Raw genomic sequence first — 144,179 nt, 5'->3', positions numbered from 1 at the left:
TGTAGATCTAGCTATGCCAACAGAAGAGTGCTTCCATCCACACAGCTAACGTAGTTTGGGGAGGTGGTGTTACTATTCTGACAGAATACCTCTTTCTGTTGGTATATGCTATGTCTACACTAGGTGGCTCTGCCAGCATGGCTACCAGCAAAGCATTTGTAGTATAGACAAGGCCTTAATAAAAGCATGAGATAAAGAAAGATGTTATCTATCTGTTAAAACCAATACAAAAGAGAACCCGTTCTGTACTTGAATCGCCAATTATTTTGGGAAAGCCAAAGACTAGAGTGCTGTGTTCATGTCAGAACAACAAGGCCTCTGTGAATCATGCCATCATCACAGGCTAACTTGCTGCGCTTATGACATGGTACAGAAGCCTTGGCAAAGTCACCATCTCTCTACAGGCTACCTTCATGTGCTGACATCAAGGCTTTGTGTAGAATCACGGCTTCACCAATCACTTGTTTGCTGGATGGGTGGGTCTGTGAAGAGCTTTGTTCAGCACATCAGTAAAGGCTAGTTGATGAGACTGGATTCAAGCCCACAAGCCTCTGAAGTCATGTACTCATCACATCCCAGCTTGCAGGGCAGACGTCGAGGCACACAGAACCATGTACCTTTATTGCCTCCTCACGTGCTTTTCTGATGGGCTGTTGTCATGCACACAGGCCTCTGTGAAGTTAGGGCAGGTGGAATTTGTAGAAGTGCCAAAGTAGGATTTGCACTCCTAAGTCACTTATGGGCTCTTGAAAATCCCTCTGCCATCAACACAGGCTTGTTTCCTTCATTCCTGAAGACGTCAGTACAGATTAGCCTCATGAGCCGAAGTCAAGACGCAAAAGTGATTTTAGTGAAGCCATGGCTTCACCACAGGGCAGCCTGCTAAGCTCACGCCAGAGCACACATGGTTCTGTGAAACCCGCTGTTCATCACAAGATTGCTTGTTCTGTCATGGCACACCAGACCTCTGAAGTCAATGATTCACTACTGACTGCTTACTGAGTAGATGACCGCTCTGAAGCCATTGCCTCTTAACACAACTTTAATTTTTACTTCAGGGATCACTAATTACAAAAGTAAAACAAATTCGTTTATTTTTTTAAATATCCTTTAATCCATTCAGTGGTTCCACCAATGATTTTCTCTCACCTTCACATCCTCACCCCCTATGCCTCGTTCAACAAAGCTAAAACTATAAAAGCCTTGCAGTTATCATCTGTAGCAGACAAATTCTCTAAAAAAGCTTATTTGGGGTTTTGTTTCATTTGACACTAACATTAGGCTAGCCTGTGTCTCAGAGAGCTCTTTGTATTGTGCTGTCAGCTTGGATTTCTCAGTGTTACAGGATTGCAGAGATGAAAATTAAATGGCATGTCAAGACTCAATCACAGCAGTGACAGCATCACACCATTAGAGCACTTTTTTTTTTCCTTTTCTTTTTTTGGTTTAAGGCTGCTGAATGGCACTCTCTCCCTATATTTGCAAAGTTTTATATTTTCTACAGCTGTAATAGAACCTACTCTTGGGACCCACAAGCCAGGTATGTGCCTGGAACAAACCCCCAAGGCTTGTGAACGTACAGGGCAGCTATCCACTTACATTCTACTCATACGGAGCGCACCATAGCAACTGCCAGTGCCTCGGACTGTCAGCTCCTCGTATGGTATTGACATGACAAGGCTGCTAGTCATGACGGCTGCTGTTTCAGTCCCCAAAATCTGCCTAAAGCTGATGAGAGATTATATTTTTCAGGTTTTCAGCGTCAAAACCACTTTAACAAAATGTACATTATGTTCTCCATTTCTATCTATGCCTACAGAAGGGGTGGTAACTTTGAGGCATGAGGTCGTCACAACGGCTGGCGCACCTCAAGTTACCTTTCAGAGACTGATTGCTTCCTAATTTGTACATATGTCAATTACACCAATGCAAAATACTTCCCAATCAGAAAGGTGCCATTTTACAGCTACTTTGCACAGATGTAAGGGCCAGGCATAGGACAATCAGTTCCTCTGTCTTATTTTCTTCTAATTTTAAGGGGGTTATTTCTTCTGACTTTCAAGGGTTTTTGCTCTCCTCCCCAGTGCATGTGCGCACACATACTTTTCAACTGCCATTCATTGTTTTATCTGTGCATTACCGAAAAACTCTGATGGACTCCCTGTACTATAAGGCTAATGTACTCAACTTAAAATCACTACTATCTGCTGTAGAAATTGCACTATTCTGGAGTGGTAGCTCAGGGAAACTTTTAAGTCTCAGGTTAATTTCACTTCTGATGCAACAGTTTCCTTCTTTTGTATGGCAGCTTGAAAAGCAGCGTTAAAGGTTGACATCTAAGTTTGCAATCTACTCCGTGGCTTCTAGAGACATGGAATGAATCAATGCTGTCCCTCTGAAAAAAGATCTCAGAGGGCAGCTGTTCATTAGATGTTCCATGGTTTCGATATTTCTCCCACATCTAATGGGTCAATGTGAATGAGGCAGCAATGAACCTGATGAGTCTGAGACCTGGTCTACACTAAAAAGTTAGGTCGACCAAGCTACGTCATTCAGTGGTGTGAAAAATCCATACCGCTGAGCAACACAGAATTCTTCCATCAACCTAGCATCCACCTCTCGGGGAGGTGGATTTCTTCTGCTGTTGTACGTAGTGCCTACACTGAAGTGCTACAGCAACATAGCTGTGCTGCTGCAGTGTTTCAAGTGTAAACAAGCCTCCAATAAATCAATTGCTGCTGTTCATATATGGATTTTCATATGCAAACAAGGGTATTTTTTTAATCTACTATCGATCTCTTCCCCCCCTCATTTTTAAAAAGATCTAATCAGGGAGCAGAAACAGTACCGGGTCTTTCAGGTAACTATTTGCACAGCATGAATAACAAGCAGTGAAAAACAAATAGCTCAAGTGGGTTGTATACAGTCTCCTAGGCTGAAAAATAGTTGTCCAGACTTCTCAAGTCAGACAGAAAAATCTGCTAAATTTTTCCAATCTTTTATTCACAAAATCAAAAACCTAATTCAACTATTTCTCCTGTGAATTATCCTATGATTGCTTGCAAACAGCCTAAGTGATTAAAAGGGGTAAAGTTGCCTCCTGTGGGGCTAAAGCAGAAGTCTGGGCATCAAGAAAAAAGCATGGGTCTTCTTGCTGCCTCTGCCACCAATTTATTGTGTAATCTTAAATCAGTTACTCTCTCTGCGCCTTACTTGCTTCAGCTGTAAAGTAGGGTTAACAAACACTCATCTTTTTGTGGGGTGCTGAATATTAATTCCAGAAGGTTTGTAAAAACTAACACATAAAAGCTTGGACTGAAGGTGTTATACAAAGATTTACTCAGTTAAAAGGAAAATATGCTTAAACTTAGTCCAAGAGTTTGGTTTGTCACAAATTAAATGTTGCCAGTCAGTGTTCAGATTGGGTTAGAAACATTTTGCATAGGAAATAGTTATTGTAAAGTACATACTGCTTGTATTGTATTTCCTAAAGACTTTTCTCTGTGGTATTTTCAGTATTGTATCGCTAGTGTTTACAATAAGCGGTGCAGCAAACCCCACACAAATATATACACACAACTCAGAAGAAAACTGAGAAAAAAAGTTCAAAGCTGGATATTTGTTTAATATGATCTGTGTTTGATAAGAATAAGTGGAAATTTATCAAGTTTTGTCTGGCGCCATGTAGGAAAATTTAAAAATATAGTTGTTACTAATGATCTCATCAAGATGGAAAATATTTATTTGAAGAAGCCTGAACACTTATCCAAGTATGATTTCCTGAACCATATATAATTCTGAGTTCAGAATACATTCCAGTCTCTTCATATCTTATTTTACAGTGGATGTGAATGATTACTTGTCAGCACAACTCAAGTCCTTATCCTATAATAACCTGAGATATGTTTACCACATATAGAGGTAAATTATATACAGTGGTTTTAAAATCATATTTAAATGAAAACAGAACTGTTGGGATTAATGCTACAGTAAACTGCATTGTGTTCACATCAGGAAACAAGACACGCTTTATGATTCCAGTCAATCAGTTAATACTTAGCTTACTTGAACAGATGCAAATGTAGATAACTGATTAAAATGTTTAGTTTTATCTAGATTTCACTTAACCTGGATTATGCATTCTATGCCAGTGATACTCAGATTGAGGTTCCCAAGCCACAAGCAGCCCTTTAATGTGTCTCCTACAGCTCTTTGCAGCACATGATATTAAAACACTGATTTAATTCTTAACCATTCTAAGTTATTTACCAGTCAGGATGCTTTTACTATGTTATTAACCAATTGTAGTTGGTAAAATAACACTCAATAATTTTGCTGAGAGCGTTTGTGTATGTATAAAATATTTCCTCTGTCATACCATTTTTACTCTATTAAATAAAACGATGAATTCACACTACTGTGGCTCTTTTGGATAATGTTGATCACTATTTTGGCTCTTGAACTATTGCAGTCTGTGTATCACCATTCTCTACCAAGGTTTCTCAAGTGTTTCCACAGTATGAAAACCTAACTATACATAATAAATCATCTCGTGGCCCCACCTCCCCACACCTTCCTAATCAAGCAGACAGCTTGCCCTCCCACCCATGATCACATAGCATCTCTGTAGCAAAAGCTGCTCAAGAAAATGGTCCTGTGGTTGGAGTGCTCCAATGGAACTTGGGGGAGCTAGAATTGATTCCCTACTTCGCTATGCAATTCCTCTGTGGCTCTGGGCAAGTCACTTAGGTTCCCCCTCACCCCTTCAATTCCTCATCTGTAAAATGGGAACAGCAGTTCTTCTCTAGCTCACAGATGTATTCTGACAATAAAATGCCTCAAAGAGCATGAGGCACTCAGATATCACAGTGACGGGAGCATTATAAAAGCCTTAGACAAAATTGCTGGGATTTTCAAAGGACACTAAGGGAGTTAGGCACCCAAATTTCATTTAATTCAATAGGAGTGGAACACCAATCTCTGCTAGGTTCCTTTGAAAACCACAGCCCACGGCAACTGTTTACACGGAAAATTAATATTAGCAAAGAATGTTATTAATTAATTAGCAAAGAACTAAAAGCTACCTTTCACTGCTGTTTAGCAGCTGGAAACAAGGAGAAGGAGCCAGTGCCATTTGACCAGTTTGCTCTCCATTGACCACCAGTAAATGCTCCACAGACCATAATTTGAGGACTACTGTTATCTCCTGATGACTACATAACATTAGTAGTATTTTCATTCCTTTAGCGCCTAAGGATGAATTGAACAGAAATAGGATGCATGAGGCTTTTCACAAGCACATAAACACAGGTGGGCCACTCCTAGCTGTTCAGCAGAAAGCTGGCAGTCCTCTGCGATTGTTGTTTAGCTAGTTTGGATTAGCATTTGAAAGGAAAAAAGGTATAAGGGCAAGAGTGCCATCAAAAACAGTGTGGAACATTGTATCTCAAATCAGTCCCAATTCCAGCATGACCTATAAACTAGAGAGATTATCTGCTTCCTTGCAGCATATTTTTCAGCTACCAGATGTCTCTGGATGTTGTGGTGAATTTCAGACAGGATGCGGTCCTTGGTAAATAAGTAAGATAACAATTGAACTCAAATTGTGTGAATGCCTCTTTGTTTGTGTGTAAAGTTTTCTTTAATAAATGCCTCCAGCTGAAGGTTTGTAATATTATGACAAGTATTTAAAATGTTGAGGCAGAAGTCCATGAGTCTATTGATTTGTGTTTGCTGGAGATCACAGAGGGGCAGTTCCTGGGTCACCCCTTCTAACCAACCCGTTGAGTCCACGCAGGGTGCACAAACCTGGATATCGGGTTTGAAACATGTTTTGAAAATGAGGCTTGTCCTAACCTGAACCCTTTCAAACGTCTAGGCCTGTGAACAGGCTCTGATGCACTATAAAATTCGGACAGGTCTGGCAGCTATAGTAGACAAGTTACAATATTTTTCTCTCCACTCACCATCCTTATTCATGCATTCTAAAATTTCATTCTATTTACTTTACTGCAATACATCAAGCAAAGAACTAGAACAGCAATAGAATATTCCCTCAACTTCAGATGGGGGGCTTCAGCACAGAGCAATTTTGCCTTTCATAGCAGAGATTTATTACTCCTGAAACACTGTTGATGGTCATGCATTATTTTATGACTGCAGGCACTCAAGCCTATCTGACTGGCGGGCTGGCACCATAGGGTGCGTGCTAGTTTCAACAGTGGTGAGGTGCCAGCCTGTTTGATGTTCAAGCACTACATTCTCTTAGGTAAGTCCCTCTGGAACAGCAAGATTGCATCAGTGATGCGTATGGTTTAGAAGCATCTCACATTAAGGGGTGGATTTCCTCTTTTGTTATCTTCTCTCCACACCACTGCTTGGCATGTGGAGGTGAAAAGATACATATTTTAAGGGGGCTAAGAAGAAAGCATTGATCTATGGCATTGGCTGCTGAGGGACACCTTTGTCATCATTTGAGAGGAGTGCTGCCTCATGACAAAGTTTCATCCATTTTTGTGGTTAAAGGATCTCTACCACCTTGAGAGTCCATTAGGGGCCACACACACAGAGGTGACCTAGTTTGGGGAGTAACTGGAACAGGAAAAGCAACTAACGGGGAAGAAAAAAATAAACTAAACCCACTCTTTGTGCCACCCTTCACCTGATTGTCTCATGAGGAAACATATAGAGTCCTGGGAGGGTGAGAAGGAAGAGGACATGCCATGTCTTCCCTTTGGATGGAGGCAGATAACAGCATAGGGACTAGAGTGTGGGCAGCAGGAGAGGAAGCTTCAGTGTGTTAGGAGAGCAGGTACGTCTCAGGGAATGTGAGATACAGTGCAAGAGAAACATTTCAGTTTGGGGGTGGGGAAGTTGCACTGCTATCCACACATTACTCAGATCTGCTATTCTAAGGCTTCCATATACCCAGCATTGAGGCCTGCTCCACGCAGGTGATCAACCAGCAACTAAGCTCAGCTGAGTTTTCCCTCAGTGAGAAAGTTAAACCCTATGAGGAGTTCAACAGTGGGTAGACCCCTAGGGAGATTTTAACTGCACTAGGGCCTAAGGATCTGGGTCATTTTTGTGGCTCAACTTCCAAAATATATGCACGTAGGAGAGAGGCATAGTTTCAGCTCCCCTCTTAGTCTGAATGAATATGATTAATGACAAGAGCCCAAGTAATTTAGGCAGAGGGAAGAAGTCATTATGGTTTCTCCTATACTATTTATGCACAGGTAGCTCCCAGTGAAATCAATAGGCCTTCTATGGCCTCTTAGCTCCTTAGAAACCAAACAGCAGCGCTTCCAATAGCCAGAGGCCTTGCTGACTGCAATGTAAGAGATGTCCTATTTCTCCTATTGATCTAGTTTGTGCTCTAAATAAATTCAAGTTCCTAGTCTCTCGTTTCAAGTCTGGCCAAAATGTCAGTACAGTAGTTAAACAGCCTGTAAATTTTCACTGTTGTATCCTTGCTTTACTTTTAAGACCCTTTATATAAAATCTCATTATCCTATAATTTTTTGTAGCACTTGTGTAAGTGTAGAAAGTGCTTTACACATGCAAAGGACAGCTTAGTGTTCTTTATTTTTCCCCTTCAGATAATGGGAGCCACTTTCAGCCCTGGTAGAAGAGGGCACAGCTCAGTTGTACTCAATGGAGCCGCATTAGGCCTGAATTTGGCCCTTGATGTTGAAAGCTAGACAGATGAAACTGGTTAGATGAAAGCAAATGTAACTGTTTGATATTTAACCCTTCCCTTCAGCTTCATTCCCTCACCATAAAATTAATATCCATAGAAAATCTGAACAATTTCCAGTACTACTATCCAGTATTCTATTCCTGGGCCTTACTGTAAATCTAACCTATCAAAGAGACTACAATATTAATTTACATTTGCTATAAATTAATACATTAGAGTATCTCCTTATGTTCAATAGAATCCCTAGTAGAAGGGGAAAATTAACCCTTTTGGTCATAAATGCTCTCTGCATTAACCATCTGTAAGAGTAATTTAAATGACATCAAAGATAAACCCTTTGAAGAACTATTTTTCTCTTACTCCTTAATATGTGAAGACTTAGAGTGGAGCCAGCAATCCATTCCATGATTGTTTGAGCTGGGCCAGGATTTAGACAAATCCTGTGTGGTGACATTGCCCTCCAAACAGTAAAGACAGCTGATGTCTGTATGAGTCCAGTAGCCTCATTAAAAAAAAAAAAAATCCCTAGAGCCCTGTCTCTTTTTACTCATAGGTGGCATCACAAGGTCAAATGCTCTCCCTTCCCGCCCCCATTCGACAATATAGGAGGAAGAATACACACAACTCATATGAAATAACAGAGGATGATCTTGTGGTTCAGACACTCGACTGGGTTTCAGGAGACAGTCATTTTCGAGGTCTGTCACAGATGTCCTCAGTGATCTGGAGTCAGCTGCTTAAGCCCAGATCCTGAAAAGTTATTTGGGCACATAAAAGAATGAGGTGCCTAAATAGCTCTGAGGGTCTGGATCTCTATCTGTCTGTGGTTCCGTTTATCATAAGTAAACTGGGGAAGATAATCCTTCACTTTCCCCACCCTTTCCCTTGTCTATTTAGTCTCTATGGAATAGGGACTGTCCCTTACTATGTGTATATACAGCACTTAGCACAAAGGGGCCCTGATCTCAGTTGGAGCACAACAGTTTAAGAGGAAATCACAGTCACTTTAACATGTGAAATTCCAGCAGCCTCCATTTTGGAAAGGGACCACTCAGTGCAACAAAACAGTCTACCTCACAGGAACGCAGGCTAGGAACTTGCTACTTTATTTAACTGCATCACAATAAGGTGAAAGAAAGTTCTCACTGACCGAACAAGAAGTAAGGGAGGGCTGGAACATGGTTGCGACCTGTAATATCCTGAATAACCCAGTCAATTCTATCATGCCCACTTTGCTGCACTGTACTGAATATTGCCTGTGGGGGCCTGATCCACTAGACCTGCTCAGAGGTCACCCAATTCCTTGCTACCACTTATAACCATTAGCCCAGCAATTCAAGTACTCACTGAAGATGTGGGCAACCCCTGGGTCAGGCCCCATCTCTACTTGATTAAAAGAGAGTCGAACAGGGATCTGCCCACCTCTCAGGAGAGTCCCCCAACCACTAGGGGGTAGCATCACTCTCACTCTTTCTGGCTCAGGTAATATTTAAAGGGGACCAACTTCAGTGGAAGAGACTGAGGGAACCCCTTGCCCCAAGTAGACTATCCCATAGCAGCTCAATAGTTAACATCCTCCCTCTCCCTGTTTAAATCCTCTCTTCATAAGAGCAACGAGAGTTCTGTGGCACTTTAAAGACTAACAAATTTAATATTTGTAGACATGTCTTTAAAGTGCCACAGAACTCTCATTTTTTGCTGTATACAGACTAACATGGCTACCCCCCTGGATCTCTTCATAAGGCAGAGGAGGGACATGAAGCCAGGGGTCTCCCACATCCCATCTGAGCGCCTTAATCCAGTGCAGTGCCAGTGTGCCCCCCCCCCAATGTGCTGCCTGAGGTCCTAAGCAATTGTTTAGGCTGCTTATGTCTAGTGCTGGCTCTGGCCAGTGGTTAGGGTAATCAGGGAACTCTTCTTCCTGCTGGATCAGGCCCCACACACTACAGTTGAAGAAGCACCTGCCTTCCCCTGGTTTGTGAATTGCTCTGGCTCTTAGGCAGGCGATAGGCCTCTGTGCACCTATAGTGGGGCAGCAGGGCACATGCTTTGAGGCAGAAACTTAAGTGCCTAGGGAACTTTTACTGCAAAAGTTAGGTGTCAACTCCAGGACTAGGCAGCAGCTACACAGGGACTGGGGGAATCAGAGGAGGGTTTTTTTTTGTTTTTTTTTTTTTTTTAAAAAGAGATCTAGCCACCTAAGCCCTAGATTTAGGTGCCTAAATCCATTTGAGATTCTAGCCCCCAGGATTGATTTTCCCCTCAAGAGATTTTTATGCTATACTATTTGGAATTTTTAATATTGATTTTGGTATTGCATGTTTTATTACTTTAGTGTTTATTATTGGGATTGTATGTTCATGGATTGTGAAGCCATCTGAGTGCCTCATGCCCATGTGTGTGCCAGGCACCTGAAAACAAACTGGTTCTACTGGGCTTTGATGGACAAGGCCTGGGAGGAATAAAAATTCTATGCAAAGTGAGCTAGTGTGTTCTCCCTGCAAGGAAGGGATCCTGGATCAGCTGCCCACCCTCACAATTACAAGAGCAAGGAATGGAAACAGTGTGATGGCTTTATGCTAGTTGAGTAATTCCACAGGGGAGCATGCCTGATAAGTCAGAATTACTGATCCCAACTGAAAATAATCAAAACCAAACCCATTTCCCTCCAGGGACATTGAAAAAGATGTTTTGTTTCCTGTAGGTTTTATCATGGTCCAGAAAAAGAACATTCACAGATGGGGGTAACACAGGCATCAGGAAACACCAATAAGATGAAGCTGCAGCAGCAGAAGAGTGGGAAGCTTTTAGCAGAGCTGAGTGCAAGATGATGCAGCATCTTCTCAGCTGTGAAGCTCCCATCTGGGCAGAATTTTTATTCTGTCAATTTGCTTTTCTGCCCTCCATTTCTGTGATTTCCCACACCCAAACAGGCCCCTCTTATACCCCATGCTGGAAACTTCACTTTTCTGTGGCTGGTGGGGCTTCCTTGACCCAGGTCATATCTCCAGTAGGGTGGTTATGGACAACAGCAGTCCCTATGTGCTGCCTGAGAAGCACAAAGAGGCCCATTAGTGCAGGTTTGCCTTTTCATGCTGGATTTCTTTTTTGTTGCTTAAAGAAAACTAAAAATAGACAAAAATTCTGCCCAGCTGGGAGCTTCACAAATGAGAAGGCAAGGCAGACAGAGGCTGATGCACTCCAGCAATCCCAGCTGGCAAATGGTTGCTGAAGAAAGATAAGGGAGGGAGTGAAAAATAATCAGTGTACAGACTGGCATCTCCTTGTTAGAGGGCTTCCATGTAAATAGCTCTAACAGAGCAAGTCAGCATTAGGGTATGTTGGAAAGAATAGAAGCTTCTTTTGGTGTTAATTCTTCAGGCATAAGATGGAATGACGAACATCTAACATCCTGTCATTTCTACTCCTCCTGTGGACACACTGATGCTGTCTGCATTGGGGTAACCATTTGTTATATTATTGATATCAATATTGCAAATTACAATAATTCATACAAGATGCCATGTCATGTACCATTGGAAAGGTTATAAATACAAAATTGATACATAATTTGCAAAATATATTATAAGCTCTAAATATGGTATATTTATATTTCAGTGTGCTTGGATGACACCACAGACAGCATGGCAGCAACACTAAGCCTGCTTAATAGGCCATCAAGAGAACTCAAAAAGGTACAAAGAATCCAGTGAAAACACAGGGGTTACACCTTGAGTCACCAGGGCATGTAAGAATATGCCTGGGGACAGAAGCCTCTGAGGCTTTTCCATGCCATAGGCTGTGTGGCTGTGTTTGGGGCAAGCCACAGGGACATAAAGGCAGCTGCACCAACCATCACCAATGCCCATGTGGGCTTCATTCCTGTTTTCTACCTCTGGATCATTGCATCTACACAAGCTGTGAAACAAAGGACTGAGACCCATCCAGGTATTGGATGTACTCCAGAGGAGCTGTACAGGCCTGCAAACGCCACAATTCTGCGGAGAAATTGAGATTCAGACAAGTGACTTTAAAGTCCATGTATCTGATTGCTTTGACCATTTAACATTTTTCTCATTTGTTTCTCTTATAACGTAGCTCCCCTCTCCCACTTGTTACCTTCCTTAATGCAATCTGCTTATAGGTTTTGATGATCAGGACAAGGTTCTTATGGATCCCCACCACACATTCAGCAGGGTGTGTGTCTGCTTTTATTTCCCCCCCCACCCCCGTGAATTTAATTGGCAGGGCCTTCACCCCCTCGCTCTTCCTGGCATGGTCACCAAGGCAGTTTGGGAAGAAAATGCTAATCACAAGATAACTCCTACTTACTTGCCAGATAGCTGGAGACTCCCAAGAAATAATGCATACACATGTAGAATATATTCTACACAGCCATTATATTAAACAGGAGATAAACATAACAGGGTAAAACACTATTCTTTGGATCACCAGTCATATGACCAAATGTAGCAATTGTAAAACTAGTGTCCTGTTGGTACACATACTTTGATGGGGCCCTTGATGACCTGTGGCCACAATATCTTCTGGGCAGTGGCTTAGCAGCATGGCTGACTGGGTTCAGCACAGTGCAAAAGGTTCACAATTAGGACAAGGTGGTCAGTCCCTCTGCAGGTTTAATAGGCAGCAGATCATCAAAATCCTCACTCCCCGGCTTGAGGATGCTGTTCAGGGAGCAGGGGGGTTCCCCAAACAATTTCCCTGACTGACGGTGCACTCACACGCTCCAGGATTAATCCTCAGGGTCAGAGCTGACTCTGGACTCCTCAGTCACTGCAGAGGGGCTGGTCTCTGCTGGCAGGGATCCTCTTCATGCAGGCATCAGGATGCTTCTGGTCCTAGGATTTCCCCTTAACACCAAGGGTGCAGTGCTCCTGGTGCAGATTACAAACGTTACACCACAAATCCAAACTTTAGTCTCCCATTCTAGCGCCACGGCACACTCACAGCAGGCCATGGCCCTAGACTAGCAGCCAGAGCAGAGCTTGCTATGCCGTGACTTTCCCACCTAGGGAGCTGGAAGGCTAACTCAGCCTGCCGGGGGAACTTCTCCCCAAAACGCTCTACAAACTGTGAGACACCTTGGAGCAGAAAGGGCTCAAGCTAAGGGATCCTGCTTTCCAATCCCCAGGGGCCAGTTCTCAGGGGTAACCCTGTCTGCAGGCCTGGGCTCACAAACTCCCACATAGCCAGTCCTGCTTCCTTTCTCCCCTGGCTCCAGACTGCCCCAGAATGGCCTCTCCCCTTTCCAGAGCTCCCTGGGAGGGGCATCTCCATCCCTATTGGTTGCTGGGCTGACTCCTTCTCACTACCAGGAATCTAGGCAATCTCCTGGGGGGTTACAACAAACAAACCTTTAATTACTAAAGGATTGGCTGGCAGCATGATCTTTTGGGTAAGATCCAAACTCATATTGACCTGGTAATGCAGTTGAGCCTTTTGGAGTCAGGAAAATATTTTTTGGTAAAGGAAACAGTGTTAACTTCTCTTTACTGGACCTAGTGCTGATTGGGGGCCAGAGACTGAATTACAACAAACAGGCTATGTAACTTGCTTATCAATGTGAGGAATCACAGGTACTATTTGTAACTGGTTGGTGACTAATCACAGTGTTGGCCACCAGGTGGAGAGAATCTGCTCATTTAGCAGCCTGCCCTTGGTGTTTTCAGGTGGGCTACCTTAGGTACAGATGGGCCAGGCCTTAACCTTTGGCAGGGAAAGGGTTTCAAGGCTGCTTTGTAATTTACCAGAAGCCTTGTCAGAGTAATGCAGTGTGCTGCCTTCTCCTCAGGGCCTAATACCCTGGGTGAAATTCTGTCTGCCCTGAAGTCAATGGTACAACTGATACTCACCCTGAGTCCTGTGCTTAATTTATAAAGGTGCCAGGGCTCAAGCAATTTTTTACATTCATAAGTAATGCAGCAAGCCCAGAGGCGCTGGGGCTATGAACTGCAAAGCCCTGCCACAAATTAAACACTGCCTGTATCCCAAGCACAGCAATAGTGAACACAATTACTAGTAGTCCCTAGAGAAGCTTGGGCAGGGCAGCTTATTCCCCAAATCCTTTGACATCTGGGTGCTCAGCACCTTTGAAAAATCAGGTCATTTGAGGTGCCCAGCTACAGATTTCAGAGCTTAAACAGTAGGCACCTTTATTTGGGAAGCTTGGCCCCATAGTTTTCATTGCTCCTGCTCAGCTCCCTCATTGCTGTGTTAGGTAGTTTTTACTGTAATCCAAGAAAAGTATCTTTCTGTGATATTAAGGCACCCAGAATGGACTGCAGCATCCTTGCTGTAGTGTCACAAGAGCCACAATGAGGAATAATATCTCCGTTGTCTGTTTTAATGGCTCCTTGTATTCAGCCCTAAATCATATTAGGCTTATTGCTCTGCATGGATAGCATGCAAATGAGAGTAGCCAGATTGGACAAGTGATCCTTACTCATCAGAAGGAGCCCATTGAAGTGACTAAGAAAAGGGATCAGTGTCTTGTCTACTCACTCCTAGAAAGGAAGGATTGTTAAGGCCAGAGAGTGGGACTGGGGCAGTCTTTGTCTGTTCCTGGGCTGAGGAGAGCCTTCAGTATCTACCGTGAGTGCCCCAAATAGCAAGATGTTAGAACCCCTCAGGAAGTTTAGACCAGTCAATTACTCCTCTTAAGAATGCTCAGCTCTTTGTAAGGTTCAGTCCTAAAAATCTGTGCCTCAGTTTCCCCATATGTAAAATGGGCATAATTCCCATAGACTTACTCTATGTTAAAAGGATAAATTCACTAATACCCGAGATGCAGATACTAATGCAAAAAGTAATAGACAAGCCTATGAATAAGGTAACTAAGCCTGTTTTTGCATTATTCCTTAAATTTGTCCCTGCCACTGAATTATCTATATTTTGCATTTACTTTTCCACAACTGTATCCATTTGTCCACATCAAAGCTCTCACTGTACTATTTTGACCCTCTCTAGTTTACTGTTTAATTCTCTCCTCACTTATAAAACCCACCCTGAGGAGTATTTTAAGGGGGTGCAGAATATTACAAATACAAACCAGAAATATGCATCAAATGAAAGGAGGAAGTCAATAAAGCAGTTGTTTCAAAGTTTATGGAGTATATTTGCAGTATGTCAGATCACTTTTTAGGTTGTTGTATAGAGACATTATGTGCCAAAATCATTCCTGGTAAAATTCCACTAAAACCAGAATGACCCCAGGGATCAGTTTAGCCTAGTACAAAGCTTTTGTGAACACTCACATTTTTGGGTCATATATTAACCATCTGTTGAAGTGATTTCACAGTAAGGATATTCAACTGAATATGCTGCTGTGTAGAAGCTTTGATCAGCACTTGAGTTTAGGGCCAACATTTTGTAAATATGCTTTCAATATTTACTTTGTGAATCCAGTCTCATTTACTGTACTTATGGCCTCTTTCATGGTTAATAATGTTCAGACACCAAAATACACTGCAAAGATCACATTCACTTTGAGAAATGCTTTAGAAGCCTTCTGGTTTGCATTGCATGTCATGAGGCCAAAAGTGAGAACAAACAGAATCATTGCCTTTAGGAAACCTGTTATGTATTTTAATTCATTGATTATCAGACTTTGCTGTTTTGGGTTTGTCCACCCTTGAAATGCTACAGCAGCAGCACAGTAGCGCTTCAATGTGTAGACACTACCTATGTCAATAGAGGGGTTCTTCCATCAGCGTAGGTAATTGACCTCTCAAATACTCGATACTGGTCAAAGGAAGAGTTCTTCCAGCAGCCTAACACTGCTTACACAGGGGATTAGGTCATTTTAACCATAGTTTCCTCAACCTGTGGTATGTGTACCCCTGGCGGTACCTGAGACACAGGGAGGGGGTATGTGGTGAAAAACCCCAGTGAAGGGAGGTGGGCAGCAGCCGCCAACGTCTGGGGAAGCCAGGCAGCAGCCACCTGTGTCCTGCCCAGTCCCAGCTCCCAGGTGGGAACCTAGTGGCAGCCTCCTGCACCCTGGTTTGAAGATGGACAGCAGCTGCCTGCCGCCTGCCCACATCCCCCGGTCCCAATATGGGCAGAAGCCTCTTCCGCCTCAGCTCGGAGCAGGTGGCAGTCATCCACCTCCCAGACAGCCAGGCAGCAGCCACCTGTAATTTGCCCAGGTGGCAGCTCCCCTCCCCGGCTCACAGCCCAGTGCCCAGAAAGCCAGGCAGAGAGCCCAGCGGCTTGATCAGTCCTGGAGCTGGGCTCTACCCACAGGTTTGTCAATTTCACTGCTCTAGTCCAGCAGTGAAATTGACAACTATGACAGCCCCAGATTTTACTAGTATAAAAATCTTGAGGGACCCACACAGTTGATTTGCCCCAAGCCTGCACCCCCTAGGGATGGCCATGGGGAGCACTGCTATCCACTCTGGTAGACCACTACTGCCTGCTCATACCTCAAGTTCCTGCCTCAGTGAGAAGAACACCATGTGACCCTGTTGTCAGGCCATAGTGATTGCCTGGCGTTGACCTTTGCTCCTATATGGAGGAAGGAGGAGAGAAACAGCAGGGGGTTTGTGATCTGCCACAGCCACACAGCACTGCAGAACTCAGAACTCTCCTGCTTTACAAGAAATACAGTCATCCAGCAGTAAAGGGGAAAATGATTGTATTTCTCAGAGTGGAAAATTGAGTGTTGGGGTACTTATGAAAGTGTTCAGACATTAGGGGGTACTTGCTACTTAAAAGGTTGAGAAACTTATTGTAACTATGTTGTTCATAGAGTGTGGATTCCCCCCCCCCCCCGTCACACCCTTGAATATAGCTGGGTCAGCCTAACTGTGTGGTGTAAACCAGTCCTCAAATAGTTTGCTTTGCAGTTTGGATTAATTAGTGCACCCTGGAGAGACAAGAAGTGGAAAAAGCTCATCTCCCAGAGCAATTCAGAAACAGTTTATTCATGTTTTATGCAGCAAGATAAGGAATGTGTCAAATACTGGTGTTTCCACACTGTCAGTCAAGTGACTGGGATACAAGAATTTAAGGAGCATTATGCAAGATTGAGGATCAGACATTGCTGATTATAGTATGACTTGTGCACATGAACGCCACGATAATGTGATAACTGCTATGTGTTCTGGATAAGACTAGTTTAGGATACAGGATTTCATTAGAAAATATCCCATTGTGTCTTAGATCCTTGTTGCCCCGCCCCTTTCCTGCATGGCTTTGCCCATTGAGGGGTAAATGGGCTGAACCTGAGAGATCAGCAATTTCACTTAAATTTACTTTTACATCTGTTCCTATTACAGGCTATCAACTGGAGCGGATCTCCATTTCATTGAATAGATGGCTTAAATTCAAAAGATCTTGGGCAGTATCTAGCAGTGGTTTGCTGTACCACTTGCAAACAAAGGGCTAGCTTGCATCTGAGAACATAAGCTACACCAATAGCCATGGGAGGCACTGAGCCTCAGAGACACCTTCTGTGGCAAACGCCCTTCCAGCTTCCCCTGGCTCCCAGAGGAGAGTACTAGCGTGCTAGCCTAAATCAGAAGTAAAATTATGGCACCCCAAACAGCTCAGCTGTACTGGCCAGTGAATTGCCTCCCCCCCAGATGCTCACTGCTGAGTGTATTATAGGTCCCCCTCTGTGCCTGATCAGCAGAAGGATGCAAGGTCTGTTCAGGGACATCTAGATCAGTGGCTCTCAACCTTTCCAGACTACTGTACCCCTTTCAAGTCTGATTTGGCTGGCATATTCCCCAAGTTTTACTTCACTGAATCTCCTTGCTCACAAAATCAGACAAATACATTCAGTAATCAGCTGTGACATTTCTATATGTGCTCATTTTATTATGGTAAAAATGAGAAAGTCAGTCAATTGGAATATAGATATTTTACTCACATTTCAGTGCATTGTATACAGAGCTGTATAAACAAGTCATTGTAAGAAATTGTAGTTTGTACTGACTTTGCCAGTCCTTTCCATGTAGCCTGTTGTAAAACTAGGCCAATATCTAGATGAGTTGATGGACCCCTGCTTGAGAACTACTGATCTAGAGAGTCTGGCTCTTCAGCACCTCATGCTTTTACCTGTGGAGATCCCCAATTCAACCTCACTGTCACCCTAGACATCATGCTGTATTTAAAAAGTGATGCTGTGAAAACTGGTTTCTTCTGTTCAGGTTATGGAAGGATCTCCCATGTTCTAGGTATCAGATAGAACCCCTGCCCCAGCGTGCCCTCTTCAATCTTTTCCTCTATGCTCTAGGGCTGTTTAGAAATGAAATGGCAATTCTCTGGTGAAGTATCATAGCATAATTGTCACTTCTCTCCGCCTGTGATAGAGCAGTATAATCAATGCACCATTAGAAGAGGTACTCTTCCTTGGGAAAGAGAATTCCTAAGTTGCCTGAGGTTGTCCTAGCAACTGGGCAGAGTTGACAGATTCCTTACTTTGAAGGAGTATGTGCATATCAGTGCTGAAATATTGGTGCTGTATGCCATCAAATTATGTAATGACTAGGACAAAATACTGTTTATGCCATCTTAATGAATTTAGTCAGAGATCCTGGGTACAAGACTCCCTGTACCTGATAACACATTATGTTAAGGCCTGATCCGAAGCTCACTGACATCAATGAAAAGACTAACCAACCTCAGTGGACCTCGGATCAAGCCCTCCACAAAGATACAGACCAAAAAACCCAACACAAACAAGTCATCCTCCAGCTCTACTTTATGGCCTGTTGCTCTTAGCCAGGTTCTCTGTAAGCCACATGCAATATTGATAATATGCTTCTCCATTCTTTCCTATATGCATAGGTAATCACTGCATTCTTTCAGATATTGTGAAGTCCCCAATATTTGGACCTACATATTTCAGACACATTCTTGTCTGGGGTTTTTATTCCATTTTATAAATGCTAAGGATGATAGAGGTCTTTCTATGGACCTGATTCCTGTGATTCAGCGCCTCTCCCCAACAGAGGCTTGATTTAGTAGACTATTTGGTATATTTAAAAACCTAGGTAAAATTGAAAAGCAATGCACTAGAATTCTCCTCTTTTCCCAAGAGATACCGGTGTATTAGAAAATAGCAAAAAAGGTAGAGAACCTTTTCAAGATCTTCCACATATGGTTTGATACCAGTCTGGGGATTCTCTCTTGGTATGAAAGACTAGCAGAAGAGAGACTGTAGGCTATAGAGTTCCAGACCCTTTAGAAAAGGTCTCAAGGTAGGCATGATCTTTTCTGGCGCTCCCTTAAATTACAGGGAATCTCTGTGCCGCCTCTTACACAGGGCCAAGTGCAAAGTTTAGTTGATCCCCTTGATTAGGGAGACCATTAGAGTGTGGGCTCACTGCCTGAGAGTCTCCTTGTGACTGGGTATGGCACAGCACCTCTTTCCTATCTAGCACCCCCTGCTAATGATCACTGTAGTCCTGTGGAGGCTCTGCCTTCTCATGACCCATCCATTTTCTCGAGGTAAAAAGGCTGAAAGTAATCCAGCCCACATAAGATCCTGAAGTTCAGTCTCTTCAGGATCCTCATTAAGGATCATGCTGTCTGAGTGGCTCATGACCTTACCTCAGGGCAGACAGTGGTGTGTTCTGTAATTTGATTTCACCATACTAGTGACAAATGGGGACTCCTGGCTCACTATACCAGTCTTAGCATAGAGTCAGACAATCCCCTTAGACTCATCTACCTTGCCACCCAGACAAATTTGGTCTCTGATAATCACTTAACACTACCAAAACAAAAAACAAGCCACCACACCATAGCATGTTGCTCCAGTCCCAAGAGACCAGTCACTTATCTAGAATGCCAATTGATCCAGTGTTTTACACCAAAAAGAATACAGATAGTGAATTCTATAGTAAACTAACTGAAGGTTTATTAGCTAAGAAAAGGAAATGAGTTACTAAGAGGTTGAAGCAAGTAAAAGTTATGTACAGGTGAGTCAGTTTGCAATTCCAAGTTGTGGTAGTGATGGAATAAACTGCCCATTTCCCAAAAGTCTTTTCAGGGTCTCTAGATAGTCTCTGGGGATCTCTGCTTTGCATCTGGTACTCTTCCCTGTAAGAGTCCAAATGGTCCAAAGATCCAGGATCTGTCCTTGAATCCATAATTATAACTTCACAGAAAACAAGCTGATGGTGTCACTGTCCATGTGGGCTTTTCCTTTGGAGAGTGAAGAATGCATTTTGAATCCTTGACCACTAATCACCAGTGACCATTTGCTTTAAAATTAGCACTTTGTTGAATGCAAAGGAACTTTAACAAGTTTATTTGATTAGACACTAGGGTGTACACAAATAAACTATGTAAATGTTTGTTACTACATTCTAACAAGGATACAGATAAGTGAAAACAATGCAAGTAACATTCCAGTAGTTTTCATGAAGTGAATTGGCCTGGAGCTCTGGCATGAGCTGGCATCTGGTCTGCCACTGTCAGTCCTTACCAAGGGTCTTCAACATAAGCCACTCAAAGAAATCTCAACTCGTGAACGTCTAGTTCCATTCAGCACCCAGTACTTTACCTTGTCTCAGGCTCACCACAGTTAGTACCAAGACAGTGGAAGATGAGGGGTTCTCACCTGGTCCCAGCTCCCTATTGAACCTTGTTTCAGGCCTGCTGCAGTGAGAACCACCATCTCCTGTCAACAGCACCTGCAGCCTAATGCACAGTATGTACCACTGGCAGGAATGCCATGTCATCACTCAGGACCCAATTTGTGGCATTATATCTGAACCAAACCAGCTACAGGAACAGGAACCAGCCTACTGGCAGCAGGAAGGGGATGCATTGCTGGCCAGCCCACTGCCCACTCTGATTTGGCCTTGGTCATGCCAAGATGCCAGAGGGGCCAAACTGGAGCAGTGCTGTGATCCCCTGGTGCTAGGTACCATGCCACTCAGGTGGATGGCAGGGCCAAAACTCTTGTCATGAGGGCAGGCCATGAGGCCACACCTGAGTGAGCAGTGGGGTGGCCACCAATGCATCTCCTTGCCACTACCAGAGGGCCAGCTTCTGTACCAGGACTCACCAGGGGCCTGCCCTGCTTCACCCCACTTCCAGCAGTCCATGTCCCTCTACTCTGCCTTGCCTATAGGACTCTCAGCAGCAGCCTCAAGCCCTGCTACAAATACAGAGAGGAGCGCTGTAGTGAATGCCTATACAGAGGAGCCAGCTGGGAGAAGGGCAGCAGGTACGAGGAGGATTTGTGTAGTATGTGAAAGATTTCTAGGAGTCCCTCAACTCCTATAGCCTTCATCTTTTAACTGTATGTACCTAGAGTGTGTGCTGCCTCTAGAGATATTTCAACACCCTCAGCTTCCCAGGTCCCATGCCCTCCTTCCTTAGGGCTTCTTGCTGCCAATACCTGCTTCTTGATACCTGCAAAGTTTTCTTGCTCTTATTTCAGAGCATGCCTCCCAGGCTTCCTCCTGGCTCAGGCCCCTCAAATTCTAGCTTCAAGCTTCCCAGGTTTCTCTCAGCCTTTAGCCCAAAGGAGGACATTCCCTGCTACCTCCGACCTGGGTCTCCTCCCTGGCTTTTCCATCATGCTCTTTACTTTATGAAGGAGCAGCTCCTCCCCAGCTGGGTTTGATCACCAGTTCTACCTAACACCCCTCCAGTGGCCTGTTAACCCATGGTTAACCAGTGTGGGGTTTGTGCCCTCATCATAGCAGCAGAAAGTTGTCCTATGAACACTAGAAAGATGTATTGGGCCAGATCCTCAGCTGGTGAGAATCAGCATTCATTGATTTACAGGGAGACTTTGGAGCAGTCCGTTTCACTGAAAAAAGTTACAACTCCCCAAAAATCAAGATTGGATACAATTTTCATGTCAACCCTAGAAGCATTAACAGATCCCCTTCAAATAGTTTTAAGCCACTGAAAAGTCTTGCCTGCCACTGTTCAGAAAGAGAAGCTCCCCAATAAGCAATTGTGAAAGAAACCAAGAGAGGGTTTTAAAAGCTTGCCTAATTCATTCAATGAAACATTCTAGCCAACTCACTAAACACCAGCTGCATCCTGGGGTCACATCTTACCCCTGAGAGAATCAATGCACAGTCAGTGCTCATTTGCCTACGCTGACAGCAGCAGGGAAGTGTAATTATTCTCCTGCTTGTGCTGGCCAATTATGTTAAGTCTGTTGGCTTTGCTAAGTTTTAGGATTGTTAAGAAGAGCTGGCTCAGGTGAAAAAAAATCTCATCTTCTCTTTCAAAAGATGAGAACTGTTAGGCCTAATCCAGGCGAAGAAGAGTTAGGCTCTCTTCCCCAAGGGTTCCTCAGTACACCATAATTCCAGCAGCATTTGGCTATTAGAAAGGACTCATTGACAGATCCAAAGAACACAAGAAGTTGGAACATTACACTGAATGTGGTTAATATGCTAGTATCTGCACCAGTGGAAATGTACAGACATAAGGTCTCCTCCAAAAGAGGAGTGTTGCTGGTTGGGAAAGAGGCTTATTTAAGTTAGAACTTATTCAGCACACACCCCTGGTGGTAGAGCACCTACCACATACACAACTCAACTGTCATAGCCTTATTGACTTTACTGGGGCCCATGGGTCATCCCAACTGACGATCTGTCCCCCAGTGCTTCTCTACACCCACAATGCACTGCCCCAGGAGAGGGCAGTGATACAAGTACTGTCTACACTCTATATGCCACCATCCCACAATTTTAGACCTGATTTTCCTAATGTAAAAGTTAAGCACTCAAGTATTATGATGGGCATAATAGAAACACTTAGACTTTTAATATAACCATTATAACTGTGTGTATCAAGGAGGTGAGCAGCAGTAACATAATATTTTGCACAGGATTTAAGTTAGGAATAAAGACACTGCCATGCTGGGGTCAGATCAGCAACCCATATAGTCCAGCACCCTCGATTTGACACTGGCCAGTACAAGATGCTTCAAAGGAAGATTAATAGACTTTAAGAACAGTGATAGAACAATCTGCCCATAGGGAAATTTTCCTATATCCAGGCATTTAGTGGTTTATGCCCTGAAGCCAGGGTTCTCAAACTGGGGGTTTGGACTCCCTCAAGGGATCATGAGGTTATAGGGCGTTGCAAGCTGTCAGCACCTCATGTATGCCATGGCTGACAGCAAGAGCCCTTCAGAGCTGTGTGGCTGCTGGCTGGGTGTTCTGAAGGCAGCACCACACCTAGCAGCAACAGAGAAGCAAGGATGACATGTCATGGAGGGGGGGGGGGTGTTGTAATTTTTGGGGGTCATCACAGCCTGAAATATTTTCAAAGGGGGCCCCAGAAAAAAGTTTGAGAACCCCTGCCCTGGAGCATAAGCATTTATATCACTTATACATTTTATTCTGATATAACTGGATGTTCTCATCCATATAAACATCTTACCCTCCATTAAGCTTTTTGGACTTTATTCATATCTTGTGACAATGGGTTTCAGATTAATTATGCTTTGTACAAAAAGAGCATTATCTTTTATCAAGTCTCAAGTTATTCATTAAGTATAAACCAAAAGAACTAATAATTTGGGAGATTTGTGTTTAAATTAGAGTTAAATTATGACAGTCTAATATTTTTGTTCCTGTACCCCTCAGGGGACATGTGTTGACATTGAAATGCAACACTAGTTACCACTGTTAATGTTAGATTTGAAATTGAAAGACTAAATACTTTGAGTAAGAACCTCAGCTGGTGCAAATCCACATAGTTCTTTTCTAAAAAAGAAAGTGGTGCTATAGTGATTTACATCAGCGAAGGATGTTCATGGGCCCAAAGCAAAACCCTACAGCCAAAACATCCCTGAACTTTGGAAAAGCATACATTAGTGTTAAAACTCTGCATCTTTATCCCTGCTCCACTTCAAAGATTTCATTTGTAACAGTACAATATGTTCTTCCATTAATACAAGAGATCTAAAGTTCCCCAACCTACTGAACTTTCAAACAAACTGGAGCAGATTTGTGGGTTTGCACTGAAGTGGTGCAAAAGGTGTGGTTTCTGCATGTCACCAGGTGACTTTCAGTAGTAGTGTGGCTTGCTTTGAGTGTCTGGATTTGCTTGAACCTGAAAAGTAAAGACTCAAGAGATTCAAATAGATATAACCAAAGCACTGGCTAAATTACATTCCCCTATTCACACGAGCCATCCAAAGGACTTAAATGGCTGAGCCATGCAGTAGGTGAGCAATATTCAGCCCCAAGCGTCCCTGCGAAGTAGAACCACTGAGTGGTGTGGCATCAATGTCAGCAAAATATATAGGCTATTTCTGAATAGAGGGACAATCCATCATCCATTAAACTCAATGGGAAACTTTTAACTCACTTCAATGGGAGTTGGATGGGCCCCTTAAACCACCACTCAGACAGTCCTGATTATATTGATTTTTCAGTGTTCCAAAGTATCATGCAATTCTGTGGATCTTAGCCCTGATAAACCCCAATTTGACACAAGATTTCAACTGTAAAGATAAAAATCTTGCTCTTTTTACAGTTTTAGCAGCCCAGGTTCCAGAGCAATTCCTGACCGGGATACATCTGCTCAAAGCAGCACTAGACCCTACCCGAACAGATGCAAAACCTACAGCTGTATCTCCACTGCTACAGTAGTAAACCTCACCAAACACACAAGCCTTTCAAGAGCAATGGGTCCTACACATGCTTCTCTCTCATCCAGTGCACTAAATGCCCCAATAGCAGCCACAGGGGCACAAACAGACAGTCATTACACTCAAGTGAACTCATAGGAAGATAAGAGGAAAAAAACCTTATCATCTGTGGGCAAACACTTTTCACAAAGTGACCATTCTATATCTGACTGTCACAGGGTTTGCTTACTTACTGTTTGGCAGTACCTCCTCATGGCACAGCTGGAAAGGTAACTTACTGTTGTCCAAACCCTACCCTAAGGGCATTCAGCCTATTACCTCAGTTACCCACCCTGCAGCCCCTGTCTGACTGGTCAGGAACAGCAATACCTCTCCCTCATTGCTTTGTTCTCTGGCCAAGTCACAGTGGTTCTTACCTTCCAAGGTCTCAGGCAACATCCATCCATCTCCACTTTTGTGCTGACTGTTACTTACCCAGTGACTGGTACAGGCATCCAGGCCCACCTTCTACACCAGAGTCAAATCCAGGGACCCTCAAACCAGCAGTGTAGGTCTATCCCTCTCTGACCTTATTGCATCTTCTTAGGACTGTTGTGACCCTACCTGTCCCAGACGAGTACATTCCTCCTTACATCAGAGAGTATAACTACCCTCTAGCCGCAACTCCTAGGCTTTATAGAAGTCCCACCTGTTCCTGTTCCTGCCCCAGCTGGGCTTCATCAGTAATTATCCTTAGCCTATCTTGGCTTTCCTCCAGGTGCAGCCTGTAGGTTAATTGGCCTAATTTACACCTTCAGGCCTCCTGTGGGGTGGGCACCGCATCATACTGACCTGTCAGTCCTCATCCTCAAAGGTAACCTGTGCAACACTTTCAAAAGATGAGTCTGGAAGCTTAAATTCATAACTAAAAATCATGGTCTTAATAAAGATTTATGGCTTATTACAACAATCTGTAACTGACTAATAACCCCACCCCACCCGCCCCCCCACCCTCAGTTGCTTCCCTCCACCTTTCCTTTCCCCCTTATGACTAGAGAGGTATTAATGGCCACTTCATCATAAATAGGCCCTTGAAATAAATGTTAAGTACTTACGCTAAACAATCTGTTCCAGCTTGTATTTAGCTGTGATACTTTGAATAAGTTTCCCAGACCTGAAGAGCTCTGTGTAAGCTCAAAAGTGTGTCTGTCTCTCTCATCAACAGAAGCTGGTCCCATAAAAGATATTACCTCACTCACCTTGTCTCTCTAATATCCTAGGACCAACATTGGTACAACAACACTGCACAGAGCAATAATAATCAGTTCAGTGCCTACTTGTGTGTAGGCATGGATTTATGTGTGAAAGGTTTTTACATGGGAGAATCCTGTATTGCATACAACTATATTTATTTATTTAAATAAAATAACCTTAGCTTTACATCTCCACTCAATATTTGCTTCAGGTATTTGAATGAATAGAAAAGAATTATCCAAAACAGCTGCTGGGCTTATGCCCAAAAAAATCTTGCAAAGAAGCAGGCAAGTCTACATGGAGATGTGAGCCAGCACACCTTATCTCTGTCAGGAAAAAAACCGGAGATATGGTTGACATATTCAGTAATGAAGAGTACAGCATTTCATTTTTTCTATGTTCTGCCTGCAATCAGGATTATTCCTATGGATACATTTTACTGCCTAAATTGCGCAATTACTGGTGAATGGTTCTAAAAATGCAACTGTTAACCATCATTATAGATATTAACAAGAGTTAGCATTTTATGGGTCAGGACCATTTTTGAAAATGCCAGGTTATGACTCATAAAACTAAATTTATACCCCTATGAAAAAATAAAAATAAAAATCAATCATTGTGATTTTCCCTTCTTTTCTGTTTTTTTCAGGGGCAGTTTAAAGGAACATTATTCTATTTTTCACGTTACGGCCAGTCTTTAGTAGGGAAAGATTTCCATATTGCTAGCTGCAGGAAGTAATTTCCCTAAGACAAGGTGTAAAATCCTTTGCAAGTGAGTGTAGGTACAGTAATCACACATTGTAGATGTCTGTGCTGCTCCTGCACACAAAGAAGTCTGCAATCACTCCAGATTCTTATCTACGCAAACTTTTATTTGCACAACCATGTTTTTTTACCATGACGGAATTTCAACTTCATTTTCTTTGTGAAATGCTTAGAGTTTTAGGCAAAATTTTCGATGGGGGGAAAAGGTGGGATTTCTAACCATCCCTAGCCAGAATGAAAGCTGGAATAGGATTGTTAGCTCTACTTTTTTTTGTTTTGGTCTCCAGTTATTTCTTTCCAATAAGCCCCAGACAGTGTTAATGGGTAACCACTTCATATCCCTAAAAGCCCTCACTACAGCTCTCTTACTCAGATCCGTCATATCTCCCTTCCTCTTCAATATCTACATGAGACCACTTGGAGAGATAGTGACGTCCCATAGGCTCTGTTGTCAACAATATGCCAATGCCTCCTGACTGTGTGTCATTCTCCACAGATACAACTATTGCCATCACAATGACGTCACAACATCTACAAGGAATCAGCTCCTGGGTGAAGAGCAGTTAGGTATGACCTAGGTTTTGCTGGTCATCAGGGGAAAGTGCTTCAAAGAACTAGTTGTGACACAGTCTTCCCCTTCCATTAAAGGCATCCCTCCCCATTTTCATCCAAATGGTGAGAAGCCAAAGGCCAAGTGAACTTTTTAAATCTAGACAATCGGTGTTAGTGGTGGTGGCGGGATCAGGGCATGTGACACTGACAGACCAGGTGCCAGGTCTTGCCAAGGCTTTAGGTCTCAGCCAAGCACTGACAAATTCATTGCTGGAAACCAGTCTGTTTCACCTGTGTTAGTGTGGTTAAGATAGATATTGGACGTATAACAATGTGTTTAATGTTTGAACTTTATGCGATGCTTGTAAATTGCTGCATGCGTTAATCTCACTTATCATACCTTGATCGCTTGCTATAAGGTAAATTTAAGTTTTCTTTGTAACGGTAAGAAAATGTGTGCTCTGAAACTGTGACTCCAATCAAGGAGGATCATTTCTTGCCCATCAAGAAGGCCTATCACTGTGGGTCATCACTATACAAAAGCTTGGTGAATTGCTCCCTTACGCCCAGGAGAAGGCAATGTGCAAAAGGGCTTGTCCCATCGTTTTGAATTCTAGAAGAGGGAAATAAAAATAGCTGACAAGAAATTTTTTCATCTTTTGCTGTTTGGATTCGCACAGGGCCAGAGCTACAAAACAGAAGCAGAGGTCCCCAGGGTCAATTTAGGTTAGCCCTAAAAAGATATTCAGATCTGACAGATTATTACACCTCTGTCACCTTTTGAAGCCATAGACTGTAACTCATTTGTGTATATATACTTGCCTGCTTTGACTTTTAATAATTCTCTCATTTCTTTTCTTAATTAATAAATCCTTAGCTAGTTTACTATAGGATTGGCTACAAGCATTGTCTTTGCTGTGAGATTTAATGTACAAATTGACCTGGGGTAAGTGACTGATCTCTTGGGACTGGGAGAAATCTGAATATTTTGTGATCTTTGGTGTATACCACAGGGTCGGCAACCTGTGGCACACAGTGCCCTGGCCAGAACCACGCTGCTCCCAGCTCCAAGGAGCGCCGCATGCCCCCCCGGCCCCACTCCTTCTCCACATGGGCCGAGTGATGCCCCTGGCTGAGAGCGGCAGCCCCTGCAGGAATGGACCCGCAGACCCGCCGTGGCCTGGGAACGAGGCCACCCCCCTACCACTGCTGGGAATGGGTCCGCAAACACCCCCCTCTCCCGCTGCTGCCACTGTCACTGGGAACAGGCCTGCAGATCTCCTCCCCCACCCAACCCCCTCCCCCGCCGCCGCACTGGCACTAGGAGAGGGGTAGGAGGGAAGATTTGACACGGCCCTTGCTGAAGGTTGCGAACCCCTGCTGTATACTAACCATCAATTACTAAGTCCAGCTTGCCTGAGTGACAAAATAGACTGGAGTGCCCAAGGGGACTGTCTGTGACTGTGGTAAGATTGGTGTAGTGCTATGGGAGTTCACACTTGTTACTGGGCTGGTGGAAACTAATTATAGAACATACCACCAGTTTGGGATCTCTGCCCTGCTTCTTGACAGTCTGCCCTGCGACTGGCACTCCTGGTGGTGAGCCATGACAGCATGGTAGAAGGGAAAGTGTTTTCCTGCCTACAACCAGGTTTATGAAGGACAAACCTTTCCAAACAAACTTGATTACCCTGCTTTAGTAGATAAATGGCATGATTTTGCAAAGTGCATATGTGGAGTGCTGTGTATATATGAATAGTGAAGGAAAAGAGCTACAGGGAACCCAGTCCTACATCAGGGCTTGATCCTGATCCGCTGAACTTAATGGCAAAGCTCCCATTGACTTCAGTGGTAAATAATTATGTGCTTAATGAGAGGGCTGTTAGGGAGATTTGTATGTATATCCATGGTGCTCCAGTCTAAACTGCTGTCCTGCCAGTCTACCAACAAATATCCTAGGCTCTCTTTTCCTGGGATCAAGCACTACCACCTTGTTAGCCTCTCTGACAGAAGTCAACCTTTTTCATTTCCATGACCACTTTGCTCTCTCTCAACAATATAATAAGGATTTCCAATTTATCACCTTTTGTAAGGCTATAAAACCTTAACACCTACGTAACACGGATCAACTTATACTCGTCAAGCTTTAGATACATAAACAGAGGTTTCTTTCTAATATAAATCCAAAGAATAAATATTTGCTGTTAAAAAAGCTCCACTGTTTAAAAAGAGAAGGATGTTTCAATGACTGAGTCACCATGCAAATCAGCTTTGCAAGTGATATCAGGTACAGATTACAGTTAAACATCCTTTGGGAAAGCACAAGCAAACTGACAAACTCTCTTATTCTTTAGGTTTAGAAATTGGTAATTTCATGTCTTGGACACAACTAAACAGGGTGACCTTGAGTGCATGGTGGCCAAACACGTGTGTCCCATCCGTAGTGAAATTTGCAGATCAACTGTCTCTTTTGGTGCTTTTCCTGAGCGATAAGAAGTGGAATATGAGGCGACTAAGGCCATCTTCCTGCCCAATACTTGCTCTCAAAAATTCTAGATGAAATTGCAGTCTTATCCAGCCCTTTTCTTCTGGCTACCTTCAGTGTGGGGGGAAGATATGAGTGAGGCCCGTTCAGCTCCCACTGCAACCAGAGGAAAGATGCCTATTGACTTAATAGTGGCTGGATGCAAGCCCACCGACAGCAATTCTGGGTCCCAGGGCAAAAAAGTCCCACCTCTTCCACCCCAGGCCGCAACCCCACTCCACCCCTGCCCTGCCCCAGACCTCACTCCTGCTCTGCCCGAGACCCCTCTCCCCCACTCGCTACCACATCCCTTCCCCTCCCCCCCGCCCGTTCCATCCTCCTCCTCTGTTCCACACTCTTCCTTCCCCCAGGCAGCGAGCGATGACTGGAGAGGGTGAGCAAGGAGCAAGGGGAAGGTATGATGTGGCTAGCAAAGGGGTGAGGCATGAAGCAGAGATGGAGTGTGGGTGGGGCCATGGGTGGAAGTGGCCCAGGCCCCTTTGCCCCCCCACTGCTCCCCATCAGTGGGCCAGGCTGAATGGATTATCTAGGGAGATGGTGGAATTTCCATCCTTAGAGGTTTTTAAGGCCCAGATTGACAAAGCTGTGGCTGGGATGATTTAGCTGAGGTTGGTCCTGCTTTGTGCAGGGACTAGATGACCTCCTGAGGTCCCTTCCAACCCTAATCTTCTATGATTCTATGGATCAGGCCTAGAGTGCCTTACAATGGCCTTGGTCAATTTACTTCTCCGCTGACAGAAGGAGAAAGAAGAGGAAAGACTAGACTCTGAAATGATGAGAGCAGAAAGAAAACAGAAGAGGAGACATTGGGTGAGATATACAGAGAAAGAAGAATGAGGTGGAAAGAGAAAGAAACAGATGGAGATAGAAGAGAGAGGACAGCTCTGGTAAAAAAAAAACAAAACAGATTTGACTTGCTTTCTTCATTGAACGATATCCGGGTCACCAAAATGAATAGTGGCTCCCTGGAATATTGTGCTTTACACCAGCGGCATCCCTTTGGTTTTCTTTGTAGTATATAGTATAATTATCCCTGAGGTCTGAGAGGCCTTGGAGGTTGTCAGCCCTGTAAGTGGTCCCTGCAGCTCAGGGATGGGGCATGGCGGAAGGGCGGCATAGGGAAGATACCCAAATTCTTCCTGTTTGGTGGAAAATTAAGGATTTCAGTCCCGGACTTTCTGTGAGCACTAAAATCACACCAAAATTTTTTTTAAAGAAAAACAAACAATTGTCAAAAATCTCTCATTAGAGTTTTGCTCTGGTTTAAGTTTGGTTTTACTTTATCCAAACCAATTTTCCTCAGCTGCACTGGAATGACCATTTTACCCTGGGTTGTTGCCTGCAAGGAAGAAATGGAGTAGATAAGGAGTAGGAGAGAGCGCTTCTATTATTCTACTGAAACATGCTTTCCACTTCACATACAAACTCTCATAGGAGAGACTAATTTAAGTCAATGTGATGTTCACCCTGGGCTGTATAGACCCTCAGAGTTTATCCCATTACAAGTCTGCATAACAATTTCAGAGAAGAAAGTGACACCTTGGGGAAATGGTTTGTGTATCATTTCACTGACCAAGTTAGATACTGCCAGTTTACATTTCACCCAGACCTGATCACCAATGCACAGAAAACACTGAAAGCAACTAATTAACTGGCTCCCAGAATTACTGCTTAGCAGCACCACATTGATGGATTTTTTAAAGTGATGTGGATAGTTTAGGAAGGGGAAGGGGGGTTAGAAATCTACAAGTGCTAGAATAGATTTTTCTAGATACAAAATATTATGCCATCAGGGGTAGCTGAAAGAATGACTAGGGACCACATTGCCTAAAAATCCAACAAACGTTAATGCAGCCAGAACTGTGCCTGCTCCCCCGAAGCAGTCAGCTACCCCAACCCCAGCCCTCTCTCAAACCATATTCACCTACAGCCCAGCTAATGAGGGTGGGGAAGCTCATAACAGTATCTTCTTAGCTTGTGCCACCTGCCGGTCGGACTGGAGAACAGCACAGCATCAACATGAAAACGGCTCTTTGGAGAAAGGGATAAATGTTTCTTCTCTCAAACCGCTGTAATTGTATTGACCTTTGTGGTCAGTTACTCCAGATTTACACCAGTGTGAATGAGATCAGGATCGGTCCCAAGAGATCTCGACAAAAGGACATTGAGAGCAAGAATGCATATATTTGATGTATAAAGTATTTCATAAAACAGAAAAGTGATCTTGCTGAAAACAATGTGACACTTCTTTAATGTAAATACAACACGTTTTGGAATGGAGAGTGGGCCAGACTATTCTGCTGGAGGTTCAGAGTGTAATGAAATTATGCTAAAAACTTGTATGTTCATTTTAAGATTTAGGATGTTCAAAACAAGGTAGTTATTTAACAATCTAAGGTCCTGGCAAGAGACAACATATTAAACTATACTTAAAAATCAAAGCTCAGAATCAAAATGATCCTGCCCAGTGTTGGCAATAAGGGGAATTCTCAGACTGCTGCTATTGGTGTCAGTCTGTGTCTCCTAGTTTTAGTAAGATAAACACACTGTTATGGAGTAGGTCACAAGTTCATAAGATTGGAGGCATATTTTTGTGTGTTAAATAATAAACAACTTTAGAACCCCGTGAACAGTTGACGTTTGGCCCCTGGAAAAAGAGCAAGCAAACTTCCCCACCCAGATCCATGTTTGCTCATTGAATAACAACATTTTGAAGCTTACAGTGTGGATGCAGTCAGGCTGTCACCTCACAACTGTTCTTGGGGTTAGAGTGGTGGCTTTCTGTACATGCTTCAGGAGATACAAGTTAGCAATTAGAAAGGTTTTCAGTTAAGACAGAAATGCACCTATATGAATCCTCAAAATTCTAGTTGTCTACCTTTTTTTGTTTTTTTTTTTAAATAACGAGTATCTAATTAGTTGTTAGGCAGCGATATTCAGTGACAGCTGGATGAGAGTTTGCTTAAAAAGTGTGCCAGTTACAGCAGACCACGAGTCAGCCCTACAGCACACACTGAGATGATTGCAAAGCTGATTGTTGGAGCCATTAAGTAACTACAATGGAGACATCCTGGATCCAGTAATTCCTGAACAATTGGCACCACGCATCCTGTCGCCCCATAAAGGACGTTTTTAAACTACTGCTACACACTTTAAAAAAAAATCTGAAACGGGGCCTCATCTATTTAAAACTGTTGAAACCAATTAGAATAAAACTTGAGGGGATGAGGGCTGCCATTATCTACCATCTTTCATCCTGTAGCTTATTTCTAGAACTCAGTTAGAAATAAAGTGATGGTTATGGGAAGATGGTAACTGAACACTATAGCCATGGTATATTTTGCTCTTAATACAATAATCATCATATTAAGCAATCACACAAGCATAGAAGTGTCCAAATAAGCTAGGAGAGAAGACCTTTAAAGCCAGAGACTGAGCGACCAAGGGATTGCAAACAGAGGAGTTTGAGAGGGGGAGGAGGAAATCCCCCTGCTAAACAAACAAGGCAGGAGTACTAATCTTGGGATAACTGAGTTTGTTTGGCTGTTTATGTTTTTCTTTCAGGTTATTTAAAGTTACAGGGCCAGTTGGGATTGTGTGTTTAGGGACTGTTTGAGCCTTTGTTCCCTGGATCAGCCTGGATCATCTCAATCAGCCTCAATTCAGACTTCCGATCACCTTATCCCTGTCTGATTAATGAGAGGGTAGGGATGACCTAGGAGAGAAGGCCTCAAAAGCCAGAGGCTAAGCGACCAACGGGAGCTAGAAAACAGAGGACCGCAAAACAAGGGAGTTTGAGAGGGAGTCAGAATATAATCGCTATGGTTAGGAAGGGCCACATTGCCAGTGCCAACACTGCGCCTGTCTCCTGCACTCAGGTAGAAAACCAGACCATGCTCCCAGCTCCTGGTGTAAATTTGAGAGACTGTGGTTTGCATTTCCCACTCTCAGAAAGCCAGGCAGGGGGAAATGGTCCAGTATGAAGGATGGGAGAGCTACAAGAGGAGGTGGCAAGGCTGAAGAGCATCCATGCCCATGAGGAATTAATTGAGAGTATTCATATGGAGACGTCCAAGGCTGAGGAAGCTATCCAGCTAGAGAGAACTGCTGTCATGCCTATTGGGGGAGAAGGATGTGGCTCTGTCACAGAGAGAACACGGTCAGCTGGTTACTTCTGGCAGCAGGCAGTGTTCCACCCCTACCCCTAACCCACCCACCATAGTGATGAAAAACCATTGTGCTTCCCTGGCACTGAACAATGAATAATCACCCTCAAAGATGGAAGAGGAGAAGCCAGGTACCCTCAAGGCTGGGAGGATCACAGCCACCACTCCCAGGAGGAAATGTAGGGTAGTGATGGTTGGTGACTCTCTTCTGAGGGGCACCCATCTGTCAGCCTGACATGGCCTCCCAGGTAGTATGGTGCCTGCCAGGTGCCTGTATCCAAGACATTACAGAGGGATTGTTGAGGACCATGCTCATCATCCATGTTTTAGGCACTAATGATACTGTGAAGTATGACCCTGAGCAGATGAAAAATGACTACAGGGCTCTGGGAGTAAGGGTGAAGGAGTTGGGGGGGGCGCATGTGGTGTTCTCTTTGATCCTTCCAGTCAAGAGTAGAGGCCCAGACAGAGCCAGATGCACTCGGGAGGTGAATGCCTGAATACGAGGGGTTGCCAGGAAGGCTTCAGTTTCCTTGACCATGGGATGCTGTTCAAGGAAGAAGGACTGCCAAGTAGAGATGGAGTCCACCTATCAAGGAAGGGGAAGAGCATATTTGGATTCAGACTAGCTAACTTAGTGAGGAGGACTTTAAACTAGGTTCAACGGGGCAGGTGACAAAAGCCCACAGGTAAGTCAAAAACATGGAGACCTGGGAGAAGGGTCAGAATTTGGAGGGAGCATGGATCGTTATATCAGGGATAAGGGAGAGATAAGAGAACATAGGGGGAAATCAAATCAGTATCTGAGGTGTCTTTATACAAATGTGAGAAGTAGGGGGAAGAACTTGAAATGCTAGTTAATAAACACCACTATGACATAGTTGGCATCACAGAGACATGGTAGGATAATACGCATGACTGGAATATTGGTATAGAAGGGTACAGCTTGCTCAGGAAGGACAGGCAGGAAAAGAGGGAGACGTGTTGCCTTATATATCAAAGACGTATAAATTTGGACAGAGGTTGAGAGAGAAATAGGAGACAGACTTGTTGAAAGTCTCTGGGTAAGAATAAAAGGAGTAAAAAAATAGGGTGATGTCATGGGAGGGGTCTACTACAGACCACTTACCCAGGAAGAAGAGGTGGATGAGGCTCTTTTTAAACAACTAACAAAATCATCCAAAGCACAGGAGTTGGTGATGATGGGAGACTTCAACTACCCAGACATCTCTTGGGAAAACAACACGGCAGGACATAGATAATCTAACAAATTCTTGGAATGTATTGGAGTCATTTTTTTATTTCAGAAGGTGGAGAAAGCTACTTGGGGAGAGGCTATTCTAGATTTGATTTTGACATATAGGGAGGAACTGATTAAGAATTTGAAAGTGGAAGGCATCTTGTGTGAAAGTGATTATGAAATGATAGTTTATGATTCTAAGGAATGGTAGAATGAAAACAGCACAATAAAGATAATGAATTTCAAGAAGGCAGATTTTAGCAAACTCAGGGAGTTGCTAGGTAAAATCCCATGGGAAGCAAGTCTAAGGGGAAATGCAGTTCAAGAGAGTTGGCAGTTTTTCAAAGAGACATTAGTAAGAGCACAAAAGCAAACTATCTTACAGCATAGGAAAGATGGGAAGTATGGCAAGAGACCTTGCTTAAAAAGGAGATCTTCATGATCTGACGCTCAAAAAAGAGCTCTACAAAAATGTGGAAACTAGGTCAAATTACAAAGGATAAATATAAACAAACAACACAAGTATGGAAGGACAAAATTAGAAAGGCCAAGGCACAAAACGAGATTAAAACTAGCTAAATAAAGTGAGAAGGAAAGCCATTCCTGGGCACCACGTTTCAGGAAAGATGTGGACAAATTGGAAAAAGCCCAGAGTAAGGCAACAATGATTAAAGGTCTAGAAAACATGATCTATGCGGGAATATTGAAAAAATTGAGTTTGTTTAGTCTGGAGAATAGGAGGAGGGGGAACATGATAACAGTTTTCAAGTACATAGAACGCTATTACAAGGAGGAGGGAGAAAAAATGTTCTCCTTAACTTCTGAGACTGGGACAAGAAGCAATGGGTTTAAATTGCAGGAAGGACAGTTTAGGTTGGACATTATGAAAAAATTCCTAAATGTCAGGGCAGTTAGGCACTGGAATAAATTGCCGAGGTAGGTTGTGGAATCTCCATCACTGGAGATTTTTAAAAGAGCAGGTTAGATAAACAATTAACAGGAATGGTCTAGATAATGCTTGGTCCTGCCATAGGTGCAGGGGACTAGACTAGATGACCTCTTGAGGTCCCTTCCTGTCGTGTGATTTTATCATTCTATAACAGTGTTCACTAAAATTGTTCACAACATACAAAGTCTAATTACGTATACACACTGCTGCTTTGGCTAGTTTCTAAAACACGGACCACAATGAGTACCATTAGAGAGTTCACAAATTATTTTAAAAGTACTACCCAGTTCCCGAACACTAGAATAACATATGTAGGTGATCATGAAATGTGCAGCTTTTGATGGCAACAGAATTATGTTTTTGAGGCATTCACAAACTTTTGTATAAAAGTATCTTAAGTAATGTTTACAGTAAATTACCAACAACAACATATAAGGAACCATTGCCTGGTACAGGAGGCACATGTCCGACTTTGTCTGGATCAGGTTCTTTGGGAAGCTAGGTAGTCATATGTGCCAATAACCCATTACTTACCATAGGGGTGGGACACAATTTGCTATATATGCCTGCTTTGACATAGATTTCTTTTTATCCTGAATTTCTGTTGATTGTGAAATACTTTGTTATAATGTCTTTGTTAGAAATGTTAATCATCCACTGTTAACATTTTAATGATAGATTTATTTAGCCCACACAATCATGGTTCAAAGATCACTTATGATCTGGACTTAAACCTAGTTGTTAGATTTTTGGCTTGGGAGGGAGATGGCGGTGGAGAGGAGGGTGGGGAGGAAAGGAGGTGAGATTAGGTCCAAACTACATTCTGATAGAGTGACGTTTTTCATTATTCAACCTACCTTGAAGCCAGTGGTTGCTACCAAATTAGCTGTAATCATTCCTGGAAGCACAGCCTCTAAATCTCGGCTATCTAATAATGTGCCATATTATACAGTAATGATTGGCTGACAGTGATACCATAAACACAGGTCTTCAAAATGACAACTTTCATTGATTTGAAACATCTCGTTAAGTAGGCTGCTCAGAGGATACCTATAGACAGCCACTTATTGCTTTTCTCCGGTTTATGGGCCTGATCCAAAGCTGGGTTCAACCCAGTGAAGTCAAAATTGAGTCCTAAAAGAGAAAGCTCTGGCACCCAGTTTAACACAATATTTATACCTGGAGTAGCAACTTTATATGCATATTTGTAAAACAAATAGATAAAATAGAAACTATTTATCAGGCATCTTCCAACCATAGCATGTCTGTGAACAGGAGAAGTCATCTAGTACTTTTCTATTGCTACAAATCTGTCAAGACGTTCATCATCATGCACTGGAAGGGGGAGGTGCAACTCTATTTTTAAATTTTTTTCATCTGTAATGATTAAAGTCAAATAAGGTCACGTTATCGAAGCAAGGGATGATACTAGAAAACCAGGAAGTACAAGGGAAAATATCAAATCAGTTAATGGGGCTTTGTGGTTTTGTATCACTTCATTTTTTCAGCTGCCTTTAATCCTTAGAAGTGAGATTACTCCTTGCTGAGCAGCCTCTTAACTTGTTGCTGAAGTTGTGTGTTGTATAAATGCCATTCGGAGAGAGTGGACCGTGGACAAAGTGACAGGCGAGATAAAGTAACTGTCCTCCTGATCTAACCCCACATCTACATCCAGCAATTATTTATGAAGGCTAACATTTTGATGAAAGAGCATGAGAGGGAAGAATGTTTCTCTCAACCCTTTTCAAGTCAATGGGGAAGTTTCTTTAATTGAATGAGATTTGCTGACCGGTTTTGTCACCTCCCCCGGAGACGCCAAGCAGGAAGGGGGAAAGCAATCATGCATTATTGATGACACAGGTCTCTGGATTGGTACGTGGGGGACAGCAGAAAACAGACTTATATAGAGGAATTCATTCTGTATGGCACACTAATTATAAGAAAAATCTACAATAGATGGAGAAAGGGCTCAGCTAAAAATAGCTCAGACTGGTCTAGTCAAGTATATATTTATACCCTCAGCGTGTTGATGGGGCTTCAGCATCCTCTCCCCATTTTGCTGGAGACCAAATAAAAGAGCAGAAAATTGGCATCCTAACCTTCCTCTCTCACCCTAAACAAGGCCCTATGCATGAATTCCATATTTTAGGGATCTGCGTATTTATGCACATGCTTAAAGGTAAGTACAAAGTTAATTCCTTTCCTGAAGCAGAGCCTTTGAGGGGCATGATTGAGTGGGAGGGGTCACATCAGGTATAGCTACTCTTTGCATCATTAAGGTTAAGATTTTGTCACTGTTATTTTTAGTAAAAGTCACGGACAGACAGGTCAAGGGCAATAAAAAAAAATTCACAGAGCCCGTGATCTGTCTGTGACTTTACTAAACATAACAGGAAGGAGGGTGCAGAGATGGGGGGAACAACAGTTGAGGCTGGCCCCCAATCTGCTCTTGGTCGGTGGCCCAAGGCTGGCCTCTGATCAGCTGGTCGGTGATCCGGGGCAGCCGCTGCTCTGGCAACCCCAGGCTGACAGCTGCTCCAGCCGTGCCCCAGAAAATGTCACGGAGGTCATGAAAAGTCCCAGAAAGTCATTGAATCCATGACAGAATCGTATCCTTAATCATTTCCATTCAACCCCCTATGGATTTTCTTGCAATATCAGCACTGTTTTAGAGGACTCCCCTCTCCAACAAACCCTACCCTCAGTGTGAGGTAGAAGTGCTGGTTGGGGAGCTCAAGCACATGACTTGACTATTTCCTTTTTGTTCTGCATGTATGTAGTCCAGGCTAAACATTAGTATAAAAAGGACAAGGTGCACATTGTAGCATAAGTCACAGAGCAGAGAGACTGGGGGAAAGGTCAGTGATACCCACATTCCCTGGAAACAGAAGTTAGCAAATGAAAAGTTACTTGAAGCCAAATCGTCTCTCCCATGGAGGCAGAGGAATCAGTCCTTGCGGCCTTGCTTCTTTGTATAAAACGGACCATGATTATTAAAGCAAAGCTGGGGGTGGTTTCAGAGCACTTTTGCAAAAAAAATTGTCACTTCCTGCGTTCCTCCTCCATTCTCTCTTCCATCCTCACCGTACGTGTCTTTCTCAAACTCTCACGTCCTCTGCACGGCTGCCAGCACTCACTTTTGCTGTGCCTTCCATTCCCCTTTCCACCCGTCACACTTGCTCGCTCTCACTCCAGGATTCTGTCTCTGTTTACGTCACTGCTTTCATCGTCAGCGTGGCTCATCTGGCTACGTACTACTTCTCTTCAGTCTCAAGCCACTGCATCATGCTGCAGCTCCAACGACCAGTGGAGTTACATACAAAATCCTGTCACAGTGAGCATCCTCACAACTGGTTCCACAACGTAAGAGGTCTGTGTCCCAGCACACTCTGGATGGTACAATGCTATCGGGCCAGGACTGAAACGGCTCATTGTCCTGGAGACTGGACAGTGAACTCTAAGATCACTTAACAATAGATTGCACCAATTATTACAGAAGACTCTTGCCCTATAAAGAAAATGAAACCGTCCACCAGGGAGGAGCTTAACCAGTTGGAGGATGACAAGACAAGTCGTTGTATGACAACCGTGAGTCCTGTCACTCTGAGAAAGGTTATAATTATGCAGACTTTGTGCAGAATCCATCAATTTTAATTAATCTTCTCTGGACAATGAAGGCCAGCAACGACTAGTCTTAGAGAGTCTCAAAACAAACACTTTGGAGTCCTCCATATTGATTCCCCAACACAGCACAAAGAGCTCCCATTTTACACTTTAAAACAATAGTTCCTAACCTGGGGTGCGGGACCCCCTGGGGGGGGGGTGTGCCAAAGATTACAGGGGGTCCATGAGGCTTCAGTAATATTAAGGTCATTTAGCCCCCCAGGCTCTGTGCTGGCTGGAGTGAAGGAACAGCCTTTCCAAACCCCAAGCCAGATGGGCAACCAGTCAGACACTGGAGGCCAGCACCCGCTGCCTCTATTACCCTCCATCGGGAAGAGGCAGGGCCACAATGGACATGCAGTGATGGCTGCGCCAGGAAAAGCTTAGCTTCTTACTCAGGTAAGAGTAATTTACTATTTAATTTATTTATTTATGTAATTTAGTGTTATTATTATCATTATATGTGTTTATGGCCAGTGAGGGGGCGGGTAGGTGTAGTGGGGTGCGTGTTTTACCTAGTCTTAATTAGTGGGGCTTTCACTCAAAAGGGTTGGGAATCACTGCTCTAAAAGCAAAACCCGCAGTGGTTATCATAGATTGTAATGGGGTGAACTATTTATGAGCCAAAAGACACTCAGGCATCGTATCAGAAAGACAGCCTCAAGCAAAGACTGTTAAACAAAATGGCTGACTGGGTGAGGCTGCTGATACATCACTGTACAGACAATCAACCAAAGATCTTGAAGACTGTGCTGAGATTTTAAAAGCTGGTTTTACTTTTCTGTTGGAACAAAATATACTGAAAATCAGCAAGCAGTCAGACCCCAACTGTTTTTAAAACATAAAATCCTATACTTTCAGGATGTTAGCTAAAATAAAACAAGATAAAATAAAAAAACAAATCATGGACATTTTCATGTGGATTTCAACATTTTCAAAATTGTCCATAAAATCCCTAAAAAAGAAAAAAATCAGTTAAAATTAGAGAGGGATTTATAAGAAACTGGATAAATACAATGTACATATAAATAAGAGATAGACAATCATATACAGTCTTCATGCATTCTGAAGTCCATTAAATAAATCAGAAATCCATTTATCTGTGCTGTTTAACCAGAGTAACCAGCAGAACTTTATTACTGTGCGTGCTTTTTCTTTTTCATAATCTGAGATTGCCTCAACTCCTCAATCCCATGAGCATATGGGCAGGATTCAGAAGTCAGAGAACAGCCATCAGGATGATGAATGAAAAACCAACAGAGACGTGTTTTAAAAGCTTCAGCAGAAAATCTTCGTTTTACTTCTGGCTTGGTTCGCTTTGATGGTCTCTCTTCTCTCCAGTCACGAATCTGAACTCTTCCATTTAGAACTGAGGTTATTTAAAAAAAAAAAAAAAGGAAGTACACAAACCATTACTAGGGGTCATGGGAACTACATTGGCAGAGTATAAATACTCTGTGAACACAAATGTGTACTACAAATGGTTTATTCATGAAAAACCAATGTGCACTGTGTAGGTATTTGCATAGGAGTAGAAACAAATGCATAAGAAATTGAGAGTGTATATTAAATCTTCTTTGGACCCTCTATATGTTCCCATTTATAAGGGATTTTATTGTTATATAGGACAGTTTTAGGGACCTTATGAAGTCTGTGCTGTGCTGACCTGTTTGTAGATAGGATAGTGGTTAGAATTAAGATCTAAAGTAAGGGGCATAGCAAATAAATAACTATATAAATAGTAAAAAGCCTCTGTGTAGGAATATAGAGGTACCCTCAAAGAGCTGCAGCTACTGGAAAGTAACATTTCTGTCTCTTTAAAGGGCATTAAATGTTGGGAAAGCCCAATACAAACAAAAGATGGAGATAGCCATGTAATGAAAACTCCTGGCTTTGAACACTTGGCACATATCTATAAAAGGAAAATAATTTTGTTTATTTTTAGGGAAAGGGCAATTTTCAAACATATGGGTTAACCTTTTGGGGTCTGATTCAAAATCCACTGTCATCAGTGGAAAGACTCCAGTTGACTTCACTGGGTTTTGGATCAGGGCTTTTATAGAGAAGGAATTTTGTGGTCTGTGGAATAAAGGAGAAAACTAGAAATGAAGAGTTAGTTCTACCCCCACCTCCCTGTGGGACTTCAGGGAAGTCATTTAACATCTTTTGAAATTTAATTTTGATTTTTTTTTTTTTAACATAAATCATACAAAAGCATATGCAGGTGTATGTGTGCACAGACAATGTGAAAGATATTTAAATAAATAAAATTAATATTAATCAACATCAGAACAAAGGAATGCAAACATACTAATCTATTGCTTTACAGGCTTAGCATCATTTACATTTCTGTGCCCCAGTTCAACCTCCTAGCTGCAAAGTAATGTCAGGTATCCACCTCACTCGGGTATCACAAGGTCTAATTAAAGTAGGGTTTCTAAAGTGCTTTGAGATCCCCAAATAAAAAGGGGCAATAAGTGCAGATAGTGATTATAAGTATTATAGAGAAACCTGGTATTCACAAGTAATCCTCTTTATTAATGCTTTACCCTAAACATTTTTCTTTGGCTTAACCGTCTTTTTGCCAGGAGCTAAACACTACGTATTGCAATCCTGCACTTTTTCCTCTTTCTTTTGACACTGCATTATTCCACCTTTTAAAAATTAATTGGTAATAAAAAACAGGATATTCATTCTCCGATCTGTAAATAAGAATCTTCAGCTGTGAGAATGGTGCACCAAAGCAAGTAAGATACACATTTTCTGGCAAGCTACCAGCTACTCCATTGGTGCCTGGTGACACACTGGACAATGGTCATGGGTCAGACAACTGCCATATTTCTGCTAACTAACAGACTAACTATCTAACATAGGACTAACAGACCCATGAACTGAAAATTCTTTATAAAACTCTCCAACTTTATACAAACCTATGCACCAGCTTTAGAAAGGGCTGGTTTTGAGTAATATTATTCAGCTGCTAGGCATCAATGCTGCAAAAATCCTACACTGACAGCAGCAAAAAGAAAACCGAAGAAAATCAAGAGAACATTAAAAAAATATATTTTGCTGTTAGCTTCCTGTTCTGCCAGACTACAGCAGCCTGCATAAATCTGTCAAGCCTCACATAATTAGAGGCTCTTGTCAAGACCAGTTATCTTTTGTGCTGGCATTTTTCTCTGTAGTGCTTGTTAAAGGCAGACTAAGTCTTAATGAAAGGCTCTTGTAGACTTTCTTACCCTGCACTTGACTTCCTTCAACACGGTGACCACTGTAGGGAAAAAAAAAGTTTTCTCCAATCTAGTCGAAGAGTAGCATGGTCTGCACAGGGAAGCATGCCAGATGCACGATTCGTGCACTACCAGCTGGTTGATTAGCAAGGCACCAATCTCGTTCTGCCCATACCCTTCAAAGGAAAGCTCTACAGATGACATCTTAGGAAATACAATAGGGGTAAATATAAGGAAAACTCTGCTCATCATGGAGGTGTATTCAGTATTTAGAGGAGCTACTGCAGTAACCTTTCCATTATTTGTAAGCCAAGTCAGAAAAATATAAACGGAAGAGATGATCAATGAAATTCTCTCTATTCTTTACCTTCAAACACCTGATGATTGTTCTTGAGCAACGTCTGTAGTCCTCCATATTCGTTCTTTAACCTCTTTAAAGTCTCTTTGTCTAAATGTTCTGCTACTTCCCTCAAGGAAAGACTTTCTGCAGCAAACAACAATATACCCATTAAAAAAGGAACGTCAGTTCACCAGACCACCATAATTACAAGCAGAATCTATACACTTCAGTATTGTAGCCCAGCAGTGCAGTTAGAGGAAGCTGCAGGGTATTTTAGGAGATATTTTGTACAGTTTATCTGTAGAATGGCAGAGAATGTTTTGCTGGTGGTTTTCCAGAGTTCATAGTGTGAATTTCCATAAGTGACGTGAATCCCCACACTTTCATATTCCTCAGTTTTGTATTGCAGCAGCTCCTACAGACTCTACTGTACTAGGCACTATATACACAGGTAATAAAAGTCAGCTCCCAAAGAGCTTCCAATCTTAGCATATGACGAAAGACAACAAATAAATGAGGAGAGGAAGATAAAGTAATAGTGAAAATCATCTTTTTTAGTGTAATTACATTTTTAGGGTAATAGCCAGCACCCTTCTATTCCTCTCCCCCATTCAGGAGCTAAACATTCAACTTCATGTAACAAATTGAGAACTGTAGCCACTTCATAGAACCATAGAAGTAGGGCTGGAAGGGACCTCGAGTGGAAATCAAGACTAGAGCGCTGCAATGAGGCAGACCAAGTGAAACTGGTGTTTGTCCAACCTGTTCTTAAAAACTTGCAGTGATGGGAATTCCACAACCTCCCTTGGAAGCCTATTCCAGGACTTAACTATCCTTATAGTCAGGAAACCTTTCTAATATCTAACCTAAATCTCCCTTGCTACAGATTATGCCCATTACTTCTTGTCCAACCTCCAGTGGAAGTGAAGAACAATTGATCACTATCATCTGCATAACAGCCTGTGATGCTGAGCCAGCAAGAGTTAGCTGATCCTTTTAAGAAGTACTACCACCTAGCCAGCCAGGTTTTCCCCATTTTGTAGTTGTGCATTTGATTTTTCCTTCTTAAGTGTAGTACTTTGTACTTGTCTTTACCGAATTGCATCTTGTTAATTTCAGACCAATTCACCAATTTGTCAAGGTCATTTTGAATTCTAATCCTATCCTCCCAAATGCTAGCAACCCCTCCTAGCTTGGTGTCATCCACAAATTTTATAAGCATACTCTCCACTCCATTATCCAAATCATTGATTAAAATATTCAATACTACCAGACCCAGGACAAATCCTATGGGACCCCACCAGATACATCCCCCAGTTTGACAGCGAACCATTGATAACTACTCTTTAAGTACAGTCTTTCAACCAGTTCTGCACCCATCTTATAGTAATTTCATCTCAACCACATTTCCCTAGTGTGACATGAGACTGTCATGTGGGACTCTGTCAAAAGCCTTGCTAAAATCAAGAAATAGATATAAGTATTTGTAGACAGGCTTTCAAAAAGTAGCCTAAAATTGTCGACCATAAAATGTAAACTGAATTAATTTAAAAAAAATAAAAGTACAGGCTCTCAACCAGTATTTAATCTAGCAAATATTTTTTAAAAATAGGATGTGAATAGAGATTAAAAAAATCTAAATGGTATGGCATCGAAGGAGATTAGCAGAGAAATTTTTACAAATGATTTTGCAACTAATTAACATTACTGCAATAATCCCTGTAATTAGTACACTAAAAGGACTCAAGAATATTCTGTATATTTGCTGTATGAATAGTACCTTAATGCTATGTATTGGCAGTGGCAAAACTACATTTTAATAGCAAGCACTGTTGTATGCAATGTATGTTACACGTTAAGAATAATCTTACCTCCTTGGTTCCAGGTGTTCAAATGTACATCAAGTTTATGATCACATGGTTTCTCTTGGGTTGCATTTAATAGTAAGCTTGCCACAGTCAAAACCACAACATCTACAAAATCCCGAGGGAGAGCAGCACAGTTCCTGACTTGTTCGACTTTTTCTCTGGGTTGAAATCCAGATAACCAGATCCTGCCACTACCATCTGTCTTTGTCTCATTTTCAGCACACTCTGACCCTGCTGCTTGGTCAATGATATGGTTTACAACATGGTCATTGTCACGCTGACTAGATCCAACTATTTTGTCTGGTGTGACCCCAGTGCAGGACTGACGGTTGTTGATATATTCTGTCCTCTTTTTATCAATTCGATCCTCTTGCATAGGTGGATATGTTCTGGACTTCCCAATGAGGCATACCTACGTTAGCAAAAAATAAATAAATGACTATTTATACTGCACAAAAGGTTTTCATGATGCGTTACAAACAGAAGGCCCCCATCCTAAAAACTTGTATACATGTGTTTGATTTTAAGCATAGGAGCAGTCCCTTTGAACTTCACATTCAATGACAGTACAGAATGTATTTATTATTTGTATTGTGGCAGCACACAGGAGCCCCAGTCATGTATCAGGATGTATCACCTGTGCCAGGTGCTGAACAGAACAAAAAGACAGTCCCTTTTGGGTAGGGACTATTTACAGGACCAAAAAATGGGCTCCAACTTTAAAGATCTTATACTGTGAATGTTATGGTATACAGAAAGGGACAAACAATCTAAATGATATGGGACAAACAAAGACAATAGGACACTTTATGGGAAAAGCAGATATATAATAAGATTTTCATTCCACAAACATGCATATGATTATGTAATACTATGAAATGATACAGCCCCTTTTGCTTCCTTTAGGTCCCTTTTTGTGATCCTAAGTGAGACATGACAGGCCATGCAGGAGACAGATGAATAATTTTAGCCTTTGTATGGAAAATATTGTCTGCAATTATGTACTAATCTGTTGTGGCCTATCTTTCCAATACCAGCATAATAAACAAAAATACAGGGGTTACAGATAGCTAGCAACATTATAAAGCGTCATCCAAAATTACCCTTTTTGTTGAAGGAATTCTAAGGCAATCTTCTTCCACACTGAAGCCACATACGAATCCTACTTGTGTAACAAAATCAAGATATTCTCTGTACTGCGTCTTCTGGCTTTGCCTCCGGTTATATTTTCCGTGGAAATCAAAGAAGCAACAAGGCAGTACGAAGTAACAACAAGAATAGGAAGACCTGCAAGCAAGAAGGATTATTGGCTACTGAATAATAGTTATAGAAGGCCAATTTTATTAAGTGACTGTATGAAACACAATCAATACTCCTTCAAATACAAGCAATAAACAATCATTTTAATGGAGTGACAGAGCTTCTACATCAAGTAGTATAAATGTGTTCCTCCTTCAGTGCTCCTATGAGTGAAACAGTCATGGGTTACTTTGATTGTTTGCTCTAGAGATTTATCATCCCAATTTAATTTAATACCAAAGGACCAAGTCCTGCAAACTCTTGCTGCCGGATGTCGTGAGTGGGACAGTTCAAGGTAGTAAGTACTATATCTGACAGTAAGGATAAAATCTAGTTAATTTCTTCTGTCACAAAACTGGGGTGATGCCATGGTATTACAGCTTTCTGTGATGGAGAGATACTTCTACACAGGAACCCTACTCTCATGCTCCCTAAAGGGATACCTACAGAGATAAGTGTTTTGTGCAATAGCAATCACCATTAAACACCAACCCCACACAGTCCTGCAATGAGATCACAGACCACCACATTGTTTCATGAACACTGGAAGCAAAAGTATGAAAATATCACAAGGCATGCATATAATAGAGCTTAGAAACTTTTTTCCATACCTAGCTGCAATTACAGGTATCCATGGTGTTAGTTCATCTGAATGGTTTCCTATTAGCCAGTCAACATCTGGAAAGAGATAACTGTCATCTGGTCTGATTGCACGTTCCTAAAAAAAACCCCAAGAACATATCATTGCCAATTTTTTTAGAATTACTGTATACGATACAGTGATGGGCAGCAGTATAAACTCTAAACCCTAAAATAGATCTGAGGGGAACAGCAGCAGTGAACGTGAATGACCAATATTTGTGATCCGAACTGAAAGCAAATACTTTTGCCATGCAAGGATTTCTTATTGATGCAAAGCATAAATAAGGCAGTAGTAGAAATACATAAACAAGTTGGATGTAAAGCTAGACTGACAGTCAGAGGAGGCTATAATTATTATTTTATTAATAAAATAAAATAATAATAATAATAAAAATAAAATCACATGTAAATATAAATATAAAATGACATATATTTGTATCCTTCCCCCACCATTTTTCTTGTGCCTCTTGTTCTTTTAGATTACAATCTTGAAACTGTGTCTGCTTGGGCAGATTCCTGTGTCCACAGACAGCCCCACTGACTTCAATAGCAGGAATCAAGCCTAAGATCCTAAACTCTTTGGGACAGGACAGTGTCTCCATACATTTGTGCAGCATCAATTGAAGGTGATTCATCAGAATTCAGCTTCTCTGGTCTGCTTCTCCACCCCAGGTCCCTCACAAATGAAATCCCATTTTTCCCTTCAATACCCCTTCGTCTCCTCTGTCCCCTCATGACCACTCACCCTCCTATAATCTATGATATCACCCTCACATCATCTCACACCCCTCTATACAGCCACTATTATTTGCCCTTCAATTTAACAAGGAGTTGCTGCCTGGCGCACACCAAGTCAGGGGATTGCTAGGATGTATGTGGGTGCTGGGGAAAAGGATTTTAATGGTGGGCTTTAATTACGGAGGGCTGGGCTGTGGGGGCCCTCAGTCAGTGTGTCTGTGCTGAGGTATCAGCACCTGAAGCCTACCCCTCTGCCCCTACTAATGCCACAGATAATGCACAACTAATCTCTGGGTCACTCCAAAAGCAGGTCTCTTGAACAAGAGGAAGAACTGTTATTGGATTAATCTAAAAGTTCGAGAATGGCCAGTGCCCCAAGATGCTATCAGCATGCGTCTGAGAGAGAAAATTGGAATTTGTGGCTATTTAGCCAGAGGAACCCAAAGAATAGTGAGGAAGAGAGCTAAATTTTAAAAAGGAGGCATTTCAAAATGTTTCCTCATAAAAGTTAATATATTTTTTTCTCAAAATTTCCATTGAAAAATTAACAGTCCTCTGAAAAGTTGGAAACTGAACATAGAAAGATTTTAATCCACTTTAAATTAAAATCTCTATACAACCTTAACTCTGGAGTCACTATCAATGTCTCCATTTTACATACAGCGTGCATGCATGTATGTACACCCATTACACACACACATACGTTTCTGATCTTGAGCCCAAATAAGTGAATGGGCAAAACTTCCAATTACTTCCATGGGGCAGGGCCTACATGAATTAATATATAACAGGAGAGACCAGAAGATGATTAATTAGTTCAGCAGTGACTACTAGACACAGTATCTGGGAGCGAAGTAAGATTGGCTTGGTGCCCTAGACTTTTATTTCCCAAATCCTTGGCTTAAATTTTGGCTCTGGACTGCATGTAACAACAACTGGGATAATCACATTCAGTCTCTATTTGTGCACACTTGAGAGCCACTAAACAGCTTGATACAACTGGCGATCTCTGTACTTGAGGACTGGGACCAGAAGAACAGGGATGGTGTATGCCAGCACTGAGATGAATTAGTAGAGTTGCATGTAATAAATTAGCACCTTGAGCTTCAATGACTTGGGCCTTGTGTACACTAGAAAAATAAGTCGACCTAACATAGGTCGACTTACAGCCTCCGCAGTAATTACTGTGGTGGCTGATGTCCACACAACCCTCCTCGGGTCGGTGAAGTGCGTCCTCACCAGAAGCACTTCCACCGACCTCAGAGGGGCAGTGTGGGGAGCTGAGAAACCTGGCTCTCAGCTCCTTGCCAGGAGCCCCACAGCCTCCTGGGCTCCCAGTGGGCTGCCACCACCCCCTCTCCCTCCAACTCCCCATTCTCTGCTAGGAGCCAGCCCTGGGCTTCTCCCCTTCCCATTCCCCACCAGGAGCTGGGGAAAGCTGCCCAGAGCTTGCCCCCTCCCTGTTCCCAGAGGGAAGCTGCCTGAGGCTTCGCACCCCTGGGGAGTGGGTCCAGCTGGGGTCCCCCACGCCCACTCCCTTCCAGGAGCTGGCAGCCTTGTCAATTTCACGGAGCCATAAAACTGACAAGGCTGCCTTGGCTTCCTGCCAGGAGTGGGTAGAGAAAGGCCTGGGCTTCCCACCCTGCTTGCAGCTCAGAGCAGGATCCAGGCACCCAGGCTTCTTGCCCCACTTGCAGCTGAGAATGGAGACCAGCTGTTCAGCTCTCAGGAGGGCTTTCACTGCTTCAGTGAAATTGACAAGAATGACACCCCACTGCAGATGTAAGGGAGGCAGTGTGTACATTGACACTGTGTTGCCCTAACTAAGCCAACATAGGCCCTACACCTCTCATCGAGGTGGTTTTATTTTGTGAAAAAAACAGGGCAAATTTGTCAGGGGTGGTGCTTGCAGTGTGTACAACAGCACTGTTTTGTTAAAGAAAAAAAGCTGACTTTGGTCAACAAAACAGTTTAGTGTAGACCAGGCCTTGTACAAACTCTGCTGGCCTGATTGAAGCTATCATCATCAACCCTTCACACCTCCATGACACTGAAATTCCTGGGGGTTTTTAAACTATGTGGGGAAAAGTCATATTGAGCTCTACTGACATACATTAATCAATAGACTCAACTAGAACACAATCACACAGGGAATTTCTTTTAAAGTAACTGAATCTTGGAAATCTTAGAATACTTTTGAGAGAGTGGGAACAGGGAAAAGTCAATTTCAGGAGTCTAGAGAAAAGAAAAGGAAGAACCCAAGAAAAAAGGCAACTATCAATCAACGTGAAGATTTGGTACACACAAGACTATGCACAGTTGGATTGAAAGTGAATGTTCCTGTGTTCTAGTTGTTTCTGTTCTCATCAAAATGCTAATGTGGAATTTAAAAGATAATCCCTCTTTCAGATCCATTTTCCTGTCCAGTTTGCTGCAGGCTATTATTGTGATGGCTTATTACAAAATAACCATAGCAGGTGACTGTTCCTTTTAAGACTGAACAACAATGCTGCTCCAAAATGGCACACAGCACTGCAAGAGGATTGTGGGCAGAATAGTTTTCAGAGCGATTCTATTATGAACTTCTCAAGAATAAGCCAAATGTTTTTGAGCACTTACGTGGTGTTGCCGCACCACCACTATATAAGCTTTGATCTCTCAGGATCAAAGACTGTATTATTTTGTGTGTGTGGTGGGGGAGTGGGGAAGGTTAACCATTGCTGGTTTTCTCAACTGAAAACGGGGACGAGAGGGGGGGAAATTGAGCATACACAGATACAATGTGAAACGGCCATCCTAACCTACATACATGACTATGCTGAACCATCACACTGCAGCTGAGAAAAGAGGACTCGTGTGTTAAACCTGTATTAATGCTAAATTAAATAATCTGAAACAATGAATGATGAATAAATAAAAATAAAGTTACTGTATGACTGACATTTTTACAATACCTCTAAATGTGTTTGTGGTCCATACATGTCCCATATTTTCCTTCTTCTGACATCAATTCCCCTCCCCGGGTACTGAAATATTTGGATAAATAATTGGTTAAGAATATCTTACATTTATAAGCATGTCTTTCATCCCAAAACTTCATACAAACTTCCCAAATCAATATACAAACTAAATATAGGGATAACTTAATCCATACTGAAATCAGCTACCTCTGTGAAACACAGCATCACTGTGCAACAGGTGGGGATAGAAACTGAATATCATATCAAATGGAAAGAGCAGGGGAAATGTAGGTAGTCAGAATTTAATTACCCAGTTTGGAATTGGACCTGGACACGATGGTTGACTCCTGTTTGGAAAATGCCACGGTTCTCTGTCTGAGCATAAATAGTCAGAACCTTGGTTATCCATCTCATCTCTAACTCACCCTTTGAATCATTCCCAAACACCACTTCCTACAGCACAAAACTGTTCAATAGAGGATTGCCATCCAAGTACTGACTCTGCCCAAGCTAGCTTAAAATGTATCTTACAGGATCTCACCATAAGGTGCTATGGCTGCACACTTAGTTAAGAAACAAGGAACAAATTACCGACTTGACTTTCAGTCTGAGAGTCCTATGTTACACCGGACAGATGAAATAAACATTTCCATGAAATTTAAAAAGCATTTTTCAAGGAACACCTAAAGCCCTATACATTTTGTTTATGACCATTAACTTCCTTTTCAAATATTTCTTTAAAATGATGAAGAAAATGTTCTGAGATGAAACAGACAGACTCTGAAATTCATGGAACTGTGTTGTATCACATATAATTCCTTTTTTTTATTCTTATTTTTGTCTGCATCAAACATTTCTGATAAAATCAGCCTCAAGGATCTATGTTTTGTTATGTTCCAGGCACACAAGCACCGTATACTGTTGGTCTTTTTCACAATTACATGACTATTTGCCATACTATGGAAAAATATCTTGTAGTTTTGCAGAATGGACTTTGGCTTCAATACAACCTTCCTTCTTCAGAGATATAAATTACTACCCTCCCCATTATTTTTTCTTACCTGTGGATGTATATATATACCTCCTGTCTGATTTCTATTTTATGCATCTGACGAAGTGGGTTGCAGCCCACGAAAGCTTATGCCTGCAGAAATATGTTAGTCTTTAAAGTGCTACAGGACTCTTTTTTGGTTGTTTGTTTGTTTTTTGGGTTTTTTTGTAGCAAAATTAAATCCCAAGCATGGGTTCTCTGGCTCATTTAATCTTTTAGCTACCAGAAAATGTCAGCAAGTTATATATTTTCTGCTAGGTTAAATTGCAGGGTAACAAAGTCAGCTGCCCAGGAAATCAGCTTAATCACTACTGTTAATGGATAAATCCTGCAACAGATCAGGGCTAGTGAATTTTCTTTCCAAGGATCAACTTCGTGTGGAGTGCTCTCAATTTGTAAATGTTCCCCCGAATTCAAAAAGGCAGTACAGGCAGCAACTAAATCCACAGACTGTGCCATATGGTACAGCCTACGATATGTTTAGTCCATACTGTATTAACTGGTTTCATTTTTTGACGCAGGCAAACAAACCCCATTTTAAAGCCCCAGCCCACTGTGTCTTTGATAGATTAGCACATAACAGATTATAAGAAAGATTTCATTTCAGGATCCTTCACTTTTTGTTGATTTTAAGAGTTATTCCCCCTCTGGCAATGCCCATAGCATGATTAGGCTGCATAATGACATTTTGTTTCTTTTCCTCTACATTAGACTTGAGCAGGAAACAAGTTCATTTCATGAAGAACCACTTCTACTAACAAAAAGCTTCTAATCAGTTATTTTTCCCCCGCATAATTACACAAATTCAAAACCTTGCTTTAGTGACATTAATGAAGTGCATTCCAGCTACCAGCGTGCTAGATAAAGGAAAAGAGAAGCAGAATAATGAACACCTGCACTTTTGTTCAAAAAGTGATTATTTTTACCCCTTCGTTGCTCAGAATATGAACCAGCAGACCATTTCCGCATCCTAGGTCTACAAAAGACTGTTTCTTAGACAACCTTTTTACTGCTCTCTCCTCTTCCCAAAGGATCTAAGCAAAGACAAAAATTAAAACAAATGTTAAATCGCTCAGAGCATTTTCTCAAGGATTAAAATATTTGTGGCCCATTCCAGAAACTCTTATTCACACGAGTAGAGATATGGACTGACTTCAGTGGATCCTCTCCTGTGAGTAAGGACTCACATGAACAACGGTTTGCAAGTGGGCGCACCGAATACATTTTCAAGTAAAAAGTTAAAATGACAGGTTGCATAAACTAACAATAAAAGTTAATGTTCACATGGAGTGATGGAAAGGAAGAATGGTTTAAGTGATTAAGGCACTAACCTGGGACTAAGGAGATTGGGATTTAATGCCCTGCTCTGCCACCGACTTCCTTTGTGACCTTGGACAAGTCACTTAGTCTCTTTGTGCCTCAGTTCCCCCATCTGTAAAATGGGGATAACAGCACTAGCTTACCTCACAGTGCTGTTGTGAGCATAAATACATTAAAGAGTGTGAGACACTCAGATACTCTGGTAATGGGGCCCATGTAAATACTTTAGACAGAAATAACACAGTTGTAGGATCACACAACAGGTGGCCAAAAATCTTGGTTTGTGCCACATAAATGAACAAAAATGGCCATCTTTCTACCCCTCAGCTAACGCAGCTATCATTTTGCTTCCCTTTTCCACAAGAGTATATTTTTGTGTGTCTTTCCTGCTGCCCTTTAAAACTCACAACGGGAGGTAGTGAAAGTAGGTCATTTGTGATTCAGAAGCAATCTGCCCCACTAATCAATTTTCCCCATAGGCAGGGGGCAGAAAAGTCTGAATGATAGTATTAGTACTTGGACCTTACTTTACTGCTTTTACCCAGAGATTTCTAAGATGCTACTTTTTATGGGTGTGCAGACTGAGGTACAAGCAGACAAAATAACCTGGTCAGTCACATAGCAGCGCTGGGGGTAGAATCCAGTTATCCTCCTGCTTCCCAAACAGTGCCTTACCACCGGGACCATGTTGCCTTCAATGGAGCAATGTCTTGACAGGGGAACTCTGCGCATCTTAGAAGCTGTGAAGCTGAGGGAAGTGGTTGCCATGAGGCGCTTGCAATGGGGTGAAGCTCCTGCACAGCTTAGGAGACACGATGGGAACCATTTTCTCCTCTCAGCCTCTGCCTACTTCCCGTGACATAAACGGCACTTTTACTCCACCTATCCCTCATACAACCGCACACCGCTAACCAACATGCAGTCTGCTGTGCAGCTCCTGAGCCTCACAGAAGTGGAATCCTTCTGCCACAATGCAAAGAAATCATATGGGCTGGTTGTATATTATTTTCATTCAGCAGGGGCATTTCTAGAATTATTTAATAACATCAGTGAACGATGTTCGAATGAATTCCTAGTTTACTAACACTGCTGCAGGATACTCAGTGCAGCTCGGCCATGTAAGTCAGAACTGGCCTTGTCACATAATGTAGGTCTTTATTTGCCATAAGCACATGGGACTTTACTTAGAGAGCACCTGCCACTGGATGATCTCAGCAATTTATAAACATAAATAACTTATTATTTCCCTAATGCCTTAAGGATGGATGTTTCTTTTGGGGCTAATGTAGTAGTGACAGGCCCTGACGCAATGAGCTTAACTATCTAAATGAGATATAACACGACTAGGGATGATAAACAAAAGTGGTGCAAGGAGGACAAGGGTTACAAGAGTGACAGATCGGGAGAGTGAAGTGAGCGTTGAAGAAAGAAAGCAAGGTGATGTGGCAAACAAGGCGAGGGAGGCTATTCCAGCCACAGGGGGAAGATCAGAAAAAAGGCATGATGATTGTCATGGAAGAAAGACAGAAAGGTCATGATCCTGCAAAGCGCCCAGTACATTCTATGAAGTTCTGAGCACCCTCCATATTCACAGGTAAGCCAATGGAAGTTAAGAGCACTCACCAGAACCCAGGATCAGACCTCGAGGGAGCATTAACATGAGATAAGCTTGCAAAACACAGGCACACATAGGAGCTGAGTGGGTAAAGCAGGAGAGGATCAATAGGTAAGTATTAATACCAGTTTTACAGGCAGTCACACTGTGGTTGAGCTGGAAATTACAGTCTTAAGATTCTGTGTAATGCACTGGCTTTGTGTATCTGCATGTGATGCCACTCCCTCCTTGATGGACAACAGTATGCGACCTACTACTACTAGTGATAACCCTTTTATCTCAAGTGGAAGAGGCCTGAATTGATTGACTCAAAGGATCATGACACTATGCAGCTGCATAGGCAATTCATCTGATAATTGTTTGTTGTATGCAGGACATGGATTTGTTATAGGGCCCTATTCTATGGCTCTAATGACCAGATAGACAGCCTCTCAATCAGATGTTACAAAAGGCACATCAATCAACTGAGTAGGATTATGTTTGCTTAGAACAAACAAAAATAACAGGAACCCTTTGAATATAGCATTGATGTCTGTGCCTTTGATTGCTGCTAATTTGTTAGTTTCATGGATATTCACTTCATTCCCTTTCACAAGTTGTTATTTTGGTGCAATTCCATCGGAACACCAGCTTGTGTTTACATTTTCTGCTTTACAGATCATGATGTTAAGCATGATGGCACTGCAGCAAGTTCCTGTGAGGTGCCAATCATCTCCTACACAGATCCAGCCCCATCCATATGGACCAATCCCTTTCACAACACACACAGAGTGGATACTTGTTTGGGCACGTGCCTAGACAGCATGTCAACTCAATGTGACCCCAGAACAAAAGGGTTTCCCTTTTGGTTGCAGTGGAAAGCCAAAGTCTGTGAGAAGAGAGAAAGGTTGACAATACCCTTTTTTAAACATCTCTTTAAGCTATTTACAAATGGCTCAGTAGTGTACACCATAATGCTGATATTTTAAAATTCTGCAAGCAGGATGGATAGAAATATTGCTTAATAAAGTTAATGAGTAGCTGTGACAGTCTTTACCCTTATGTTCACCCTTTTACAAGACTACAATACATTTTGTACAAAGTAAGCCTTGTGAGGTATCATTTGAAAACTCATAATTCACTGGTAAAATATGTTTGGCCACACTGTATGTGAAGTTATAAGATTCTACTGTATGACATTACTGGGACATGCTCCAAGTTTAGAAAAGCAGGTACAAGCCAGTTCCTCAAATACAAAAGGCAAACTCAGCCAGGTGTCAACAAAATCAAAATAGACTATCACCTGGTTAAGCAGCCTTCTTTTGGCAGGAAAAAGGGCGTGAGTGAGACATTTACATGGTGGCAAAGGAACAGCTGGAGGTTCCATCCCTACACACTTTGTCTCCTCAGCTGGAGATGATTTTCAAAGGGAATAAGAGAACTATAAGAAAGGGGAACAGATGCCCCAAAATTTTTCCTCTCTCTCTCTCTATCCACGTAACCACATCACCTAAAGAAAAGAAACAGAACTTGAACTGGGAGAAGGGTCCTGGCTGAAAGGATTCCAGCCAACAAGACGGCTAACGCATACGGTGAGAGAGACTTTTTGCTTTCTATACATTTAGCTTAAGTTGGTATTGGTTGTGTTTTACCTTTTATTTCTTTGTAACCAACTCTGACTTTTATGCCTCATTACTTGTAAACACTTACAATTTTTATTTCTGTAGTTAATAAACTTCATTTATTGTTTTATCTAAACCAGTGTGTTTGAACTGAAATAATAGAATCATAGAATATTAGAGTTGGAAAGGACCTCAGGAGGTCATCGAGTCCAACCCCCTGCTCAAAGCAGGACTAACCTCAGCTAAATCATCCCAGCCAGGGCTTTGTCAAGTTGCAGCTTAAAAACCTCTAAAGATGGAGATTCCACCATGTTTGGGAGACTCTCTTTGAGATAACAGGATTTGTGCATATCATTTTCTATTAATAAAATAATGGACTTTCTATGAGCTTGTATTGCCCAGAAGGAGAGAGCAGAACAGTACAAGACACCCATTTCTGGGGATAAGTCTGGGACCAGGAATTTGCTGGTATTGCTGTCCAGTATAATTCAGGAGTAACTGATTATAGGATTCATATAGTACAGCTGGGAGTAATTTACATGCTGGAGTCTCTGAAAGCAGACCAGGAGTGCTTGCTTTCAGAGCAAAGCAGTGTAAAAGGCACTCAGATTGGAGAATTGAGGGGACAGAGCTGTTCAACAGTCCAGATTGTACGCTGGGTAATGTCACAGTACCTTTTGTAACCAATAACTGAATCATTTTAACAATTGTTATTAAAACAATTACTGTCACTTCATAGGACATATATTATCTCTAGAAACACAATAGGTTAAACTTACAGCCATTGTCATAAAGTATATTTAAAAACAAAAAAAAATTCTTAAAGAATGTTCCGCAAGATGTGATCATCCTACCCCAGAAGAATGTGACTGTATTCTCCCTACTACTGGTATCCTTCTACAAATGTTATCTTTGACCATAAAATTGTAAGCAATAGGATTGCATTATAAAGCACTATCCATAGGAGAGTATCTTCACCAATATTTTATTTTACAAATGGAGAACCTGAATCAGACAGAGATTATGACTGAGATTTTTCAGAGCAGTCTAGGGCATTTAGACCTCTTCAGAAAACATTAAAAAATGCCTCAGTGACTGAAGGACCCTAATACTCATTTTCAAAAGCACCTAAGTAATTTAAGGCCAGATTTTCAAAGGTATTTAGGTGCCTAAAAATGCAGATAAATCCAACTGTGCACCAATTTGTACCTTTAGATGGCTAAATACCTTTAAAAATCAGGCCCTGAGTTTCTTTTGAAAATGGGATTTAAGGGTGAAATTTTCAAAAACACCTGTATCTTCCCCAGACTGCTTTGAAAATCTCAGCTGAAGTAACTCATGGCAGATTAGATAGAACGTCGTTGGCAGAAATGGGAATACAATCCAGACTTCATGACTCCAAGTCTATTGCTCTAACCACTATTCTATTTTTGCCACCCCAGCTCTCCTAATCTAGTCTTTTCTAAAATCCTGCTAGTCTATTTAATTCAATGACCTCCTGTGTGACAGGGAATCGCAAATGCTGACCTCACGCTTTACAAAGTAATCCTTTTTATTTGCTTGAAATTTACTTGCTATTAATGTTGTCAAATGTCTCCTTTTTCGTATTATGGAACAGCATAATAAAGGGACTAAGCAGTTTTCACTACATCCTTGATCATATTAAGTACTCCCTAAGCCTTTTCCTTTCCATGATACATAGTCATAACTTTCATAATCACCCGTCATATTTAAATCCCTTGGCTCTATTGCCATTTTATAGACCCTTTCAATCACAGTTTGAAAAAAGCAACAGACACATACTCAAGGTTCTTTTAAAGCTACGTTTGAGAGCATTAGAGTGGCAGTTGTATATCCCATCTCTTTTTGTAAACAGATTTTTTTTTTAGACCTGTAAAATCTATGGAGCTCTTGGTCCTTCTATTCACAATGTACAACATTATTGGCCTTACATTTTAAAAATAAATAGTACACTAAAAAATGGTTGTTTTTCAGAGATTTTCTATAATTTAAATTGTATTTAGGTTGAGCAGTCACTTACCAGCAGATAAGTAGCAATGGCAACATCTTCATATACAAATTTTTCAGGATCTGTTACTTCAGGCCATACCTTCAGATAAACAGAGGTAAAACTGCATTGTCATTTTAACGGCCTCTCTTTAAAGAACATGCTCAACTAGACTGCCCTTGCCAATCATCACATCTTTAACCTGTTACTGAACATTATGGAATTCTAGCTTTTCAATAAATTAAAAAACAAACAAACAAACAAAAAAACACGTATCCCATGATAGGAGTATGAATAAAAGACTGTGTAAATTTTTGAGAGTCACACAGTAAACTAATTGGTATACACACAATAGGATAGAGAACATCGGCAGTCATTCAGTCAGAGTAGGTCTCTGGGACCAGTTATGCACAAGTCACACTGAACAAAAGCCCAGCACATGTTCTCCAATACACTGTGGGCACACTGATTGCTTATTATGTGACTCAGGAAAATTCACATCCATTTTTAATCGATATAGCTACCATTGGGAAGTTTATTAAGTGTAATGATTTGTATTATAGCAGTGCCAGTAGATCACAGCAGGGAATAAATCTAGCATAATGAAATCTTGAAGAGCTTACAATCTAAGTAGAAAAAGGCAGACAAAAGGTTGGAGAAAATAAGTATTATACCCCATTTACAGATGGGGAAATGAGGCACAGAAAGACTAAGTGATTTGCCTACTGCAAAGCTGTGAACCGAACCCAGATCTAATGAGTAAAAGGCCTTAAGAGGAAGCCTGGTCTTGTGTGGTTATTTATACAGCTATTTCTCCCATGGGGAAGATAATATTGTGACGGCCTGCACCCCCATGGTCACCCTTATAGTGTAATGGTGCGTTGTCTAATGCAAAGTATGTCATGTCAGATGCCTTTGGAATTCTCATGATGTACTGATCGTTATTGTTATAGGAACATGTTTGTTGTAATGTTCATATGTACAGTTATGAGGCTTCACTACGTAACATTCCCAAAGACGTGTCCTCATGAAACGTCTTGCCTTGAAACATATCCAGGCAAAGCCCTCCAGGAACAGAGGGGCAGTTTGCACCTCACCAAGGCGTGTTTAGGACAAACCCAGCTCAGCATTCTAGGAACAAAGGACTGGCCTGGGCATCAAGGGAGGATCAACTGGACTCGAGTGAGTCACCTCCCTTCCTTTGGACAGCTTGGAACCATGATGAGGTAATGCTCACTGACTCTGGACATGAATCAGTCCATATAAGAACATTGTTTGTCACCTGACCAGGAGGGCGGGGAACAAAGCCCCAGAGGGGAGAAGAAACATTATAAAAAGAGGAGACATTTGCCATGCTCTCTCTCTCTTCCATCTCCATCTACAAACACCAACAAGCAACTGGAGTGCTGACCAAAGGGGAGGGCCTGGCTGAAGGGCAACCAGCCAGGCTGTGATGAGAATCCCCTAAGTTTGTAAGGTTGCTGAAAGTATTAAGTTTAGTTTAGAATGCATTATGCTTGTGTTTATCTTGACCAAATTTGACTTGTTATGCTTTGACTTATAATCACTTAAAATCTTTCTGTAGTTAATAAATTTGTTTTACCTAAAGCAGTATGTTTGGTTTGAAGTGTGTTGGAGACTCCACTTGGAACAACAAGGCTGGTGCATATCAGTTTCTTTGTTAAACTGATGAGCTTATATGAATTTATATTGTTCAGTGGGCATAACTGAACATTTAAGATGGAGGTTCTTATGGTCTCATCTGGGACTGGGGTTGTTGGCTGGGGTCATTCTGTTGCATAATCCAGAGTGGCTGGCTAGAAGCACTCACTCACTCACTTAGTTGGGAGCTGCTTTCATACTGGAGGTTGTGCATGAACAGCCCAGGAGTGGGGGTTCTCACAGCAGAGCAAAGTAAGACGGGCTCCAAGAGTGGTGGATTGGGGTGACACATCAAATCACCAGCCCAGATTGCACCAGGGGAACGTCACAAATATCCCTGTAACAATTTTACATTAATTGTTCATAAAAGGATTAGCTAACTCTTTGGTAGTGCACAATCATGGACACAGTTCATGGGACTCATATGTCCCAGAAGACTGCATCCACTAATTCTGTACTGACTGATCCTAGGGATGGCTGACTCGTAGCCTAATCTTTCAAAGTGTTGGGTGATGTCTTCTAACTTCATGGGAATTGAGGGCACTCTGCACCTCACAGAATCAGGCTCCAGTGCAGAAAACCTGATTAAAAGTCTACTGAAGTCAATGGAAAGACTCCCATTGATTTCAGTTGGCTTTGAATCAGGCCCTAAGTGAGAGAGAAGGTGTCCTGTAGCTCACAAAAAGAGAGCTACTTGGGGAGCCAGGAACTAATGTGAATTAGATCCCTACAGGATGCAGCCACATCGTACCTGTCTTCTGATTTCTAGGGCTGCAGTAACACCTGTGCAAAACCATGGGAAGAAAGAGAAAGGCTCTGGAAGCAAAGGATTTGGGATAGAACAAAAAAAGGAGAGGTTAATTACTCTAACTTATGGTTCTTCGAGATGTGTGGTCCCTATCTGAATTCCATATGTGGATACGCATGCATGCAATGTGCCAGAGCTGGAACTGTTTTGAAGCCGTTTCCATTGAATCGTGTGTGCATTGTGCATCATCCACATGTTGTGTCCAAGGTCTTATGGGACCGCGCGGGTTGACACTCCCTCAGTTCCCTCTTACCAACAGGCACTGAGCATGTAGCAGAGAGGATGGGGGATGGGATTGGAAATCAGATAGGGACCACACATCTTGAAGAACCATCAGTTACAGTAAGTAACCTCTTCATTTCTTCTTCGTGTGCTGGTCCCTATGTGGATTCCATATGTGGATAGCATAGCGACCAGTATTCAGTTTGGAAGTGGGCATGAGGTCTCAACACGTGAGAGTTTGTAAGACTGCGCTGCCCACTGCCCGATCAGTTGCTGCTGAGTAGGCTATGGTGTAATGAGCGGTGAACGTTGCTGCTTTGCAAATGTCCTGACATGGGATGTCTGCGAGGACGGCAGATGAGGTGGCCTGTGCTCTTGTGGAAGGAGCGGTGATGACTGGTGGCAGAGCGACTCATGAAAGGGAGTAACACTCGGTGATGCAGTGGGCAATCAATTTGGAGAGGCGCTGGGAAGACATGGCCTTGGCAGTTTTCTGCTATTGTGAGAAAGTCTAGGTGATGCTCAGAAAGTATGGGTGCACTGGAGATAAAAGGCCAGCGCATGATGGATGTCGAGGGAGTATACTATGGGTTCCCTGTTGGAAGTATGTGGCTTAGATAAAAGGTTGGGAGACGGATGACTTGGTTGACATGTAACGGTAAGGCCACTTTGGGGAGAAACTTGGGGTGGAGTCATAGGGAGACCTTGTCTCTGTGGAATACCATGAAGGGTGGGTCTGCCAGTTCACTGACCAAAGATATGGCCACTAAAAAGATCACCTTCATAAACAGGTAGGTGAGTGAGCCAGCGGCTCAAAGGGCAATTCAGTGAGGGCTGAAAGGACAAGATTAAGGTCCCGGGGAAGGGGGAAGCGGGGTGGATAGGTTTCCTGATTGAAGGGAAGGTTTTAAGGAGGCCACAGAGGAACCAAGTAGTGGTGGGATGGTTGAAGGCAAAGAAGCCATCTACAGGCAGGAGGAAGGCACTGATCGCCGCCAGGTGTACTCGAATAGAGGAGAGGGTGAGGCCTGAGATAGTCCAGAATGGTCGGTATGGACACGGTGTTTATGGAGTGATGCTTGTCGGATGCCCATTGCGTGAAGTGTTTCCATTTGGCTTGGTAGCAAGTCCTGATCATGGGGTGACAACTAAGTGTGAATACACTCTGTACTGGTGCAGAGTATGCATTGTCTATCTGCAAGCCCCATCCAAATACCAGGCCATAAGGTATAGAAGATGTGGGTTAGGGTGAGTCTGTACCTTTAGTTGGAACAAAGTAACGTCTCTCTCCCTGCCTAGGTGTTGGGGTGCAAGATGCCAGGACATGCCAAATTGCTTGTGTGGGTTGGAGGATTGTGTTGTGGATTGGTAGTGCAACACAAAGGACCCACTGGTTGCAAGATGTCCAGGAACTCATCCTGGGGATGTGTGACATTCTCTGCCAGGAATTGAGGGCAGCTGCCATCTATCATAGGAGGTCTTGATATTGACCATGGCCATCCAGTAGGGAAAGTGATGAGGGGGAAGAGGGGAGCACTTCATCCAGAGACTACAATGCCCCAGTTGGAATCAGTGCTTCCAATGGTTCTGGCAGTACCGACAGTGCCAGGGGCATAATGGAGCCATGTGGTTTGTTATAAACTGAGGGAGGGGCAGTATACTCCAATGGAGGTCTGTGCTGAGGATGGGGTGGTCATAATAGGGGTCCCAGCCATACCAATAGGGTTGTTGGTCTCTGTGTTGGAGGGCCACGGGGGTATATAAACCACTGCTCCACTGGCGGTGCATATGTTGATGCGTATATTTGTTGTGGGCTATATGAATGCACCGGGGAGAAGGCCGAGCCCAGTTCTGATGATCAATCTGAATCTGATTGTTGTTCTGGAAAGGGCAGCGCTGTTGGAGAGGGTGGAACCAGTGGTGTGGATACTTTTTGTGGTTTTCCAAGTTGTCTTGTAAATGAGTGATATAGTGGCTGCGGCTCTTCCACCAGAGATGGAGGCATGATGCCAGAAAATCTGTGCTACTGTGGGGAGCCCTCGAGCAGCAGGAGCAATTCTGCTGTGGGTGTCAGGAGCGATAGGCGACCTGGAGTGCACATGGTACCAGGAATACACACGTTATCAGGAGTAATAAGCTAGACAGACCTGGCAGAATGGATGGAGCCAGGGGTTCCAATGGTTCATCAGTGGTCAAGTTAGTAATTGGTGCCGGCTTGGCGTGATGTTTGGTCTTGCATTCTGCTTTGGATCTTTTTGACGCACGTGTTACTGTTTCCACATGCAACTTCTCACCCGGCTCGGCTAGGTAACACTGCACTTAGAGGTGGTTCCTCTCAGGGATCCGCCCTTGTGCCCACGACTGTACTTCTTGTGTGCAAGATGGGACTTGGCCTACACCATCAGTACCACTGGTGTCTCCCTGGCAGAGGACGCACTCACCACCAGTGCATCCATCGGTGCCACCTCTGGGGGCGCATGCAGACACATTGCCTGCTCCATGAGGTGTTTATGTTGCCTGAGTTCTCTCACCTCGTGAGTTTCAACGGGGAAGGAGCAGCAGATGGAGCACTGGGCAACAACATGAGACTCCTCTAGACAGTACAGGCAGCATTGATGGTCATCACTTACCAAAAATGATCATGGGCATGTAACGCAGTTCTTAAACCCAGCTTAATGGGACATAATGCCCTGGAACGGGTAGAATGCCCCCGAGAGAACCATCTGATTCTAGACTAACTACGATTTCCTACAAACTATTGACAACTATTAAAACGAATAACTACTAACTACTAAAACTTTTTTTTTCTGCTATGCAGCTCAGAAGTTGAAGAGGAGGAGTGTTCTGACTCTGGCCATGTGGCAGTAAGAGGGAACTGGGGGACATCGACCCACGCAGTCCCATAAGACCTCGCATGCACATGGAGACAATGCACAACACACATGCGGGTTGACGGAAACTACTTCAAAACAGTTCTGGCCCTGCACCTCTATTTTACTCATCATTTTCTTCTAGATACGAATTACAACTGCATATTTCAATTTGACTCAAATCAAACACCACTACTATGAAATAACATTGAACTCTCTTCACATATACAGGAAATTTTAAAGTCAAGAATAAATATTAATGTATTGAATTTCAAAGAGACTTCTTCTCTTTGAACTAAGACCACAGTATCAGTAGGAAGCAGAAAACACTATGAGAGAATGTGACCCTGGATTTTATTGACATGCTTACCTTTACCATTTCTTTGTATTTTTCTTTTAGTTCTTGATAAACCTGGCTGTATTTAGCCACAGAAATGAGTGAAAGTGTACTTTTAAACTCACTCTGCTTCTCCTCTGTGGACCATTTAGCCAGTTTAGACAACAGTTCATTTCCAAGCCATGTTATTTTGGGGTATACAATTCCATCTGCAACCCAGTTTTCTGGAGAAGAAGTTAAAATAGACACAGACCTTCAAAAATATAAGAAATCCAAATAAATACAGTGTATTTCAATGATTAAATGAAAAGGTTAGCTCAAGAGAAAAAAACAGAAGCCATTTTAAACATAAGCTTTATTACATTTATCTTTTGCATATATCATAGGGCGGGATTTTCAAAAGCACTCAGCATTGGCCTAACTTCTCCCCCATTGTAGTCAGTGGCCTCCACTGACTTCATCTGGAGCGGAGGCAGATCAGTGCTGTGAGCTTTTGAAAAACTCACTGTGTGTGTTGGAGAAAGGAACTGACTTACCAGGAAAGATCAGAAGAATTGATATTTATGGCTTGACAATATGGAGACTAAGACACCAATCCTGCAAACACTTAAGTGCCCACATAACTTTACTCACATGAGTTCCCCCATTGGCTTCAACGGGACTATTCATGTGCATCATGTTAATCACATAGCTGTGGGCAGGGTTGGGGACTAAACAGGGGATTTGATCAAATAATTGCATAATGTTAAGGGTATAAAGATATAAGAGGAAAATGAGATATTCAGGGTGGTTCAAAGGATAGAACAAGAAACAAATAGGTAACACATGAAAATAATAGAAAATAGAGAGAGTAGAAGGAAAAAAGTCTTAACAATGAATTCTGTCAGGCAATAGAAGAGTCTCCCAGGTGATGTGGTAGAATTCCTATTGGCTAAGATATTTAAAGCTAAACCAGACATTGCACGTGGGTGCACTGTACATAACACTGCAGCATTGGCCCAGGGATAGACTAGGGACTGGACGTTGCAAGATGGCCCAGCTCTCTGGTCCTGATCCAGCAAAGCACCTAAACACATGCTTAACTTTAAGCATGTGAATAGTCAGCGGGGCTTTTCACACACTTAAAAGCTAAGTGTCTGCATAAATATTTTGCTGGATCAGGACTAGAGTGCTCAGCACCTTGCAGGATTGTGGGTTGGGCAATCAATCTGGCATTCCCCGGGTCTAATTTTCATGATTTTAATGTACCATGTCCCAACTTGGAGAAATCTCCAACTTTGACCCTGATACTGCAAACACACAAGTCCTTCCATGCAAAACTGGAACAGGTTTAGTTGTACAGCTACAAATTTGGAATTTTTCAATTATTAACTGAGAAATATTTAATATCTAGCTAATTCCACTTCAGTATTGTCACCTAACAATTGTGAAAAGAAAGCAGAATTGAGTAAATGAAAAACGTTACTTTTCTATTACAGTAAGATGAAACTGTGATCCATAGTATGATTCAATCAATAGGATCTGAAGGCTTGATCCTTCCCCCATTAGAGTTAATGTGAAATTCCCATTGCCTTCAAAGGAGCAGGATCAAGCCGTAACTAAGAAGAATGCACTCAGTTCAGGTCTCTGAGAACAGTGAGCAAACAATTTTATACCAAGTGAATGGATTCAGGTGTGCACATCCTGCCATAGGGCGATCACAGCTTAAATAAGGAACAACGGATGCTTTATCACATTAATCAGGCCCTATATAACACAAACAAAATCATCCAGACACAATATAGAAGAGGCCATGCAGAGGTTTGCTTCCCCTCTCTCTTCCACTTTCCCTCCCCAGCACTCACCATTCATCCTCTTTAGTGTGTGCAAGTCGAATTTGGTAAATGTTGCACTTCTTAACCTGATATTTTCCTTCATTACTTTCCTCCAGTGGTAGAAAGGTCACAGTCCCATTAAAGGTATCTGAAAAGATTTGTAAACTGAGGAATGTTACTGGTTCAAACTATTATGTTGTTTAGAAAAGTGTGCAATTCTAAGCCATGCAAAATAAGAAGCAAATATTTTGTTGTTTATACCGTAGCACAACTCAGTGAAGCCAGCTATATTTAGATGCAGAAAAAAGGAACCCACACTCCCTAATGCTCAGGAGAGGTGTAGTGTAAGAAACAGTTGTATCATCTAAAACGGCTGATTCTTTATTCAGTTTGCAATATTCTGCATATGGTTGCAAGATGTTTTGCAGCATTTCTAAGGCCCTGAGCCTTCAAAGACTTACATGTGTGCTTAACTTTAAAACATGTTAGTTGAATTCCAAGGGATCATATAGTGATAAATATTTGGCCAGTATCTATTACTGAAAGTCATTTACCACCACAACACTGCTACTCACTGTCTCTTTAAAACTGGAAGCCTGAAAAGTACATTCCAGACTAAGGGAGATACAACTACCCAGGGTGGTACATAGCTGTTGTAATGCAAAAGAGCAGTAAGGGCAATGAGAGCTCTCCCCTCTCATTTCAATCTACTTTTTAGCCTCTGACCTAATGCCCTGATCTTACAAATACTGTAATTACCTCTGGAGCCTTTTTTAAAAATTGGCGTCACATTAGCGATCCTCCAGTCATTTGGTACAGAAGCTGATTTAAATGATAGGTTACATACCACAGTTAGGAGTTCAGCAATTTCACATTTGAGTTCCTTCAGAACTCTTGTGTGAATACCATCTGGTCCTGGTGACTTATTACTGTTTAATTTATCAATTTGTTCCAAAACCTCCCCTAATGACACCTCAATCTGGGAGAGTTCCTCAAGATTTATCACCTAAAATGAAAGATTCTCAAACATGAACCTTTCTCACATCCTCAGCCGTGAAGACCCATGCAAAGAATTCATGCAAAGAATCCACAATGGCCTTATCTTCATTGAGTGCTCCTTTAGCATCTCAATCATTCAGTGGCCCCACTGGCTGTTTAGCCGGCTTCCTGCTTCTGATGTACTTACATTTTTTGCTGTTCCTTTTTGAGTCTTTGGCTAGTTGTTCCTCAAATTCCTTTTTGGCCTTCCTAATTATATTTTTACACTTCACTTGCCACAGTTTATGCTCCTTTCTATTTTCCTCAATAGGCTTTAACTTCCACTTTTTAAAGGATGCCTTTTTACCTCTGTTTCTTTTACTTAGTTGTTTAGCCACAGTGATATTTTTTGGTCCTCTTACCATGTTTTTTAATTTGGGGTATATATTTAAATTAAGCTTCTGTTATGGTGTCTTCAAAAAGTTTCCAGAGATTTTACTTTTTGCACAGTACCCTTTAATTCTGTTTAACTAATTTCCTCATTTTTGTGTAGTTCCCCTTTCTGAAATTAAATGCTACCATGGTGGGCTGCCTTGGTGTTTCTCTCCCACCTGTTCCCCCATGGATGTTAAATTTTATTATGTTATAGTCACTGTTATCAAGCAGTTCAGGTATATTCATCTCTTGGACCAAATCCTGTGCTCCACTGAGGACTAAGTCAAGAATCGCCTCTCCTCTTCTGGGTTCCAGGACTAGCTGCTCCAAGAAGCAGTCATTTAAGGTGTCAAGAAACTTTATCTTTGCATCCCGTGCTGAGATGACAGGTAGCCAGTCAATATAAAGATAGCTGAAATCCCCCATTATTATTGAGTTTTTTATTTTTATAGCTTCTCTAATATCCCTGAACATTTCACAGTCACAGCCATCCTGGTCAGATGGTCAGTAATATATCCCTATTGCTATATTCTTATTAATCACCCATGGAATTACTATACATAGAGATTCTACGGTACAGTTTGGTTCATTTAATATTTTTACTTCATTTGACTCTATGCTTTCTTTCACATACAGTGCCACTCCCTCACCAGTACGACCTAGTCAGTCCTTCCCATATATTTTGTACCCTGGATTTACTGGGTCCCCTTGTTTATTCTCATTCCACCAAATTTCTGTGATTCCTATTATATCAATATCCTCATTTAATATGAGGCACTCAAGTTCACCCATCTTAGTATTTAGATTTCTAGCATTTGTATATAAGCACTTAAAATGTTTGTCACTTTTTAGCTTTCTGCTATTATGCAATGTAATTGATGGGACTCTGTATCATTTGATCCTACCTATATTTTATCATCTTCCATCCTCTGCTCCTTACTAGGATATAGAGAATCTCCATTAATAGATCATCTCTTAAAGGATGTCTCTGTCCAAATCACGTGCTCCTCCGCACCTTCCCCAGCCCTTATTTTAAAAACTGCTCTATGACCTTTTTAATTTTATGTGCCAGCAATCTGGTTCCATTTTGGTTTAGGAGGAGCCTATCCTTCCTGAATAGGTTCCCCCTTTCCCAAAAGGTTCCCCAGTTCTTAATAAATCTAAACCTCTTCTCCGTACACCATCATATTGGGGTCCCTATGTGTGGATGAGATGAAGGATAAATATCACATATAATTTTATATATAACTTGCTGTTTGTTTTGTGTTATCATAAAATGTAAATAATGTAATGTATAATGTATATATATATATATACACACATTACATATCATGTAAAAGCCAGCTATTGCCATCTGCCCCTCGAATACCATCCACAACAGCACCGGTTATACATTTCAGGTGGGGGGCATTGTTTGTTTGCTTTTTGGTAAGTTAGCATTTCCTCTTCCATCCACAGGATAACTTATTTCTGACAAAGTGCTGTATAATGGACCGCTGTATTCTGCATCTGCAACAATCACGACTGCCTCCTTATGTTTAACTGCAAGCATCATCATCTTTGGGATTCTTGGTAAGGCAAGCAGTCAAAATCTCACCAGTAAAATGAATCGGTGGTTGCAGCTGTACTTAGCTGTCAGCTAAGTGTCCAAAAAGCTCTGAGACAAAACGCAGCACTTGGACACTTAATAGGGTACACAACACTAAGGAAGCATAACCATGCAGCTCCCAAACTGTTTTGTTTTTGTTTTTTGTGGCGGAGGGAGAAGGGAGATGGACGAAACTTTGACAAGGAAAAATGGTGTGTGAATGCAGGGATGGGAGAGGTCAAATAATCTGGCAGTTGTCTGATACCTTGTTAACATATAACTCATGTATTGTACAAGGTTGGCTTTAATTAACTTCCCTTTTTGCTAGTCAAACGGTATGTCCTAATGTTCTTAAACCACACTCCTTGCTCTTAACACAACCTTCTCTGAATACAAGCAGACAGTACACAAATATCCAGACGACACTTTTGGATGACTTTGGATAGCAGAAGGCAAGTTCTTCAGTGTTATTTTCTAAATCAAAAGGAAACTGAATAAAATCCAACCACAACCTTACTGATTGAACGACATTTATAATCTTCAAATGATGTCCATGTCCTAAAATATGGTGCCAAAACAGAGTTAATGGATCTATGCTGACTTACACCAGCTAAGGATCAGGTCCTGAAATGACCACACCATCTTTCAAAGAGTGACTGCAACATCTAGCTATGCAATCTCATTTTCTAACAGGAATGGTTTGCCTACCATGGTTAACTCCTACATAACTTAGAACAGTATTTCATTTAAAATTCCTATCAAGGAAAAACAAAGAGGGCAGCATACCATAAATAGCATAATATAAGCTAAGCCTCACATGCTATTGATTTTACCTCCCACATCTTCAATATATCCATATGGCCTTCCTATAAAATAACTCTGAATTACTTGATATGTTCCATATGGCATTGCTATAAAAAAGTGATCACAGCTGTTATTGGTATATATTGGCATTATTAATTTATAAAGGTAACCACAAAAATATCCTATAGCAAATATTTTGCTGTTGAATTTCTTCAGCACCCTTCAAATGACAGCAATACAAAACAAGTCATCATTTGTTTGTCTTTTTCTATTCATTTTCATCAAAACAAACATTCCAACACAACAACATAGTCACAAGGGCTCCCAATAAGCAGAGAGGGCCTCTGCTTTCATTCCTTATGCAACCAAAATTCCCACTGACTTCAACAGCAGTTCTGAATGAGCAAGGAATGGAGGATCAGGAAAAGGGTGCAACTAGTATGGACATGTTTAGATAGTGTTGCACTTTTGTGTACAGCACTGTGTGGATTTGGTAAGCATGACCTTGATTAACTTAATCCATCTTTATCCCCTGTCTGATGAAAATATATAAACCCATTCCAACATGGGTGTTCCAAAATCATTTTATTTTTTCTGTAACATGTCTATCAAGCTATTCCTTACGGGTGGAATCCCTGGAGGAAGTTTTAAAACCAGACACAGGGCTGTTGATTTACACAGGTATGAGATAAATGACTTTTCTTTCCATCCTCAAAAAATTATTCAAAAGTACAATATACGCTGTAAATGGTTTCAGAAAAGATATTGAGTGAGAATTGCAAGACATCTGAGTATTTCAAAACAGCTATCAGTGTTGGTCCCTTCGTTCAGTTACTTTACTTGCTTTTGGATTTAGGTTCCTTTCCAAGTACCAGTATTAGAATTCAATCCACACCCACATATATTTCTTCAATGGGATTCTGCACAGGTGTAAAGATCCACTTTGCATGGACACCTTGCAGGATCAGGGTCATGAAAAGTAAAATTGTCTGTGCACAGAACACATTACTATATACGTCTGTTCAGGAAAGCTTAAAATTCCATTCCAATTTTGGCTGGCCATATTCCTAGAGGTTTCATCAATGACAATCTTTAAATAAAGATTAATCTTTAATTCCTGGAGACTCCAGGACAATCCTGGAGGATTGGCAACCCTAAATGCCAGGATTATTAAGCAACACAGACACTTTGAAAGAGAGAGAGAGACTTAACTTACTCTGAAATTTCTTACAAGCCATATCAGGTTCTACAGCTGCAGATGTACCCTCGCTGGGATTATTTAGCTGAGGTTAGTCCTGCTCTGAGCAGGGGGTTGGACTAAATGACCTCCTGAGGTCCCTTCCAACTCTATGATTCTATGTCCTTTTTTAATTCTGTACTTTCAAAGGCTATTGTCAAGCTTCCTAAAGCTACAATTAGGCCCACACTGCCAGCTGTGTTTTTGTTTGGGCAGCCTACTCCTCTTGGAGCTTGCCTATTGCACCATACTTCTACTTCCTTCTCAAAAGAGGTAAGCATTATTTCAATACCCTACTTGTTCACAAGAATGGACCAGACAGGCTAAACGTAGCAACAATATAATGCATGAGGCTGTGAAGAAATCTAGTAGAAGCTGGAATTGTCCCAGTGCTTATTTGGGGCGATGAGAGGTTTTCCAATTAGATTAGAAGGGCAGGTGACAAAAGCTGGTGTTTTAAAGGGTGGATTCTAGTCTGGGGCTGTCAGCTTCCTTTAAAGCAGCACTGGGCTCCCCGATCCCGGGAACAGGCACCTCAAAGTGAGTCAGAACTACTTCGGGTGGCACGCTGGAAAGCACAGAAGGGACTTGGCTCTGTGGCCCCGCTCACCCCGGTTTTTCAAGTTACCTTTTATGACCATTTCTTTCCTCGGTGCCGGGGAACGCGCGGGAGGCTGGCCCTTAGGGAAGAGCGTTCTGAGGACCGCAGCGAGGCCGGGAACATCTGTCCCGGGCTGTTGTTCTTTCCCAAGCTCTTTAACAAAGGCCGGCATGTCACAGCCTTCCTGAGCAACCATGCTGGAGAAGTCACGCCAGAGAGCTTCCAGCATTGCGGGGGGAGAGGGGGGCCCATCCCCCGCAGTCACTTGCCTCTCCTCCCCCCAGTCCCCTCTCATCCCCCTCCCCTCGCCCCCATCCCGTCTCCTGCCCTCCTCTACCCCTTGCTCCTCGCCCCCGCCCGGCTTTGCCCCTTGCCCCGCCGCCGCCGGGGGAGGCCCAGGGCCAGGCAGCCTCCTCTCCGCCTCAATCCGGGAGCCGCTCAGTCTCTTGTTCACCACCTGGGGTTTCTCCAGCCAGACACTGACCGCGGCCCAGAAGCCCCGGGGCAGCAGCGAGGCGCTGTCCCGGAGAGCGATCGCCCCGGCCAGCCCCATGTGTCCCGGCGGCCGGCAGGCAGGCAGCCAGCTCCAGTCCGGCCAGAGTCGCGCCGAGTGAGCGTGGCTCGTCTCTGTCTCCGCCCGGCGGAGGGAGGCGGGCGAGGCGCAGGCTTGTACCGTCAGTTCCTGGAGCGGAGCAGGCTGGGCGGCGGCAGCAGCACCGGTAGGTAAGTGAGTGACTCTCCCCCCCCCAGGGGATGAGACGGGACGGGAGTCCCAGCCGAGTTGCCCCTTCCCGCTGGGGTTCAGATCAGAGCCAGCCCGGCCGCGAAGGGGAGAAGTCATAGAAACAGCTGATCCCAGCACAGAGCCATGGCGAGCTATCCCCTCCCCTCCGGTGTGAGCGTCTTCTTCCCTCGGCTCCAAGCGTTCCACTCCTGGGACCCTTCTCCTCACCCCCCGCTGGGCAGAGAGAGACGCCAGACAGCGGCCCTCCGCCCGCGAAGGGCGATAGAAAGGGCCGCTCTCGGGTTCTCCTCCTTCTGGACACAGGGTTCGCTGCTAAACTCTCGACAGGCTGTTCAACGTGTAGTTTATCCCTCCCTCTGGTTGCATTTCTGCCTCGTCCAGTAGCAGACTGGTCTGAGGGTCTCCTTCTGAATGTATTTCGCTCTCTGCTGGTTGTGCATTATATTGCAGTGGCATTTCCCGAGGAGAGTGTAGGTGTTGTTGGTGCCTGACAGTACAGATACAGTGCAGGTTTTTTTACTCTATGCTATTCTGATCGCTCTTGGATGTCTGGGCGGCATCATTTGTGCATTGTTATTTCTCAGCAGTATATTGCCAATTGTTCTGTGCTGACTTATCAACAGCTATTATTACCCCCTTATGAATTTTCATTACTAACAAAAGTTCCCCCCCAAGCCCAGTTTTTTACTTGGCAGCTCTCAGTGAACTGGGTCAGTTGTTTACAGTCACTTCCACACACAGATCCCAAGATGTAAAGTCATGGAATTTCTAAAAACACAAAAGTAATGGAATCATGTCTGCCGGGCTGAAAAACAGAGCCTTCATACTTTGAGGTTATTCTTCAATACAGTACTTTCAACATGTAAATCATTCTACTTTGTTTACTGTAACTACTCTACTGGGGCTCCTTATTGAATTTTCAAGCTGTTTGCCATCATTACAACATTACACTGAGGCAAGAAAAAAAAATCAATTTTCCTAAGTCTTAAACCCAAGTTCTCCAAATACCTATATATGAGCATAACTTTATTCACATGCTTAGTCCCATTGAGCTTCATCGAGCTACCATGTAAATGAAGTTACACACATGCATAATTAATTGCAGGATTTTGATCTTATTTTTTCTCCTTGCTTCAGATCAGCCTAACCTGTAGGCTTTGATTTGCGGCTCTGACTTTCTACCCAGTTCATCAGCTCTCCCACTGACTTGCCATTTTTTATTGTTTGGTTGTCAGAAATGTAGTTAGTTTATTTTTCTGCTTCAGGAGGTCAAGCTCTTTCCTGTTGTCTGTTACTTTCTGTTTTTCTTTTAAAGCAAACTGCTCAGCAGGTTCACTGCACCAACACAGGACTGCTAACTCACCTGTGTTTGAAAGATAGCACCCAGAAATTGCACCCCCCACTTCTCTTCTAAAACATTCTCATCAACCACAACTGCAAAGCTGTGCTGTGGTCTCATTCTAGGAGGATCAGGTTGTGGGGAAAGAGATGCTAAGAGGTAAAAATGGAACAAAGAGAGAAGTGGGAAAAGAAAAAAATGAAACCACTATTGGTAAATTAAAGGGTCACATGCACCTTCATTGCTTATGTAGACCAAGTGTATAACTACACCCAGCCAGGCCCATCACTCCATTCCAACCAATCCTCCCCCACCTGTAGGCCTCCATTTGCCTTTCAAAGTTTACATGATAACACAAGATCCCAGCCCACATGAACAATGAATAGTTGGTGGTAGTAGGAGGTAGCAGAGAGCTTGCTCTATCTACACCACCAAGTGGGCACGTAGATTTTAGTGGAAATCAGGCTTTTCTGATTTTCACTCAAATCAGTAGGGTTCTGCCCATTTCTGCATACAGATTTAATCTCTGGTGGTTGTATGGCTCACTGCAAGCTGCTCTTTATCCCGTTCCCATGCATCTCTTCCCCCTCAATCAGCATGGTTCTAATCCCCCGACTCATATCTGTGATTACATGGGGAGTGTCCTTCTGCCTAGTTCAGTTTTGAAATGCAATATAAACGAGCTGATTGCAAGAACAAGATCTTCACCAGCGTGTAAGGTGGTGGATGAGGAGATGAGGTGAAATTATAAGATGGGAAAACAAAGACCAAAATTGGTGTGTGTGTTGGTAATTTTTGTTTTCAAACAGTTTACCTAACAGCAGTTTGATTAACTCAAACTTTCATTCTAACAATAATTCAAGACTGCTTTGTGTTAACCCACAAGGAATTAATAATGAGTTGGCCATGGTTCTGAGTTTGTTTAGATCAAGATAGAGTTATCTCACAAACCAGAAGGATTCAAATGATCATAAACCTGATTATGTCCTCAGCCGGTAATAGTTACCTTTATTCCCTTCAATGGGACTATGATGATCTACACCAGCTGAGGATCTGTTCCTCTCCCTGTGTGGATGCACAGCTGGATGAAAGAGCATTTGGGCCCAAATCAGCAAAGGGATTTAGTGTTGCATCACCAAACAATGGAGCAGCCCCTGTAGGGGCACTCATCTGAGAGGTGGGGAATCCCTTCTCATCAGACCTGGGCTGGTACTGAACTGGGATCTCTCCCCTCCCAGGGAAGTACCTTAACAACTGAAATAAAGTTTATAAGGAAGGTGGCCTTCCTTTTATGTAGTTTTATTAATATGCATCCATTGTATATTTTTTCATATTTACCTAACTGTAAAATGCTCATTTCACATTTTAATAAGAAGGTGTATAATCCATTTATATCTGATCAAAGACAGTTATTTAACTCGTACTAAATCAGTTATGTTAGAAAAAGAGAAGGCCAGTCTTAACAGTTGGGTCTGTGGTCCCTGTCCCTTTTGAGTGACTTTGTATGGATTTAATGAAGAACCGCTTTGTGATGGGGTGCACTCACCCCTCATGAGTGCCTCCTGTCAACTGGGAGTGGTGCTGGGATCTTTTTCTCCAAGCACCCCCTGTAGGCTGCCAACCTCTCTAGGAAGGTCTTCAGTGGCTCAGCCCTCCAGCCAACTCACACACAGTCAACAGGCATGAATGAACCCCTTCCTTGGTAACAAAGGTCCAATGAGGACTAATGCTGCACCCTGGTTAGTGTCTTCAGCCTGGGTCTCTGGGCTCAGTACTCAGCCCTTTCTGGGCTAATTTTAAGTCCTTCCCTGCCCTGTTAGAGAGCACTACCCCCAGGGCTTTCTCCTTAGAGTCCCTTTGTCTTCACCAGTTCTCTCTGCCCCAGCTCTCCAGCCAGGTCATCTCTCAAGTTCCAGGGGGGAGAGGGTGCGGCAACCACGAGTTCACCAGACAATCAGTCTTTCAGCCGTGTCCCTGGGCCCTTAAATTCCAGGCCTTTGTTTGGGTTTCTAAATGAGCCTATCCATTTTTCAGGGCTTAAGCCACTGCCCCAGCAGTTGGTGGGGGCACTTGGGCCCACCCACTACTCCAGATCCCAATCCAGAGACCCTCTAATTAGCAACCACGTACTGCTTCCTTTACTTGGTTGCTCCTGCACCTGGCCTTTTTACCTCTGTCTGTTACCTTAGGGCTAGAGCTCTCAGCTCCTCTCGCTCCCAGGTTTAGCTAATGCAACCTATCAAACACCCTTTGGCTAAAGCACAATGCCCTTCCTTGCCTATCTGGCCCCAGCTAAGAACTAAGCTGCTAAGCCCCTGCAGCTCTTTTTAACTGAGCCTCTTCTGATTGGCTGCTTCTAATGAAGCCTCTTTAAGAAGGCCTGAGGACTCAACTTTGCTGCTTTTCTCCTGGGGCAGGATGTAGTAGGGCTGCGGGGCTTCCAGCAGGGGGCCTTGAAGGCTGAAATAAACCCTTCAATTCCCTTTTTTATCCACTAATAAAATGGAAAAAATGAGACATCTGCAGTGTTTTAGTTCATTGGAGATATGTTCTTGTTGGATGCAGACGTATTTAACTTCAAGATGGCATCGACTAGTGATCTGAAAGAAGCCAGTTGCAACGAAAGTTCGTGGGACATCTTGCTACCAGATTTCCCTAAAGGACCACTTTGTGAGTACCGCAAGAGGGCTTCCTTCAGTTGGAAGGAGATGGCAGTGTTTACAGATGGAGAAGATCTCATCCAGTTCAAGGTAAGTTTTTCCAAGTATTGCTATGTGGTCCTAGGAAAGCGAGAACGTTTTTGAAGGAGAGGGCATAAGTTGAAGTAATAAACGATGGGCCGATGTTGGGTAAGAAGGGAGCATTTTTATGTAGTCACTTTTTAGAGTAGAACTGACTTCTAAACAATACTTCTTTCACTACTCTGATCAAACATAACTTTTTTTAATTTCACTGCTAATGATGAAACTGGGAAGACCACCAAACACTAAATTACAAGAGTCTAGACTCCATTTCCAATTAACCACGCAGTGACTTATACTTGCAAGGGACCCTATCCAGATCAAAGTTGTAATGCTTCTCCTTCTGTCTAATAAGAGCACTAAAACAATTTTAAGAAATTGCAATGTACAACAGCTTCTGACACATGCAGTGTTAAGTGTCTGGCTCACTCAATTAGAAAGATGCATCTGGCGATCACGTTATCTGTGTAATATCACATTTTGATATACTTTTATCTTGAATATATCAAATTTTTAAATTCAGCCTTTTGGCTTTTTAAATTTTATTTGGATATTTACTTCTTTATTTTGTCTGAACAAACAGCTGCTGTGCTAGGAAGCCTAATTCAGTCCGGGAATTAACTGACTAACTTGATTCTTTGATATGTACTTCTTCCAACTTTCTGGTATTAAATTTCTATTGCCAACTTCTCCCCCCGTCTCAAGAATAGAATCTTCGCTGCTTTCGAAAATGATCCTGTCTTCGCTCGTTACCCCGGAGAAGATGTAACCATTGAGAAGTATCGTGAGCTGACATTCCTACGCTGTAAAAGGCTCTTTGAATATGAGTTTCTTAAGCTGGAAGAGGTCATGGAGAAACCATTAAAAATTATGGTTTTTATAAACTGCCTAGGGATGTATGATTGGTCACTGGGTACCAAATATTTGTTAAATGCTCAGGTTAGTACAATTCAGAGAAAAGTCGTCTTGTTCTGATTGCATTTTCATAGTTTTTTTCCCCCCCTTTTTGAGGAATATTTTCTAAAAGTAGTATTTTGACACAACTATTTTTCTCTTTTTAAATAAGAAAAGTGAGTTAAACTGTTTAAAAGTGCCGGATTGGATAGGCTTAGTGTGAAATTCTGATTCCATTGAAATCAATGGGACCCACCTTTGGCATTGACTGTAGTGGTACCAGGACTTCACTCTTGGACAATAGAACAGGTGTGATGGAGGCATTGGTAGTGCAAGCTTCTCCACGAGTCTGACCTCCATCTTGGAGGGACCACTCCTATTTTGTGTCAGATTGGCCGCCTTGTTCATTCAGGGCACGCTCCCAAAATCACTGCAGTCAGTGGTCCCTCGATCCTTTATCCTTCAATTGAATCTTCCTGTAAGGATGGTCAATAGAGATGGTTGGATCACATTGGCTGAATGCATTATTTAATGACTTTCTATTTCCATTAAATGACTTATTTGATGAATTATTTCTTCTGCTATATGGCCAGCTCTGCTACTTAGTACCAGTTGTGATAGTGATTTTGTGATGTAGGCTGCTGTCCAGCAGGAATTGAATTCAGACCACCACCTGTTTTGTAATTTAGAACAGCATGAAATGGTCAAAGCTTTTAATTACTGCTGATCTGGGATGGATTTGCTGACCAACTACAGGTTCAGTCCTGGAGTCATCTAAAACTGAACTGTATATAGCGAGATAGTATGTTTTCAAACTTTTTCATCCCTCAAGTGGGCTCTTGCATCCTTAACTACAGGCACAAGTGGAAAGTGAACCCACCGAGTGTTCTGTTACAGCTGCCAAAAGCTGAGCTTGTCACTAGGAGCAAGCTCTCCATGACCCATTCAGTCCTTGGCCTCTCTTCTGTATAATGCAGAGTGTTTTCTGTCTTTGGATGACATTCAGTCCAGTGTAGAGGACTAGCACAATGCCAGTTCACCAGTTAAGCCCTCAAAATAAGGTTTAAGTGGGACGTAAGTGTTGGACAGTTCTGTTGGCCCCCTGCTAAGGGTGAATGTCATGCTTAGTGATTGTTGTGCTTGTTCAAGCACTCTTTCCAACATTTTGACAGAGATCTCACCCTCATCTGTCTCATTTTGAATTTTCAGGTGTTCGGTGGTGCAATTGAGAATACTGGGTCTGAAAGGCATAAGGAATTTGTGAAACAAACCAGTAACATGGAGGTAATTTTTGTGTAACTTTTCAGAGTTGGGTATTGTTATGGTTACATGACTAGCTGCACCTCTGGGCTCTTTCTGATCTCAAAGTGCAGGTGTTTTCCACTCTTAGGGTCTATCTAGTCTGCAATAATGGAGTGTGGTTGCAGCTCAAGTCTCTAATCTAGCTAGCTTGCATACTAGAGCAGTGAAGCCATGATAGTGTAACTCAAGCCCACCCAGAACCTTGGATAATACTCATGGGCTAGCCTGCACTGAAGTCCGGTACTTGAGCTAGTGAAGTTAAAGGAAGGTCAGGTATGTTGGCTTGTGCTGCAATCATACCTCATGACTGGAGTCTAAACATACAATTAAGCTGGGGCCCAGATACACCACATATCCTACAGGTCTGATTAGGTCTCAGCAACCTGCATTTCTGCCCTGCCAGAACCTGTGACTCGTGATATTGACCAAGAGCTTTTGTAAATTAAAGTGTTTTTATTTAGACACTGGAACAAAGCATTAGAGAAAAGGTTATTTTAAGACAGCCAACACGTATATTTACTCTCATCTATTCTTACACTTCACTGCAGGTTAAGCTTTCCTCTTAAGTTTCAGGAACAGAAATAAACCAGCTAACATTCTGAGTCCTAGCCAGCCCAGATCCTCCTTAGTGTCTGGTTCTGTTATTGCCTTGACCCATCCTGCTCATGCAGTGTTGTACAGGCTTGGGTGTGCCTCATGGAGGGGCTGGAGCCGTTAATGCTACTCGCTCTGGCCTTAAGCATAAGCTGTTAGGTGAATATTAGAAAGGACCTCCTCTCTCTTTCCCTACATGGGCAGGCTCTGCCACCCAATCAGAGCCCTAGGGTGAATTATCCATTCCATAGTCCAGAAACATCAGACTGGTGACAGATCTAGATACAGTATTAATAGTTGTGAAAGAGCACTCCCACATTTGTCAAAGGCATTTTATTGGGTTTTTTCCCTTAGGATAAGTAGTATAATGAAAGAGATACTAGTAAAATCAGACTGCCTCTAACTTGAACTACTGTGTGGTTTTTTTCTTTCATTCCTTTCTTAAAAAATGATTATTTATTGATCAGCTCATGTTATGTAGCAAGTAGTTGATTATGTAGATGGACTCACGGTAAAATCAACATGAATCCAATTTAAAGACCCTGAGCATCAAGAAAATCTTAGCGCTCTGTATCTGCTGTAATAATTTTGCCTTAGGGTTCAGTTTAATTTAATCTTTATATTCACCCTTTTCAGAGGGCTCCCAAACCGAGTGGCATTGTGGCCTGGCTTGCAGGGTCACAGTGCCACTCGCTGAAATTTGGCCCAGTGGCCTCTCCATCATGAAAGAGGGGCAGCTGGGCCAAATCTGAGTGGTGCTGTGACCCTTCTCCCCCCCCCCCCCCCCCCCCACACACACACACACACACACACACACACACACATCCTACCCCAATGCCTGGTGCAGGAAGCTGGGCCCAGCCTCAGGGGACAGTAGCCAAGCCAAGGCTGTGGAGTGTGTGATGAGGGGTTGATTTCCAACTCCACCCCATCCCTCCGCCTTCTCTCAGTGGAAATTTTTTTAAGGGTGGGGGGGGGCTTCATTTTCAGATTTTGCCTCAGGCCCCCCCAAATCTCTGTGCAACTCTGCCTTTTTAGTAAGTTCAAGAGTGAAGATGACACACCGAATTTAGCCCTAGTGTAAGGGAAGGCAATTCATTGCAAGCACACTCTGCTAAGAAAAGAATTTAGATACTCTGGATTTAGTCTGAGTTTACCCCTTCCAAGGGTTTGGATTATTGATAATTTTAAAATAAAACATAAACAGCCTAATCTTTTCCCAAAGTAGGCTGTTCCTGTGGCTTCCCTACAGATAGACCTACCCACCTTTCCTCTCTCTCATAGGCAACAGTTCCTTCTACTCAAAGAGCCAGTCCCACTTTTCTTATACGCGGGTGTACTCATAGCCAGCACCATTATGGTCAGCAGCTCCCTGCAGGGTCCCAACACCTGCCAGGAGGATGGCTCAGTGGAAAAACCCTGTGGCAGGGGTTATGCCGGTTTTCAACAAGGGGTGGATTAGGCCCAATGCAGCCTCCTATTAAGCAGTTGGATTTTTATTAAACTCTCACTTTTACAGCAATAACATATTAAGTAACACAATTGACTTGGAAATTGTATTGTCTGAGTTACCTTGTTAAAGTCGAGTTGATTTGCACCTGCTGTTTCATGGTTTAGATTTTTGGATGTTTTGCTCTGACTGAAGTCAGCCATGGCAGCAATACCAAGGGCATACGGACAACTGCCAGATACGACCCCAGCACACAGGTCAGTCTGCAATCTCCAGAAGCAACATTTGGTACTTTATTGTTTTAAGTGCTGTTAGAAAGATATTGGACTAAAATTATTCTATGATTAACAATAATTAATACTTAGCTCTTAGCTTTACTACTACTAAAAATGCTAGATGTGTGGAAAATGGAATTTCCAGCCCACAAAAAAATGTTGCTTTTACAAAAAATTCATTGTGAATTGGAACAAAAAGCCAGATACGTGAAATTTTCCCTGGGATGGAACGTTTTCAAAAAATTCTGTGTTGGAAGAACTGAAACAGAATTTTTTTTAAATTTCTGCTCCCAGCTCCCTGAGCAGCAGGCTCTATAGTAGCCCTCCAGGCAGGGTGCTCAGGATCTGTCCAGCAAGTTGTGCAATATCAGATAAAACCCATCTTATTTCTGTGGGTATGTCTATAGGAGCTGCAGTCACACTCAGTGATTGAAGTGTAGCCATATCTTGTATGTCATAAAGTGGCTCTAAAATAATAAGCAATGGGAATTGTGGATGTAAAACATAAGTATTGTATATATGCACTTTACTAGGTAAAAATTCCAGCCTGCCCTTCTCTGGGCTTCCATATTTGTGGAAGCAAATGATTGCAGATATATTTTTCTATTTAAATCAGGCAATCTAACACCTCATGTCCCTGTCCTGCAATGAGCTCAGTAAGGATAAGCCTGTCCTCCCATATAAAGTCCCACTGAAATAAATCTGGTATGTGTGTGTGCGAAGTACGTTGCAGAATAGGGCCTGATGTCCAGATGCCTGATGATGCCCAAAAGTCAGGAGCATTGTGCATTCACAAAAAAACCCCAAAGACCATTGTATAAAAATCTGGCCCTTAGAATCTCCATGGCACTCACTGCCCTCATCATGTTATATGAAAGTTGAGAGGTGAACTTTAGGTCTAAACTTGAAAGTCTCACACTTGTTCTGTTCTGACTTTTCCCTGGACACGTCTTCTAGAATAAGCTTAGCCCTATAGATTCCTGTCAAATCTACTTTCATTGTTGGATTGAAGTAAAGTATGAAATGCTGGCAATTTTCAAAACAGCAAACAAACAAAAAAAAAGATGAATATCCATTGATTTCTATGATTGAAGACTTCCCTCTTTTTGACTGTCGTAGAAATTTATCATCAACACTCCTGATTTTGAAGCTGCCAAGTTTTGGGTTGGCAACATGGGGAAAAATGCCACTCATGCTGTTGTCTATGCCCAGCTGTACACTCCTGATGGGCACTGCCATGGATTACATTCCTTTGTTGTGCAGGTGAGAATGGAGTACTACTTCAAAAAAAAATCTGTATAAGTCAATATATATTATGTCCATTAAGCAATTTCTGTAGTTAAAGTTGTTTTTAACATTTTCCACCAAACTTCTGTATTTAATTGATCACTGTGCCTTTGAGGCAAGAATACAGTCAAATTTATAGTAGCAATTTGCTATACTAGAAAGTATACATGCACTTCCATATTATTGTATCACATATGAGTTTTAAATACTCTACAAAGTGTGAAATACTTTATATCAGGAGCTCCTCAGAGCAGAGAATGTACCTAAATGTTTGGAAAGCACCTAACACAAACTGGACAAATAAATATATATAAAATACAATGAGAATAAGTGAGGGGATTTGTAGGATGTAATGTATGTCCAAAGCCAGTGGATGTCAGTGAAAACACTCCCATTGTTTTCAGTGGACATTAGATCAGGTCCTGTTTTTCTAATGAAAATCCTCATCAGTTGCACACCACATCTGCACTGACTTCTGTGGATCTCAGAAAAGGGCCAAAAACACGGCAATTAAACCTAGCATCATTTTTTTGAAATGCCAGATTTCTGGGACAAATGAGGTTGGGTATAGATTTCCTTTGATTATTTTTTGAGCATTACATACATGAAGCAAGAAAGTGGAATTTATGGAGAGAGAGTTGTGATGTTTCAAGTGGCAGCATGTATATCAAGTGAAAACAAAGGCAAACACTAGCTTTCCAACTGTGACGTACTACTAGACTGTGCCAGGCCATTGCTAGTTTATGGCAAGGTAGAACCTGATCATGTAATCTCAACTGAAATGTGCATGCAGTATGCCACCACATGCTGAAACTCCAGCTGCTTATGTGATGGCTATCATCTTGGACCACGGTGGGGATTGAATCAGGGACCTACAGAGCTCAGAGAGTGAGTTTTCTACAGCTTGAGCTAAAGAATTAGGCTCTGTAGCTGGGGCTGTCACAGAATTTCATTCTCTGAGGTTTGGGCATAGAGAGGGTTGCCTAGCACACACTGAGCAGTGGGTTACCCTTGCATCTGGAATCTAAGCACTAGGTGACAGTAAACATGGTCTGATGGAAAACAGAAATGTCACATGTCCTTTGACCTATTTATGACATGATATTTTTAGAAAACATGGTCTTGCAACATCCATCATGGAATGACCTTCCCTCCTGGCTGGCCATGAATGTAATCTTGTAGCCTGCTATAGCGGATAGTGCCTTTTGGTCCTTGTGTGACCAAAGCAGAGGGAAGAGACAAGGGCAAACCTAAACCAGAGAGAGGTGGTACTTGGGGAGTGATGGGTCATCAACTCTCAGCTCTTGCTGTGCTACAACTCCTTGTAGAACAGGTACTATTTTCCTTTGTGTTATTTGCCATTGGTCACTAGAGGCCAGATACAAAGCCCACTGAAGTCATTAGAGAGACATCCTGCTCCCCAATCACTTCAGCTGCCTTTGGATCAGGCCCCAGGCTCCCCATCCAAGTCAGTGGGAGTTCTGCCATTTACTTCAGTGGGAGCAAAAATCAGGACCTTGGCTGGACTTCCCACTGAGCACACCATCCCAGACCACAGTCAATTTAGGGGACCTTCTGGGGTTAGTCATAGAAAAGTCAATGTAAAGCAACTTCTGGGCATTAAACGTGAAGAAATTAGGATTTTTATATATTTATAGATTTCTTTTAATATCTAAAGAGGGTTGTTTGCAAAAACAAAATAAATACCAATGAACGGCCTATCCTATGGGCACTGCATTAGTTCTCATGCTGGGCACATTTGGAGAGTTATCCATATAATCTTAAGGGTTACCAAATTTTATTTTTAAATGAAAGCATGAATTCTGCAACAGCTGATCATGCTCCCCTGGGAAAGCTTCCTGCTTGAAATCAGTGAGCCAATTTTTCAAGCCCTGCTTTTGGGCACTAATATTTGTCCTGATATTTGTCCACAAGCCAATCAGCATGGAAGCAGGATTCCAACCAGAGAGGTCAGTTTGCATGAATGGAGCCATTTTCACTAGAAAACTTGCATATGCAATGGCAGAGCTACATGTATTTAAATGAACAGGGTTGCTGACCAGATGGACCATGTCATATATCCCTGGGAATAAAATGAATCAGTTTTGTTGATCCCTGTTCCTATCTACATAGACCAAAAGAAGGCTTTCATGCTAGTTGTGATTAGAAGATTCCTCTATATAGATGCACATTTGGAACATGATAGATAACATGCCACTAATTACACTAAATGAAAGATTTCCAAATTGCTTTCATTTCTGAATATATAGGATCATGGATGAGAGGGTGCATAAGCAGAAAGTATATCCAAGATTGGATTCTATTTACCTGTATTTGGAAAAATAGTGGGATTTTTTTTTAAATAATAATAACAAAGTAGATTGGGAGTACTTTTCACTGTTTGAAAGGAGTCCACCAAGAGCTTTAGTTTTCTCATGACTAAAATATTGTTTCATTTAATTTCCACATAGATTCGAGATACAAAAACATTGCTTCCTATGCCAGGAGTGATGGTAGGTGACATAGGAAAGAAGCTTGGGCAGAATGGTTTGGATAATGGGTAAGTCAATAACATTTGAATAAAGAAATGCACTATACTTATATTGCTACTTATAAATAAATGACGCAAAAGTGCCAAGCCTGTTCCATATTTCTGCTGAGGCAAGTACTTATATAAAAATATTTTTTGTTATTTACAAAATATAAACTGAAGAACCTTGAATATTAGTATTCTGTATTTTAATACCCATTGCTTTTTCCATTCTCTAACTTGTACAGAAGTAGATTCTTTTTGTACATACCATTCATACTCCGTGACTATCCAAGTGGTCTAATAATAATAAACTCTGTATATACACAGCAGTTATATATACGCAGCAATTATAATGAAAGAAACAAATAGTTACTAGTAATAGCAAATTATCTTTCCCAGCTCTCTGGGCAAGAATCTTTACTTGTTAACTGTGTGGCTGGTTTCTGAGCCCCCAGGCTACACCTAAGCAATGTGAGCAGGTCTATAGTTAACCAGTATATACACTTAACCAAGCCCCCCAGTCAAATCAACCAACCAACTTGTTTAGCCTCTGTGATTCCTGGGTAAACTCCCCTTGATTGGAAGGAAGGGTGGTGAAATTTTCTTCTAAACATCCGCTTGGTGCAGGAGGCTGTAGACCAAATAGATTTCTTCCCTGAAGTCCAGAGGGTCAAAACACCCTATCACACAATGTAATCCAAAAGGAACATATTGCAGAAACTGAGATGGGGCTGATGTAATCTGCATTAAGTACAGATCATGACCAGAAAACTTGTGGGCTCATTGTATTTCGTAATGGACTTAATCATTATTTATAACAGCTAGAAAGGGGTGTGCCGTAATGAAAGATCATTATGGCCCTTATATCTGAAAACATATACTTAGGGAAGGCAAATCTGAAGGAATTAATGTTTCTGGATCTTTAAGAACAAATGTTGAGGAAAAATCAGTTCTACATGCTGAAGCTTCCATTGAGCAGATGGATGGATGCCAGAGTCACCAGGCTACAACAAAACACCATTCACATTGTTTTAGTGTTTTTACTTCATCTAGTGGCCTAGTGATTTAAAAAAAACAATTGGCCCATTATGGCAAACTGCTACATTACTTTACGTGAATATTGAATGAATAGGAAAAGGTGTGATTAACCCCTAAAGTTATATTTAAATGCCAACACATCTACAACTAGTGTTGCACATACAATTTAACACAGCTTCGAACCATCAGTTCACCTTTTTGGATACCTTGCTTTGCTCTTCTGTTACTTGTCTCATTCATTGTCTACTTGCCCTACAGAAGTAGAATGTGGGTTTTTCACAGCAAGCTTAATCAAAACAAGCCCAAGCATATGTATTCAGCAAGGCACATGCAAGGGCTTCAAGCAGATACAAGTTAATGACCCAGTGGTAAATGATTTCCAGCCTATCAGGCTTTTGCGGGGAAGAACTATAGGAACACACATATTGACACAGTCACACTGACTGAGCACTCAAAGTAACAGCAGGCAGCTTTGGTGGAGGAGGACTAGACTAATGCTGAAATCTAGATTTCAGACCCTATAGAGACTATCGATAATAACATTTAGATATGAGAATGTTTACTTCAGTTTGAAATAAGTGACTACATAGTCTCTGACCAATGGTGGCAGTGGCATTTTAACTCAAATCAAAGCAAAGACAAAACTAACCATATAAACGAAATGAAAATCAGACCTATTAAAAACAAGATCATAAAGCAGAGAAACACCAGCACCGTAGTCCAAACTAAAGCAGGCAAAAATCCCACTACCAATAATATTTCATTTTAATTTACTTGAGAGAATGAGACTGCAGCTCCAACATTGAGACAAGCAATCGAACTTACCAGACAAGAAAATCTGAAATTTTAAGCAGCTATGGATAAGTGATTCTGTTTGCTCCCAGCCTATTTGCCAGAACACAGAGCTTCATTCATAACCTTTGTCCAGGCTTCATTGCCCTCAAGGAAGAACCCATATGGCAGACCATTTGAGTGGGTATGGGGAGAAGAAATATAATGGGAAATTCAGGTAGATTTCCCCATAATGACAACACCAGCAGTAAATCAGTTCTTTTGAACCCTGTATTGTTTTCCTTCTTTCTTTGCACAAAACTCTTTTCTAATGATTCCACTTGATTTTAGAAATGTATAATGTATTATTGCATACTCACGACAAGCTACCAGCCAGCAGGTGGCATTGTTGCATGGGTCTAAGTAGCCTAAATGGAGTAATTCGGCTTCACGTTTAAGCAAAGATGGAGTAATGACACTGAAATTTATTTTTGAGTTTTTAAGTCCAGATCCACAAACACAGAGAGCATTTAATCTGGCAGTTGTATTTGTATGTGTGTGCATCATTATCACTGATGAAACGATAGATACTATAGATGTTTGTCTACAGAGACAAAGGATTTTAGAAGACTTTTTTCTTAATGCATTGTTTCATTAAACAATTTATTTTCAAGTGTATGGGCACTAACCAGTACTTTGGAGATAACACATACAATACATTTAGATTGGCAGTCCATACAGTACTTTATAAGAAAGAAATAGCCTCAGGGGCACAGGGAAAGTAAACTGGAAAGAGAGGTTATAATACCGTCAATTATTTTAAATGAGCTAATGTTCTAACCAAGGTAGGAGACTTTCTCATGACATCTACACAGCATGTGGTATGCTATTGGCTATATAAATTATTTATCATTTGTATTGTTAGTTTCTAGGCACCCCAGTCATGGACCAGGACTCCATTGTGCTAGGTGCAAACACAGAACAAAGACAGTCCCTGTTTCAAAGAGCTTAAGTATAAAATGAGAGACAACAGGTGGCTACAGACAGACAGATGGGAGAGTATAATGAGGCTGGCTGTCTCCCAAGTGCCCTGTTGTGGCCAGTGGTGGCTCTGAGGTACCCTGCCTCAGTTTCCCCACCTTTCAGGGCTCCTCAAAAACTCTAAATAGCCCAGAGGTATAAAACACAATACCCCTCCCTGAGGGTCTGATTTATAAAGTTTTTACACCATTTCTGGTGATCCATACCTTTCTTTCTGGTCAGGGAATCCCCCAGCCCTCTCTCCAAGGGCTATGCTTAGATTCAGATTGCCTTCTTCTAGCTGGCTCCTTTATATTCCCCTAATCCAGTTCTTTCTGGATAGGCAGCAGCATCCTTCCAACACAAAATAACTCAAAGTTTAAGACCTAAACTAGTCTGCAGCTGAGCATAGCTTCTTCTCTGGGAGGGTCAGTCTTCCTTCTCTCAAAGCAGCAGCTTCCCGTGTCTCAGGGTTCCCTGCGGAAGCCTTCTCACCTCTGCAGTCTTTTTCTAAGCCTCTGCCTTCTCTATCCCAGGGGTAGGTCACCCAACCTTCCTCATTCTCCCCACCTAGGGAGAAGAGTTGGCTATGTCACAGGTGATGCTGGGCCCATCTCCCGGTAAAAGGGCTAGCCACCCTGTGACAAGGAGCACAAGGAAGCAATGGGATGATATAATCAGCCCTGCATTAATTCATCTTCTGACAGCATAACCCACAGCTGTGAAGCCACAGTGGCAGACAAGCTGCTAGGATGGAGGTCATAGCAGTGTAAGGCACCAGCACATCAAACTCTGCTAGATGGCCTGGAAGCAGCTGGCTCTACGCAGAATCCAGCTGACGGAATAGGTGTGGCCAAGGTAGCAGATTCAGTGCATCTGCTGAATAGCCTGCAGTATATGGATTCCTTTGGAGCTTCAACCATAAATTAAAACTGCTTTCCACTAGTGGAAACCACAAAGGAGGGTGAACGCTGACCATCCCCAGGGGATTAAGCTGCCCCATTGCTGGAGGTTATAGTGTGCATCCCCTGTACCAACAAGGGTAAATTTATTCCTAACTCTCATACCCTTCTGTCTCTCAAATCTTTTAAATTCTATAAATCATGTCAGATCAGGGAATGGCTTTGTGGAAGATGATGCTCAGATGACATGAAGATGGTATACAAATCGGAACAGAATTGAATAATTTTTTCTAATGAATTTTATTAAAGGCACAAAGATAAACGTTTGGCACCTTCAACATAGGGGTGCTACAGAAATGGATGCCTTCAGGTCATGGGTGTTACAAGAACTAGATAGGAGAAAGATATTCACACCCTCTCTTGACTTTTCCACTAGAGATTGGGCTTAAATCACAAAGTGTAAATTCATATCCAAACTGCCCCAGACGTGGGGAGAAGTAGTTCTGGACCCTTTAACAAGAAGGAAGTTTAGTCAAGAACAGAGGTAAGTTAAAGCTAATAACCCCATAAAGAGTAAAGAAATTAAACTGATTAATCAACCCCCAAATCTTCAGGGAAATAAACAATACTTTCAGTAGCTTCCTATTTAGGTAAACATTTTGGAATTGTTGACCCAAGGTATAACAGATAAGCTACTTCAAGTTTTCATTTTAGTATTTTTAAATTGCTTGATTTCCTCCCTCCCCCCCCCAGTGTTTTGCATCAGCACAGTGGATATTTCCAAGAGGAAAGATCTGGGGTGTAGTAATACACCAGCATGGACAATATGTTAACCCATCAACATACCAGGCCAGATTGTTCCTTACAAAGAAAAATAAAGCCTGCTTTCACGGTGCACTCAGATGTACCTGCTCCAAAAACAGTAGGAATCCATTCTACAGATTCTCAACTGCTTACCTGAGAGAAGGCTCGAGGCTAGATTGTGACACATCTTTATTTGGGGGGTGTGGGGATGGGAGGTGAGATTTCACAAGAACCGATCCTCCCCACCACGTGCCCACACACGTTTTGCAGAGCTAGCACAAAGGTCTGTCACAAATGCTCCCCAGAGGCACATGAAGCCCCAAAGGGAGTGGGAAGGAAGTGACCTGGCCTTCCTTTACTAGCTTGCAGAACAGGCAAGCTGTTGTATTCTCAGTGATGATGTGCAGGCTGTGGAGTTTCTGCATACCAGGCTACATGAGGAGAGAGTCCTCCGTGAGGCATGAACCCTCCCTGCCTCCCCTTAGGGTGGTACATCACCTCCTATTCAGGGCCATGGTTACATGTCACAATTTGGTCCTTAGAAGGGAAGTTCTTGTGTGCTGTAATTTCTGTTGTGTGTGGGGAAGAGAAGAGGGCAAATTTCACCCCAATACGCTGTTATTAAAACTTTGGTTTGTTCAGCAGATGTTGCCAGATATAAGAATACACACACAAGGCCTGATTCTGATCTCATTTCTACTAGTGTAAATCAGACGTAGCTCCATGGAGTTCAATGGAGTTTACACTGATTTAAGACTGTTGGAAGCAGGATCAGAAGCAGGCCCATAAAGACAGTGCAATTTTATATTCTGTTCCTGAGTTTTGCTACTGGAATAGAACGGACTAATGCCAAGATTTTTTTAAAAAGTGCCTACATTTAGGCTCCTGAATACATATTTAGGCATCTAATAAGGACTAGAGCCAGAGGGAGAGATTGCAGAAATGATTGGGTGAAATTGTATGGCCTGCGTTAAGGAGGTTAGACTAGATAATCATAATGGTCCCTTCTGGTTTTGAAATCTCTGAATTGATTGGGTTGCTTGGCTGAAATTTGGTTTCCTGATAATGTAGGGCATAATCATAATCAGGGCTTCGATTTTCAAAAGCACCTGGGTGTAGGAGCAACAAGTCCAATGAAATTCGTTGAGTGGACTACTCCCAGTCTGTCTAACAAACTCATATAGCCCCATCACTGTAGTATCTGGATATCTCACAATCTAGGGGCTCATGGCTTTTGAAACCTCTCCCTAGGAGCCTAAAAAGTTCACAAAAAAAAAAATCCTGACCTATTTTTTAATCTCTTTTCTTATCTACCATTCACACAACATTTAGTGCATACGAATTACAGTATAGTATTTAAAAAAAAAACAACAAAAAAAACCAACATTCTGCACATTGCAGGCTTTACATTCTTTTCCTCTCAGGTTATCCATCTTTCTCATTCAATAGCATAATACAGCCACCAGAGGGTGTAACTGCTTCAGAGCCTCAATCATGCCTTAAGGTTTGAAGTAGTATATAAAAGTATCTGCCTGTTACTAGCACTAGGCATGTGTTGCTTTGCTGTACTCTGAAACTGGAGATAGTTTAAATAAATAACTGGGCTTGTGTCATAGATCTGGTCCATTGCCGCCTTCTGGCAACCCACCAGACTGCTACGTGGAGAATCCAAACTTCTGGGTCCCTGGATCCCTGGATGCTTTAAACCCTGACTGAATATAGTCCAGACATTGCCACTATCTTGGGTGCCCTAAGTACACTGTCAGGCTGCAGACCTTCTATCTGGCATTACCCTCTGAAAGCTGGAACCACGGTCCAGCTGCCTAGTCTGTGGGCACTGTGGCAAGCCTTCAGACTTTCCCATACTTACACACACCCTCTCTCAGAATTCCACCCCAAAGGTGTGAAGCTTCTGGGTTTCAGTTTAACTCTCTCAGGGGACAATGTTTTGATTGTGAAGCAGTTAACACAGAGACACTTTACACAAGTAACACATTATTTCTCATTTACTTACCTGTATAAAGCACAGAGGAGCTCAGATCATGTAGAACATAACATCCTAAACACAGTGCCTAGCTCACCCTGTGCTTGAGAGTATCTGTATCCAGGCAGAGTCTCCTGCCTCAGGCAGCCCCTACATGCCAGGTTGTTTCTCTCTCCTCCACAGCTGGAGACAAAATGGTCAAACACCCCAGATAGGTCAACTCCTCTCTGTTTATAACTTTTAAACCCTCTTTGTCAGGTGATGTCCTTGCCAACTTACCCACCTGAGCAAAAACCCCTGCCAGGGGACCTCTGGGCCATGGCAACCTCTCCCCTGCTAGACCAGTTCCGCACTTGGGAACCTGTCTATTGTTTAGCACTATTACATTTCAGTGGTCAAATATTTTAAGTCAATGATCCTCTTTTGTTGTTCTTTTGCCACCAGCCTTTAGAGGGAGGCAAGTAGACCACAGAGAAGGCAAAAGACTTCAGCTTCAAAAGGGAGTTTGCAGATAGGTCAAAATACATAAAGTTTATGATCTCACACAGAATTCATAAGTTGTATAGACAGATTCACAAATTATCACAGCTTGTGACCTTTTTGCTTCTCTGTAAATTATACAAAAGGCGTAAAAAGGGGGTTTAGGAGGAGAGAATTTGAGGGCAGGGATAGTAGGGCAGTATGTATTTTTTCCCCTGCTGATCTTTCACCTTAGAAATTCAGATCTTGTCTGCTTGGAAGGGTCTAATGTCTTTTTCTACAGTAGCAAAATTGCCCATTCTGAGAATTGTTAGTCAGCAAATGGTTGCAACTGAACCCAGTTTAAGTTCAGCTATAACCAAGGGCAAACTGTGTTTAACACTCTTTCAGAAACTGATGGGTGTTGTTGGTTTGTATGTGTGTTTTTGTTTCGGAGGAGGAGGTTGTTGCCTATTTACTTTCAATGAAAGACTAACACTTTGGAAAAATGAAGTATGTTAATGAGTCAGCAAGCACACCCCTTTACAGAGGTTTGAGCTCTCACCATACATATGACATGCTTTGAGATATTCAGGAGGTTCTCTAGAAAAATCCTGGCAGGTCAGACTCTATGTTCCTGATATTTCCAGTGTAAAAAAAAAAAAAAAACACTCCAAGGACGGTGGGTCGCCATTTCATGCTTTTTGCCTGGTGAGTGTATGGTTTCAGCTCCCACTGTGCTGGTCAAGAGAGAATATGAGTCTGTTACACCACCAGCTAGGGAGATTTTGCTCTTCCATTCAAGTTGTAGCAGTTCACGCTTTCAGTTCTGGAAGTCGCCCGTTCAATCCCCCCCAGTGTAGCAGCCAAGTTGGCAGATATCACACAAGCTCACGTCCTTTGTAGGTCCCTTTTAAATACATTATTATTTATTTATTATTAGTTGTATTGTGGTAGCACCTGGGAGCCCCAGGCTTTGGCCCCTAGGCACTGCACAAGCACAGAACAAAAAGACAGGTCCCACCCCAAAAAAGCTTAGAATCTACATCCGTGATGTCATATGAAACAATGTGCTTGCACTGACACGGGCTGGCTGCTCACAGCAATAACAGTAACAACGCAAACTAATTTGAAATATATCAAATGGTAAGCAAATTAAAAACAGCCTACATGAAATTTTACAGATTTGAACACACTCAGGTCTGGCAGCACCAAAGATGCCGCTCTCCTAACAACACTGAATCACTCACAGTGCATGCATGCACTATATATTTTAAAGTCTCCATTTAAGTTTAACTAGTTGCTGTGCAATGTGGATTGTTAAGATTCTCTGGATTACCTCTCAATTCTTATTTTATATTTCAAAAATAAGAAAAATCTTAAACAGAACCGTCCCAGAGTGCACAGCCTCAGCTGTGATCATACAGCTGTAGCCCTTGTCCTTCCCCGCCCCATCCTCTCTCTGCTTTTTGTCACTCCCACTTGTTTTTGGCACATCTAAAATTAAGGCCCCAGCCCTGCAGTGATCTCCACACAGCCTCTTTCTGCACAGAGCCTCATCAGAATCAGCACAGCTGCTCGGCACCCACACAGCGCTCATTGCAGGAGTAGGCCTTAATGTTGGCACAGTGGGGTAGGGGTCTATGTCTTTCTGTATCGTCCATGAAGTGCCTGTCCCAGTTATAGCTGCTATAAAGTGATATGGGTGTGTTAACATAGCTACTGTGTGTTATTGTTTGACATACAAGCTACTACTTTTGACTGGGACACTGTGGCCTAAAATACTGCTTTAATTACTTTTCCCCCGCTTCTCTGCATCTTCATTACCTTCAGCCTCATCCCTTTGCGAGCTTCCAGAGTCTAAACTGTGTGACTGGTCGTTCTGTCTTCTGCAGGCCTTTCACCATCCCTCTATGCCCCCATTCTGCCCTTGGTCTACTCTGCCTCTAACATTACTTGATCATGGTGCCCTTTAACCATCATGATCACTTGACACCCTCCCCCTCTCCTCCCCAATCTTCCAACCCCATCCCCCTGCCGTCTGGCTCGGGGATTAAAGGTATTGTCACCTCAACGTTCCCAAGGTAGTCAAAAACAGAAGTTGGCCATCAAAAGAGATCTGTGTGGGTTTGCAGTTCCTCAAAGCACAGTCTTGCCATCTGCACTGCAGGTAACAGTTTATTAATTTAGTACTGGCAAAGGGAGCGTTCTGCTTTTCCAGCTGCTCACTTTTATCAGTGTTACCGCGTTCCAGCTGAATGATTGTAGCGTGATTTAAGGGAAGAGAGATTAATTTTGCTTGAAAGGTTCACTACATCACTGGCCAGTTCCTTGCCAGAGAGGCTGCTGTGGGATTGTGACTTCACCCCACCCAACTGATCCATGCAGGCATTCGCATAGCTCAGTTATGCATCAGTGCTGAATGGAGGTGGAAAACCTCAGAATACTAGATTTAAAAAATGTCCTGTGTGTACTGTGCCGCTGTTGAGATTGGGGTGACCATCTGTAACATTACTGATACCAGTATTACAGAATTGCAATAAATATCATATAGGATAGGCCATGCAAGGTATTGATGGAAAAGTCATGATTCGCTAAGACTGATCAGCATATTTTTATATATATGTCTCAGTTTTGTAGTAAGTTCTAAATATGTATGATATATTTGTATTTCAACTTGTGCTGTGTTTCTGGGTGACACCCCCAGACAGGATGGTAGCAGCACTAAGCCTGCTTAATGGCCCATCAAGGGAACTCAAATGTACAATGAATTCAGTGAAAGAACCCAGGGGCTACACCTTATGAGTCACCAGGACATGTAAGAAAGTGCCTATGGACAGGGGACTCTGAGGCTTTTCCATGCCCTGTGCTGTGAGACTGTGTTTGGGACAAAGGAACTACAAGCATCATGGCAGAAACTATAAAATGCAGGTGCATCATCTCTATCTTATCTTCATTCCTGCTTCCTACCTCTGAATTAACTATTCTACATCTGAAGCTGTGAAACAAAGAACTGAAACCCATCCAAGTACTGGATGTACTCCAGAGGGAACTGTACAAGCCTGCAAACTCCAATACTGCTAAGAATCTGATATATATATAAGGACTTTGAAGTCATTTGTATGTATCTGATTGCTTTAATCATTTAAATCTCTCTTCTTATTCGTTTCTTTCCTTTATAATAAGCCTTTAGTTTTAGTTACTAAAGGATTGGCTGACAACGTGGTATTTTGGGTAACATCCAAACTTATATTGATCTGGCAATGTGGCTTACCCTTTGGGGATCAGGAGAACATTTTGGTAAAGAGAATAGAGTTTAAGTAACTTTTCTTTTTTACTGGTGCCAGAGACTGAAACGCAATAAAGGGGACTGTGTATTTCTTGTTGTAACTTCTTGATAACCAATGTGGGAAATCAGGAGCACTGTCTGTGACTGGTCAGGGAATCTAACTTTAGCATTACCTATGAGTTCTGGGAAAATCTGCTCTCCTTTTGCAGTCTGCCCTGATCTTGGCATTTTCAGGTGGGCTACCCTAGGCACGGACGGGTCACATATATTATTTGTAAAATATTGTATTTGGGGCACTGATTAACAGTGCAGCAGCAATGGGACTTGTTGATCCTAGATCGCTGACATAGAGCCTATTGTGGGGATCTGACTGCCCTTCTCACATAGGATTGTGCACGCAAGAATGCAGTGATAATGGCTGCTGGAATGGTGATAGGTGATGGAAGATTGAAGAGGAGTAAAGTCATTACTTTGTCGGGATAGTAAACATTGAGGTCCAAGAAAAAAGGCACAATTTTTAAACAGTGTGGGTGATTAACCACTGGAACAAACTACCATGGGAAGTGGTGGAAGTCTGTATCAAGATGGGATGCCTTTATGGAAGATTTGCATTAGCCAAACCACAGGTTGGGCTCACTACGGCAGTAACGGGGTGAAATTCCAATGGCCTGTGGGATTATACAGGTGTTCAGACTTGATGATCTAGTGGTCTCTTCTGGTCTTAAAATCTATGAATTTATGAACTTATCTATGATCAAGGACCCACAGCTTGAGGCAGACCCAGATGGAATTGTCTCAACAATTTATATTTAAAGATAAGAGCTATGTGTCAGAACACAAACCGGGTCGAACCCTGATCATGCTAACTATTAAGCAATGGAAGCCAGGAAAACAGTAGATTCCAATGTCACCACTACATGTACTTTTCCCATTGTGTCCAGTATGGCCAGTTATGCTCTTCCATTCATTTAAATGGATTTTCCCCTAAGTTTAGACACAGACCAGATCTGTCAATATTTATTATGTTTTCTGAGCAAACACCCATTCAAAAGGTGATCTATAACTTTATGAAATCCTACTATTTATTTTTAATACGTTGTATCATCTTCAAATTGGTGTGTATGGTTAACTATAAAAATATTTTAAATAGCAAAAAAGTTCTTGGAGAACTGGCTGTAGTTTCATAAATCCATCCAAATCCAGGGTACTAAGTGCTTCTGCTTTTATTTTCATCATTTGTCTTCATAAACAGTAAATCTTACTTCTTCACACACTGTTAGTTGTCAGTGGATTTGTAACTTGTCTTTCTGCCTACTTATTCAAGCTTTTTAAAGGTTTTATCATTTGCTATATGGATTTATTTAGATATTAGCTTAGAAAAAAGAAGCATATGTGTAATGCATAAAGTGTAATACCAAGAAGATCAGTACTGTTAAGTGAGTGTAATTTAATTTTTTGGTTCACTAGTTATAAGAAATGTGATAGTATGGATTTTTTTTTCCCATCAGGGTCATTCAGGATAATCTCTTATGCAGTATAGAGATGATCAAACAATACTCTGTATGTCTGGTATTTTGTTTTTTATAACTGGTCCGTTAACACTACATTACAAGAGCAAGAGACTTATTTTGTTAATTCTTTTCTTCCTTCTCACAATTAATAAGTGAGAATATTTGGGTCACTTTTATAGATATTTATATGACAGTATATCTTCAGTATGGTACTATAAAAAGACTCACTGGATTTGAAATTGTTTATTAAAGGCCCAGAATATTCCCATGAATAGCTTCACACCAGTGTATAGTTGTACTGAAATAAATGGAGCTACTCACATAAGTAGAATTATTAGCATGTATTGGTATTTGCAGAATTGTACCCCTATGCTACATTTAATTTAACACAAATCAGGTTGGGTCTGTTTACTAAACTTTTAATATTGAGGCTAGCTTTGAAAAGGGTTGTTTTACTGAATGCACATCAGCCTTTCAATTAAGATTGAACTAATAGAAAGTTCCCTAGTAGTGAGATTTAGATGGTTATATCAGTTTTATGCATGGAGAAGTGATGCAATCACATTGAATTATCCTTGGCTTCAAAGCATGGTGTTTGTTGGTAGTTTATTGACAATCAGTTTTTAAAGCACTTGCTGCCTCTAGTCCTGCTCCTACCTCTCTACGTAATGACATAGGAAGTAACTCTTAGTCAGGGGGGGGGAGCGGGGTGGAGCTTCCTCTTAGAATCAACAACAAAGAGAGAATAGACTGATAGTTCTTCTGCTCACACTGACCTCCAGCTTTCTTAGAGAGAGAGAAGCTGGTCTGGATGATTCCATCCCTAACCTTGGCTCAGCTATCTCAGACGGTTTTACTTATGCTTTGCCAACTCTCTGCCCATCTCTGTGGGTGAAAACTAGCTCCTCACCTGTGGAACCTGCCCTGTCTCTTATGCTCGCACAAGGAATGCAGGGAGCCCACACAGAGATGTAAGGGGTATTAAGAACTCGTGCGGGTGCATAATGCAAGTTACAGTCTTCTCACTGAAATTACTAGTGGGAGTGTTGTCGTTCACTTCAGTAGAACAGCTCCCCGTAGTACGCATTTCATCCCCCTAGTAAGTGTTTACATCAGGAGACCCTAGTATCACAAGCATGCTCTCATTGTACCTAGCATGAACACTTTGTCACTAGCAAATCTTGGGAGGGGACCGGCTGTTGGAGATTTTATGGCTTTGATGGGTTTTATTTCTGGGATGGGAAGAGAAGAGGGTTGCAGATAAACAAAGAGATCTTTTATCTTAAAAAAAAACAAAACATTTTTTGTAGAGATGACAAAAACATTGGCCAAGACAGATTTCTGTAAATATTGGGCTAGACTCCACCCTCCTTATTTACACCAAGAAATCCCAGCAAAATCAATGAGTCTGTATGCAGAGTAAGGGTTGCAAGAATCTGATGCTCAGTTAGACTGCACATTTCAACCATTTGTATGAGTATATATTGCAGTCAAAAAATGCCCTAGATCTCTGAGCCCAAATAAATGCAGTATGCAGATATGTTTCCTTGGAAACTACTCATATTTTTAAAGACTTTGTAGCATCGTGAAGCTTATGTAATTTATTAATGTGAAATACCTGTCTCTCTTGGGTTCTATTAAGTATATTTGCCTGTACTGGCAAACATAAGGAATTTGCTTTGATTACTAATACAGATTTTCAAGCAATATTAGATGCTGAGATATTCAGAAATAGAGCTGATGTTATGATACCATGCCAGCCCTTACTGTCCATTTGGCTGAAAAGGACTAGTACACTCTTTCCTGAGAAATATGTGTCTGTTTATGCAGCTTCTATCAATATCAGTAGTTGGATGCCACAGTTTAATAAAAGATTCTCCTTCTCATTTTTTTTTAAGATTCTACATCATATCAGTGAGCAAAATTCATAGTTGGAGCTTCTTTACAAATAATGCCCTTTTCCAGTTCCCTTTCACTGGGTTGATTCTATGTTGTTCTTGTTGGTATTAGTATCACAGGGGTACCAAGAGGTCCTGATCAAGTTCAGGGCCCCGTTGTGCGAGGGGTTGTAGAAACACACAGTAACAGATTGTTCTTCCTTCAAAGAATTTACAATCTCAGAACCATGTTCTGATTTTCCTTATTTATATTGAGCTGTACTTTACACCACAAGTGAGCCATTGAGTTCAGTGGTATTATTTGTGGAGTAACACATGATTTGGCTTGAATGTGAGTAAGAATCTGGCTCAAAAGGCAGACAAAGGTTTCATTGTCGCCATTTGTATACAGATGGGAAACTGAGACCAGAGTGAAGTATCTTGCATAAGTCCATGTCTAGTGTCTTAACCACAAGACAGCCCTTCCTCTCAGAGAACATTCATTGCTCTTCATTCTGCACAATATATTTCTTTTAAAGATAACCACAGGACTGGATATTTTAAATGTAAGCTGATGGAATGACTCAGCAGAAAGAATACACAGGCGCAGTCAGCAAGGGTCTTTCCTGGAGGCACCATATTTCTATTAAAAAACCGAAAGAAATTAACATAAGAAAACAAGAGTAACAAAAAGCTTACCCAGCTTGCATTTCATAGAACCTTTTATGTGGAGACCTGTATTCTCACAGGCATACTCCTTTCTGTGGCAGAAACTGACCTTAAAAATACCTGTGTTGTGATGTTATTTTCAGTTCACCGATGTGCATGAAATCTTCATGCAGCCAATAATTCATCATGGCAATCTGTGGGTGCATACACCCCAAGCTGTGTTGTGCGGCATCTTCCTATTTTATTATTAATATAGTTCTATATTTACTTGAACAGATTTGCTGTGTTTCACAATGTCAGGATACCTAAGGAAAACGTATTGAACAGAACTGGAGATGTCACAGCTGAAGGAGTATACGTAAGCTCATTTAAGGTATGAATTGAACTGTATGTGCAATGAATCCAGTCTATCAAATATACTATGAAGGAATTGTTTGTATTTTTTTTTCAAATCTATTAACTGCTCCCTTACATTTTCAGAGTTGCATGGGGTTTTAGCCACGCATTTGCCATTGAAGTCAGTGGGTGCTAACTGCTCAAGTGAGCCTTTGAAAGTGTAGGGTTTGGTATAACTACCAGGATTCTGATGTTGCTGGCAGTGCAATTAAGCAGCTAGGGAATGGCTGAGACTGTCCACGTTTTGTTCCCTCAGGATCTCAAGCAGCGTTTTGGTGCTTCTCTTGGGGCTTTGTCCAGTGGTAGAGTGATGATCATAGGCATGTCTGTGGTTAATTTAAAGCTTGCCTTATCAATAGCCGTGCGCTTCTCAGCAACACGCCGTCAGTTTGGACCAACAGATGAAGAAGAAATACCCGTCCTGGAATACCAAATGCAGGTATAGACTAACTCAATAATATGGCATTTCATTCAAACCTAGGGAATAATTTCAAATATAAAGCCAGCTCCTCAGCTGGTGTAAATCAGCATAGCTGCATTGAAGGCAATGAAGTTACACTAGTTCACACCAGCTAAATGCCTGGCCCTATACAATTTTGAAGGCTTGATTCTCACTAAGGGTTGTTCTACACTACCAACTTATGTAGGTATGACTCCATCACTCAGGTAGGTGGAAAATCCACACTCCGGAGCCATGTAGTTATACTGACCTAACCTCCACTGTAGACATCATGATGTTGATGGGAGGGCTTCTTCCATCTACATTGCTACAGCCTCTTAAGAGGCTGAGTCCCTCTGCCACCAGGAGAAGCTCTCCCTTTAACGTAGGTTGTGTCTTCACTAAGCCCGAGCTGCTGCAGCACTGTAAGAGTAGACAAGTACTTTGTCCCCTTTAAATGATGCTGGCAATGTAAAGAGGCCTTAAAGCATCCACCTCTCACCGTCAAAGATGTAAATTGGCCTCAGTGTAAAGAATCAGACCATAGAGTATTGAAACCCAAAATATATTGTTTGAGATCAAAGAAGCACTTTTCTGACAGCGGTGGGAGGGAGCACATTACTTTTCAGAAACTCTGGCTCCATATCAACTTTCGTCATGCTTTCTTATGTAGGGCAGCCCTACATTGATATCACCTTCCAGTCTATTCCAAATGCAACTGCTAAGATCATCCTTCTCACCTGATGTTCTGAACATGTCACCCCATTTATTGAATCCCTCTCCTGGCTTTTACTTCTTCACTCCATCAAATTCAAGATTCTTATCCTGACTTTCAAGGGCCTTCACAGCTCTGCCCCTCTCTATTTACTTACTTTTGTCATAGATTTCATTTCTTCCATAGTCTCTTGTGTTTGGCCAGTGATTCTAGCCCTTACCACCCTCTTTTCCACAACCATTGTTGCACCTACTTTCATGCTGTCCCCTATCCATGGAGCACCTTCCTTGAACGGATCCATAAGGGCTCTATTCTCTGATCATCCTCAAGACACACTTCTTCTTTGAGGCCTTCAAGAAACAGGCAAACTAATCATAGATAAGTTGGGGCAGTCGGATACCATTGAATTGTAAATTATTTAACAAACTAAGAAGTGCATCATTTATATGACAACTGGACCTCTTTTGATAATATTTATCTGTCTTGCCTTTTGATTTGGCTTGTCATCTTAGATTGAAAGTTGTTTGGGATAGGGTGTTTGTGTGTAAACATTACCTAACGCATTGTGAGTATTACAAGAAAACCGATAATAAGAATACCCTACACATTATCATTGGTTTTATCAATGCACAGTTCATTATGTTCATGTGCATTATTTTAGCTTTTTCTCTTTATTACACTTTTAAAATATAGACATAATTATTTGTATTGCTGTAGCCCAAGTCAGGAACTGTACAAACACAGGACAAAAAAATGGTCCCTGCCCTCAAAGAATTTTATTGAACCATTGTGCTGGTTTAATGTGAGGTATATCAAAAATTAATAAGAACCATAAACTTGGATAGTTTCACTATGAGTATCCCTGTGAAGTGGGTTCATTTACTTGATTGACTTAAAGGGCCATTGCAAACATAGCTGGTTGGAAATTTTTCAGTGAAACATTTTTCATTTGAAAATGAAAATGAAAATACCAATTTGTCAAAACCAAAACTGTTCACTGGAAAGGGTTGATTTCAACAAATTTCTCACTCCCAAGAAGTTTGAAATGAAAAACTCCAGTTTTCTGGTGAAAAATGACTTTTTATTTTGAAATTTAAACTAATTATAGTAGAAAAAAACCAAAAACACTCCAAATCAAACCATTTCAAAATTATTTAAATGAAAGGTTTCAACTGATTTTTTTTAAATTAAAATTTGACTTGTCCTGAATTGATTTTTTTTTTTAAACAGCTCAAATTACTAATTGATCATAACAACAAACACTATAGTCTGCATTTGGATAGGTAGTGGGGGGGAATAATTAATAATTAGAAGATTGAAGTTGAAATATGGTAATTTTTCAGAAAAAAAATATATACTATAGGGGTTCTACATGTCCTTGGAAAAGCCCCTAATAATATGTATATATCAACCTTCCCTCACACAGATTTAATTTTTATTCCAGCAATGGCGCCTGCTTCCTTATCTGGCAGCTACATATGCCTTAGATCATTTCTCCAAGTCTTTGTTCGTGAACTTCATAGAATTTCACATAGGTCTTCTGATGAAGGATAAGAGTCCAAGACAGGTGAGATGTTTATAATTGTAACTCAGGTTTAATTGTTTGTTTACCTCAGGTTTTCAGTGCAATAAACTTCCAATTGTTAAACCAGGGACCTGTATACACAAGTAGCTCAAAAAATGGGACGGGGGAAACAGTGTTTAAGGCCAGAATTCAGGAAAGCACTTAAGTTTGATCATGTGTTTATGTTCTGTTGACTTCAATGGGATTTAAGCATCTGCTCAAGCGCTTTCCTGAACAGAGATGTTTCTTTGTGAATCTAGGCCTAAGTAGTTACTGGCCACTATGTCTTTCAGTGGTCTCTTATGATATGCACTACTTATACTAAACAATCTGTTCCATCCTGTATTTAGCTGTGACACATGGAATACCTTTCCCAGACCTGAAGAAATGCCCTGTGTAAGCTCAAAAGCTTGTCTCTTTCACCAACAGAAGTTGGTCCAATAAAAGATATTACCACATCCAGCTTCTCTCTCTACATTGCCTTAGTGAATATTCAGTGTTGGTTTACTGCATGACATACGTGTCAGAGAGTTTCTGAAAAGATATTGTTCTGGCTTATGACAGAGTCAGGCTCAAGTTTGCAATTTAAATTAATACATTTGAAAAAATTTAACTGTAAAATATTAACATTTATGAAATATTGGCTAAATTACCAGTATGATGAAATTCTTGGCAAGCTCTTTAAAGGAAAAATTTTGTTCTTTCTGCACCTGAATATTGCCTAACTCTTGACCAGCATAAGTGCTGTATAGATTTTTTGATTGTCTTATTTGCAAATAGAATTATTTTTGTAATAACTTAAGGTGAAATTCACCCGTGTCAAGGTCTGCGTAAGGCTGTCAGTTAATCACAGTTAACTCAAGTGATTAACGCAAAACAAATTAAACACACAAAAAAAAATAGTTGTGATTAATCGCAGTTTTAATCGCACTGTTAATGTAATTATTCGTCACTGAAATGTTTTCTATATATTTTCAATATATTGATTTAAATTACAACCCAGAATACAAAAACTGTACAGTGCTCACTTGATATTTTTTATTACAAATATTTGCACTGTAAGAAAGATAAACCAAAGAAATGGTTTTTTCAATTAATCTGAGACAAGTACTATAGTGCAATCTCTTATTGTGGAAGTTCAACTTATAAATGTAGAGTTTTTTTTCCCCACATAACTGCACTCAAAAACAAAAAAAAATGTAAAACTTTAGTGCCTACAGGTCCACTCAGTCCTACTTCTTGTTCAACCAATCTCTAAGACAAACAGGTTTGGTTACATTTACTGTAAATAATGCTGTCAGCTTCTTATTTACAATATCACCTAAATGTGAGAACAGGCATTCGCATGCCACAGTTGGAGCTGGTGTTGCAAGGTATTTACATGCCCGCTATGTTAAACATTCATATGCCCCTTCATGCTTTGACTTGCAGATTGCACTCTCTTTTAGAGTACTGTACACTTTATATTCTGTGTTGTAACTGAAATCAATATATTTGAAAATATAGAAAATCAATACATATTTATAATCAATTTAAAATCATATTCAGTTACTACCAGTGTGATTAAAATTGATTAATTGCAATTTTTTTTAATCGTTTGACAGCCCTGCTAGTTACCACTTCAGTCTCACTTAAACCCTCAGGCTTTGTGCAGGCCCAAGTTAAATGGGGTATAGACTTTGCACTGTGGTTAGTGTGTGTTGTGTCTCCTTTTGTGCCCAGTCCATAGAGGACATGGATCTATTTACAGCTCACAGCTAGAGAGCCTAGCTCTTTAGTTCAAGAGGTAGAGATTCCTGCTTTAGTTTTGAAAGTACCTGTTTCAATCCCTGGTCTTGGCCAAGACTGTGGCAGTCACATGGATGAATTTTACCCTTAGCTTTTTGTGTGTACTCTTGCACTCGTTTTGGTTAAAAACATTATTTGCCATTAGCTTATTTTTTACAAAGGCTGAAATTGGACGTGAGATACATGCCTTATCTACTGGCGGTAAACCACTGGCTTCCTGGACTGCACAGCAAGCGGCCCAGGAGTGTCGAGAAGCTTGCGGAGGACATGGTTACCTGGCCAGTAAGTTACAAATGACCAAATAGATACAGTCAGTTAAAGATTGATAGAAATCTGTGCAAACACAGTTTTTGCTGGGTACAGATGTATGTATCTTTGGCAGTAAGTTTTCAAAAGGGCTTTGGTCCCATCTCCCTTTTTACAGATTCAATTTGCACATGCAAAATCTGCACCCACAAAATGAATTTCAGCGGCAAAGCAGAATAGTTGCACTGGCCATCAGGCAGTTACAGATACAACTGTTCAGACTGCCCTTGCAGTTCAGTTGAAAGTTGAGAAATACAGATGCAGATTTTGCACATGCAGATTGCACTCATAAAACGGATCTTATGCTTTTGAAAATTTGCCTCAATGTATTTATTTTTGTAAAACAAAAGGTAACTTTTCAGGGTCATCTATTGGTAATCATTATGTTGTATTGGAAACTGATTCTGATTTCTTCTTCTTTTAGTCACAGAATAATTGTTTCCAAGTTCTTTTGACCCAGGTTTGTATAATGATTGAGTTACATGACATATTAAAATTTGTGACTTTTCTTTTAAAAGTGAATCGTCTAGGTGATATTCGAAATGACAACGACCCAAACTGCACATATGAAGGAGACAATAATGTTCTGCTTCAGCAAACCAGCAACTACTTACTGAGCTGGGTGAATGCTAAACACCAAGGTTAGCACGCAGTACTATATCTTGTTTTGGATTTAGTGGTGATTTGGTAACAAGAGCAGAAGGTAATTTCATGATGACAGGCTTCATTTATGTAATCATTATTTGTAGAACATAAATAATGTGCTAGGTACCTTCATAAACAAGTGTCTTGATCTCTCTCTCTCTCTATTTCTGTTGCATCAATCTCCACAGTATCTAGATCTTGTCATAACTAGTTTTTTCCCATGTTGTAAGTAGGCATTTGTTAAAAAATTAACATGAAGTAATTAGGGCCTGATGCTGTATCTGCTAAGGATTTAAATTTCCCATATCCACTGGAAGTCAGTGGAAGTTTTTTGCACATAGAGGCTGCTGTTTGGTCCTTGAAAAATAACAACCACACTTATGCACGTTAAATAGCATCTGACTGTGTCATTCATACCAGTTGAACTATAGTGTTAGTCGCTGAGAGTACAGGTTGCAGAATGTGGCTACACGAGAAGTGTAGCCAAACTGAATAATTATATTTATAGCATTTTGTTTTCTGGATAAAAGATCATGGGACAAATTGCTGGCACAGATTCTGGCCAAGATCTTCCAGGTCTGGAAAACCCATTTGTGAGTATTGAATCAATATTCTCCCCTCTACTGGGAGCTCACAACCAGCCAGGTCAGCTCCTCAGCACTTATTCACCTGTCCTTATTCAGCTGAATCCCTACTGGGCAGTAATAAGCTAAATATTTTGGCATTTCTGCATCTGGCCTATCAGGAAAGAGTAAACCTAGCCTAGGATAGTGTTTTACCTCACAATACTCTGACACTGACTTTGTAATAAATCAATTCATTATCATTGTATTCTAGATAAAGCTCCTATTGCATCCCCTCTTGGATCAGTAAACTTTTTGGAAGACTACGATCATATTCTTGGCCAGAAATTCACAGTCTCTAGTGTTGAAGATTGCATGGACTCCTCAGGTAGCCATTTTCTATTGTCTCAGTACAGATAGTTATTTTCACTCTCCCCCTTCCCCTCACGCCCAGCTGATTTTTTTTTTCTCTCTCTCTGTCTGCTCTACATTTTTCCACCATCTTTTGTAAGCAGACAGCTTACCTAGAAGCACTAAACTCACAGTATTCAAGTAAGCTCAAACTAAGGCATATACCCAGTAAGCAATGTTAGAAAAATGCTAACTTTTTTCCTCTGGTATTTATTGTGATATATGGAGTCTTGACTACAAGAGAACTAGGGATGGGTAAACTAATTCAGATTAAAATGTGAACTAACTTGAACTGTTGGGTGTTTTTATTTCTACTTTCACACAGCTCTTCATGTTTTGGTTTCATCCCAAAGCAGACACACTAAAAATAATGCAAGGTGCTATTCTTGTGCTACCTGTGCTATGTCCTTGCAGCCTGTTTTCTGGACAGCAGAGAATCAGACAGAGCTGTTAAAAATTTTCAAATTTTTGATGAATTTTTTTTGCAAAAATATTGGCTGTGTTTCAGCCAATTTATAGAGTGGTTGTTATTTTTCAACAATTCAAAGATTCTATTTAAAATATTCACGTTTTCTCCATTTTTCAAACAGCTCTAGATCTGATAAGCTGACTGGCAGCTGAACAATTGAATACTTACCTGATCCAGTGCTTTTTGCGGTTCAATCATCACTTCTTATAACACCTTCCTGAGTCAAATTGCATTTTACCACTTATTTATGTTCTTTGTGCGATGCACATTGCAATTTACTTGGGACACTATTTTCACTTCTTAATATGTCCCATTAGCACAAGATGTGCAAACTAAATTCTAACATGAAGTTGCTAGATAGAATTATTTCATGCAATATTGGCTCACATGTATTCTTCAAGTTAAGTGTTATTCTCATTCTTCTAAAGTTGTATTTGTCCTCTGTTATTGTATTATTTTTAAGAGTGTTGTTACATGGGACAGCTCTCCATTTGATGTAATTAGTTCAGGGCCTTGAAATAACTTTATAAGGAAAGTGCATGTGAGTTAGAACAGGGTCACATTTTGAATAGTTCTAAACGTAGCAATATGCACAGACAAAAAGTAGTCGAATATTAAAATATGTCACTATGTAGTTAATTGTCTTCGGTTTCGGTGGAAAAAAAGGAGAAACAATGAGAGAAAAGTCTTAGCAGTTTTCTTGGTTTTCTCTGTTATAATCAAATTAAGAAAGACATTACATGCCATTCCCACGATCTTATTGCTGCTATTTACCTGAATTGGCCCTTAGGGGGAAATTAAGGAGGTAATTAGATCTATATGGGGATTCCAGACAAAAGTGAGTCTGTGAAACTGAGAACTTGTTGTGGGTAGAAATTTAACTTTAATTTATAGATATCATTAGCAGGCAGTCAGCTTGTTTCCTGGAAGCCAAATAACTGCTTCAGGGCTCAGCTAGTTGAATGGAGAAATGCTGTGGTTACTGAAATCTCAGTAATGATGCAGAGCACCAAGTGAGTTAATGCCTCAATAGTTATGACAAAAACTTAACATCTGACTAGCTTCAAAATGAAAAGGCTTAGAAGAAAAATTTGCTGAAATGATTATTTGCTTTGTCTTTGTGGTCTTTTCAAGCTTGTGAAATGCAGGACAGCACAAACTAATCACTAAGCACATTTCTGTCTCCTCAGTTAATACTTACCAAAACAGCCAGATCACAATTGAAAAAATAATTGTCTGTTCATCTGTCTTAATTTTCTATTAGAAGTCATTTAATAGCACTGGACTAAATCTCCGACTAGGATTTAGGCCACCAGGGTTAGCCAAAGACCTTAAATAGAATCACAGAAATGTAGAGTTTGAAGAGACATTGAAAGCTTATCTAGTTCATCCTCCCACACTGAGGTAAGACCATGTGTATCTACACCATTCCTGACAGGTGTATTTCTTAACCTATTCTTAAAAGCCTCCAGTGACAGGGATTCCACAATCTCACTTGGTAACTTATTCCAGTACTTAACTATCCTTATCATTAGAAAGCCTTTTCCTAATATCTAACCTAAATCTCCCTTGCTACAGATTAAGCCAATTACATCTTGTCCTACCTTCAGTGGAGTGGAGAACAATTGATCACCATCCTCTATAACCATCTTTAACATATTTGTAGATGATTATCAGGTGCTCCCTCACTCTTTTTTGTCAAAACTAAACATGCCCATGTATACTCTGTAGTACCTGCTTCCCTAATAATCCCCCAGTGCTTAAAAAAATCAATCAACTGACATAATTACAGGTAATCACCTGTCGCTTAAATTCAGCCACATCTCAGTAGAACATGGCAACACTTTAGTGACATGCACCATCACTCCACAACTGTTGAGGGGCTCAACCCACAATGTGTTGGCTACCCTCAATGCCCATTGCACTCTCAGGAGATACTCAGTACTTTGCAGAATTGAGCCTTAAAACAGGAAGAGAACATACCTTATACATGATTGAACCTGTAAGGAGGCAGAATATATAAACAAACAGAAAATTTGACTCTGTTACAGGAAACAACCCATTCTTGTGAAAAGTGTCATGGGACATTTAATGAATGCATCTGGCCAGAATGCTGGCTTTTCTTATTTCAAGAGACAGTGGGCAGCATTCTCCAGTCCATTACAGCCACTTTGTCCAAGTCAGGCACTACAAAGTTGCAGTTTTGTGGCAGTGGGTTGCCAGCAGGGCATTCTCCTTGCAAAGGGCAACTCACCAGTGGTCTTAAGCTGGTGAAGGTGGCATAGCCTCCTCCTATGAAAGTTACCCTAATGCACCTTCAGAGTGTTAGGGGAAGGAGGGTGCAGTCTGAAAGCAGGGAAGTGTCATTGCAGGGTGGAGCTTTGCTGTGACTGCCCTCCACTGGCATACATCAATGAGGGACCTTACATCAGTGGGGTAAGTTAGAGCAGTCCCTTAGGCAGAGGAATAGGGCTGACAACCGGCTCCCTGACAACCTTCCCTCTGCCCTGCAATTAGCAGAACTTGGCCACAATGGAGAATCTACTCCCACACCTCCAGTAACACGGTGTCCCATAAGACCATGCTAGAGCCTTGGTTAAGTGTTGGTTCAGAGAGAAGACAACCACTTCCTGAAGTGCCTATGTGTCCCTCAAAGGTTCTTATCCAAAGAATAATACTGCCCAACACTGTTGGTGTGGATATTTGTGATGGCATGGCTGCAAGAGATTTTTATCGATTTAGGTAAGCCTCCAAAAGGAATCCAGTGTCTGTCCCAAGTAACCCGAGTTTAGAACAAAACAGATTCTGTTTGTGATTACATGCAGCATTCCTCTATTTACCACCTGGCAGTTTTTTTCTGTCTTGCAGTTCCATTAGCTGCGTATAAATGGCTGGTTTGCTACCTGCTCCGAGAAAGCATCCTGAAGTTAAGCCATGAAAAACAGTCTGGGAGTAGTGATTTTGAAGCAAGAAACAACAGTCAGGTAACCATTTATTCAGTCCTACCTTATTTACTCTATATTTTCATCCAAGTTTGCCAGATCATGTTTCTTTTACCCGTCTGTCATTCATAAAGCAGCAAATCATAGTAACTAATAAAAATATATTTCCATCCATGGCCATTATATTAAAGAAGGACAATTATGATCAGTAAAATCTTTCAGAATACAGTTTCCTTCAGAGTAGTGCGGACATAGTTGTGTAATAAATTTAAAATCAATCACTTTTAAAATTCTCTTCTTTAGATTATATCTCCTACTGTTAAATCTACTACAGCTCCTGCTTAGTACATCTACATCTGCGTATTATGCTACTCTTGTGGCCAAATACATACTGTCGGAAAGAATCCTGTTGGCAGGTAGATGAACTGGATGACCTAATAGGTCTTTTCCATCTGTAATGTCTATAATTCAGATGCATAGCACTCATGAAAGATACCAGACTGATAGTATTGGAAACAGAAAAGGAAACACTTGACAATCCACTACGAGTGGATCCACTGTCCCCACAACAAGATTTTAAACAGCCAAGAAGGGCATGGCTTCAAATCACAGCTTGCAGCATCTCCACCTGCATTTTTATCCTCAGTGAGCAAAACTGGCTGGAACCCAAAGCAGGGAATACTTGGCATTTGTCACTCGTGATTGCCCTGGAGGTGGCCAATCTTACCTGCAAAGTACATTGAAAACTGGCAACAAGAAACACTCAACTCTGTATCCCAAGCAATGACAACCTGGATTCACACAGGTGTTCACCACCCAGAATAACTCTGCTGGTTGGGGACTTTGCAAAAGCTGTGGTGGAAATCAGCACCACCAGAGCAACGGCCTAGAATAAGAGAGAAATGCATACTCTCCCGGGTCAGTTTCAGATTGTGAACAGCATGCCCTCTGACTGGCACTTACGGCTGATTGCAGCATAAACACAACTGGGGTTGCATCTGGGTATGGCCTATTATCCAGTGACTACACCTCTTTGGAACGAGGTGCATGGCCAAGTGTGTTAAGAAGGATTCTTTGCTGAGCAATAAGAGAGGTATCCTGCCCTGCTTCTCCCTTGTGCTCATTAGGCCCTCTTCCCTCCCTTTACAATGCTTACGCAGCACAGGAGAGGATTTTTCTTGTAAATAATGTGCATTAAATGCATCTGAAAATGATTAGCGTGCTGGAGCTTTGCAGATTTGATTTTAAAACATCAGGGCGTGAAGAAGCGCTTTCTGTCAACCTCTTGGCAGAGAAGTGATGATGTGTTCAATCATGCTGCGGGAGATCTGGGATAGATTCCTGGCCTATCCCTGGGCTATTATGGGTTGAGAGTTCACTGAAAACAGCCCAGAGTAACTAGGGAGGGAGTGCTTTGTATCACTCATTACTGATGTCTCGTGCTGGCTGAACAGGGTTAACAGGCTCAGAAGAGAGTCCTGTCCATTTGTTCTCAGCCAGAAAGTTAATGGAAACAATTAACAAAGGATGCAAATCTTCCTATGCAAACTCAGTCACCTATGTTTTCATCCCATGTATTAAGTTTGGAGGCAGTGGAGTATTAGGAACCTTAATTGCACTTGCGGTAGTTATGTCCATTACCATTCTGAAAAATATAATTGTCCCTAGCCAAACAGACACTTGAAATACACACTTTGAAAGCACTTCCCTTGGTGCACATTTCCCAGAGGGTCTTTTGTTTATTCGTTAAAGCTTGAGCCAGATTGTCAACTGGTGTAAATCAGCATAACTCCAATAACTTCAGTGTTGCTATGCCATTTTAGAGCAGCTGAAGATCTGGCCCTTTGTGTTTTGTCTGTGAATGTTATTTAATCCTTTTCTGTTTCTTAAGGTATACTATTGTCGTTCGTTAGCCATAGCTTTTATCGAGCAAACAGTCTTACAACGGTATCATGAACACACGCATGATCCCGACATGCCTTCTACACTCCAGCCGGTGCTACAGCATCTTAGTGCTCTGTATGGACTGTGGTCTTTAAGTAAACATATGGCTGTGCTCTACCAAGGTGAGATCAAATCTATATTCATTATGGATGACTTTTTAAACAGCCCTAATTGTAACCTTCATTTGTTCTATAACGTGCATTGCACTTCGGCAGGGAGAGAGAGAATCCTAATTGGAATATATGATAGAACATTTTGTTATTGCCTGTGTAATGCAACATTACTGGGTAGGCTGTCAGGGATTGAACTCTGGACCGAAAAGTGTCAGCCTCTTCTATCTAACCTAAAAGACTCAGCTCTATTAGTCCAAGGACTGTAGTGAACTCATACACCTCTATGTGATCCAACCCCTGGGGGTAAGTAAGTGGGGCTTTGTCTACACAGCCCTGCAATTCAGACTCCGGGGGAATGAACTGCAGTGCACACTAGCGGGCTCTGCTGTAAATTCCCCATGTGGACACTGCTGATGCAAACGAAAAGGTACTTAGTTCTCATTCAAACAGGACTACATTAATGTGACTTGGGTACCTTTTAGTTCACATCCACACAGGGCAGTTACAGTATAGTTTTTACAGTCCAAACTATGGGGCTGTGTAGACAAGCCCTGTCACTTACACATGTAAGGCTCTGGGTGCCTACGGCAGCGAATTTTTAAAGTCTGCCTCTTGAGTGAGGCAGTCATCATGACTCTCACAAGAAATATATTTTGTCTTCATAAATACTGAACAGATATATAAAACCATGCAGTTTGTAAAAGGAGTATATCAACATAATCCTAGCTTCACAGTTTACTTTCATTGTACATATATTTGCAGGTGGATATGTTTCAGGTGACCAGCCTGGTAGATACATACAGAATGCTATTCTGGAGCTTTGTTCCAAGGTAACTCTCTAATATTGTTTTGGTTTGGTTGGAAAGCAAGAAAATATGCCAACAACAGACGAAAAGCGTACCACTTTCTGTACATTTCAAGAGATCAATTACCAGATGCTATCCTATTTGCAACTGAATAGCTATTTTTTAAAAAAAGGCAAGATTAGTAGCATTGGGTCAAATCCTGAGTATTCAACAAGGGCTCAGAGAATGTAATATTTCATATTTTGAGTGAAAATTCTTGAAAGATCATGCTCTGGATTTAAGTTCTCATGAAGTAATGTGTGTCTTGGATGAGATGGCAGGCCAATAAAACACTTGAGAGCTGCAACGCAATTCTATTTATATCATTATCAGCTCAGCTCATAAATACAGTGTTATTTTTTTCACGACACAGCTTTTCAAGCTAGAACTCATTTTGACCAGGCAAGATATGAATTGTAAATAAGAAGAATCTGCAAATTGTATGTTAATGAAGGAGTTGTGTATTAAATCAGTTTGTATGGATATACCTGGTACTACCTAGATGAAAATAAAATGTAAAAGCATTAAGTACAGCATGGAAAACTTCTAAAATACAGACTTGGGTCTCTATTTTGTAAGTGCTCTGGAAGAAAGACAAAATAGACACTGTGTTGATAGTGGATCTTTCAAAGTGTAACTTCTTAAGTTAACATTGGCTGATGGCTTGCAGCAACAACTCTTCTGCTGCTTTGTTGTGCTCAGGTAACCATAGAAACCTAGAAGCGTTGCCAAATTTATGCTCTTTGTTTTTAAACAGTTGAAAGATGAGGCAGTTGCCTTGGTGGATGTCATTGCACCTCCTGACTTCATTCTGAACTCGCCCATTGGCAGAGCTGATGGAGAGGTAAAGAAAAACCTTCCTGTGTGTGTAAAGCTAATAATTAAAAAGGCATTTATGTAACTGGACTAATATTTTAGAGTCAAGAAGCTTCACAGCTAGAACAAAAGGGCAGATCCTCAGCTGGTGCAAATTGTCATAGTTTCTTTGACTTCATTGGAGCTATGACAATTTGCACTAGCTGAGGCTATGCTCCACCATATTGGGAAGTCACATGCTACTGTTCAGAATGTATTCCAGAATGGAAATCTCTGCAAACACAGGATAGAAGAAACTATTGTATGTCCCATAATTCCATAGAGAAAAATTACTTAATATTTAGAGGGTTTTCCAAATGCTTCTAACTTTTCCAGCCCTTCTGATTCCCAAACTCATTGGATCAAGTTCTCTGTTACTACCTTCTTGTTCTATGATGTTGCGCCTATGCTGCTTCTCGATCACGTTGCCCAGCATAGTCTAATTTGCCATCCATCAGCACCATAGGGTGAAATTCTGGCCCCACTGAAGTCAATAGCAAAACTCCCATTGATTGTAATGGAGCTAGAATTTCATCCGAGGTTCCTGGTTCTGTTTAGTTCTGTTTCAAATTATTGTCATCAAATATAGTAACTTTCATTTTTCCAATCTGAATCTTGTGTTTTTATTCCTTGCCTTTATTTCTACCCTTTCTAGGCCTCTATTGTGATTCCTCTGACCTCACAATACCCCAATTTTAGTGTCATTTGTGAATGTAATTTGCCTTCTTTTCCAGATCTTTAATAAAAATGCTTAATATAAGATAGTGAAATTAAAACTTGTTCCAATTAAGAATTTTTAGTGTAGAAACAGAGAAATTAGATCTTTCTGGAAGGTTGTAATGTAACACTATTTTATCCCTTCAAATCCAGAACCTTAACATACAAGAACCAAAAGCAGACACACAATGCAAGCTGCTCCCTAAGGATGCATCTACACTGCAGGATTCTTTTGGCAGTGTGTAGTGTATGTACATGCATAACCCTCCTAGCATGGATATAAATAGCAGTGGAGAGAGTGAGACATGGATTAAGCAAGTAGAGGAAAGACATGCCTAAAGGGTGTGGGTATGTAACCAGAGTACATACCCTACATACTCTCTGCTCGCTCAAGCCATGCCTCTGTCAATGTGGTGTCCTGTTGCATCCCACTGCCGGAGCTTTTCCTCTCTGCAGGCAAAGATTCTGGAGGGAGAAAAAAGGCTCAAGACACAAGGGAAGATTCCAGCGGGGAAAGTCTCTGGCAGTTGGAGAGTCAGCAGGGAAAAGGCTCCTCCCTTCCCTGCTACCTCCTCCCTGCCAGAGCCTTTCCCTGACACATGTAGCTACACACCACAGTGTGGACACAGCCTGCTTTAAATGGCATGCTGCTGAAATTGGTGTGTAGCATAGTGTAGACGTAGCCTGAGGCAGAGAGGCTTAACTCACCCCACCTTTCTCTAGGCTGTCTCTTGGCAGACTGACTGCAAAGGATCCAGACTCTATGCTTCCCTCAGAACTCCCTCACCCGCAAATGGGACCGGGAAACCGCTTAGGATTTAAAATGACAGCTTGTAATTTTTACAGTTTTCTATACATCGCAAGATTGATATTAACAGAAACTGTGTCATAAGAACTGTTGTAGTGGGTCAGACCAATGGTCCATCTAGCTCAGTCTCCTGAAAGTGGCCAATGCCAGGTGCTTCAGAGGGAATGAATAGAAAAGGTAATCATCAAGTGATCCGTCCCATTGTCCATTCCCAGCATTTGGAAAAGAGCAATCCTTGCCTATCCTGGCTAATAGCCATTGATGGACCTATCCTCCATGAACTAATCTAGCTCTTTTTTGAACCCCATTATAGTCTTAGGCTTCACAACATCCTCTGGCAAGGAGTTCCACAGGTTGACTGTGCATTGTGTGAAGAAATACTTCCTTTTGTTAATTTTAAACCTGCTGCCTATTAATTTCATTTGGTGACCCCTAGTTCTAGTGTTATGAGAAGGAATAATAACACTTCCTTATTTACTTTCTCCACACCAGTCATGATTTTATAGACTTCTATCATATCCCCCTTTAGTCATCTCTTTTGCAAGCTGAAAAGTCCCAGTCTTAGTCATCTCTCCTCATATGGAAGCTTTTCCATACCCCTAATCATTTTAGTTACCCTTTTCTATACCTTTTCCAATTCCAATATATGTTCTTTTAAATGGGATGACTAGATCTGCACTCAGTATTCAAGATGTGGGCATACCATGGATTTATAAAGAGGCAATACAATATTTTCTGTCTTCTCTCCCCTTTCCTAATGATTTCCAACATTTTGTCAGCTTTTTTGACTGCCACTGAACATTGAGTGGATGTTTTCAGAGAACTATCCACAATGACTCCAAGATCTCTTTCTTGAGTGGTAACAGCTAATTTAGACCCCATCATTTTATATGTATAGTTGGGATTATGTTTTCCAATGTGCATTACTTTGCATTTATCAACATTGAATTTCATCTGCCATCTTGTTGCCCAGTCACCCAGCTTGTGAGATCCCTTTGTAACTCTTCTCAGTCTGCTTTGGACTTAACTATCTTGAGTAGTTTTGTATCATCTGCAAATTTTGCCATCTCACTGTTTACCTCTTCTTCCAAATCATTTATGAATATGTTGAACAGTACTGGTCCCAGTACAAACCTTGGAGGACACCATTATTTACCTCTCCATTCTGAAAACCGACCATTTATTCCTACGCTTTGTTTCCTATCTTTTAACTAGTTACTAATCCAGGAGAGGACCTTCCTTCTTATCCCATGACAGCATCTCATGAGAGCATCACACTTTTTCATTGAGAGTATAGAACATGATGTCAGTAAGTGTCTTGTGATGGATTGAGACAGTCCTTAGCTTGCAAAGTAACAGGTACACTTACAGACCAACAACAACAACGTCCTTCCCTTTATTGGGAGGATCTCAAAGTATTTAATCAAAATATTAATTAGCTGAACCTCAAACCAAGTTGATTTAAAAAACAGATCAAATTTTCAAAAGTGACTGGTGGTTTTGGATACCCAACTTAAGACACCTTTCAGTGGCCTGGATTTTCAAAGGGACAGGTTCTCAGCACCTTCTGAAAATCAGGTCTCTTCAAGATGTCTCAGGTTGGGCACACAAAAATCACTTTTGAAAATTTTGGCCAGAGTGTTTCAATGTCTGCCGTTATAGTAGTGTCAGTCAGTTCTAGCACCACCTAAAAGCAATGCCATTCGTCCTGCAAGTGCTGTTGATTTGCAGATATCCCTAGAGGCTGACTGTTCTTCTCTTTATGCACGTCAGCCTCTTCCTCAATCCAGTTAAGAGTGAAGGGCTTTGGAAGTGCCTTTCTATTACAGCTGGATGATTCTCATAAGATTTCTGTTCTGAAAATTCCTTTTACTAGCCTCTTACATCTGAGGCTGAACAAAACAATATGCACTGTTTTCTGTGGGCCACAGTGAATACACTTGATAGGCACAGCCTACAGAATAGGGTTGTGCAGAGCTGCACTTTCCCTCGGGGAACAGTGAAATATGTTCAAGATGCTCCCCTTAGTTATCTAGTATGCAGCATAGAGCACCTACTACGATACCCACCCCTTCATGAGATCGTGCACTGGGGAAAGCAGTATCTCTGTGCTTTCGTAAACAGACACTGCAATTCTGCCTGGCTTGTATACTGGGTCTGATCCAAAGCTTACTGTACTCTATGAACATCACACCCTTTGTCACCCACATTGGGTAAGGGCTGGGCAAAATCTGGCCCTGTAGCAAAATGTATTTTAAATGAATTTCATTCCTTCTACAAGAGAGAGACTAAAGATCACTCATCTGCCGTGTTTTTCCAGTGTCTCCAATCCAAGAGCCCTAAGTGGCATTTCCAGTTTTATCTTGGGCAGACACCAATTCAAATACTGTTTTGGACACATCATCAAAATGCTGAAGACAGTTTTTTTTTGTTCCACTTACTGATTACTGCTTGAACTAACATCATCATAAAAATTAACTAGTCTAAATGAAAGAGCCACCCTGTTCCTAAATCAAGCTGTTGCAGCTACCCCAAATGAAAGCAGCAGCTTCTAATTCACTTATTTGATTGCAGGAGAGTCATTACCAAGGAGGATCAGACACATGAGAATCAGGAGAAACAAGGGAGAGGTGGTCATTTTCATGGCACTGAACACAATCCACCCATGACTTTGTTAGGCTCTTCTAGACCTAGTAGTTTTGTAGTGTGGCCTCAGAAGGATGGGATTCCCCATCAATGGGAGGGTTATTCATGGGGGGGAAAAGGGCTGAATTCACCCTGTGGCTAAGTATCAGCGATTGCATGGTCAAAATTTCAAACTTGCATGTCTGTTTTTGGACACTTGCATCTTAATCAGTGGGTCTGATTTTCATGTAGATCTTTGAAAGTAAAGCCACGTGTTTAGGTGACTCATATGGTTAGGGTAGTTGGTAGAATTCTACAGATTCTTGTCTTTATCAAAAGCTTAGGGGTAAAATTTTCAAAGGTGTGTCTGATTTAGGCTCCTAAATCCCATTCAAAATATAATTTTCAAACACACCTAGGTGCCTAATTCCTATAGGAGTGAAATCCCTTTGTGAAAATCCCACTTGGTGCCTACCTGCATGTTTAGATACCTAAATACTTTTTAAAATATGGCCCTTAGACAATTAGGAGCCTATATCCCATTGACTGTCAATGAGTCTTAGGCTCCCAGTAGTCTGCTAAATTTCCTACAGAATCTTTGAACATAATTTAAATGTTTTTGAGGAAGTGGTTTAGAGGGAATAATTTTTTTTTTTTTAAATCACTAAAAATCATGAATCACCTACAAAGTGGGAAAGGGAAATGATGGTACTTAAAATAAGATTAGGGCCACAATTATGGGTCAGAGAACCCAAAGACAAAATAACTGCAAGCAGAAAGTTTGAAAGAAAGCTATCCGGCTAATTGTAAATGTCAATGTTAAAGTCTCCGCTAAGAAGCAGAAGAAATTGATGGAAGTAAGAATGTGTATTCTGAATAGATAGTGGATTTAACTGGTTAATAAATTACAGACAGCTTATATTTCAGAAGAGAGAATAAAGAGTAGAAAGGCAATGCAAAAAAATACAGTACAAAGTTCAATACTGTACAGGCCAGATCATCTGCTTGTAACAAGGAAATGAATTTAATTTGGCTAATCAAATTCTATTATGGTGGGGTCAGGAGCCTGAAGTTCTTAAATTGTGCAGGAAAAAAGCTTTAGAATTTACTGTGCAGTTTTAAATGATGAATGAATTAAGAGTGAGATTTTCAAAGCTACCTAGAAGACATGGATGCCCAGTTCCCATCCAAGGCAGCTTTGAAAATCTCAGCCTAAGTGTATAAAGTTTTCCTTAGCATACAAAATTTTCTATTAAGTACTGAAAAAGCTGAGGTCAAACCAACTTTTTAATGGACCCAAGTGTCTCAGTTCACCATGGTCCAGAGAATCAAAGGTCAAATGTATTTACTATTTTGGGGATTCTTTACAATATTTATTTAAAACATATATGGCCAAAGACTCAGCTGCTGTAAATCAGTGTAGCACCACTGAAGTCATTGAAGCTATTGTGATTGACACCAGCTGAGGACCTGGTCTCCCTCACCTCCTCCCATTTTTCTAGGAGGCTATTAAAAAGTTTAAATTAATTGTGAAACTGTCATATTTCCAAATAGCAAAAAGTATAACTTGACTAGCTCTCAACAGATCTACATTATTAAAGTGGCCTTTTGCAGAATTTATTTCCCATTTAATGCTTTTAACTGAGCTGTATAAAATAAGTTGGGAAAGACTGATGAATTAACAATGTACTGATGGGAGAGGAATTTCTGATGCTCAAACAGAAGTGTTCACATCTGGGAGAGAAATTCTGTAACTTGCCAAAAAACATAGAAAGGAGGGTAAAAACAGTATTTTCAGCTATAACTTTTATAGGTATGGACAGAACAAAACAGCTTCATTTAATCTCTCCTCTATGAACTCTTGATATAACTGAAATCACCAAGACATTTAAGTAGAAATCAAGAACCATAGAGTTTTCACGGTTTTTCTTTTGTTTTTTGATTGTTTTGTAGCAGTTAAAAAAAGTTAAAATGCTAGATCCTTAGGTGGCATAAATCAGCCTCACTCAACTAAATCAACAGTGCTAATCCAGTTTACCCCTGCTGAAGATCTGTCTCCAAATTTGTTTTGTTCTTGCTTTCACGTAATTATGCACTTCTTTATTTTGTGCTTATTCCTTGCACTTATTCTGTATTCCTAGAAATACAGTTGCAATTCCATTTCCATTTTATCTGAATTGTTTAAAGCTTTGACATTTAAATGATTTTCTGCTTACGTTAATCTACATTTTTCTTCTTTTGCAGCTGTATAAAAATCTGTGGGCAATAGTCTTTCAAGGCAGCAAGGTGCTGGAGAGACCATCATGGTGGGCAGAATTTTGTGTTAATAAACCCATTGTTGGCAAGCTGAGATCAAGGATGTAAATCAAACATGTAAGAGGGGCCAACATACATTATCAATCTTTACCCTATTTCAGACACAGGGAAGGCGCCCATATTTCAAATGTTGCAAACAAAGGAGATTTCATACAGAAGATGCCAAGAGACGGAATAAGTTTGAAATCAAATATGACCCAATCTTAAGGACTGTTGACATAATGGCAAGAACAGTGCAACACATCTGCATATAGTTCATTGTAATCATGTTAATATTAATTAGTCACAGATTAAGAGAAAAAAGTCTCATTAAAGTTAATTGCGTCTCACAGCTTCAATACATATCAAACTAAATATTACTTCCATTGGTGTTCTGACAACAAATAGGGTCTAAAAAATCTTGTAATTGCTGGCATGCTACAGAAGTTAAACATGCAAAGAACTTCTACTTTAAACAGGCAGGCCAGTTTTACTTTTTCCCAGTTTTTAGCAAAACAAAAGGGATTGTAGAACAGGAGAAGATTTTCAGTGGGCATAAACTAGGATAGCATCACTGGAATCAAATAAGAGTCTCTGGAAGTCCATGAAGCTACTTTGCTTTACACCATCTGGTCCACAACATTTAAAATAGTTGATTGTTCTTTCACCGCAAGAGATGTGTTGACTTCCAGTTTGAAGCTTTGATTAATCTTCTCAAGTTTTGTATCACTGTAGATATATATAATTCCAAGTTTCTCATTCACTTGTCATTGTTCTATTAATTTATGGTAACACAAATGTGAAATGACTGTGTAACTTCATTAGTAGTTAGAAAGTTTGTTTTTTAATTCCACCCCCCAGTGTTAGTTTTTAAGCTCAGACCAATTAGTGTATATCAACACATGTTGGAGCTGCACCTACTTCCTTCAGGTCTAAATTTAGTCAGTAATCTGGCAGCGAATTGTTAAAAATAAACAAAATGGTTTCTGCTGTAGCCATTTGGTCAGGGACAAGAAAGTAGAATGATAATTAATGCAGATGAGGGAGAACCATTTTTTGTATATGTTTAATATATATTCCCCAAGTAATAAGTAGTTTCCTTTGCAAATAAAGAGACACTAGTAAGTTTTTGAAGTGCAGAATATTTTATATTTTTAAAATAAAAGATACTGCCCGCTTTTCTATACTGTATGATTTCCCTGTTAGTCTGAACTGATCTAGGACTAAATCCTGCTCGCCTTACTCATGTGAGCTGTCCTGTCTGAGCCAGAGGGACTATTTTTTAGGAATGTGTCTAGGATTCAGAGCGTGATCCTGTGCCATTAAAGTCAATGGGAATTTTGCCATTGACTCTCACTAGGAGCAGAATCAAATCTCTGGCCGTCAGTGGATTTTTTTTTTTTTTTTAATTGTCACCATTCCATTCCAGCCCTACACTTGCGCTGAGGAGGAGGAAGTGTTTCTATGCCAGTATTCCAAAGTGTGTAAGTCTTTATAATGTTATGACTCAAATATTAAATAACTGTTATTGTGCTGTTTTTGTGTGTGCAAATATTACTAGAATACAATTAACCAAAGTAAAAAAAATAAAAAGTGGTATTTTCAGTTTTTACCATATGATCAAGTAGTTATATTGCACCTTCTAAAGTTTCACCAAAATAAGGTAGAACGTAGGTGGCATTTCACTACTGGAAAAACCATTGAGAAGGGTATTTCATTTTTAACAGTGTGCTCTCAGAGTATCTCAAGGTACCTTTTCCAAGCCAGAAACCTTTTAAGGTCTCAGTTTAGCTTGTTAAGGGCAATTCAAGAGATTAGTTTAAAATACCCCCAAAGTGAAAGTCTTATTTTAAACCCTGCCAGCTGTAGTTCTCATTTTCTTTTCTTTCTGCTCTTCATTTTCTCTTTCCAGTTGTGTGGCAGAGGATCCATGTTCTCTTTTCCCAACAGCTTTTTCTAGCTAATCCTTTCATTTTTGCAGTGGGACACCCAAATTCAGAATATCCCAACAGAAACTCTCTTCTAGCAACTGGTTATATAAAATAGAGGTGAACAGCCAGTTTTACTAAAATTCCTCATGCATATTAGATATTTTTTTCTTTGAATTGCTTCATCTCATTAATTCTAGTATCCAATAGGTGGCATCATCCCAAGGACAGTATTTTAAGAGTGTTCCACTGAAGCAAAAATAGCCCTACTATGCTTAGATACAAACACAGACACACACGCAGAAAGAGAGAGAGAGAAAGCAGAGACTCTGGCAATTGTACTGTTTGTGTTTGTATAGATCTTACTATAGCTCTAAATATACCGTAGCGGCCCAATCTTGGTTAGACTCAAAAGCCTATATTAATGCTGTGTGTTCCTGCTACACTGATGAGCAAATATTAGAGCAACCACCAAGGGAACTATACATCCCAGTTCTCCCCACCAATGTGACCTGTGTGATTGGTCTTTACAAGAGAAGAGAGGGGGATGATGGGCATTTCAAAAGTACAGCCAGTTCACGCACTGCCCAAATACCCTAACGTCTGTTCCTGTTAATATATTTATTAATCGTATTGTGATTGGTGGGCTATCAGAACTGAGACCCCATCCTGCTAAGTGCTGGGACAAACTCAGAGGAAGACAGTTCTTGCTCTGGAGAGTTTACATTTTAATGTGAAATCATCACTAATAGGCAGGAAAAAGTGGCGAAAAATAGAATAACTCATATGTAACTCTAGAAATTAACTATGGCCTGGGCATAATTTTATGGCTGTGGATTGTTTGAGAGATTTGATTTTTTCTTTTAAATATCAGCTCTCCCCAACTGAAATATACTGAAATTCATACTTAATATGAAATACTTATTTTTTTAAACAATAAAGATGGGCAGCACTGATTTAGACCTTATAAACACTTATACATGGAACTAATGTTTGATATATCACATCAGTTCAGATGTGACTTCTCGGGGGAATTTTCATTACCCATATTAGTTATTCTTTTTAAATTCACTGCTCTGGCCAAAAAGCCAGAAAAAAAAACAAAACAAAAAAAACCCTAAAGAATGGTTCTGTCTTTGTAAGAGCAAGAAACACAATTTTGGGTTCCATCATCTGGCTCTGCTGCAGCAGTCAACTAGCAAATCTTCTTCCCAGAACTCTGTTGGCAAGACATTTAAAAAAAAAAAAAAAAATTCAAACATGGGAGAAAGGGCTACGTGCAAACTGAAAGAATTGAGAAACAAGTCTCAGTTGGACATTGTATAAAAGGGGGATAAGAATGGGTAAAAAGGACTTAGAGCCCACCTAATCACTATTCAGCATATAAACAGCATGTACTGGACCCTGAGTTTGTTCACATATTCATGCAGAGCAGGTTTAGCTGCTCAGGGATAGGTGATCAGAGTGGTATATGTGCATAAACTGTGGGAATAACCAATACCTTCATGTGGGTATATGCCCTATAAAGCTTAGAACCTGCCTACTTAAGAGATTACCTCCCCTCCCCATGACACACTGTCACAGCTGGGGTACTTAGAAGCATTTGAGCTGGATTACTCCTTACGAGGAAGTTCTCTGTAAGGGCCCTGGGATTATGGAATGTGCGCTGAAATAGCCCAGATCTTGTGACTTTCAGCATGTTGCAAAGCCCATTCACTTGACGGGTTTTTGGAGACCGTTGAGGGTAAGTTCGTGGATACACTAGGGGATAGAAAGGAGTGTCTTTTGCGCTCTGGTATGCTGAGTTTGTTCTCTAAATAAGTTTTTGTTAAAAATGCCAGTGGGTGCTTTTAAGACTAGCACCCAGATCCTCAAAAGGTATTTAGGGGCCTAGCTCCCATTGTTTTCAGTGTAAATTAGGTGCTTAAATCCCTTTGAGGATCTGGGTCTTAGTAATTACCAGGGCACCTAGGCCCAGATCTGCAAGAGATAGTAAGGTGCCTAAATACCAGACTTAGCTGCTAATGCAATCCACAAAACCCCTACTCAGCTGCTGCCTATCCCTGCAGGCAGGGGCAACTCAAGGACTCCAGAAAGGATGGGGTCCAGCACCAGGTCGCAACACCACTCACTCATATTTGGCCCCACCAACCCTCCCTCATGCCAACAGAGAAGGGGCTCCTTCCACCACCCCACTCTGGGCTCCCTTCCTCCCCTGCATTTTACACCCCCGCAAAGTTCAGTTTCTCAAAAGAGGGAAGTGGCAATGGCCCTTCCCCTGTCTCCTGCACCTCTGCCTGTAGGCACCTAAACTTACTTGGCACCTATATTTTTGCTGCAAAAATGGGCATGCACATTGCGGCTTCAGCCTCTCTCACCTGCAGGGCCTGATCTGGCAGGCATGCTGAGAGCATACCTAATGCCACACAAAACAGCCAGGAGCAGGAAGGACAACAGCAGCTCCCTTATAACCATTTGCCCAGTGGTTAAGGCTCTCACCTGAGAGGTTCAAATTCTGTCTCCTTATCCAACAGAAGGGGGAGTTGAACCAGGTCTCCCACATTTTGTATGAGTTCCCTGCAAGAGGTTATAAGGGAGTCTGGCTCCTCCTCATCCTCCTCCCTCCACAGCCACTTTGTGGAGTTAGGCAGACAAGATTGGCTTAGGCCCCTGACTCTAGGGCAGGAGGTCCTGGCTGTGGATTGCAAGCAGAGATAGTCACCCAACCGTCAGTAGCGGGCAGGGCTTAGGCCAGACCCCTTTTATCAGCATCTCCCTCTGGTTTTTGGGCATCCCATTCTCTGTCACCTAGCTCTCCCCATGCATTGTATAGGGAGTCTAGGTGCTTTACCCAGGGTTAGAGATTTCAGTGATTTTCAAGGTGCCCAAGTCCCCCTGTGGAGCTGGTCCTAGTATTTCTGTTTAGGTATTTTAATAACTATTAACTTAGGAGTACCTAGAACAGTGACTGATCATTTCTAGATTGAGTGTTGCTGTATGTTCAAATTAATGTAATACGCTTTTCTAATAGATTCAAACATTATTCAGTGGTTCTGGAGATCTTTTGTAGGGAGCATTTAGGAATAGCTGAAGTCAGCAGTCAAGTGAGAGGTTAATTTACAGCGTTTAATGGCAGCATGCAGATGTCATGCAATGAAATTTGGCATCCTCTACTAAATCACATGGCAGAGACTCCATAACTACCGCAGCATTGAATGTTACTAAAAGCATTCTGCTTCTTTTACAAGGCATTAAATAATACATTTGCCGGGGCTTGGTAGATGTGCATAAGTCTGCAAAATCTATTGCTTCTGTTATGTTCTCATGCTACATGTCTCATTGTAAGTCTGTCTTTGTCTTCATGTTTGTGAAAATAAGTCCACCCCCCCTTGTCTCAGTAGAAATGGAGTCTACGCTATCTATCAAAGCAATGTTTGAGTGGAGAATGAGGAAAACATCTGTAGTATTTTGTTTAGATATCAGCCAGGTTAACGGAGGTGCTCAGGATATTATCCTGCCTGACTGCATGGAGTTAAATCAAAGGAGGCTGTTGGCAGAGGGAAGCCAACAGGAAATGTAACAATGGCAAAAAGATAAGATAATGTCACAGAGAATACTAAGGGCATGTTTACACTACAAAATTAAGTCGACTGAAGTAAGGCCAGTCTTTCGCCACTGCAGTAATTAATTCGGTTCTTCATGTCCACACTACGTTCCATCTCTTAGCAGTGCACGTCCTCACCAGGAGCACTTGCACCAACTTAAATGGGGCATTGTGGGGCGCTTACAGATGGAGGCCCGCCACCCGTCGCAGGGCTGACAGCCAGAGCCCCGCCACCCCGTGGACACTGCGGCGATCTAATTGCTTTGCCTCTCATGGAGGTGGAGCTATTAGGTCTGCGTAGCGGGTGAGCTAAATCAGCATGAGGAACGCTGTAGTGTAGACTCTTATATAGTTAATTGAGTAGTGTAGAGCAGGCCTAAGAGTCTTTGAGAAAACAAGGGGGAAGCTATTAACTGAGGGATCACACACCTACCTGGGTCCAACTAAACTAGCAAGGTTTATTCTTCCCAGGCTTGAACCTAGGATATTAAAGAAGATATTAAAACTTAAATATCCCTGCCTAGGGGGGAGGGTGCAAAGAAGGCACAGCAGCTGGAGAGGAGTCTGACACAGCCTAGCACAGAGGATGCTGTAGAGGGATGGAGGTCCTGGCTTAGTGGGACTCACCTGACACTAGCAAGGAGAGAATAAAGTGTAGGTAACAACTAGGCCTTTTCTCATCTTATCCTTTCTTACTGCTTGCTATGTATCTTTGATGAATAAAGAATGCTTTGTGTTGAAGAAGCTGCTTGAGTCACTTGATTGCTGATCACAAGTCACTGGGGTAAAAGAGTTTAGAGGTACCAAACATTTACGTTACAATAATAGAGAAACAGTTGGGCTGCCATCCAGAGATCATGGAGTGATAGAATCAAGGGGTTCCATCCTCAGAGATGGAGGAAGCTAAGGCCGTCACCTGACAGGTTCACTCAAGAGGGATTAAAGGGTCTAAAGCACAATCTACTGGATAATCATGACATCTCCCAGCTATTCCTATTTTCCTGGTTTACGCGTGTCTGTAAAACTACCTAATAATAATTAATACAAAAGGCACTTTAAAAACTGTTCCCTTTCTGACAACCTGTTTCTGCAGGCCTGCTTGCACAATCAGTTCGGTGAAGCACTTTTATAGCCCTTTCCCAGCACTGAAAGATTCAACTTGCCCAGGGAGCGAGAGCATCTCCTTCACTAATGCGCCTTGTGGGACCTTCTATGAACAATTCTTCACAATATTACCTGGAACACAAATATACCTGCGCTTACCCCACCTTTGCTCGGTGCAGGAGTTTTCCCTCATGATGCTCCTCACAGAAAGGGGTCCATGGAGATGTTTGAGAACATGGGAGCTACTGGTGTCCAAGGCACTAGTGTCTACTCACCATTTGGTTCTCCTACCAGCAGTTAGTGCTGTTTGAAGTAGGTTAACAGCCTTGCTGCAACAGCAAAGGAACTTGGCAACTAAAGCTGTGCTGCCATTTGCCAGGGGAAAGGCTGGGCAAGCCAATGGAAATTCAGCTATCCCCTCAGAACAGCTACAACCCATGGGTTTCTGCAGGAGCATGCAATCTGCGTCAGGGTGCTTTCAGACCTTGGGAGTGGTTTAATATTAAAAGATATTGTACATTTATCAAGATTAGCCTCCTTCTCTTTGACGCAACAAAATATAAACCCAGCAGCCAGTTTCTCCTTTCGTACATGTGTATCTGCACAGACTCCACTGATGTTTCCGCTCTTCTTATTCTCATTAGTACAAGATCAGAGTCAGGCCCCAAATCTGTTTGGTTTGGTTCACTGGCTTAAGGAGCATACTGAGCTCAAAAGGGAGTTCGGCATTAGAGCATGAGATGTGTACGTGACTGAACATAATCTGAGACAGACAGTAAGTCAGGTCAGCTGTGATCACAGCAGGCTACTTAGAACTAGATCAGTGGAGAAGAAGCAGATAGAATCGCTTTTCCTCAAGCTATAAAGTCACAGGTTTGTAATATATAATAAGGGACTTTTTCTTTCATGGTAGGGAGAGAGGGGTGACATTTTCTCTGTGAATAAGAATTCTGCTGGCTACTGTGATTTTTTCCTGTTAGATCTGTAGTCTGGCTGTGTTTTTTCAGCCTTCACACAGCATGAGTCTGTCTACTGAAGTATGGTACAAGCAAACTTTTTCCATTAGGATTTTATTGGCTGCATATGTCAGTATCTGGCTAGAACAGCTTCCAGTGAAGGTCTAAGTGAATATGAACATAGTTTTTGAAGGAATTAACAATGGCAATAAAAATTCTCATAGATTTAAGGCACTGTCTGTCCTCAATGTATCAGAATCTTTGCTCTTTACTATATCTTTACATTTGTTAAATAATCAGTGTTTAATGGCAATAGATGATCACCTCCTTCACCCACTCAACTTCATGCATTGCTCCTTGTGTCCCCCTATGAAGAGAAAGCCCACCCCATCCTGCTTCACCAACGTCTCCTCCACGTCTCTCCTAAAGACGTGCTTTTGCTGCATTACTGCCAAGTCAATGGTTAACAATCAGGGCCAGTTCTAGACCAAACGGTGCCTCCCCCCATTTGTTAAACTTTTGAATAACTTATTTTTTATTCCATTTGTAGCCCATTTCATTACTTTGACGCAAGATTTGCAAGCATGATTTATCCATCACATAAAATGATAAACTTGCATGCTAGGATCTGTAAATCTGTATTTATCCATTCCATATAAGCAAATAAAAAAAAATGTCATTTCCTCTAAGCTTATAGAAACTTTCTAAAGTTAAGAAAAACTGAAATGTACTAAGAGCAAGAAATTGAATTGTGCATCAACATTGGTTGGGCCAGTATTAAAGAGTGTTACAGTAGGTGACAGCCTACCGAATGTTAACCCTAGCATTAGAATGTTAATCCTAGTCCGTTCGCTCCAAAGGTCGCTTTTCTCACCTTGCCCTTGTGAACTGAAGCAAAGCATCAGAGAAATCCAAAGACTGGCCAATGGCCCTTATATACCCACGAGAGCATGGCTGACAACATGCTAGGAGATTGGAGGAAAATGTAGTTTTCAGAAAGTCTGGAAGGTTCCATGAGATTCTACAAAGGTCCCAAACATTCTAGGAAGTTAGTGAAAAATGAATCCACATATGGAAAGCCTGAAACAGTTTGCTTCAAAACATTCTATTTTCCCTTTTGTCACTAACAACAAAAACAGCACCCCGAGCCTGGTACCCCCTCTTCCATCCTCCCCCGAGTCCGACACCTCAGGCGGTCACCTGCTCCTAAATCCGGCTGTTAATCAAATCATCCAAGTTATTCCTTTTCTTTTCTCTGTGTACATAAGTACCTTGGTACAGAGAATGGCTTATTTTGTACCTTGTATAGCATTTAATGTGCTGATGGTATTTGAAAATGACTTTTTTTTTTGGAGAAGACTGACTCAATCTTAGCTTGTTTCCTTCCTTAACAGTATAAACAATTTGTATTAATAAAACACTAGTTATAACAAATCCATCAACTCACAAAATTCAGGATTAAGGTTCTCTCTGTACCCATGAGTCTAATCCTATTCCAGCCAAGAGACAGTAGCATTCTTACCTTTAAATACTGGGATTGGGACACATGGAAACTATCAACAGTTATGGCCCAAAATGAGCAAGTGGAATAAGGGAAGAGACCAACTGTCCTGCTGGGCAAATCCCTTAACACACATACTTCTGGTAAAATAATTTATGCATAGACATAAGTCATGACAAACATCTTGCATATTTCAAGAAATCTGCAAAGGCATCAAGAATGATCTCTTCCAGGAAATACTATAAAAGGAAAGGCAGTTTTCTTAGCAACTATTATAAACACAACCCTTATCACAGTCAGCTTTTTGGGGCCCTGAATATAAAACTTTCATGGAGTTTTCTGGTTTGATCAGACCTTATTCCCTGCCTGGTCTCAGGTACAACATAATAGGTGGAGAATCAATCAGAAGAGCATTCTCCATGCTACTTTCTGCTATGATTAAGAAATGGGCCAAAGCCTCCAGGATACTTCCCCTTCTTTCTAAGGGGGCAGGAAGTAGAGAAAAGAAAAACCTGCTCCTATCCACAATCCCCGCTCAACCATTAGTAGGGAGAAATATTGCACAAAATTGAAGGCACACAATAATTATGATGTGATTCCTTAACATTTTGTTGCATACTGTGTTGCAGCAATATATCACATCAGTTACCATTGAGTCCTGACAACATAGCACCAGGATGCAAACCCTGAAATTGCAGTATCACGTTGCCACTGCAAAAATATTTTATGATTCTCTCTACTTCTATCCATTGAGGAATTGGTTCTCCAGCTATGCAAAATGAGTCCCACATAAAAGCTCGTACTTAATCTGTTGCTCCAAAAGTGCGAAACTGCCTATCAAAACAAAACCATTTATTTGTCGATCACACAGGAATAATTTAAGCAAAGAACATGCTTTGAGAAGATGTGTGTGCAATGCCTGTCTGATTCTGACTCCACCAATAGAAAGATGAAAAACACTATGGTTTTGTTCAATCGTGTTTCAAGATTTCTGAAGTCTCCTTTTCAGAACAGCTGGTGCCATTTAAAATTGTCCTCCCTAGAATATACTTCACTGAGTGTCTAATTAGAGGAAGTTTAAAAAAAAAATCAGCCCTCACAAACACTTGGCTTTTTCAATGTCTTTTATCAGTGTAAATGTTCAAACATTTAAAAATTAAGAACAGAGCATTGGCTGGATTTCACTGGTGTGACTCTAAGGCAGGAGCCAGGAAAAACATATCAGTGTGCTGAAGAATATTCCCACTTGCAGACTTTTTGACCCACAAAAGAGAGAACTCAATTTTTGTTTGTTTTGACCTTTTTACCAACCCTCATAAAAAGAACATCCTCCAGGTTTTACAGAAATTGCTCTGTTCCAGTACAGAGTAAGGGAACAAATCCCACTGTGATATTCCAGTAATTTGAAGACCACGCAGGTTTAAATGCAAACAAGAATAAACTTTGATTCCAGGGTCTCAAAGTCAACCCCTCTCTAGGTTTTTCTCCATGATCTCCCGAGCTCCTCCCTTCCTCTTCCAGACTCCACTGCCTGGTTTCTTAAAGGAGCCATGCCTCATAAGCAGCCATTCCCAAATACTACATCCATAATTGCTGAACCCCAGATAGTCGGAGTTGGGGTTTCACAGAATGTCAGTGGATGCACTTCAAAGTAACTTGCTGTTCAACATGCGTGAGGGTATCACAATCTGCACCCAAGAAAGGGAGGATGTGTGGATGTGTAGAGAACACAAGAATAAGCAAATGGTGGTCCTATTCTGCATCCAAGGCACAAAGAGTACAGCAGGTGAGCTACTTTTGTAAGGCAGGTAGAACACATCTATTTTTCAGTACTTTCAGTCGCATAGCACATTGTTGATGATGGATACAACACGTGTCTTTGGCTCCACTTAGAACCATCATTCTCTCCCTGATATGTGTCTGCTAGCAGTAAATGGGTGCTGCTGGGAGCATGGCCCAAGCAGGATTCTGACCTGCTTGATGTGATCATGCACCACTGGAGAAGCACAAGTTCAATGTGTGCAGCTTTGAGCACTACCTCATCAGCTCAGCCAATGGTGGTACCCTATGCGTGGAGAAGAACAAAGCAAAATAAATAAATCCTAGACTGAACTTTAATGGAGCATGGCAGGAAACAGCAGCTATCCTGCACTGCTTCAGGAAGCTTCATTTACACGGCTTACATGGAGACAAAGGGGGGGGGGGAAGAGTGGGCTGGCCCAGTGCTCCCTTACCCTTTCTCCCACAACTGCTCCAGCAACCATTGCAATGGAGAGAACCACCCCCTCATTTCTGGCCTAGTGTGATCAGGACAGTGAACCTAGCTATGCTTTCCACTTGGAAAGTCACATAAGGGACAAACAGGATGATACAGACCTGCCTCTCAGCAGCCGTATCTCACCAAGAGGAAATGGAAAATGCGAGCACAGGAAGGACAGCATCTGCCCCATCAGAATAATTCACTGTAGGGACTCTACTCCTGTCACAATCCATACCCCTGTTTTTTAGTAAATGTCCTGTTTGTGAGATGAGCCTGCTCTTTGTTTTGGATGCAGACATCTCCTAACATCTACCTGGATCAAGATCATGGGGATCCTGATGTATTCCCAGACACAAAAAAAAAAAAAAAAAAAAAAAAAAACAAACAAACAAAAAGATGGAGTTACAGTTGGGAATGCTCATCACCAATTCAAGGAGGATAAGGCATTACAGGAATTATGTAATTATCATCAAAACAAGCATTATAAACCCAAGAAATTCAGAGTGAAGGTTTCATATATATTGAAGGCCACATGGATCATTAGAGCATCTAATTCAGTGGTATGTGTACCCCTGGGGATACTCAGAGATTTTCCAGGGAGTACATCAACTCATCTGGATATTTGCTTAGTTTTACAACAGACTAAATAAAAAAGCACTAGCGAAGTCAGTACAAAATAAAATTTCATACAGGTGTTTATAGTGCTCTATATATACTATACACTGAAATATTAGTACAGTATTTTATTCCAATTGATTTATTTTATAATTGTATGGTAAAAATGAGAAAGTAAGCAATTGTTCAGTAAAGTGTGCTATGACACTTTTGTATTTTTATGTCTGATTTTGTAAGCAAGTAGTGAAATTTAAGTGAGGTGAAATTTGGGGGTACGAAAGACAAATCAAACTCCTGAAAGGGTTACAGGAGTCTGGAAAGGTTGAAAGCCACTGATCTAATCTGACCTTCAACATAACATAGGCCAGAGCATTTCATCCAGTTGCCTTTATATTGAGGCCAATAATTTGTTTAACTAATGCATATCTTCCAGAAAGGCATCCAATGTTGATCTAAAGACATCAAGAAATGGATACCCACGGCACTTGGTGGTCTGTTCTATTAGTTAATCACACTAACTATTAAAAGATTTACCTTTATTTCTAATTTGAATTCATCTAGCTTTAACTTGTTATGCCCTTCTCCACTAGCCTAAGAGTTCTTCAGTATCTGGTATTTTCACCCCAGGAAGGTGCTTATAAACCATTAACATTAACCTCAAAAGACATTAAACACATTAAGGCACCCACACTGCTCTGCAATGATGTCACACACCACCTATAATTTTAATTAATGCATATTAGTGTTTATAGTCCCAGATTGAACAAATTTATTAAATCATATTAGGCAGTTTTCATACTTTTCCCCTCATGGTATCACTAATTAGTTAAAAGTACCACTAATATGACAATTTTCACATGAACCTGCCATTATTGAAAACCTGCTTGATAGTACTGATAGAACGGTTACATTTACAACTCAATAATTTCAAGATAGATACAGGCTATTATGTAAATGTGTATATAGGGAATTTTTTAAAAATCACTTTTAAAGTATTTCAAGTATTTCATTATCTACCACAACTAATATTTAAATATGTCCATGGTAATATCCTGCAACATTTTAGTTTAAAAAAATTGTCTCATTAATCTGCACATCTAAAACTAGTAATTTTATGTATTATTCCTACAAAGTAAAAATGGCTTAACAGATTTTGTGGTGTTGTTAAAATAAAGTCTGTTGTTGGGCTGGGATATTATCTATCAAGTTTCTGTCAAAAAGCACATTTTTATACCAAGATATTAACCCCCAAATCAGAGATTTTTACTGAAAATACTGACAATTATCCTGTTTACAGCATTATGAATTGCGGTGTAATAAGAAGAAACTACTTGCCATATGTTAAACTAGTTGGAACTTTAATGAAGGATGAGTAGGCCATTATTTCAACACCGATGAATGTAAAATGTGAGACTGATTTTTGCTAGTAATTTTGTTTACTTAAGAATATTGCTGCATGAGTAATAGTGCCAGAATTTTACTTTTTAAATTTGAGAGAGAATTTTAGGCAGTCTCATTTGTTAAATGAAGTTGCAGCATAGATTAGAGCAACAAGATCACTTTGGGCAATTGCTGTATTGTAGCCTCAGCAAATGTGCTACATAATCTATTGTACTTTTTAATTACCTCCAGATGTTTAAATCTTAAAAGCAAGCAATATCACTTTTACTGGAAATCAGATAACCTAATCAGCAGTATGTCTACATAGCCTGAGAAGTCATTTGCTGTGTAGTTGTCCCACCCTCAGTTGTTGAAGGTTCCCCTCCTTTCCAGCACTCCACACTATGCATTTCTTTTTCATAAACCACAGTCTACCATACAAATACAATATATATCAATGAAGTAAAGCTGAAGTTGGTAGTTTATTTTACTGGTGTGACAGCTTTTAGGGAGACCTGGGGAGTAACAGCTCCTGAAAAGTAGAGTCTCCTGACAAACAAAGGCAGAATTTCAGGCTCAAGAATGGGAACAAGTGACTGAGTTCTACTGCTGGGACGGATACCCTCCGTGACATTGACCAAGTCACTTGACCTTTTTGCCCCTTTTGTATAAATAGGCATCATAATGCAATGTAAGTGTTCTGAACATGTAAATAGCACTATATAATCTATGTCTCAAAAAATTATCCAACAAAACTTATTTCAGAGGGGATTAACTCAATGAGTTCCATCCATGAATACTCAGGAGTTTTTGCATACACAAATTTTGTGCAGCTTGGAGAGCTACAGAAGAGATAGGACGACAGGGCCATGCAGATGCCACTTTGCTGCACTATATACATGCCATTTAGGTTGATCAAATGTTAGCATTATTGACCTTTGACTCCTAAACTGGTCCATATTAATTTGAGAGTCAATTTAACAGATTTTGGAAAAGTCAGAATTGGGGCACAGAAACTATACTCCATGGTTTCCTTTCTAGCTGCAGCTTTTTAAGCACAAGTATGACCTGGAGCCAGAATTTGGCAACGTGATTTGATTGCACCTGTTCATCCCAAGTAGTCCAGCAAATTGTAGCACTTGCAGGCTTGGTCTGAAACATCTTTACATCATTTTATCAAAAGTTTACCAAACATCACCTAAGTACTGTATCAGCCTGTCTTTCAAGACAAGAGGACCGCTGATGAAGGCAGATTTAGGAGAGGCTCTCCTAAAACACTGTATAACCATTTGCATGATTTAGATTTGTGTTAGTCTGAGCATGAGAACTATTCTGAAATTACATCAGATTGCTAACACAGCAATAGTTCTCAGCAATTTATCTGACACAGATGTTTTTTCTTCCTACGTTGTCCAAAAGCATTTGGCCATTTATGTATTTTCATGAATTGGACCAAATAAATTATTTCATTGCTGATATATTCCCCCTACCTCCCCCACTTGTCCCATATTTTGTAAGATATAAGATTACTGTCCCAAACTTGGATAAAGCAGTAGCCATCCCATTGTTAAAGCAGCCTGCTCAGTTATAGCACAAACAGGGGAATTATGGGGAAGAGTTCGGCTTACCACAGGAGAAAGGCTCTCTGACTCAGAGGCTGGCCCAGCCCAATTTAAAGTTTCCTGGCAGCAACTGTAAATTGCACCACTGACATAGGAGCCATGATCATGCCTGGGCCATTTATCCCAGTAAATGACTGGTATGGTGGAACAGAGCTTCTTCACACCCCCTCCCTGCCCCTAAAATGTCCCCTACTCCAGGAGAGAATAGGTCAACTAATCTCAGTTGCCAATAAGTGTGCTAATCTCAGCAGAGAGGTCAAGGATTGAATGGACAGCAAATGAACTATCATCTCACCCAGTGAGGTTGTCCTTTTGAGTCAGCATTGAGGCATAGTGATGTAGAATACAAGGAAACCTGCATTGTTGGTGCCCTTGGCTAAATGGAGGAAGAATTTACCTACTCACTATCTAACCATTATTACCACATGCCAAAACTCACTATTTTTTTAAATAAATACAAACAAAAAATGTATCTTTCAAGGAAACAAAATTACTGTTTAAAGTAAAGCTAGATGGGAAAAGGAACATTCTGAATTTCACTCTCTTAAATACAGGGTCCATCTGGTGTATTTATTGACATCTCAACAAATTAGAACCTATGTCATCACTACTTAGAATTAATTGATTGCAGAGAATCAGGAGTTAACTCCTAAATACTTCAGGCCTTTTTTTTTTTTTTTTTTTTTTTTTTTTTTAAGATTAGTTACCCTTATGGATTTAAGCAATTGAATTGTTGTTTAACTTGAGACTGTCAATCAAGATGTGTCTGGGAATACAACAGTAAGTGAAAATATTCAAGGTCTTACAAAGCTGTGCTTAACTATCTAGGTTTTGGATTTCTGGTTACTAGACATGGACTTTTGGCTGAAAAACTGAATAATATATTCCAACTTTGAACAAAATCTTCCAGCTTTAACTGCAAAAGTTTAGGTGGAAAGAGGAGAATTACATTTGGAATAGGGAGTAATTTACTGTGACAGGTAAGGGTCTATTTAAGTCTCCTTTCTTATTAGGAACTATACAAGCATGTCAAGCTGAACTGTGTCCTGATATTTTAAATTAAGCATTTCAGTGAAGTTAGACACCAATGCTGAACTACAATGCAAACAATCATTAGGAGACACTTGATTTTTAAAACATATATTTTAAAGTAGCTGATGACTTGTGCTAAGAGTATATAAACTGACAGTCTCTATGGCAATATGTTTTTTATCCAAGGTCAAGCACATCTGGAATACATAATAGCTGTGTCCTACAGAGACTGCATCAACTAGCTTGCTGCCAACATCTACTATAAACAGACACAAAAGGCCAATCTGCTGATTTTCCCAGCTGTCACTGGTTTATTTAAGATGCTGTATAAGTTTTCAATTATCATTCTGTGATTTAAACAAAGAAATCTATTGTGTAAGATCTGTGCCAAATTAGCATTAATCCATGCTACATTTTCTTGAGTTTTGCAAAGGTAACACTCTGGTGTCCTATTCTTCTCCATGGACTATATGATATTATTTATTAAGCAGTATCTAAATTCTGCCAGGCTCTTTACACAGACTGCACAATGGTCATTTGAAGTGATCATAGCAGGAAATTGATGAGTCAAACAGGATAGCTGACTGATGATATATTTTTCAAATATTTGTGACAAGACCATTTCTGGCCTCAGCCAACCACTGCTGGGTCCCCAGTCAAGTGCCCAAGACAAAATGTCTTTTATTGGGCTCTCGCACCCTGCAGGCAATGTACACCAGTAGCAGTATTTCTCAACAACAACAACAAGCACGGCATTGGCAGCAAGTTAAAACAACAGTCTTGAATCAGGCCTACCTTCTCTCGGATCCGGCCAGCAGCAGTCTCTCAAGCAAGTCCTTTCCCCAGCCAGGTTTCTCTCACAAGGTACACCAACGTTTTAGCTGGGAGGGAGATGTATCTATGCTAGCTGTGCTTGAGCTACCACCTACAAATGTCAGTGTGTCCACAGCAGTGTGGGTAGCAGCTTCGGCTGCCCGCCTGAGTACATACCCAGTGGGTCAAGTAGGATTGTATTTTGGGCAGCTAGCCTGGGCAGCCACCTGTGCCACCCCAGACATACCACTGTTTTTAGGCTCTGGTTGGAGCCTAGCTAAAACAGGTATGGCTATACAAGCTAGGAATCACACCTCCTAGCTCAAATGTACACATGCCCGCAGACTGAGAGCTGAAGGTCTGTTTTCCCCCACACACAACCAGCTCCCCTCTGAGCTGGGTTCTCCCCTTTAACCTCTCCTTCCCAGCATGAGACCTATTGCAGGAGGATTGGGGTGAAGCAGATCAAGCCCAAGCAGCTCATTACACCTTTCTCGACCAAGGTGGGGTATACATACTCCCCTTACAGTATTCAGTACCTTTTTTTTTTTTAAATATTGTTTCTAGCATTTTTTTTTTTTTTGGAGTGTTAACCTAATGCAGTGTAATCCACTTACTTTTAGCATTGCAAATATAGGAGAATAAAAGCATTCAGATGCTATATCATGGATATAAGACTGTACATATTTATTAAAAAACAGGAACAAGAATAAAAGATGGAATGTTGGAGGAACAAAAATAATGTTTCAAAGCAAAATTGTACATCCTAGAAAAGAGGGTGAATGGGGGCCTTGCTCCTGAGGGGCTGCTGTCTCATTAACTTGCAGAATGGTGCTGATAGACTCCAGAGAAGGAATCAAATTGCCCTCTTCTCTCTGAGGGGAAGTCATAAGGATTTAAGCCAAGTGATAATCCTGAGAAGAATAAATAGGTAAAAGATTCAAAGATCTTGAACCACATATCCACCATGCAAGGAAAAATGTAAATGAGAGTGTCTATTAAAACGTGAAGAACATATGACATCATATAAGACCAGCTCCTATTACTGTTACTTTTGTCTTCCCCTTCCATTGTATGCTAAGCTCCCTCCATTGTGCGGCATCTTGTCTCTAATTGGAATGTAAACTCTCTGGTCCTGATTCAGCTGTTCTATCTGTATGCAGCAAAGCACTTCAATACATGCTTAACTTTAATCATGTGTTTAAACACTTTTTGCTGAATTGGGGCCTGGGTTGGGGGATGTCTGACTGTACATTTGTACCTTGCCCAGCACAGTGAGGCCCTGTGGGCATCTAGGAGCTACTGTAATATATTTATAGTCATTGAAATGGGCCTTCACCACATTTAGAAGAAAATACGAACATGACTTGGGGCAGATATCAGTTTGATGTTTTCTGGCATTTCAAATGAATACATTATTAGGGGACTTGAACAGCAAAGTAGCGTGAACACAGGTAAAATACAGTTAATATTATAATGGATGAATTTGCAGCAGTGTTTTTTTATGTGAATGGTTAGGCAAAAAAGAGGGAGAAGCTCAGAAGTTGCTTACTTTTTACTACTAGAATTAGACCAAGGAAGACATTGTTATTACAATCTCCATCCTTTATTCCTTCCTTAGCATCTTTGACCCCCTACAGAAAGGTTAAGCACTAATAAAGAGAGAAGGGATATGAGAAAAGGCGAATCAAGTTAATATTGGATACTGGGACTTTGTAGACTGAATTTTAATCTTTGTCGATATTGTCATCAGGCAAACCCATTGTTTCCTGGATTCCAAATAACTGTGTCATCTCTCAGCTAATTGAATGAGCTGGTAAAGTTCCAGTAATGAAGTAAAGCACCAACCATGATAATACCATGTTAATTACAGAAAATACTTAATAGCTCATTAGTTTCAAATGGGGACAGCTGGATTAGCCTGAAACCATTGCCTCTTTTGTCCATTGTGGTAAATCTCAGGTTTAGCACAAAATATACTAACTAAACACATTTTTCTCATTAAATTTACTCCTGTCTAAACATCTAGGCTACAATTTTGAAAGAAAAATCTAAGGCTCTATTTGTTTTCCTGTCTACATTCTCGTGTGAAAAATCTACTGACTCTCTTCCCTACATAGAGCCTGCAGGGTCTGAGTGGATGACTTTTCCTTAATCCCAGCTTTTATTAAACAACCAGTGTTACAAAACTATCACAAACAAATTATTCCAGCAAATCTTATACTCTTCATCTTATGTAAAAGCACATCTGTCATCTTTAGCCATGCTCCACCAAGGTGAGATGAACTCTCTGTGTATGATAGAGTTACTTACTAAAACCCTTAATTACAACCTTAATCTTTCTATAGACAAGAGAGGGTTAAATGGAGAGAATTTCTCATTTGAGAGTGTGATTAAGCAACTCCTTATTTATGCAGATCCTCTAACTCAACAGAGATAGAGAATTATTAAATGTCTGCTTTATGAAGTGGAAGACGGTTATTGTGACTCACAAAGTCAATTTCTTTCTTGGGAATACATTATTAGAAGAGATAAGGTCTGGAATAAATCAATTATAGAAAAAACACAAAAAAATAATAATTATGGGCCCCAGAACATAGGGGTGAGGCTGTAATGAATGTGCTGTCTGAGTCAAAAGAGCAAAGTAAGACCCATCCAGTAAGTGACTTTGTTCTATGTGCACTCAGCAGTCATGCGTTAGTCAGCATCTGTTAGAATGCAGTCAGAAAAATTACATGGGAAACTTTACTACCTTGAGCTCATAGTGTGATATCATGCACACATGGACAGGACAGGCCTATACTAGGCCACCCATATCCCACCAGAGCAGCCTAAATCGCCAGTCCTGGAGGGACTGTCAGGAGATGTAGGAGAAAAAAAAAAATAAGCCAGGTCTCACAGACACAGCAATATAACCTCCTCCTGCTCGGGACTGAAGAGAGCTATGTGCAAACAGACCCACACATCTAGAGGCATCAAGGAAGACATTGGGCCCAAAATACAGGCAGAAGTCACTGTGGGGGCACTTAAGAAAAACCTAAAACCTCAGAAATTGTCTGATTATTTACCTCCCAATTTTTACTCCAAGCATATTTCCAACAAACTGTAGCACCAATTCCTCCCTCCCCAAAAGAAATATCTGAAAGAGGGAAAAAATTTCAGATCAGAATTTAAATAGCTTAGCCAGGCTCTCCCTTCTCTCTCCCCACCCAACACATTCCCAGCCTGTAGGCACAGAGATCCCCACCACAACAAGGAGGCAGGAACTGGTGCAGACACCCCCACTGAGAGCATGGGGGGGGGGGGGAGAGAGTAAAGCTTGGGGAAGCGGGGATGCTTCATGCACCTGCTGATCCTGAGCAGGGGATCAGGGTATTATGAAATCCCTGCCCCCCATGTTACTCCCCAGGACGGTTGGCACAAACCCACAGCACAGGGAGAATACTAGTACTTGCCTAGGAGGTTGGTGTTGGAGACAGGATTATGTAGCTCCCTCCTCTACCGCTGCTGCCTTGGAGGGGAGGAAACAACATGGTGGAGGGGCAGTCATCAGGTCACATGACCCAGGCCAGTTACCCACCCCCACTCATTCAAGAGTATTAACGCAGGCTCTGATTTGCATAGGCCTAGATGCTAATTGGGTGGCCTGTCACCTATCAGGCCCACATTTGACTATGGCCCTGCTTTGAGCAAGTGCAAAAACCTGGGGAGGAAGCAGTCACCCCATGCATACACACCCAGGTGCCCCTCTTGTTGAATAGTTAAAGTCTATTCTTCTCTCTGAAGCTAGAGACAGCTCAGCTCAGGTTGTGGCAAAAGAGAATGTTCCTGGTTCTCTGTAAGGCCACAAGACATCATCATCTGGTGTTGTCTACCATTGGTGGGGACTAGGCATGGGTCTGTGCTAAAACAGCAGCCTCATTTGCACAGTTTTGGATACTTGAGTGAGAAAATGCTGAACTTAAAAGTTCAGTCTTCTATGACACTTCATCAGTCAATTAATCAAGCTATTGGTTAAACAATTAACTGTCATCCCATTTAGGATTGACTTCATTTAACTAGTACTTATTGCAATAGTGTCCAGATGTTCCAATTAGGACCTGACCCCACTGTGTATGAACACACTTATGAAGATCCAGTTTCAACTTTCAGAAACTAATAGGCAAAATACCCCAGCTGTATGATACAGATAACTGTCAGCTAGCATTGTCTTTTTAAAATAAATTCACTGACTTCTCAATTGAGGGAATCACTAGTTTAAATATTGCTTAGAATCAGAGCCATTGAATAGAAAAGTCTGTACATAATTTTCATAAAAGTGACAAGTAAATATTTCAGTTCCTATTAACTTGAAGTGATCTGAGCTAAAACACATGTGAAATGACTATTTCTAGGGCACAACGCTCTTAATGTTGATCCATCACTAACTTTATCATAGTATATTTTCTGGAAACAAATAAGGATATCTGTATCACCTGTATATTATTACTTCTTCTACTAAAAGGCCACCCTAAATTGCCTAAGCTTTAGACACAGCTTTGATGTCACCAGAATGGACTTGCAGATGGATGGATGGATGGATTTGCTTCAGATGAGTGGGGGGTAGAATCATAAGGAATACCTGTATAAAGCCAAGGCTAGAGTTTTTTATGGTTTGATGTTAATATAAATACATTGCCAGAAAGAGGAATGACATACCTTCCCCTACCTTTGAGCTAATCAGAAAGCACTTGTTTTTTTTTTTCCTTTGTATTAATAGTGCTTTCCGTATGAGACTCTCAAAGCACATTGCGAATGTTAGTGAAGCCTTGGAACAGCCTTGTGAGACAAAATGAACTTGTCCCTATTTTGCAGGTCGATATAGCAGAGAGGAAAGTCATTTACATAAGAACTCTGTAGTAGAACCATGGTTAGAACCAAGATCTTCCATTCCCAAGGTTTCAACCACAAGTCAGTCCTTCCTTCCCTTTGGGACTCAACATTTTTTAAAGAGACATTGTCCAATTGTGCAGGTCCAAAATTTGTCCTTCATTAGAAATTATAATAATCTGATGGGGCATGACTTTAGGCTTCTTGTTATCTATTTAGAAGTTCAACCTTGCACTGTAAGAGAACTGAAAAATAAATACCTCAGTGTGGAATCCTGCCCCTGCAGAAGACAATGGCAAAATTCCCAAAGACTTCGACAGAGCCAGGATTTCACTCCTACTATTTTATGCATGACCATGCAATATTTTGCTCTATTTTGCAGTGGGAGTACAAGTTAGCTAATCAATTCACCTGATTTCTCTGTGATTCAGATCCTCTTCTGTAAAATGGTGATGAACACACCCCTTTTCTTCTACTCTGCCTGTCTATATTTAGACTGTAAGTTCTCTGGGGCAGGGACTGCCTTTTACTCTGTATTTGTACAGTCCTAACATGACTGGAATCCCAATCTCACCCAGGGACTCAAAGCACTACTGTAAAGCAAAAAATAAATTCTATCCCTCTTTAGCAACTTTGTTGGTATCTCTAATGTTAATGATATTACAGGCAAAAGAAGTAAATATGAGGACTCCAGTTTGTATTTGCCCATTCAATTAAAGGTGCAAATATAGAATGTGTGCACATATGAGCATTTAGGAATGTAAACAGCTAATAATAATAATATTTCACTCTGATATAGTGCTTTTCATCTATAGATACCAAAGAATTTTATAAAGGAGATCAGTATCTTTTTCTCCATTTTACAGATTGGTGCCTCACTTTCCCTATCTACCAACTTGCTTGAAAAAAGTGGGATTTGAGCACAAACATTAGGATGTTATTTTCAAAAAAGAAGTCAGCAAAGACATACTGGCATATGTTCTGAAAGCAACAGCAGGGAATAAAAGTCAGCGTTCAATCAATGGAAAAGAATAAAATATTGTTTTCATATTCAATGGGGCCATCATAGATGCCAGAAAGCAAAGAGGGATAAATAAGAGCTATCTTTAATGGTGCTGAACAGTATCACTTTTAAAACCAGGATGGCTTAACTTTAGCTATTTTTCCAACTCTAGTCCAGATGAACTGCAAACAGAAAATATATTCATAGCTTTTATTTATTTATTCATTTTGGTGATGTCTTGGTTGCCCAAATGAGCTACAGACAGAGATTTATGCTGAGTTGGTGGTTAGGGTTTATGTCACACACATTTTTAGAAATGCCGCAGTCTGCCACTCAGTAGTTGCCCAGTCTAGCTTTAGTGTGATGATGTAATTAACGAAAATGGGACAAATTCATCCCAGCTGTAACTCAATTGATGTCAGTGGGTTTACAGTGGAAGAGGTACATGTTCCACTTCCAGTATGTGTGGTTGATACTTAGACAGAAAATTCTTGTAAGGGACTCATATGTATTTAATCTGTCCTTGCTAGTAAAAATCATATAATTTATTAATGAAATGTTAGAAAAATTCAAACATTTTCACTGACAGCAATAATGCATTTCTATGCATTTCCTCAGACTTTCAGTTCATGCATTTTTATTCTTGTCTTTTAAAACTTTACCCATACATCATGCAAAATAATTCTGGTTGTTCCTTTATATGTCCTTATGAAACTTCAGAAGGGGAAAATCCTAAAGTCACATTAGTATTATGAATCCCTAAAGGCCCAAACTAAGATTGGGAAGTCAGACATTGTATGAAATGCTAAGAGACAGTCCCTGCCTTAAAGACCTTTCATCCACTCACAAAAAGACATGCTTAAGTCTATGCATTTTGCATAGTCACATAGAAGTCACTGGGACTGTTCGTGTAATTGAAGCACATTTTTAAGGCTGTTTCTACGCTTGTGAGCGTATGTGGTTACACATACATTGTTGTGCCATAATCCCGCTACTGTCCACAGCCAAAGCCCTGAAACAGGTTCCTGAAAGACAGTCTGTTACAGGAAAGCTAGCACACATGAGGGATGGGGTAGGTACAAACCTGCCCTGTGTCATGGCCCCATACCTATTCTAAAGTGCAGGGTGGATGGGGACATGGAGCGTGCACCAAGTTATGGGTATTGATAGTACTCCGGAGCCATTCCCTCTCTGCATTTATCACTTTGCTGCCTGACCATTACCCAAAGGTGTGAAGGGTTGTGACCGCCCATTGCCAGTGGTAATAGCAACCTGTGGTGAGCGTTTTTAGTTCTCCCATGAACTGTATTGATCACCACCGGCAATCATGGACCATGTTCCAAGAGTTGCTGCCCCATATCTGAAGCCTACCTTGGTTCTAAAAAAAGTGTGAGCAGAGCACATCGTCTTTCAAGACATCACACGGGTCAACGGAAACGTTCACGGGAGATTTCACGGAGGTTGGAGGAGGTGGGCATTCACCAGACTCCATCCCAGAGCCAGCAGCACATGAAGCATCTCAGGCTCCTGTACCAGCGGATCAAGGACTCAAATAGTTGCCCCAGGAGGGGAACTAACTAACACATGCCTATGTTACAATGAGCTGGACCGCGTGCACTCCAGGGCTGCACGTACTGAACCTGAATTCTGTCATGATGACCCCCTCCTCCTGAGATCCATTCCAACCCTAATCTTCTATGATTCCTTAAGCCCACCGGCCTCATCATGTGGCAGGATATGGAGGAGTGAGGAGGCCACAGGGCCCTCAGAGGAAGTACCGTAGGAAGAGGCTCCTATGATTCTGCACCTCTAACTGGAGGACCTGCTTGAGGAAGTTCCCTCTGAGGAGGACCCTGAGCCTCAGCAGGAACCAGAAACCGAGACTGAAAAGTTAAAACACACTCCCCAGAAATATCCCCTTTTGTTCTGGTAATGCATGCCTGGACTGGCCCCCATCCCACCACCCACCCATCCTCCATCCTGACGTGACATGGCTGAAAATCGATGATTTTACTGAAATCCTATGAACCACTGTAAAGCATTTAGCAGATGCTATAACAGAGTATTAACAAGCAGTTCCTGAGCCCCTGGGTGTCTGTTCATTTGCTGGCCA

The 144,179-nt window shown here is 41.3% G+C and overlaps 2 protein-coding genes and 1 long non-coding RNA gene across 5 annotated transcripts; 1 reads left to right on the top strand and 2 right to left on the bottom strand.

The window, feature by feature from the left end:
* Nucleotides 1-12,083: 12,083 nt before the first annotated feature.
* On the bottom strand, nt 12,084-24,940 carry LOC137160334 (uncharacterized). Its single transcript, XR_010921846.1, has 2 exons — nt 24,789-24,940; nt 12,084-12,597 (listed from the first exon to the last, which is right to left on the bottom strand). It is a non-coding gene; the product is annotated as an uncharacterized lncRNA (long non-coding RNA).
* Nucleotides 24,941-40,180: 15,240 nt separating this feature from the next.
* Nucleotides 40,181-71,719, bottom strand: TRMT44 (tRNA methyltransferase 44 homolog). 2 transcript variants are annotated; one of them, XM_067558877.1, is made up of 11 exons: nt 71,483-71,719; nt 65,843-65,960; nt 64,032-64,251; nt 58,133-58,201; nt 52,482-52,589; nt 50,499-50,570; nt 46,776-46,882; nt 45,969-46,152; nt 44,869-45,277; nt 43,025-43,141; nt 40,181-40,796 (listed from the first exon to the last, which is right to left on the bottom strand). In XM_067558877.1, exons 1-11 carry the CDS (start codon nt 71,682-71,684, stop codon nt 40,564-40,566), a joined length of 1,839 nt encoding a protein of 612 aa, XP_067414978.1. In that variant the 5' UTR covers nt 71,685-71,719; the 3' UTR covers nt 40,181-40,563. The 2 variants fall into 2 exon arrangements, with proteins under 2 accessions (XP_067414978.1, XP_067414979.1); XM_067558878.1 differs by having other exon boundaries at nt 64,032-64,222; nt 71,483-71,615.
* A 434-nt stretch (nt 71,720-72,153) lies between these two features.
* ACOX3 (acyl-CoA oxidase 3, pristanoyl) lies at nt 72,154-120,988 on the top strand. Of its 2 annotated transcripts, XM_067558875.1 has the most exons (20): nt 72,154-72,178; nt 76,105-76,289; nt 76,986-77,219; nt 78,384-78,458; nt 80,688-80,777; nt 81,915-82,058; nt 84,554-84,642; nt 99,216-99,312; nt 99,592-99,774; nt 101,934-102,056; nt 104,003-104,123; nt 104,666-104,788; nt 105,323-105,385; nt 105,630-105,743; nt 109,104-109,219; nt 111,069-111,243; nt 111,997-112,064; nt 112,837-112,923; nt 119,329-119,457; nt 120,809-120,988. In XM_067558875.1, exons 2-19 carry the CDS (start codon nt 76,122-76,124, stop codon nt 119,446-119,448), a joined length of 2,190 nt encoding a protein of 729 aa, XP_067414976.1. In that variant the 5' UTR covers nt 72,154-72,178; nt 76,105-76,121; the 3' UTR covers nt 119,449-119,457; nt 120,809-120,988. The 2 variants fall into 2 exon arrangements, with proteins under 2 accessions (XP_067414976.1, XP_067414977.1); XM_067558876.1 differs by lacking the exons at nt 72,154-72,178; nt 105,323-105,385 and having other exon boundaries at nt 76,086-76,289; nt 119,329-120,988.
* Nucleotides 120,989-144,179: the final 23,191 nt, after the last annotated feature.

The sequence above is a fragment of the Emydura macquarii genome, unplaced genomic scaffold (genome assembly GCF_026122565.2).
Source record: "Emydura macquarii macquarii isolate MOO-44397 ecotype Brisbane River unplaced genomic scaffold, CSIRO-AGI_Emac_v2 contig_2199, whole genome shotgun sequence".
NCBI classification, from domain to species: Eukaryota; Metazoa; Chordata; order Testudines; family Chelidae; genus Emydura; species Emydura macquarii.
Note: the sequence above shows the minus strand (reverse complement) of the source record. Positions and strands in the feature narration are given on the sequence as shown.

Bases quoted from the DNA above. Each gene is read 5' to 3' on its own strand.
- ACOX3 (XM_067558875.1), top strand. From the start codon at position 76,122: ATGGCATCGACTAGTGATCTGAAAGAAGCCAGTTGCAACGAAAGTTCG. The intron at 77,220-78,383 runs GTTAGTACAATT...TTGAATTTTCAG, and splicing joins AATATTTGTTAAATGCTCAG to GTGTTCGGTGGTGCAATTGA. The intron at 99,313-99,591 runs GTATGAATTGAA...TTGTTCCCTCAG, and splicing joins TATACGTAAGCTCATTTAAG to GATCTCAAGCAGCGTTTTGG.
- TRMT44 (XM_067558877.1), bottom strand. From the start codon at position 71,684: ATGCTGGAAGCTCTCTGGCGTGACTTCTCCAGCATGGTTGCTCAGGAA. The intron at 52,590-58,132 runs GTAAGTGACTGC...GTCTTTGCTTAG, and splicing joins CCATTGCTACTTATCTGCTG to ATCCTTTGGGAAGAGGAGAG. The intron at 50,571-52,481 runs GTAAAAATAATC...CAAATATTTCAG, and splicing joins ATATTCTGAGCAACGAAGGG to TACCCGGGGAGGGGAATTGA.